This window comes from Gymnoscopelus braueri (assembly GCF_963280865.1).
Source record: "Gymnoscopelus braueri genome assembly, chromosome: 8".
Taxonomy (NCBI): Eukaryota; Metazoa; Chordata; class Actinopteri; order Myctophiformes; family Myctophidae; genus Gymnoscopelus; species Gymnoscopelus braueri.
In genome coordinates this window covers 17755261-17887407 of record NC_137609.1, presented here as the reverse complement: position 1 = coordinate 17887407, position 132147 = coordinate 17755261, and the positions used below count along the sequence as shown (strand labels likewise).

Here is a 132147-nt window from a genome sequence, read left to right as displayed (position 1 = left end):
GTGCCACTAAATGGGCACTGGATTAGTTGAGTCCATTAGTTGAGTCTAATAAGGCTTAATATGGATGCTAAGCTTTTTGCAGATTGTCTGCATATAATGCCACGTCACTATCTATGGTTGCCTTTATTTGTCCTATACAGGCTTTAATGTATATGAATGTATATATTTGTTACTGTGGGTTGTTGATGTGATGTAGAATGACTGATGTCTTAATTTCTCTATTCTATTTGATTGATGGATGTGCCACCTAGTGGTGTTGCAGTGTAACTTCCTTAATATCCACTTTTGTTACTCCCTCACTCGTTTAAGCATACCTGCCAACCTCAGACCGTCGATAACAGGAGATTTTTTCCCAGGGGGGGCTCTTGACCACGCTGGGGGTCCCCTCCCCAGGAAATGTTTAACAGAGTAGATGTAATTGCCAGTATTCTGGTGGATTTTGGGAGTTTGACACTTTTATCAGGCTTTACTTACATAGGATCCATTAAAAAGTTAAAAGTAGCAATAAAAGAGCCATATTTAATAATAACATTTTGCTGGGGACCCCCTGGACCCCCCAAGGACCCCACTTTGAGAACCAATGCTTAACGCTTTTTGAAAGTCCTGAAAAAAAAACAAGATATATTTTATATTTATATTGTACATGCAAAATTGCTGCAATACGAAAACGCATTGTTACTGCATTGTTTATTTTTATTTTCATTTGTAATTGACATCACAAGGTATTCTTCATTTTACGTATGGTCCAGTATATTATTAATTGATATCAGTCACTGTATTCCAGTGGGGCGAGGCAGCCTACTGTAAGTCTTAAACAAAATATATAAAACATAACCCTAACCCTCAACAGTGGGATAAAATTAATATGGTAACATCTTATGCAAATGAGCCATGCGGTCGAATGTAAACACATCGCTAGTGCAGTCTGGATCTGTCATGACCGTCATGGATGAACTTCAACCTGGTGTTTGCACTTTCTCCATTTTTGACCCGTTCATTCATCTACTTAAGCGTTCGGATTTCAAATATAACGTTTTTGACCCTGGCGAGGGTGGGAGTTGAAAGTGTGACTTCTGCTTATAATGTGGATGCTCTATCCATAGCTCAGCCGGAAGAGCTCTTCACTTCAGACCACAAGATCATGGGATCGAATCCCAGCACAGGAACCTTGGCATCTGAGCAATCTGGCTCCCACGGGTCTACTATCTTTTTTCGCCTTTATCATAAAGGTTGCTGGACAATATATAGAGGATGAAATGCATAATTTATTAAATAATATAAAGGTAATATCAAATACATTGTAAAAAATTAGAGACATGACGCTTTATTAGCAAGACAGTCTTTTATTATATTATTCCTCATTTTGCTGGTTTCCCCTCCCCTGAAACCCCTTTACTGTTACAGAGTAGAACTGCCTTAAAATCTCTGCAGATGATGTGGCCATAGCTGAATGGTTAGAGAGCCTGCCTGGCAAGCCATATATCCCAGGTTCGGTCCCAGGCCTCAGCAATGTGTCAAAGTGTCCCTGAACAAAACACTTAAAAGAATAGTTCACCCAAAAAATACTTATTTTCTATCAATTACACACTCCATGAAGCCACATTCCTTTGACACATTCCTGAGCACAGACTCAGACATATTGGTTGGATGCATGGCACATATAATAGGTTATCGCATTGTAGATTACTAAGCGATAATTCTAATATTCACTATACACTCCTCATGTTTAAGCCTAACTGAATTATATATTTATGGACTTGTATATAAATTGTAGCCTATATATTTTTGGACGACTTGTGCATTTAATTTGTCGGCAAGACTTTGCCACGCTTTCTCCCTGGATCCATTTAATGCAGCCGTGTTTCCTTTCTTGCTTATAATACATTTTACTTCCTCGTATGATTCCGGGGAGTCATCAAATTTCTCTTTTGGGTCTTGAGTCAAGACCCAGGCTCCCGGGGAGACATCAAATTTCTCTTTTGGCTCTTGAGTCTTGGGACTTAAGACCCAAAAGAGAAATTTGATGTCTCCCCGGGAGCCTGGGTATTGACTCAAGACTCTTTTGGGTCTTGAGTCTTGGGACTCAAGACCCAAAAGAGAAATTTGATGTCTCCCCGGCAGCCGGGACCCAAGCCTCAAGACTCTTGAGCTAAAAAGTTTGTGAACCACTGCCATTTAGAACAGTGGTTTTCAACCTTTTTCAACCTTTTTTCAAACACCTTCCAGCAAAAAGAACAATCAAATACTGCCATTATGATTTATATAAAAACTAGCAAAATAACATGAATGGCCGTGGCTGCATATCAGTGAGGGGTCACACAAAAAGGGTGGAATCCCCCAAAATAGGAGAAATGGAATAACAGGAGTCTCCTGGTGAAAACAGGAGAGTTGGCAGGTATGGTTTAAGCCAGATCTTCTCCAGCTGGTGTTAATATCTTCTATATACTGTGCAGCATAGACAAAAATAGGTAGATGCCTCATTGGCCACTGGGCCACACCGTCAATGCCGCCCCCATATTGTGTAGGGCAGCTTGCCATAACTCCACTGCAAGAAATATGCTTGAGTTGTATATAAGTGCCTGAGATTAAAACCTTTTTTCTCCCTGTTTCATAACCATTACTGTTACTATCTAAATAAGATAAGGTGTTTTGGTGTGAAAACCCAATTTATTGTATTAAACACATCGCTCCAATCAACAGCAGCGGCTAATGAGTTATCTACCTCTATTTGCTGTGCAGTATGCCTTCCTACCAAAATGCCCATTCTCCTGACTGAAATGTTTGTCTCCTCTATGGGCACTTTACATATCACTGAATAAATGACATAACGAAGGACATTTTAACTGGAATGGCATGTTTTACCTTCATGCTCCCCAGACTGGCCTCTATATTCGATTCTGATGACCCATGCATGGCCTTTCCGCTACCCTCGGGCCAAAAGCCACTTTGTAGCTTAAAACATAAAATGATGGCACTTTATTGTATTTAGCTGTTGTTTACAATACAGTAAGTGTTGATCTTTCAGTGGCAATACAATACCCCCATGGCACTAACAATAACCTTTTCCCATATGTATTTTTAGCTCTCCTCCTAGCTCTCCATGTGCTCTCCTTTATCAAGAAACTGTAGGCCCAAGTATACACGATGTCACTGTTGAAGAACAACTGTCAGCTGCTTGCTAGAACATCATGTTTTCTGTCTATTCCTATTCATATCCCATCTTGCATACTTCTGTATCAGATTTAAGACTCAAATATCTGCTGGCCACATAATGTGGCTTGTGCAAAGGTATATATTTTCTGTGCGTGTTTAATAAAACTCAGGACATGTCATTTGTGATGCTGCCTTGGGTGTAATCTTGTTCTCCAGGGGCCAAATATTGCTGACGCCAGTCTGTACTCTGTACAGGCCTGGGGTGAATATTACCCTTACACTTCTTTAGAAGTACAGATGAGCCAGAGGTGGGACCAAGTCATGGTTTTTAAAGTAAGTCTAAAGTCTTTGCACTAAAGTCCTAAACATTTAGTTTTGGGTGCTTACAAGTCATATTGCACACTTCGCCAAATGTAACACAATTTTAACCACAGAGTAATAATGTTGCTGTCCGGCAGAAACCAACTAACTCCATTTTGACGCTTTTGCATTTTTTCCCATAAATCAGAGCCATTGAACACCCTTTACGTGTGTGTGTTGGTAAAAACAATATTGAACCAATGAAAAGCATTAAAAAGCGCTTCTGACAAAACCAGCTAACTCCATTGGATCCTCAAACTTTCTGCTAAACCAGCTAACTCCGGTGGAGTTAGCTGGTTTTGCTGGCTCCACTGCTGGCTCAACAGCTGAATGGACCTCCAACCCCACTGAGAGCTTGGAGGTCCATTCAGCTGTTCTTATCAATGATGAACAAAACTTCCTAACTCCACTTTTTTTCATTTCCTGAAAAATAAACATTTTGGAGTTAGCTGGTTCCTGCCGGACAGCAGAGAGATAAAATGTATACCCATCATGGTAACACTTGCTATGCATCCCATGTCTATAATGCATTATAGACATACTTATAATGCATTACAATCTGCTTACATTGTATAATTATAGTTAAAAGCACTTATAAATACTCATAACGCTTTATAACAATAGCCATAAGAAATTATAAAGCATTTTATAATTACTTATAAGGCCAAGTATAAATGCATTGCAATCTGCTCCCCAACTGCTGCGCACTCGACTGCTAACCGATCCAGTGAGAACTGGAGTTCACGGACTGGTGCCATCAGGACCACATCATTTGCAAAAAGCAGTGAAGCAACCCTTAGCTTAGAATATCGCAAACAGAATAGGTGACTGACAATGCAGGCGGAGGCCAACCCCCACCAGAAACAAATCCGACTTCATGGTCAGTATCATGATCAGTATCATGTCAGATGATCCTGACATGATACAGTGTTTTCACTCCTCTGCGTCCAGAATAAAATATTGGCACTTTGGCTACCAGTGTGTGAGGCCTCCCGATCATTTGGATTCTTCTGCCGTGGGCCAGCACGGTGACTACAAGGACTTGTGTGCGTAGCATTCCTGTGCATAGTGACTGACATGATACTGACCATGATACTGACCATGATACTGACCATGATACTGACAATGATACTGAACATGATACTGACCATGATACTGACAATGATACTGAACATGATACTGACATGATACTGACATGATACTGACCATGATACTGACCATGATACTGACATGATACTGATGATACTGACCATGATACTGACCATGATACTGACCATGATACTGACCATGGTACTGACCATGATACTGACATGATACTGACCATGATACTGAGATGATACTGACCATGATACTGACATGATACTGACCATGATACTGAGATGATACTGACCATGATACTGACCATGATACTGCGATGATACTGACATGATACTGACATGATACTGTCATGATACTGACCATGATACTGACCATGATACTGACATGATACTGACCATGATACTGACCATGATACTGACCATGATACTGACATGATACTGACCATGATACTGACAATGATACTGACAATGATACTGACAATGATACTACTGACAATGATACTGACCATGATACTGACCATGATACCGGCAGGCCCTGTCACCCTGTCACATGGATTATGGCCCTGTCACATCAGGCCCCTGTCACAGCACTGTGTGACAGGGATGTCTGGCCCGTTCATAGGGCTTTCAGGCAGGAGGGAAATAGCATTACCCTCTTCATTAAGGAGAATTGCAGGGTTTAAACCTCTTTCGGCTTCATTTTCAAAACAGGATCCATGCCGCCTGATGGTACCATGGTAACATGGTAACATGACAGGGCCTGTGACAGGGCCATGACAGCCACGTCATTCAGTGCTGTGAGAGGGGCCTGATGTGACACCCATACTGTACAATTCTATCGCAACAGTCCTTTCTCTCTCTTTTCTGGGAAGTAGGCTATTAATTCCATCATAATCACATACTAACAGTCCAGTTAAATGTCAAAGCTGATATTTGCTAATTGAAGAGATGTTCTCTCAATCAACAATAAAGCTTACATTTTGGGTGTTTGGGGGCTATTGGATAGTATAGGGGCACTGGCCCAAAAAAAGGTCTTGATTGGTTCAAACTAATTGGATCTGGGGAATTAAGTGTCTGTCAACATGCTGGGAGGCTAGGCTGAGACTGAGAAAGAGTATTAATATTTCAAAGTATGTGTTCCTCTGGATTGCTTTCCACTGTATAGTGTATTACTTGAATTACCAGCATGCATTGTGCAACTGCCCTTCCCTTTCCAAAGCCACTCCCAGCCACGGGTGAGAAGAGAACATCCCCCTCGCTAAGGTGAAAACAGACACATGCATGTTGACTGTTGTGTGAAGTTTGACAAAACAGGCGAATACAGTCAGTTCATATTGGTTACATTGTGGTTTTATTTTGGAGAAGCCCTACTAATCATGCATTTTGAGGTCTACTTCTGGGAGGTGTGTGTTCATGGAGTTCACACATGAGAATGCAGCAACAGGCCTCCATTTACCTTAGTGACCAAGTGGTCACGGAAGAGAGAGAGAGAGAAGGGTGTGGTTGGAGGGCTTTTGTTAGTTTAGCTTTTGTTCTGGTATCTATTTAGTTCATTATGCATTTGTTTTAACCGGTATGGGCTAAATAGTGATTTGTATTGTGTCGGTAAATATTAGTGCTGTTAGATGGTGTTTATATAACCTTCTAAAGTTACTGTGGGAGTGTCATGTCTCACCACGTGCCTTTCACTGTGGAGGTGCTGACAGGCTGAACTAGATAGATAGATAGATAGATAGATAGATAGATAGATAGATAGATAGATAGATAGATAGATAGATAGATAGATAGATAGATAGATAGATAGATAGATAGATAGATAGATAGATAGACAGATAGATAGATAGATAGATAGATAGATAGATAGATAGATACCTTTATTTATCCCGTGGGGGAAATTCATTCACCCAGAGGCGGCACAGCAGTTAAGGTTACAGAGTTACTTGTAAAGAGTAAGGAAAAGAAAAAGTACTGTTTGTGTACAGCAATACAAGGCAAAAAGAAAAACAAGACGGATCAACAATGCAGAGCAACGGCATACAGAAGTAAAACCTCTACAAATGTCCTGCACTATGCAGGAAAACAACAGTGAGCAGGTGCGCTTCCTCTGTTTGCTTCCTTGGCCGTGGGTGCTCAGTTAACAAATAGTACTCAATAACAATGAAAAGCACCGAGGTGGAACCACTGTATAGCGGCACTCCAAAGAGTAAAAGATGCGAGGCCCTTGGCTCCGACACACATTCTCTTTATCCCTCCAGCTGCTACTGGAGCATGTGGAGGAATAAAGATAATGCATATATCTGAGCCAATGTCAAGTTGAGTCTAAAGACATCAAATTTGTGACTTGAGTCCAAGTCATGTGACCCGAGTCTATTCCTCTGCAGAGGACCCGGGCCATCCAACACATAACTAACTGAACACTCACCCAATCCAATAGACAAATCCAATAACCACATGAACACACTGGAATGGCTCACATACTGTAGAGGGAGCACACAGGAGCCAGTTGAGTCAATATGCCAATATGCTAGGCCACAGAGATTGCAAGAGCAGTCAATTTGGTTAAAGAGAAGATATGTATTACAGATACAACCAATTAATGACATTGCATAGACCATAATCAAATAAAAGGCAAAAGACAAAATGCTAATATAGATAGATAAAACACTGGTCAGACTATATTATAGCCAACTAGGGCAAGTTAGGTCAAGACAGGTGTAATTATTATACCTGCCAAGTGGCCCTGTGTGTGTGCATGCGTGTGTGTGTGCATGAGTGTGTATGTGTGTGTGTGTGTGTGTGTGTGTGTGTGTGTGTGTGTGTGTGTGTGTGTGTGTGTGTGTGTGTGTGTGTGTGTGTGTGTGTGTGTGTGTGTGTGTGTGTGTGTGTGTGTGTGTGTGTGTGTGTGTGTGTGTGTGCGTGCGTGCGTGCGTGCGTGCGTGCGTGCGTGCGTGCGTGCGTGCGTGCGTGCGTGCGTGTGTGCGTGCGTGCGTGTGTGTGTGTGTGTGTCCACACAGCTAATCTCGCAAACTACACATTTCTTGTGCACGCTGACAGCAGACGAAGGACCTCAATTCCCAAACATGTATCTAACTGTTCAATGACAGCGATGTCATTTTTGTGAATTCATAATCGCAGAGTAATCATCCTGCCAAGGTATGGAATACCAAAACCAGCCAATCAGGCGCCTGTCAATCTGGTTTATAGGTTCAAAAAACTGAGGTGGGGGAGAGAGAGAGAGAGAGAGGGCCGGGGAGACATGCGAGATTGATGACTCACAAGAAGCATGTGGTTAGTGCTGGCTCAGCCACCAGGAACACCCACATGGTACTTTTTAATCATCCAATATCCTTTTCACCAAGGGTGAAGATAAAAGATTTCAGACCATTTATTGAGCAGAACGGACATCAAAGTAGCCCAAAGCAACAATAAAATGCCTCTGATAAAAAGGTCACTGTAGCTAGCATACTTTACTGTATGGTCTACTCAATCTACCAAGCCAAGATTGCAAGTCTCACTGCATGACTTCATCCCAATTTACATTGACATGTCACTAGACTCATAGCACTGTCTGGTCGCTTTACAGAATTCACACACACGCACATGCACACACGCGCGCGCGCACGCGACACACTCACGCACACAGGCACGTGGCGCATGCATGCACACACACAGCTCTACCCTTCCAGCCTTGCCACTCCCCCTTGCTTTGTTTTTTTTTTACTACTAAAGCCCTGGGGTCTGCATGGGACCCCTCCACATGATGGTGGCTGATCAGAAGGATAATACTTCTACATGATATATAGGGATCTTTTATTTTTATATCCAATCGGAAACAATGTACTGTATGACTCTAGATGTTAGAGACTTTACATGACACCGGATGTGCTGTGAGAATGTGAGGAAAACCAGACTAAGTCATGTTATTTATCAGATGGAGACAAGTCTTTCTTCAATATTAGTCATAAATAATGTGAACCTTGTTAGTTTTTGTTCTCGATCAAGCAGTAAGGCTTTTGCGCAACATGACTAATGGGCCTTACATTGCATCCTTTGCCAACATATACATACATACAGTACACACTCATATGAGTGTGTTGCTGATACTGGGAGAATAAGTAAAACCTTAATTGCACTTTAACCTATAGTTTTGCTATGTCTCTTTAAAACAATGAATCTGTTGTATTCATTTTACAACAGTATCTTTCTTTAAAAAAATGCTTTCTTGTGCCTTTAAATGCCTTTTTATGCCGGTAAAGTACTCTGAATTTCCTTTGTATGTGAAATAAAATGTGCTATACAAATAAACCTGCTTACGAGTGTGACGTGTGTGATGTGTGTGTGTGTGTGTGTGTGTGTGTGTGTGTGCGTGCGTGCGTGCGTGCGTGCGTGCGTGCGTGCGTGCGTGCGTGCGTGCGTGCGTGCGTGCGTGCGTGCGTGCGTGCGTGCGTGCGTGCGTGCGTAAGAGAGAGTGAGAGAGGGGTCAATCCTAGTCCCGCAGTGATCTGTCACTGGACTTGTTTGTGCCTCTACACTGCCACAGGGAAGTTACATTCTGTTTGAAATGTGTTATGCCTTGGCTTGAATCTTTATGGAAACTATTATATAAAACAGTCCCTCCAGGATTATGTGATAATGTAGTCGCATAATGTAATTTGCACATTCAACCAATCTCTGAAATGCATTTAGCTTGCATTTTTCTTCTAACCATTGAACAAAATATTTGAACAAAATGTGCTGTACTAGCCCAGAGCCATTGTTTTGATAAGTGATGTCATTATTTTTTTGAGTTTTAGCTCTCTAGACCAATTACTTTTTAACAATTCACATACATTATTTATTCCTTCATCATTCATCAGTCTATCACCTGGTGTTTTAACGGTGATTAGGCTATACTATATGGCCCCCCTTCTGAAGACACTGTCAGCTTTTAGATCAGGCCTGATTTCTCAAATCCATTTGCAGCAAATTTGCACAGACTATACCTAAAGCCTAATATTAGATACACTATGAAAATAGTATCCTCACCTATCTGTAACCTTGGACAGCAATATCTGATTGGAACCTTTTTACACATGTGGGGGGGGAAATTATTTTAAATGATGACACCAACTAGATATTGAGTCAACCTCAGAGATTACTTTGCCAAGTAGTGCCGATGGAAAAAAGAAAAGTTAGCAATTACAGCAGGTGCCACTCTCCTCACGTTCTTTCCATTCTGACATGGCAGCTTCTGCTAGGTTTATTTTAAAAATAATAATGGAAGTATCTTCTCCTAGGTTTAACAGGATGGGACCTGTCTTAATAAAGGCACTGATGGCAGCTCTACTTGCAGCTTTTAATTTATGAATACATTCTGTATTTCCACTCTCGTGTTCTTTTATGAGTGTAGGCTATTTTGTGTCCTTTACTTACTTTGAGCATCAACCATGGGGTGGGAGGGACATCGGTGTGTGACTGTGTGTGTGACTTATGAAATATGATTCTACAGATGGAGTCATCAGTGGTGCCTCATGTGACATAGCCTGAGGCTACGAGCTCAATCCATGGTCTTGAAGGGCGGACCCAAACACAGCCGCCTGGATTTGTGCGTGGCTTCCGATTGCTTCACCAATCTATGTCCCCGCCTCCCCTCCCCTCCCCCCCTCGGCCTGTGCACGGAGCACGCTGACGTCACCAAATTTAGAGCGACGCCCCTCTGCACTCTGATTGGTTAGGAGATAACAAGGTCCAAGACCATGGTTCCTGCATCACTCCCCCAGGCTTTTTTTCTTTTGTAACAAAAAAAAAAGCCTGGGTTTCCGAGGCTACATGTGACATGGCCTTACATCCATATACAATTCTTATATGGTAACAGGCATTTTTCTCTCTCCCTAGGAAGTAGGCTAATAACTACATAATAATCACATACTCACAGTCCAGTTTAAAGTAAAATCTGATATTTGGAAATTAATTCGATGTTTTCTAAATTATATTGCTCACTCACTCACATACCATTTAGAAAGGACAAAGGACAAAGACCTCAAGACTTTTTTTTATTTACTTGTCCATGAAAATAACATATCAAGGAAAAGGCATTAATAATATATAAATTAATTGCACATTACTCTATGCTTTACATATTTATTGACACAGTATTTGTCACTGAACCACATTAATAAGAAAATGGAATTAGAAAACAAAATTGCTCTTTGCAACCTAAGGCCACTTATCCCCTTAATAAGGGACCTAAAGGAACAGACAATGCTGAGCTCAGAGGCGTTCAAGTTAAACAAACAAACAAACAAACAAACAAAACACCCAGTGCAACATTACCCTAGCGTCCCTATTCTGGGGCGATCATTCTGTGAAAATAGCCAATCTACAAGCTCTCAATGCGTCGCATTGGGACTCACAGTGAGCTTGAAGATGGGCTATTTTCGGGGAAGATTTGGTGTAGAGGGAAGAAGGAGGAGGCGGAGGATAGAGCCCTGGGAGAACCCGGTCAACAAAGTATACACGCAGGGTTTAAGTGGTTAAGCTTCAAGTTAAAAGGGAATGCCACCATTTAGAAATGTTATTCCTATGCTCTGGGGAAGTTTCGTCTCTCAGGCACAATGCACATCTCCAAACTAAAGCATTTTCATAATTATAGATGAGAAAAGACGAGATATCCATGGCAGTTTCTAACCTGATTGCAATATTAATTATATTTTTGGCTGTAACATCACAGACAGTCTTTGTATGAGTTCAGAAAGCCATGTCTCCCATTGTCAGTGGAGCAGATTCACTGCTCCTGAAGAGATTAGATGCTATGAATGCTCTTTACTCTTAATGTCTGTCTTTTGTTAATATATTTTTTATGTATTTGCAGAGGCCTAACAAGTTTTACCATCAATAGATGATTCGATCAATACATAATAACATTTCCTGAATCTGTATACTAAATAACAGATTAGGATCTTGAGTGGAGTGTTCCGAGACCATAAGAATAACATAAGAGTTCAGAAAATAAAGTGGTATTCCCCTTTAAAGAGCTGCACAAAAAAGGGAACGGGTGAAGAGGGGTGGTGCGTTAAAGAAAAAGCTTTCCTTATCTTGTTCTGAGTGAAAAGTCAGGGCAATATCGTGACACAACGTGCCTCATCGCAGGCGTAGCAGCCCAGAACTGGACTGGACAACACATCACAGTTGCTTTGCCTGCCCGTTGTCTAATACAGTGGTTCTCAAACTTTTCAGGCCGTGACCCCCAAAATAATCATATTTGAACAGATAGATAGTGAAAATAGCAGATCTACAAGCTCACAACTATTTTCCAAATGTTTCCCCCTTTCTTATTATCATTTGACAATTTGATTACTTGTCACTTACTTTTGATTACTTTTGATGCAGTAATGGTCTTTTTCTTTTATTTATTTTATATTAAAAAGGTCTTAAAAGTCCTTACATTGTCACTTTACTGTCATCTGGGGCCCCCCCCCAAATAATTTGGGGACCGCCCACAGGTTGAGAACCACTGATCTAGTACATGGACTAGATCTTTGAAGATTTCTCTATCTCTGTATGTGTCACATAATCCCTTCTAGGTCCTAGATTGTATAAGAGCACTTTCATTTGGCTGTAGACTTGCCCCGTCTCCCATCATGCAGCATCACTTCAGTCCCTGGACTGAGGCAAAGGCCTGAGGTATAGTTGCTTGCGGGCGTTGCACACCAAACAAACTATACGCTCAAGACCCATAACAGCTCTGTGCGACACCCACACACAACTACGCATATACTGTAAATCAGGCATAATTCATACTCAAAATCAGACTCTCGTTTTAACAGTGACTCAACGCGTGACTCAAAGTCACAGCACTGACTCCACGGTATGCCAAAGAGGTTCCACGTAAGTTTGACTATAGAGCACAACACAATCCCACATGGTTCCACTCTGTCCATCTATTGTATTTCTCAGCAGACTATCCAACATTTCCAAAACAAAACATAAAATTAAATGCGTAATTACTGCAGAGCTATCAAGTGATTCCCACTCCAACTGAGGCGTATTTTTTTGTAACATATCAAGCATGGCAAACATGATATTTTCCCCATGTGCTTCACAAGAGCCAGTGTGCGCGGTGAATACTGAAGAGCACGTCATGTCAGGCCTACAGCCTAAAAGACAACATTTGGCTGTTGAACTACAGCACAGTTGAATTCCCATAATTTAACCACATGAACCCTAGCATCCCTATTTTGGGGGTGAAATTTGGCGAAAATAGCACGTCTACAAGCTCACAACGTGTCGCAACGTGACGCAACGGGACACATTGTGAACTTGTAGACCGGCTATTTTCGGCGCAGTAATTTGGAGGGAAAAAAGGAGCGGACCAAGTATAGACCCCTGGGGGTTAATGAATTACATAGGGTTTAAGTGGTTAAATGCTTACTCCTCCAGACAAACATGTGCACACACATATACACAAAAAGGCATTACCAGGTTAACTACCCGCCTGTTTGGCACGTACTGTATAAATTCAGTCATCACTATCAACAAATTGCCTTCAGTGAAACTCAAGTGTACAACAAAACAGCTCACTCATGTTGAACAAATACATTCATTGGCTTGTTTTCTCCCTCGATTAAAGAAAGCACTTCAATCGGAAAAACAAAAACAGGTCCCGTCTGATTGAACCTGTGGTCAAGCTACAGAAAAACTAAATGAAACTATACTTCTTCCTTCTGTTTCTATGACTCCTCGGCCTTCATTGGATTTGGCCTTTCACTTATTGGCTTCAAAGTGTTAACACAGATTTCCTGGTTCAAAGCAATTCTCTGGGCTGGTTTTATGGTGATCACCTGGTCTAGACAATATTGTTTAGCAAATATAGGACATGAACCATTTTTGGGTCGCAGACCCGTATTTAGTATGGGTCGTAACTTAAACATCCTGTTTATTTTTTTTGTTTTCTCTTAAGGAAAAAAGAATTCCCACAATTTTTCATAAATTAAAAACCAATCAGAAGATTAAAAATAAATAAATAATTCTAAACATTTTCCAGACATTTTCAGACATTTTCTAAAATAATGTTTCATCGTAAATAGAAGATCTACAAGCACGTTGTGAGCTTGTAGATCTTCTATTTAAGATGAACTATTGTGAAAAATTGTGGAAATCTTTGAATAATTTTGAAAAACAATAACACAAATCTTCTCTTATGGGGCTCCTGGCACAAAACGTTTTCAGATGGGGCGGTTGTCAGCCAAATACATATCAATTTGGGGGTCCCTGACATGAACAGTGGACCAGTGTTTTCTCTGGGGTGGGTTCATGGTTATCACCTGGGCTAGAGGAGACCAGTGGATCAATAAGGCACCAGTCCATGGACCACCTCTCTGGTACTATACTATTGCTCTGCTCTCAGCTCACCAGCCCATGGTCCGCTTTGTGAAGAAAAAATAACTACTGCTCAGTCACACTCTGTAAACGAGTTTTGAGTAACACGCTGTTCTGTAGGAGGATGGATGAGAGAAAGAGCTGCGATTAGCTGACAAATATAAAATAGGAAGAAAGACAGATGGAGGAAGATAGAAGGGTGGATGAGTGAAGGAGTTTATTTAAACAGATATGGAGGAGTCTGGCTCCCCCCACTGGTAGTAAATAGAACCACGCCAACTGTACACATTACTGAGCATTGTTATTGAGAGTATTAAGATTCGTTTTGTTGAGTTGCAAATGATGTCGCATTTATTGAAAGGCTTTACAAACACATGTCTCTAGTAGGGAGTGAAAGGAACTGTAGCAGCAGTAGCAGGGATGGGACCTTTTATATAGTTTGGTGGTCCTAGTCCCCATGACATAATTGTTGGCAACAGGAGCATTTGAAAAGCCAGAGGCCTGCACTGGCAAAGCTCACTGTAAACAACAAGCCAAGTCCTTTTTAGTTTCACAGATTTCAACTTTTATCATTCACAGACAGTACATTTCGTCCTCGTCTCTCTGTTCCGCCGCGGTTCGGTTTTTAGTTTGAGCAACATTGTTGTGCATTGTCGTCTCTTGATTCGCGATGGGAGGGCAAGACCCCCATGGTATTTCTTTCCTCATTCCTCCACTCAGTCCAAGGCCTAGAAGATTAAAAAAGCCCTTTTTTTTATTATCTAAATCCGTCAGAGGCACAGCGTCCTTTGTTGCGCAGTCTCTTGGCCGTCTCTGGGGCTAAAGGTTGAGTCTGGGAGCCACCAGGGCAAACTCTCGCAGGATGTTGCGAGCCACCTCCACTTTGTTCTGGGCAATCATCAGTGCCCGCTTAACGTCCTCAAAGGAGTAGCCCTCACCCATCAGCTTGGCAATCTTGGCGTCTACACTCACACTGGCCGCCGACTCCATGCTGTGGGGTTTCCCCTGCCCGACGTCTGGAGGAATCTTCCTTGGCAGTGGCTTGGGCGGCCGGGCGGGTGCCTGCAAACACTCCATGGCTACAAGGGCAACAAACATCAACACGAAACATCAACCGTCGAGTGAGATTCACACAGAAGATGCATAAGCCAGGGGATATTAGTAATTGTAAAACTAAATTATATATATATACAGTATATATATATATATAAATAAAAAAAGACTTGAATAAGACTAGAATATGCTAAGATGGCATCCTACTGAGCTTCACCTTTGAGATGTAATAATAATTCACTTCAGAAACTTTAATGCAGAGACAACTGCTTTGTAAAAATCTCAGAGCAAGGTGGGTGGTAGTCTCACATTGGCAGACAGTCTGAGATCTAAAGACTTGGCTCTGCAATGCAGTTTTTTTGTTCTTTCTTTTTTTATCACTGACTTGTGAGACTACATGAGCCGAGCCAAGCAGGAGGACTAAAGCAGTGGTTCACAAAGTGGGGTCCGAGGGGGTTAAATGACTTAACCCATTAACTCACTGAGTGCCAGAATTATTTCTGGCTATTTCTGGCCAAGTAAAAGAAAAGTGCAAAGGGGTTCTACTGTTGCGCCTCAGCCTTAAACGGCCAGTCCGGTGCGTCACAAGGGTAGGGACAATAGATGCATAAGAGAAGCGTTCTTCACTTATGTAAAAAAAAAGTGCTTTGGAAGCAAGATACAGCCTTTTTCAGTTATAAGTTAAACAAGGAGTGGATGGAGCTGCAAATCTTCAGATAATGATAATGAATCTTGGGTTCTGAAAAATGTATTTATTTTTTATTTTTTTATTTTTTTACGATTTTTTTCAAAAACACGTGAAACACGTGATTGGCACGTTGCACCATAGCGGTAAAACACGTGAAACACGTGAATTGATATGTATTTGGCTGACAACCGCCCCATCTGAAAACGTTTTGTGCCAGGAGCCCCATAAGAGAAGATTTGTGTTATTGTTTTTAAAAATTATTCAAAGATTTCCACAATTTTTCACAATAGTTCATCTTAAATAGAAGATCTACAAGCTCACAACGTGCTTGTAGATCTTCTATTTACGATGAAACATTATTTTAGAAAATGTTTGAAAATGTCTGGAAAATGTTTAGAATTATTTATTTATTTTTAATCTTCTGATTGGTTTTCACAAATACCTGCAGTCCCACAGCCAAATACATACGACTATGTGGGTGAAGATGTTTTTGAGAACCACTGGACTAACAGCATTCTGTGAAGACACTGCTGTTACCTTGAGTGGTGGGTAAGTGGTCGATGTGCTCCAGGCAGTTCCTGGACAGGCCTTTGTTGTTTTCTCCCGCCTGTCTTCTGAGCGGCGGCAGAGGGGCGGCGCTGTTCAGCATGTCAAACACAGTCTCTATAGGCAGGCAAGGCACAGAACAGCATGTCAGACACAGTGGCCCTCATTTATCAATCTATTGTGACTTTGACTTTAGCGTACGGCCCGCTCAGATCTCACGTCAGGTCTGAGGGAGTGTAGACTTTGGCTACACCCGTTTGTTCCTTAGTAGACATGCAGAGCAGCATTGTCTGACCGTCTGACAGGCATCTGGACACATGTATCCACTCCAAAATGAATATCTAACACACTAATAAATAATCACTGTGAAAATATAACATTTTATAAACTCATTTAAACAAACTGCTTTAACAGTCATTCAGATAAGATTGCAGATCTGGCTGCATTGTCTATTTTCAAAATATACGAGCGCTTATGCAAGAGCATTTTTGGGAGTCGGGACCGGCGCGGCCGCTGCTGCTGTAATCTTTACATGGACAGTGAGGTCTCCAAACCTTTATACAGTAGCGTGTCCTATGGAGTTATGTTAAGCATAGGAACCCGACGCTCCAAACCTTTGCCCAGCACAGGTGATTCTTCATGCGGTGGATTTATTTGTGCCACCGGGAGATCGAATATATAAATATCCCAACACACACCAGCCTTCATCCATTAACGTTTATGCATTCATTCAATAATCACTCCATAAACGTTCAGATTATGAGTGCCTCTCCAGGCTATCTCTCATTAACGTGGCGGCACAGGACTGACTGCAGCCCCAGTTTCACAGGGAATACATGACTGCTTTATTTTAGTGTAACTCAAACGCACACTACTCGGTATGGGTTAAATTAGTTCATATACAAATGTATTCCATTCATGGCGATGTGATTGGTGTTATTCATGTAGGCTACTAGCCTACTTGACAAAGATTGTACCGTTACGGAATACATGAAAGACACAGTTGGGCTTGCAAGTAGGGGTGTGTGTGTGTGTGTGTGTGTGTGGGGGGGGGGGGGGTGTGTGTGACTTGACAGGCAGCAAGGCGGGCGGGGGAAACTCTTTCTTATTGGCTTTCCATGCTTATTGGCTTTCCATGTGGTCATATTCTGGTTCTTCATGTCGTAAAATCGGGGCGTTTCGAGAACTTTTAAGGGCGTTTTGAGAACAGAGAGAGGGCGCTTTATTTAAATGACGGTCGGTTTCAGCCATGGCATTTATCAAAGCTCCGACCAAATGTACGCTAGGATTGGCTGTATAGGATCCTTTGATAAATCTCACTTGGGCAAATATAAGGAAAAAAGCTGTTTTTGAGCAGTGTAGCCGCTCCTATAAGTGGGGTTGGGGTCGCTGTACTGTGATTGGCTGATAAGTATTCATACCCCTTGCTCAGTACTGTGATTGGCTAGCGAGACGCATGATGAAATTCATAACCTGTACTGTGATTGGCTGATAAGTATTCAGACCCTTTGCTCAGTGCTGTGATTGGCTAGCGAGACGCATGATGAAATTCATAACCTATAAATAGCAACACGCACTTCAAGTGAGCTTCCATCACTGTGATATACACCGCTCATTCCACACTTATAGGAGCGGTGTAGCCGCTCCTATAAGTGGGGTTGGGGTCGCTGTACTGTGATTGGCTGATAAGTATTCATACCCCTTGCTCAGTACTGTGATTGGCTAGCGCATGATGAAATTCATAACCTGTACTGTGATTGGCTGATAAGTATTCAGAACCTTTGCTCAGTGCTGTGATTGGCTAGCGAGACGCATGATGAAATTCATAACCTATAAATAGCACCACGCACTTCAAGTGAGCTTCCATCACTGTGATATACACCGCTCATTTCACACTGGGTGTGATTTTTGGGCGGTGAAACCGCCCCTATATGTGAGGTTTGGACATCGACATTCGCTGCACTGTGATTGGCCACCATTGTACCCCCCTAACCCTGCACCGTGATTGGCCACCGCTGACTCTATTCAGGACTGTGATTGGCCAGTGAAACACATGACACATGTGCATAGCCCTATAAATAGGACTATGCACTTAAAAAACACAGTTTTTTTTAAGTTAGGGGTGTACAATGGTTGGTCCACAATATTACTTTTCTTTAAGTGAACTTCCATCACTGTGATGACCACTGTGACCACACCGCCCACTTCACACTGGGTGTGATTTTTACACTCCATTGATAAATGAGGGGCAGTGTCTATAGGCAAGCAAGACACAGAGCAGCATATCTGCTCAACTGGGTCAGTGCCGCCCTTTGAGCTTGTATATCTGCTATTTTTTGAATAGCCAAATAAATCTAAAAATTACACAGATGCTTTCCCGGTCTTAATGGGCTAAATGTTTCTGTTTCATGTAAAAGCTTGTATATGTTATGTACGTAAGTTGCAACTTTTTGTATCGATGCTACCCTAAACAAGGGCTCCTTCGTAAAATAGATCTTGTATCTCAATGGGACTTCGCCTGCATAAGTAAATGTCAATACAAAAGAATCTCCTGTATAATGCATGATTTTATACCCTGGGTTTTTACCAGGTGCTCGAAGAGCGCCTGAGTCTACAAACAGTCAGACTAATCGTCATCATTCGACACCTATTCGACACCTATTCCTCATTGGCTGTCCTGGCTGTCCTTCACTCCTTTAAGCCAATGGGGACACTTCCCCGTTTTGCCCCTCCTTTAAACCAATGGGGAGATGGCCCGTCCTCCGCAGTAACCGCCCTCCGCTCCCCTCCTTCACACTGCAACAGTTGCAGATAGTGCAAGTTGCACTGCTGCCTCAGGCAACAGAGTTAGCCTAAATGCTAGCGTGCTTCATTGGACCTAGTTTGGCTATTAAGTTATTATTTGGCCATGTTCACACTGACTTTAATCTTCGCTATTGTTGGGAAGACCTGTGTGGTGTCTAAAAATGTTGCCACCACTTATATAAAAAACATTATTAGCGTTTACGGTCGCATATTCAATGTTGCCAGGTTTGGCGAGAAACAAGCAAACCGAAAAACAAGTAATCAGGTCTATGAAAACAATCTCACACACACACACACAACCTGGTAGAATATGACTTGTCATTTCTTTCTTGTTTCTAACTCACCGGGGGCTAACAGCACATGCTCATGTCCAGAGGAGGGCCTGTGAGGTCGGGAAATGGCGGAGGAGGAGGACGAGGAGGAGGAGGAGGAGGAGGACAGGTCTGTGAAGCTGTGTCGTACTGGCGGAGTTGGAGGGGGAGGCTGGGCCAGGAGCCGACCGTTGAATAGGTCCTCTACGGCTGCAACACATCAAAACACACGCCACATTTGGTTGTCTATACATTACTTAATACTTATATGTGTATATATAAATAGTTGCTGTCGGGCAGAAACCTAATTTCTCTATGTTCTAACTTTTTGTGTTTTTTCGTAAATTAACGCCCTACTTGAGCAGTAGCAGATCTACAAGCTCGAAACGCGGCGGAAAGCGCCACGTTTTGAGCACGTCGATCTGCTACTTTTGCTATTTTTTTTATTTGAATCCTGAAAAGTAACAGTTTTGGACATATGAGGTTCCCACCCGACAGAGACGATATATATCGTCGCTGTCGGGTGTAAACTGTTACTTTTTTCAGGAAATGGAAAAAATAAAGAACCTGTGTTCCATTGGAGCCAATGTAGTTATTATTTAGACACAGGCTCTTGTTAATACTTTTCATTGGTTCAATATTTATAAAACCCCCACAGACTTTCACTTAAAAATACTCAAACATTTGCAAAATAGCAGGTCTACAATCTCACCATGCGTCGCAGCACGTTGTGAGCTTGTAGATTGGCTATTTTTTTATGCTTTTGTGTGATGTTGTAGTATGACGAAGTAGGGCATTCATTTGTGAAAATACAGTTGAAAGTTGAAATATGGACATACTGTACTGTACGAAGTTTATGCCCGACCGCAGCGATATAGTCAATTTAATTCATATTTCATGAGGAGTTGACAGGCACTGTTATATCAATTCTGACCCCTATGCAGTCCTTAATTGGGGGCTTATGCATTACAATGTTATGCTGGGGAAAAGGAACAGGGACAGGGAGAGGACATTCTCAAGGGAGGTGACAGGAGCACAGCTGGGAGAGCGGCTTCGTTGGGTAGAAATGACTGACCAGTCAGTCGTGGTGATTTATTCTGTTAACACCTACGCACTTTTATTCTATTCAATTAAGCATTCATACAGCCATACAAATGACAAACGCACTGCCACACACACACACACACACACACACACACACACACACACACACACACACACACACACACACACACACACACACACACACACACACACACACACACACACACACACACACACACACACACACACACACACACACACACACACACACACACACACGTATTACTACACCAATATTTTAGGACGGTATGGCACCTGGCCGCAGGCCGTAGATTATGTTTTTGCCCCTGTCTGTCTGTCTGTCTGTCTGTTTGTGAGCACTGAGCAGCAAATCTCGGGCACCACTAGACCAGTCGGCGTGAAACACACACCCAGTAGGCCAAGGAATGCAGGACCCCATGGTGGCACTATAACAGGCCGCCTCACATTTTGGCCAATAACTCTTGAACCCTTGGTCGTAAAATCCAAATGTACAATGTACATCTGCATATAAGCCAGGCCACGGCCATTTCCACCAAACAAGATTTTTCTTCAAAACAAACTTTTTAATACAACTCCTACAGATTTTGTCCAAAATGTACACAAATCGGTACACATTATCACTGTAGTCATGTGATCAAGATGCCCGTTTTGCACAAAATGCCAAGTCATGACTGGATGGAATTGGTGTCTCATTTGAAAATGCATTTTCTGTTTACAAAAGAGCAGGAGAGACAGAAAGGCCCCCGTTACTGAACAAACACGCAGGCGAGTCAGTAGGAAACAACAGCAATGACAACACAGACATGTGTGTGGGGAGGAATTAATTGGACGACTAGCTTGAGGAAAAAAAAGGGGTAAAAATAATTGGCTACTCAACAAAAAAAGAAATTGTCATTTTTAACTCTTGACCCTAAAGCTGAAAATAGCCGATCCACAAGCTTGCGCTGCGATCCGTGGTGAGCTTGTAGATCAGCTTTTTTCGGTGCACAACACCAGCATGAAACCAAGTATAAATCATGCATTCTAACCCTAACTCCTAAACCTAACTTCTAAATGCCTAATCCTAAGAATAACCAACCAAATAATTGTGATATTTGTATGTATTCTATGGACCCCCTGTGTGTCTGGAATAAAGTTTGAATTGAATTGAATCGAACCCTAACTCCTAAACCTAACCTCTAAATGCCCAATCTGAGAACCCATTCGGTAAAAAAAGGGGGAAATCATTTCCCCCCCCCCCTTAGTTTTTGCCTCTGGGGGCACCACCTCCTTTTTTGTGTAGAAACAGGAACTCGGTTTGGCTCCTCCACTTTCTTAGTCCACTTCCTCCCAGGTGCTTCAGTGTATATTCCTACTAATAACAACACTACATTTTTAAGGCAGTGGTGCTGACAGATTCTGCTGTTAACAGAATCTGTCTAGAGAGATTACTTATAATCCACCAACCTGGTTCTTTTCCGAATTGTAAGCCTACACCTAAACATCTTTTTAAACCAAAAAAAAAAACATTGATTGAGAACCAGGAAAATTGTCCTTGACCCCACTCAAACAGGGGTCCAGGGGATGAAAAGGGGGCTCTAAGAAATACACATGTGCTTGTATGAGTTGTGTGGAGTTGCATGGGGGGGCTACAGTACCTTGCGGGGGCAGCAGAATGTCATAGTCGGAGGGTGTCCTGTTGGTGTAGAAGGAGGGGCAGGGGGCAGAGGGCGCTCCCCCCGAGACTAACGTCCTGACAGGCTCAAAATGGCTACCTGGGGAATACAAGAAGAGGTCAACATAACATACTACTTGTAGATTAATGGAGTGTGAGGTTCAAGGTTCAAGGGATACTTTATTGTTATATCTTGTGCACAGGTACATAAGAGTAAATCTTATTTTTGTTCAGCTTTCTTCAGACAGTGTAGCAGCATAGGTCATACTAATAATAACAATAACTAAAGAAAAAGAAAGAGAGCAAAAAAACACTTTATACTAATAGGATAATAATAATATATCAGTGTATGTACAATGTACGTATAAGCTTGGCATATTATATACACCATCAGCATTTATCAGTAGCTGCCACATACCTTACTGTAAACAACTTCACAGTACCTTCTATACCTTATATAAATATCTGTAATAGTCTACTCAACTCTAACTTAAAATAGACTGTTAGTTCCATTGATCCAAGCTAGAACACAATCGACTGATTGACCATTAAAATAAACATGCTCTGAAGATGGCCCCAGATGGGTGGGCCCCAGATGGGTGGGCCACGAATGCTCTCAACATTTTCAAGTGGGCCCCTGATCGAGAAAAGGTTGGGAACCACTGTCTACTCTTTAAGTTGGCAGCCACACAGAATTTCAGCCCATAAAAACCATGAAACCCTGAAGCTCTCATCTCCCTGCAACTCTCCCCCATGGATCACATCAACAGCATAATGAACTCGGCAGCAGGGGTGTACTTATGCACTCATCTGATCATTTGCACATTCATCAGTTTGGTTTTGGCTTGTTGCTTCTCTAATGGACCCAACACTTACCATGCTCGGGAGGCTTAGGGATTCTGTCCTCGACAGGCGGCTCAGGAGAGCCGTTCTCCACGTGCCTAGGAAGAGAAAATGGCAATCAATGTCTTTGCAAGCTGCTGATATAGCTCTTAACCACATAATACCAATATACTACCAAAAAATCCCTGCGTCATACTAGCGTCATATCCAGGGGGTGTACTTGTACATTATGGCTGGGGGATTTATTGTACATGAAGCCGCCTCACGCTGCAAAAACAGGAGATAGGCTCCTGCCCTATAGGCCACATGGGTCCGCAACGCTCGCACACTACCGGAAATAGCGGATCTACCTGAAATGTTTTTGAAATCTTTTGAAAAATGACACCTACGTGCTACGTATAATAACATGCCCGAAATAGGTACTCCAGGTTGAACGTGGCTAAATCCATGTGCGTTTCTTTTTATGAATCCATTTGAACCAAAGGTGTGTCGGTGTGAGATGGATAATGGAAGGTTAATAGTGACTTGGACTTTCATTATTTACCTGTTTGGAACTGCAACAGAGATGCAGATGGGAGCTTGACTCAGACACAAGCTGGAGGACGGGACCTGATACTCATCTTCTGGCCTCTCTGCCGATGCTCTGTGCCACTCTCCACCAGGACTGCTGAAAGGATTGAGGGAGGGTCTGTGTGTGTGTGTGTGGGGGGGGGGGGGGGACATCAAGTTTAGTTTTGCACTTTATTTCTTTTTGACTTTTTCAGTTTAGTTTGTGTTAGTTTTTAAAGCAATTTGATTGATTGATTTGATTTTTGACAACAGGGCTTGAAACTGACATAGCTAAATGACTGTATGAAATATTGAAGACTAAAACTAAGGACATTTTCTGTATACTTTGATTTAGTTTTAGGCAGTTTTGTAAACACACAATACAGTTTCAGTTAGTTTTTTTTGGAAGGCCGCGTTTTTATTTATTTATTTTCTTCCCAATTGTAGTTTTTGTTAACTATAATAACATTGGGGGACATGCACAAGAAATAATCGTATTTGTCTCATTTGCCCATCGAGCACAAAAGATGAACAAATCATTGACATGTGAGGGCACCTCACAAGTGGTGGTTTAACAACTTCAAAATAATATTGATATCTGGCTTACATTTCTGCTCACCATCAGCAAAACCTACATGGAAGACCGCAGCCACCAGGCCAAACAATTTATTTTTAGATTGGTTGGTTTGTGGTATTGTTGGGAAGTCATGTGTCAGCTTCTTTCTGCTCTGAATTGGACACACTTGCTGTCAACAGACACAAACATGGTAAGAAGAGCTGATAGTTTTGAACCATGAACCCAAACTGGCTGTGACTCGTTCTGCACTATTGCACAGGTACATTAGTGAAAACTCCAGCCTAAAGCCTAATTCATAACATGTCATACAATACGGACGATATCGACTGTTTTTGCCCGGCAGTGATGAAATGATGACTCACTGGAAGAAAAGACTTGCCAGAGAGCAAGTATTTTCCTCAATAACTCAATAAATCCCAAACTGTTACTTTGCGTTCCAGTGGATCCAGTGAAGCTATTATTTTGTCACAAGCTCTTTTCATTGGTTCAATATCTATAAACCCACAGACACACTTAACAACTTTCACTTTCAAAGCTTTTCCAATATAGCAAAAAGAGCAGCTCTACAAGCTCACAAGCTTGTAGATCGGTTATTTTTGCTACTTTTGTGGGACACAAACAGTATGGCGAAGTAGGGCATTAATAAACAAACAGAAAAGTTGAAATACGGTCGATACAAGGTTTCTGCCCGATAGTAACGACATGCGTGTGTACAAGTGTAGTATTTGCGCAGTGGGCATGTGAAGCAAAAACCCACTGCACAGGGTGACATCGTTTCCTGTAAAAACCAAGCTTCCCCTCGGCTCCAGCTTCATCAGAAGTGACAGCTCTATCCTTGCCCTCTACTTCGGCGCAGCACAGAGAAATACCTAATTTAATTGTACTGCAGCTAAAAGGCTATTACATGTTCAGCCATCATTTTTCAAAGCTGTCTCTAACAGTGACGATGCCCTATGGCTAATACAACTTCACTGATAGAAGGTCTATGTCTCTGAAGCAAATGTGTTTTAGCCAAAGATAAGTAAAGGGCAAAGGCAAAAAAAAAAGTATTAGTGCTTGTAAAGACATGTCAAGTTGTTGGATTGAATGTCGCCCTGCCATGTACCTGTAAATCCTACATATAATTAAGGAACACTCTCTGTTCCGCATTTTTCTCCTCACTGGCTTGAGGAATAGATCTGAACTTGCACACGGGCATTGACCATTAACATTATACAGACCGTGAGGAAGCCTGTTTTTCACATTTCCCAAATTAAAGCTATTTATCAACCTTTTTTGGAAGCTCTGTCTAACACTACGGTCGCAGTTTTCGCCGTTACTACACATGCACGGCCTGCAGGTTTGTTGTCACGGTTACGGTCCTCCAGTCTATGGGACGTACTCTGTTGTCACGCTTCTATGCTCCCAACCAGTGGGCAGACTTAAAGCTACGGGGCTATACCATAGAGTTATGGGCTATACGGGCTGCCAGCTCTTGCTGCCATTGGCCGCGTTTCCCAAAGAGATTCGTAGAGATGCTGCGTTGAGCATCTGCGCAGGTTCTACGACGGGTCTTATGTGTGTCCACACAGTCTGCGCAGTACCATAGCAGCCACGTAGATTTCAGGTCATGCGCAGCCTACGCCGCTTGCGTAAGAGCCTGGGACCCGGGGAAACCTACGCTCTACCCTCATTAGTAGCAGCTGGTTGTGCCCAACGTGCTATGGGTTCCCACGTCCACAGCGTTACGTGTCTGCTAAAACTACATTTGGGAGACAGAATGGCGTATCCTACTCTCCTCCTACTTCTGCGAGAGGCGTAGCCCTGCAGTGCTGTCCTACGAAGCAGTTTGTTACTAGCGCCCTGGGGCGGTAGTAACACCCATCGTAGCGAAATAGATCTATGAAAAGACCGACCGACCGACCGACCGACCACACACACACACACACACACACACACACACACACACACACACACACACACACACACACACACACACACACACACACACACACACACACACACACACACACACACACACACACACACACACACACACACACACACACACACACGCACACGCACACAGCAGATCTACAAGCTCACAACGCCTCACAAGCTTGTAGATTTGCTATTTTCAAAATATTTTAATACATATTAAATTTGGGAAATGGGACATTCTGCATTCCTTTACTTTTGGTATTTTAAGTATATTTAATTTACTTGCATAATGGGGACACTTTAGTGTTTTATTTACCTTGCAGATCCTCACCGCTGTAATTTAATTCATAAATATATTATTCAAAAGTTGTATTTGGAGTGGACTGCTTCAGGACATCTGACAGTTGGCTCTGGTATTTTTATGATCCATTTCACTTTCGCAAAGGGTGTTTAAACTGCTGTGTAGCGTAGGACAGCACTACGTAGTTTACGTAGGCTTTACGTAGACTTCGTCCAGGAGGTGTTCACGTGCATGCTGTCTCGCGAATGTAGTTTTAGCACACACGTAACGAGAACCTACGACGATGGTATCTCCTGAAGCCAGTTTAGATGGCACGTTGGGCACACACAGCTGCTACTAACGAAGATAGGGCGTGGCGGGGTTGCTACTGCGCAGGTGCGTGGAGGCTCTTACGCAGCTTCTAGGCTACGCAGGAGCTCAAATTCGTTTGGGAAACCTGGCCAATATCATTAGCGTGCAGAATGTTTACTCAGTCATTGATACAACGGACCAGAGCTGTGCGATCTCACCACGTGTCAGAAAGGACATTATTTCAAGTATTTTCAAGTCAAAGTGGTTGTGGGTTTTTATAATTATTGAACCAATGAAAAGTATTAGCTTAGTAAGAGCTTGTGACTAAATAATAACTACATTGGAACACAGGTAATTATTTTTTCCCCATTTTCTGAAAAGTAGCAATTTTGGACACAAGGGTTCCACCTGACAGCGACGACATATTGTTGAATCTAATTAAGTGCTAATGAAACATGGTCTATTTAGTGTACTGTAGAATGTTTAATGGTGTGTCTATGGACCAAGCGACACTTCTGTTTTGTATAGAACTGAAGAAAGCATCGTGCTCAAACACTTAATTTTTGAAAGTTTCCTACCTGTGCCAATTTAACCCATTAAGACCTGAGGCCGAGGCCGATTCTACAAATTTATTCTAAATCAGGAGTTCTCACAATTCCACCCCCCCCCCAAAAAATGTAAACAATATTGCAGATGTACAAGCTCGCAGCGCGGCACGAAGTGGCGCTCTGTGAGCTTGTATATCTGCTAATTTTGTATAGCCAACGCAAAAATGTTAAATGACACAGATGCTTTCCCGGTTTTAATTTAATAACAGTAACTGAAGAACATTTCCTTCAGTACTGGTATTCCGTCTGACTTCCTCTAACTACCAATAGCTATTTTATGATCGAGGACATCAATACGTTTCAATGAAAAGTTTACATATTTCAAATTGTCACAGTGTTACAGTAAGTTTACCTTTATGTGGGCTACTGTTTGTATACAACATAAGAGGACTTGGCACACACAGGGTCCCTGCATCTGTTGGAATGTTGCTTGTATATTTGTGTAAAGTGTCTGTAGCGTGTCCAAACTGTTTTCAGATGATTTCCGAGAAAAACCCTTCTTATCTTGCTTAATAAAAAGCCCACTGTGTGTGTGTGTGTGTGTGTGTGTGTGTGTGTGTGTGTGTGTGTGTGTGTGTGTGTGTGTGTGTGTGTGTGTGTGTGTGTGTGTGTGTGTGCGCGCGCGCTACTTACTTGTGACTATTGACAGCAGCAGTCTGAGGTAGAGAGTGCCGTGAAGGAAGGATATCGTACTCATCGCTGACCTGACCATTGGAGAAGGGCTGCACACACACACACACACACACACACACACACACATTTATATGAATGTAAATGTCTGTTTGAGCTGGAAAGAAATTCGATTAACTAAAATCGGTCAGTTTTTACAATCAATTCAATCGATTAGTTTGATTTGCACTCAACTTTGATATACTGCATTTACAGTATTTCTATGAACTGCTGATAATCACAAGGCTTAGCGCTTACAATCTCTGCTAAATTAGCAGCCTTCCCTCCATAAACAAGTGGATGTGCCATGTGCCATGTGCACCCTGGAGAAAGCACTGCTGACAGGGAATGTAATAGAGTGCGACAAGCAGACTTTTTTTTTATCAGCATTAGCATTAGCATTAATTAATCTGTGCCAAAAATAATCCCCATTTTCAGAGCAGGCGAAGGCAGCATACCGCCACAGCCAGACTTGCCAGGATGTGGCAGACCTTGTTGAGGTCAAATTATCAGTTGGCTCCTGCATGTTGATGTTACTCTCTAAGGTCTCTGCGCAGAAAAGGAAATCAACATTTTTGCTTTGGCATGCAGGAAATCTCAGGTGGGTGACGCTTTTTACCCCAAATATAGCACCATAATTATATATTTGCTTTGATTTGATTTGGAAACAAATATTTACTTGCTTTGGTGAATGCATGTAAATCCAGGATTGAACGTGGCAGTCCTTTGAGAAAATGTGTTCCCAAATAAGCAATCTCTTTTAGGGATTATTTTCAGCAGTAACTGCAGCCTGCCTTTGAACCGAATGAGGCGCTTTAGAAGATAACGATGCATATCGTCGCTGAAACCTCTTATCTCCATATTTTATACTCCCCCCCCCCCGTAAATTCATGTCCTACTTCGTCATACTAAAGTGTCACACAACAGTAGCAAAAATAGCCGAGCCTTACAGATCTACTATTTTTTTTATTTGAATCCTGAAAAGTAATGGTTTTGGACATACAAGGTTTCTACCTGACAGCAACGATATGCAAACACATCCCACTGTGTGTCAGGAAGCCCACCCACCTCCCCACGGAATGAGAGTGTGTGTTAACCCATTAAGACCTGAGGCCGATTCTACAAAATGTCTTCTAAATCCTAACAGTTTTCTGAAAAGCGTATGTTGCTCCGTGGTGCTCAAAACCTTTTCATGTCAAGGTCCCCCAAAATTAAATGAATTTGGCGGCGGACCCCCATCTCAAAATATTTTGTTCCAGGGACCCCCAGAAGCAAAGATTTGAGTTAAAAATATTCGCTTTAATAATATCTCGATCTTTCAAAAATAGCAGATCTGCAAGCTCATAGCGTGGCACGAAGTGACCCGCTATGAGCTATGGGCTATTTTTGAATAGCCAAAGTATAATATAACGGTTAAAGTGGTTCAAATCTAAAATGACACAGATGCTTTCCCGGTTTTAACGTGTTAATGAATGTGTATAGTACTGTATGTGTGTATAGCAAATCTTTACATAAGAGAGAATGACAAACAGAGAGTAGCATTATTCTTTGTGTGCCTTTGCATAATGATTACTCCTACTTATCACCACAGTCACACACATAAAAGGTGTTGTTTACCCAAAATGTAAAAACAATCTATCCATCCCAATTATTTTGTTGTGATCTTTTAGATTATATACTCACACCACGCAAGTAATAATAATAATACGCATAATATCTCATGAACAAATGCTTCAAAAGAAACTGAGAGAGTTAGCAAACACACACATACAGCATGTACTGTAAACAGGGCACAATAGTTTATAGTTCCAGCTCAACTTACTTTGGAGCTGTCTGTGCCGTCCATCCTTGGTGGTTGGAACCTCCCGGCGGCCCCCGAGGGACAACTGAGGGGTCTGCCGTTGAGGTGACAAGAGGCTGACGGCGGTGCCAGCTGGACGTCCGCCAAGGAGGGGCTGTCCTTGGGGCACCATGCGTCGGCTGGCACCACCTGGGGGTCCGGTGTCACAGCAGCGGCAGACGACACGCAGGAGGACGAGGAGTTGGGGAGCCAGGAGTGGCGCGTCTCTGGGGGGATGGGAGGGGGGCGCTCTGGGGGAGGCGGGGGCGGCGGGTCCCTCTGGGGAGGCGGGGGGGCGGGGAGGGGCTTGTCCTGCTTCCTGGACATGCCTGGTGACGACTACAAGAGGAAGGGGAGTGAGAAAGTGAAACTAAATCCAATTAGATGAAAATATATCGAAACCGACATTTAGAAACAATAACCGACTTCATCTTATATAATTGAGAAGCAAAGTTTTTATTTGTATTATTTATTTATTTATTATATCAACGAATCAACACAAAAAGAATAAATAATTGTTCATTAATCGCAATCGAGGCAGAAGTCATATCACCTCGTGGCTGCAATAGGGCAGCTTCACACAGGAGATGAAGTTCATTCGGAAAAATAAGCAGTTTCATAATGATGACCAGAATCCAAGAGAAACTATATGATGACACAGTGAAACCTAAAGCTGCAATACACTAGCTGCAAACACGGGTCTCCCCGAGTGAGAGTCACATTTCTACCACTCTGTCTCCACCAAGGATGGAATCTCTGCTTGGTCTGGGGGAGACATTCCGCTTGAGGCAATACTACTTGTCAATGTCAACCAACCAGTAGGTGTCTTACCTAACAACATCTCTAAACGGCTGCAGATGTGCTAGTCATATTGTATTACCATACAGTACTCTACCCCAGTGGTTCTCAAACTTCTCAGGCCGTGGCCCCCAAAAAGAATCATATTTGAACTGGGGACCCCCCCCCCCCCCCCACCCTGATAAGCACGTGGAATTGTAGGAGTTGAGGCATTACATTTAGTTTGACTCGGTTCCACAGATAAAACATTGTGAAAATACACGTAGATCATCTATTTAAAAAAAAAATGCCTCTTTCTATGGGTAAGATTTGAAAATGTGTCACATTTTTCACCATGTTTTATAGTATAGTTTATTGATTACTTTTTGACACAATGAAAGGTGTTAAAAATGTCTTAAAAGTCCTTACATTGTAAATTGTTTAGTAATGTGCAGATACCCTGCATACACTTATACTGTATGTTGTAGGGATGGGTATTGGCAACAATCTCACGATACGATACGTATCACGATACTTGGGTCGTATCACGATATTGGGATATATTGCGATATATTGCGATATATTGCGATATATTGCGATATTTTGTGATATATTGCGATATATTGCGATATATTGCGATATATTGCGATATATACATATATCACAACTACATATTGTTTATATATACACTACATATTGAGTAGCTGCAGATCTGTGATAGGTTCTTTGAATGTTTTTCATAAAGCCTGTATCTGAAAAAGCAAAAAAAAAAAGAAAAAAAAAAAAAAAAATTTTTTTTAATCACGATACAGTATACAGTATCGCGATACAGTATCGCGAAATAAAATATCGCGATATATCGTGATATCGATAATATTGCCCATCCCTGTTGGTTTGTTTACTGTTGAGTGAGAAAACAATGACTTCTCAATAGGACTGGTTGTTAAAGATCCCTTAATATTCAGCACAACAATTGAATGGGGTTGGAGATGTCCTCTTGGGTTACATTTTAGTTATAGAGGGCAATTATAATATATTAAGGAATTTGTGGCTTATTAGCCAGGGATCCTTTTAAGCACATTAAGCTAATCATCTGGGGACCCCTCCAAAATCATTTGGGGACCCCCCTGGGGGTCCCGACCCACAGATTGAGAAAAAACTGCTCTACCCTACAGATCGGTTAAAATTACCCTTCATTCATTCAAATGTCAAGTTCTCTAGACTGCAGCTTTAACATCTTTGAAAGTGCTATCATTCATCATCACATTCTGGCGCCAACGCAGCGGGGCTGATGTGGCGAGGGGGGCGTGTTGCCACTGACCTTAGGGGAGGCCGTGGGGCTGGCTGACGGGGAGCGGATGACACCCTTCTGGATGAGGTCAAGACGTGGGGGTACAGGGGGCAGGCTGAGGTGCTGAATGCAGAGGCTGGGGTCTCCCCCGTGGGCTTTCCTCCGCTGAGTCACAGGGGAGGAGCATGGAGACACGATGGGGGAGTTCTGGCGCTCGGCACATTGCTGGGACAGAGGGAAAATAAGAGAATGAACGTTCAACGCAAGCACTTTAACACCCCCTAGTGGCAGATAGATGCCGGGGAAATGATCAGTTTAGGATGAAAGCATTCAAATCAGAGTGAAAAGGGTGGCTGAATAGATTCCTCATACATTCAAAAAGCAGAGCATAATTAATCAATTCCAAGTAAAAACACATGTAGACTTGCAATTTCCAGCAAGTGCTTCTGAAAACTAAAACATAATGGCAGTGTTTCTCAGTACTTCCGAACTCAATAGGGTTGAGAGGGTGAAAGTGGCACAGTTTAACGACTTGCCATTTTCTCTGGTAAGAATTTGCTTCCAAAGAGCTCTGCATTTTGTTGGGAAACGTTCCAGTGATAGCGGCACAAAGTGAGAGCACTCAAAAAGCTCTCTGAAGGTCACTTTTTACATCACAAGACAATCATGGCAATCATGCAGAGACCGCTGTTGGAAAACATAAAAAGGTAAAAGGACAGAACAATGGATTTTAAGTGGGGGTTTCTTGGCAAAAAGAAAAGAGTGTGAGTGACAGTTGTTGTTTTCACATTAATTCATGGAAAGCTATGTTAAATCTAAAGTTTCCGTGATAGGACTTACATTCACATTATGCACTGTGAAATCCAGTGCATAATGTGGACTCGTAAGGGTCCATTTGGTTCCGTTTGCGTACTCTTCTGAGTTAAATGAACAGAGACATTTTGTCATAGCGCTTGGCGTGAACAGCCCCCTAAACACCACTGAACACACTAGGGTGGCACTGGCTACCTTCCTGATGTTGGCGAGTCCATTCATGACCAGGCAGTCTTCTTTGTCCTCGTCGTCCAGGTCCAGGTCCAGCATGGGGCAGTTGAACTGGTCCAGGAAGAAGCACTTATCGCCTTTGTGGCGCGGGTCAAAGGGATCCACGATGATGGGCTCGGTCCCTTTGATCTCGCAGCGGCAGAAAGGGCAGCCCTGGCCGTCTGACTCCTGGAACGCGACCAGAGAGAGACGGGTTTAGCTTGAAACGGATTTCCAGCACCCCCCCCACACACACACACACACACACACACACACACACATGGATAGGCGCCAGTGATATTTATAAGCTATGGACATTTATAAACATAATAATCTGGTGAACATGAGTTCTTTTTTTTTAAGGAACACAAGGAACCAATTTGGCCGTAGAGTTGAAACTACAGCAACATGGCAGCCCCAGCACATATGTTTCCATTCAAGGTGACGCTACGCGCCTTTAGAACTAACCCCCCCCCCATTCATGAAAGAGCTCAAAGCAAAGTCGATTGGACACATGCATGCATGCATGCGCGCACACTCTCCGAGGGAAGCTATTCTGTAACTTAACAACTTGTGATGGGGCCATTTCCGTATTCTGCATGGCAGCCCCCGTCAAGCGGGGGGCCGTAAATAAAATGAATAAAAGCGGTTTTGGTTTTCAGTCCATCTCTCTCTCTCTTGACTCGGGGGCCCAAAAAAATCAAAGGCAGACAATATTTACAGAGAACAAAGCTGCAATTGTGGCTGCCATATGGTTGGGGACTTGGCAAGGGCCGCACCAACAGCATGTTTGTAACCTAATCCTAATTAGAGAGGCTGGAGATGGGAACGAGTGGGAGGTTAAAAGGGAGGAGGTTGGAGCGGGGGAGGAGGCACTCGCGGACACTTCACAAGCCCCGCTGTTCATCAACATCAGTGACATATTAAACCACTTAAGCACAATTTTGTGCTTCGGTGTTCGATGGTGTCGTGTGGCGAAAATAGCCGATGCGACACGCTGTGAGCTTGTAGATCACGCTATAATCACTCTTTTGAAAAAAATGTTTGAAGGTTGACAGTGGTTAGAGCCATTATGTGACACAAAAGCTTCACAAAATGAGAGAAAACCACCACTTTGGAAACAACTACTTTGGAAACTCTTTCTAGATGGACACTTGGCACTTGGTAAGAAAGAGAGGTTAAAAATCTTACCCCAGCTTTCTGAGTACATGGAAATGTCCTCTTTTTTTTATGTTCGCAGCTGACTGTCCTCAGAAATACTTTCTATAAAAAGCCATTTCAAATCGGGGAAACGGTGATGATTTTGCACGGCAATTCATAGTGAAGACGCTTGTTACTGTAAGGCGACGACATTACTGGACAGACACACTGTGATACGCGACGCAAAGTTTCCAGAAACTGTCTGAACTTTTTTAAACCTTTGACTCTTATCTTGATTTGATTCGGGGAGAAGCACTGACACTTGGAACAAGGGAACCCTCTCATAACGCCCCCATATACCCTGCCGAGATCAAATACTGTCTTTAAAAGCTAAACAGGATGTGGAATTACATACATCACCAGCCACCGCCAGCTGTTTCCCTGTGTGAGTGAGGGCTGCCTGATGCCTGCCGAAAATAGCCGATCTACAAGCTCACAACGTGTCGCGCCCGCGACACGTTGTGAGCTTGTAGATCGGCTATTTTCGGGCGCGTGACACTGGCGTGCGATGGAGCGTAACTTGGCCATAAAAGGTCTACCCCCGGGGTGACTAACACAGGCCGAAAGCAACAGTAAAGGGAACCTCTGCTGACTCAAACGAACTGGTACTGGTGCTGTGTTAGTCACCGAGGAGGAGTTTGACTGGTTTGACTCACACATTCTTCACCGCTGAAACATGCACGTGTGTGCACATTACGTACACACGTCACAAGTCAAAGTCATTGGCACACACACACACACACACACACACCGCACTATGTTCTTCTGTAATACCCTGGCGTAATGGAGGTGGGGTCTCACTTGGCTTTTCATAACAGGAAGTGTGACAAACAAACACTGTTAATGTGGGTGCCGCTATAACGTCGCCTCGGACACTGTTTACAAAACAGGAGTGCTGGAAAGAGTACGCTCGTATGCTGAACCTATCCGTCTATGTTCAGACATTTTCCAGCCTTTTTTATATACGCATGTGAATCTGTGTAATATGTCTGCCTCTTGGCCAATGCATAATTGCAAAAGAGACTTTGCCTCAATGTATTTTTTGTTTACTAGTTAAATAAAGGTTATATCGTCTCTGTCGGGTGGAAACCTCATACAGTATGTCCAAAACTGTTACTTTTCAGGATTCAAATTCAAAAGTAGCAAGAGTAGCAGATCTACAAGCTCAAAGCGCGTCGCTTCGCTCCACGTTTCGAGCTTGTAGATCTGCTACTTTTGATGCTTTGTGTGACGCTGTAGCATGATCAAGTAGGGCGTTAATTTACGAAAAAAAAACACAAAAAAGTTAGAATATGGAGATAGGAGGTTTCTGCCCGACGGCAACGATATACAAAAGCCACAAAGAAAGAAGTCTGTTGTCCCGCCCCCGTGTTTGCGGCGTTGCGACACACAGTCTCTTGAGAATTGAGTGACACACAGAGATGTGTTTAGCGCCGGTGTGGTCTGGTCACCGCGCAAACATTCCTCAAACGCTGCAAGGCCTATAGCTCCCATGATGAGGAAACTCTCTCCACATGTGCCCTTCACCATCAATGCTGTCTTGTATTACGGTGCATTTCATCTTTTCTCTAAGCGCTACATTTTCACGCGACCCATCCGGATTTAAGTCGACAAATACTGCGGTGCTCATTTTACCTCGCTAAGCAGCATGCAGCTAATTTGCTCTTAGCCTACAAAGAAAATGACATTGATAGAGAGCTATGATTGCGAGATATGCTTTTAACCTTGCTAAAAAGCCTGCATTCTCTGTGTGTGTGTCCCTTTCAAAGATCAATTTTGTGGACTGTGAGGCTAGTGTAGTGCTCTTCTATCTCTAGAGAGCTATCTCTGAGAGATTACAACACAGACGTCCCACCCAGAGGAGAGGAGAGGGGAGAGGAGAGAGGACCTGATGCTAATGACTCATTATGAAGGGAATTACAACCATGCTGGTTCAGTTTCTCACACACACACACACACACACACACACACACACACACACACACACACACACACACACACACACACACACACACACACACACACACACACACACACACACACACACAAGCTTTTCACTCCCATTACTGACTGACTGACATGTGGAAATGTGATTAGGACACAATGCAAGGCCACGGGGAGGAAGAGGAAGATTGTTAACCAAGGGTATCACTTTGAGCTCGGAAACAATCGATAGTGGAGTGGAACAACAGTTATGTGACCCGGCCTCACCTGTGAGTTATACAGTACTTAATGTAGTTGCACGTGTGGCTGTCGCTTTTTGGACGCTTTGTGAGCGTGTAGACCGGCTATTTTCAGTACGCGACACCCACACGCAACCATGTATAAATCCGGCATAACCTTGGTATGTTACGGTCAACAACTTGTAATTTTCAGAACGCTCACCATCTCTCCACAAGCTATTAGCATGACAAGAGGAAGTGGCTTTGTGCAACAATCTTAGATGTGTGTTTCCAAAAATTAGGCCCACAACAACAACACCACTACAACAATAGCCAGTGAATTTCACATCGCTCAGTTCCTGCTCGGCCGTTCGATTTGCTGACTTTGCTGTAGGTTGCTGAGGAAGGTTTGTTTCTTTCCCACAGAAGTCGGGGACCTTCAAAGCGCTGTTACTACCATCAGTGTCGGCATAAAAACATGACTCCCACAATACACACACACACACACACACACACACAACTTAGAGGTTCCGCATGAGCTGAGCTTATTGTTAGAGTACCTGCCAGGCGGTGAGACAGGAAGTACACATGAGGTGACCACAAGGCTCAATCTTCACGTCTTTGTCGTTCTCAGCACAGATCTTGCACAGCTGGAAGGTGGAGCCCATTTCACAGTACAACTCGTACTGCTCCTGTTGAGGCAACACAACACGCATGTTAGTCATCAACTGACGCACATAGGCAAAGTGTAAACGCAGATAGGCAATTATGTAAACGCACACAAACGTACAGAGCAGTCGCACACATGTGTACACGCACACACGTACACACACATCTACAGGCGGACACTGGCTAACGCAGACGGGGCAGGATCTCACGTGCACGTATCGTACTGTCGGGCGGTATGTAAATGACGCACGCACACACACACACACACCCACCTGCGTGACCTTGATGTGATCGTGGGGGGTGGGCTCGCACAGGCCTGTGAGGTCAGGATTGTAGCTGCGTCCATCAGGAAACAAATAGCTGCGGATAAGAAAGGGCAAACTTAGCTGTGCTATAATGGCTGCACGATAGACATGGGGCCATGTTAACCACATAAGTCTTACATACCGTAGGACGAATAGTGAAAATAGACGATTGCAATGCAATGCGTTAATGATCTTGTAGTTATTTTCACAACTTAAAATGTTAATGTGTGGTTAAACCGATTTCCTCCTATTTTCTGTATAAGTAACAGTATAGAAGCACAAAGCCGATAGTAATGACTACTCCTTATCAAGAATTATCGGTTAGTGTTTTCGCTCGTACTAATTTCAACTTCCTAGCCGGAACCTGGAACAGATATTCATGACAAGGCACCACAACAGGACTTAATATGTAATCTTATCCCCTACTATCTTGCCCCCAGAGAGTCAAACAACACACTCTCTAAGCAAGCTCCACGGAAGGAGCCCTGTGGGAGTGTCATCCTCTGCCCCTTCCTTTCTGTAATTGTCTCCGCCAAGCCGAAGGCGTAGCAGAGACTTTTGCACCCTGTCCGTTCGTCCGTCCGTCCGTCCGTGACCAGCTAATCTCCGGCACCATTGGGCCGGTCGCAGCGAAACTGTGCGCACACACTCCCTGGATGCCAGAGCAGAACCTCTGCCCCGAATGTTTCCGATCGGCCTGTTATAGTGCCACCAGGAGGTTGATTTTTTGCAAAACACATTTGTTAATATTACTCCCACAGATTTTGTCCAAACATCCCGCAAATCGGTACACAGTGTCTCTACAGTAATTAAACGAAAACAGGTCTTTCAGATATAGAGATATTCCATCCTGATTGGCTAAGATTGGCTTCCAAAGTTTGCAGGAGTACTTCGTTTTAAACAAAATGCCTAAAATTTTGCACGCACATTCCCATTAGGCCGAGAAAGAAATGACACTTTGCCACAAGTTTTACCTATAACTGCACCGATCTGCGTAAAACCTTGTATGCGCACTCGCTCGAGGTCAAGGAAAAACCTTTGCCCTGCATTTTTCTTATGCGTTATCCTTTTAGTATAGATTTTGTACCTGTACTGCCGTGCTGTTCCCCAATAATAAAGTATTCAACCAATCAATCAAAAACAGTGGTTTGGTTTGGTATGCATTTGTACCATGCCCTGGGTGAATTTACTGTCAATGATGCTGCATAATGTACCGTTAATGACCGGAGCAGATAGACACATCCGCAGCACTACACAACACAGGAGATGCACTTTGTCTTCTCTGAGCTTTGAGCCGCAGTATCGTGGCTGACTAGATCACGGCATCCAGCCAACAGTTTTTAGCTTTTTGTCCTGTGAATAATAACTTTGACTCGTGACATTCGACGTGCGTTCGAGCGGCTAACGAGACGCGAGTTTTCTAGCGACTTCTCCTGGAAGCCATTTAAGGTCTGCCAGCTTGATCAAAAACAGAAGTACCTGTAAATACATCCCTTCCCCAAGGCCACAGTATAGACTTCTAAGACGATATCTGAAAAGCAGCCGTTAACTAGGCAGAGTCTTTTTGATTGATGGCTGAGGAAAGAGCGATGCCATGGCGCTGAAGGAAAGGAAGTGCGTTTGATGTGCCGAGGAGACTGTCAGACGGCAGCTGTCAGGTGTGATGGAAACAGACGTCGTCACAAAACTCTCAAAAGACATCTTCTGGTCGGGGGCCAGACACAAACATGTTGTTTCATCTATCTACGAAATGATGGGATGCGCACGCCAATAACCTCCCAGGCACAGAAGCAGTGTTTTAGGACCGGAAGAAAACAGAATAGGAACAAGAACATCTTTGTGTTTCTATTCAAATCAGATATGATTGATTCCGTCAGTTCACATTCTGCCATGGCCCATGAGCACAACGGATCAATGCATAGAGAGAGAGAGAGAGAGAGAGAGAGAGAGAGAGAGAGAGAGAGAGAGAGAGAGAGAGAGAGAGAGAGAGAGAGAGAGAGAGAGAGAGAGAGAGAGAGAGGGGTCAGTGAGTGACTGACTGACTGACTGACTGAGAGTGTGTAGGGAGGTGTGGAGGTTACGTACAAGCCCTCCCTGCATCCATCAATGAGGGCCTGGAACAGGGGTTTGTTGTGGGGGATGGTCTGCAGGATGTTGCCATCGTTGGTCACATAGCCGATGGCCCACTGACCCAGCCTGGTGCAGCTCAGTCTGAAGATGTAACTGGAGGAGGGAGACAGGGACACAAAGCTCTCACACACAATGACACAGAATCCCACTTCACAATAATGCAGAGCACCGGTTCTTAAACTATTCAGCTCGGGAGACCCAAAAGATACATTTGATGTCTCCCTGGGACTCAAAAAAATACATCCCACAACACACCACATGCATGAGCTTATAGATATGCTATTTTCACTATATAAAAAAATAAGTGTTTTTGTTTTGAACATTTCTGCAATTCTTTTGAAAAATGTTTGACTTTTAAGTTCTGAAACCTCTGATTTGTTACATTTACTCACAACTCATAAAAATGGATCTGAGACCCCAAAAATGGGTCCGGGCCCATTGTTTGGGAACCACTGATGTAAGAGGAATTCCATAAAATGATATGTCATTTCATTTTAGCGCTCTCCACTCAGGGTTCAGGATTTGCGTCACGTTATGAGCTTGTCGATCGGCTATTTTCAGTGAAAGCTTTCCCCACAATAACAGAAAACAGAAAATACACTTATATAGAGCCCTGAGTGACGACGCTCAACCATATGGGGTTTAAGTGGTTAATACGTTGGGTATTAACCCTCTGATCGTTCATATTTATGAGTGGGCATACAGTATGTTTTATCCCTGCTACTGTTCAGACTGAACTAAATACATGTATTTCTATTAGGTAAATGTAGACTGTCTAACATGTTTGATATTTCAGTTTGATACGATCACAATTTAACAATTTAATTGACAAAGTATGTTAACCATATTAACCCCGACGTCTAGTGATGTGCGGGTCGGGTTTTTTCATGACCCGCCCCGCCCCGCCACGGAACCCAACCCGCCTCAACCCGCCCCGTGAACCCATATATAAATCTATGGCTCAACCCGCCCCGCGACCCGCACCTATAATTCTGTAAAATCATGAAGGTTAGAAAACAATCTTCAAGTATACACCCCAAGTGTATTCAAACTGTTTTATTGTTATTATTCTTATTCTTATTAGGAATAAAGACAAAACAAGAGCATGTGATTTTCTTTTTTTTGAAAAAGACCCGCTCACCCTCAGCCCGCATAATTGCCTCTGAAATCCTGACTCGACCACCCACGCCGCGGGTTGACCCGCGGGTTACGGGTCGGCCCGCTCATCACTACCAACGTCCCTATTTGGGGAGGCCAATTAAAAAATATACAATCATCCAAAATAGCAAAAATAGCAATTCTACAAGCTCATAACGTGTTGTGAGCTTGCAGATCGGCTATTTTTGCTATTTGTTGTATGCCAAATATATAGGGGCTTCATAATAATAATCCATTATTTTGTATCTATAACGCACTTCACATTTTCGCAAACCTCAAAGTGCTACAGGGTTTAAAAACATTGGCACAACAACAGCAAAGGAAACCAAACAACTGGTTAAGAATGGTTAAGAAAAAGCCAAATCGACTGCATAAATAAATACTTCCAAGAGATCCTCAACACAAGAAAAGAAAAATCCTTGCTCTAATCATTATGCGACCTGACAGAGGGAAAAAATAAAAATAGTCTCAAATGTATTCAAATAACAGACCACAGCGTGTGATATATGAATTTTAATCTGCACCACTTGAACATGCGGCATCCTGTGAATCATCCCATCTGCTAGGCTGAAGACACAGGAACAACAATCCACAGACTTCATGATGGTTGCATCAACACCCACATGTGCACTTCACTCGCACACGCTGGGGACAGACTTCAGTGAGGACTTCAGTGAGTTCCTCTTTGTGTGTGTGCGTGTGTGTGTGCGTGTGTGTGTGCGTGTGTGTGTGTGAGAGTGTGTGCGAGCGCGTGCGTGTGTGTGTGGTGTACGTGTGTGTCCGTTTGTTGTGGGATATGGGGATCCTGCAATACATCAAAAGATCCCAGATGCACAAAATCCTTTTGATTAAAAAAAAAGGGATTTCTGTGGCTTCAAACAACAAACAGTGTACATGTAGACACTGATTCCTCTACGCTACAACTAGAGAGTATGATTCTCCTTACATTGAAGCTAAATGTTTAGGTGTTACCAACTTAAACCCTATGCACTTTGTTCACCGGGGTCCCCCAGGGGTCTGTCCTTGGCCCCCTCATGTTCGCCTATTATGACATGCCCAGAATAGGGGAACTACTGTAGGGTTCCACAAAGCAAATTGTATATCGTTGCTGTCGGACAGAAATATTGCATGTCCAAATTTCAACTTTTGATGTTTGTTTTTCGTAAATTAATGTAAATACTCTGTCCTACTTCAGTGTCACAAAAAGTAGCAAAAATGGCTGATCTACAAGCTGTTCTTTTTTGAAAGACAAGGAACAAAGACAAAAGAAAGGAAAAGTCTGTCTGTTGGTTTTATAGATATTAAACCAATGAAAAGTATTAACAAGAGCTTGCAATTAAATAGTATCTAGATTGGATCCATTGGAACACAGCTTCATTTTTCATCGGTTTCCACCCGACAGCAACAAATTGTTCTTCCAATTTGCCTTATGACATGAAATTATTTCTGGCAGCACCATTAATAGCCTTCTATTTCCCTTTAATATTCTTCAAATGAACACATCATTTAGTTGCACAGTCCTGATGTCATCAACGACAGTTCCATGTACCCTGGGGATACGACGGATGAGACATCTTATCTCTATTACTACCACCCGCTAAGAAACACGTAAAATACAACAGACTACACTGTCTAGACCCAGTGATTTAAGAAGTCCTTTTGTTACTTTGATATTAAGCCATTAAGACCGGGAACGGATCTGTGTAACCACTTTAACCATTATTTTATACTTTGGCTATTAAAAAATAGCAGATATACAAGATCATAGCGTGGCACCGAATGCCGCGCTATGAGCTTGTAGATCTGCTATTTTAGAAAAATCGTGAAAATGTGTGCAAATCTTTGAATATATATATATTTTGAAAGCGAACATTTTTAACTCAAATCTTTGAATATATATATATATTTTGAAAGCGAACATTTTTAACTCAAATCTTTGCTTCTGGGGGTCCCTGGAACAACATGTTTTGAGATGGAGGTCCGTGGCCAAATACATATCATTTTGGGGGGTCCTTGACATGAAAAAGTTTGAGCAACACTGACATTATACTGTAGCAACATAAGTGTTTGAGAAAACCGTTAGGATTTGTAGAATCGTATCTCAGGTCTTAATGGGTTAACAACATTTCCCTGCGACAAACACCACTTTCTTTTATACGCCTTTCATTTATCACGCATGGCTTCCCACCATCGTTTTAAATCACAGTTTGGTATAAAAGGAAATTGCTCAGCAGCACAGTGTGGAACAATTTGAATGTGGAACAAAAAAAATACACGCGACGAGAAGAGAAATCCAGCACAACACAAAACCAGCATGAGGCTCAGAGTGCTATGATGTGACCATCATAAGATCCCATCTCCAAAAGCAACAAACACACACACAGTGCTGAATTCACCAGGGCTTTATGTGAGCGGAGACATACTGTACTGCATTGGCTCTCAAAGTGGGGCCCGGGGACCCCCAGTGTAACTGTATAAGCAGAGTTGCTTCTGAACAGTTTTCCTGAGAGCAAAAAGTATGCCTTTTTCTACATAACGATGACAGACTGTACATCTGCTAATTGCACATACTGTATACTATTCTTTAAATCAGCTGTTCTCAAAGTGGGGTCCGGGAACCTCCAGGGGTCCATGGGGGGGTTCCAGGGTGTCCCTAGCTAAATTAGTTCATATATAGCAAGCAACAAAATCAGTCTACAAGCTCACAATGTGTCGTGATGCGACACATTGTGAGCTTGTAGATCTGCAATTTTGGAAACATTTTGTTAAATTGTGAAACATTTAGAATAATTTACACTTCTATTAATAACACTTATTTTAAAAGGTCCCTGGCACAAAATGTTAGGGGTCTGAGGCAAAATACATATCACTTTGGGGGTCCTTGTAATGAAAATGTTTGAGGACCACTGTCCACTGATATAAATACTGTTGGACAAACATACTGTTCCTATTTTGTTAATTCCTCAAATGCAGTGATGGATTACTAAATGCCTTTGTGTTTAACCTGCCTATAAGTCTATAATCCAGCAGTGCATTCTGGAGAAACTGGTGTGGCTGATTAGTAGTCAAGTGAGTGTGTGTGTGTGTGTGTGTGTGTGTGTGTGTGTGGTAAAATAATAAAATGTACATAGTGGCTCATTTCATATTTTAGTTCCACTCACAGCCTTGTGTGTGTTTGTGTACACAGCATGTGTGCCCATGGATGTGATTGCCGGGGACCGTTAATACGGTATTTGCGTGATTCACCAAGGGATTGGTGCTAAATATATACATCCTACGCACTCCCACTCTACACACACACATGCACAACACACACACACACACACAGATTTCATGACCACATTATCATACTTATGTCCATATACACTTACACCTCGGAGATTCTCACAGCTCCACCGTTAGAATTAGCACTGTTATTTAAAAAAAAATGTTTTAAGGAGTTTGTGTTAGCCTTGTGAGAATTTGCAAGCGAAACTAATTGGCAGCACTATATAAACAAGCTCATTAGTAGCTTGTTAGTATGTAGAAACTGATTCCCACTCATTAAAATTAATAATGCTGTGCAGTGCAAGTGTTTTGTTTTTGTCTGCTTTCTATGCAAATTCCGACGACTTATCTGTTTTTTAAAAGAAAGAAATTGATTATTACATAACTTTTTCTTAATGTATGCACTGCAGTACAGTATCTACTTATCATTGTAAACACTTAAACACTCTCTATACTTGAAAACAGACTGAGTTGGCTACTTGGTGCGGCCATTTGTCCTTCAACACCAAATATCCTTGCTGGAAATGTCTACAAGCTCACGACGTAAATCGGCTATTTTCTGCGAATGTTCCCCCCGGAATAGGGATTCTAGGGTTCAAGTGGTTATGATAAAAAAAAACAGGGGATGCAGTGGGTACAAAGTTGTAGTTTACAAATGCAAGAGCAGCACATGGCCACTGGACATGCTATATAGTCAAGGTTAAGTTAGAGTCCACACCACAACTATAAGGACGACGACAGTGGTGAACGATATACAATCTACAATTTAGGCATTTAGCAGAAGCTCTTAATCCAGAGCGATTTACAGTAAGCAAGGTAAACACAAAGTAATACATCAAATGCATAGAGATAGTAATCTAGGATATAGGTAACCCAATAACTTATCATCAGTCTAAACATCATAATATCAAAAAGATTATAATCTGTACATTGAAACTATACAAACTATAGGATGCCAGCTCAACAAATTAACCTGACATCTGTCTACATAACATCTAAATTACATTTTAACCTTTGCATAAGCCTGTAAGGTCGTCAAGGCTCGGGCAAGTGCTACGGGCTGCTAAGGTGGAGCCTGAAGAGGTGAGTCTTAGTTTAAAGTTATAGTACTTGGTGTGGATGGCCCTTTATACTTAATTGCGCATGGGTGTCACACACCAAAAATAGCCGATCTACAAGCTCATAGATCTGCTATTTTCAGTGAGCGACACCCATGCACAGCCAAGTATAAATCAGGCTGAACAGATGGATATTTATAATCTACCTTTTTTTTAGAACATGTGTGATTGTGAACTATTTTGTTTGGTTGCCTTACTGTCAATGTTGCCAATGTTTATGTTCAGCAAAGGCTTATAAATATTTATGATTCTGTCTGCAAGACGAGGAGGTTCGTTACAGCATACAGGCATCCTAGAATAAGATTGTGGCTTCACTTCTAGATAACATGAAAGAAAAAGCACACGGCCAGCGGAGGACCTTCTTATTAGCCTTGGGTAAACAAACGCTGAAATATAGCTACAGGGGTAGAGATACAGGGTCAATAGATGTGTGCAATAAAGAACCAAGTTCGTAAAATCAATGGAACCAAATACCTCTGCACATACAGACATACACATGGTGATACTAGGGTTGACAACCGTCCCTTGAAATACGGAATCGTCTCTTATTGGACTGACTTTGTTTCTAATGTTTTTGGGAACCAATCAATGACACACATCTTACAAGTTCAAACAGATCATAATATATACTGTACACATACTATAATACAGGTTGTTAACCACTTAAGCCCTCTAGACTTATAGGCTAGTAAACTGGACCTGAGTTGTCTCTGTACTTGGACCGCTTTTTTCTGTTTACCCCAAATCCCTTTGCCAAATATATTCTCGATGGATATAGATGCAAGTAGTTAATATATAACCCATTAAGACATGAGGCCGATTCTACAAATGCCTTCTAAATCAGTAGTTCTCACACTTTCAAGATTTTTCTAAAATGTTCAAAAATAGCAGATGTACAAGCTCGCAGCGCGGCACAAAGTGACGCCCTGTGAGTGGTTTTAATAGGATAATATACACAAACTGTACATAATGGCCCTCATTTATCAACGGAGCGTATAAACCGGCTTATATTTTTCCATAAATGCGGCCGCACACCAACGTCGAAGTCACATTTATCAACGAATCCTACACAGCCAATCCTAGCGTACATTGGGTCGGAGCCTTGATAAATGTCACGGCTGAAACCGAGCGTCATTTGAATAACACGCCCTTAAATATTCTCGAAACGCCCTGATTTTACGACATGGCGAACCAGAATACGACCAAACAACGCATGGAAAGCCAATAAGAAAGAGTTTCGCCTCGCCTCGCTGCCTGTCAAGTCACACACACACACACACACACACACACACACACACACACACACACACACACGCACACACACGCACACACACGCACCTACTTGAAGCCCAACTGCGTAACGGTACAATCTTTGTCAATGAAGTAGGCTAGTTAGTAGCTTACATGAATGACAGATTATGATACCACATCGCCATGAATGGATCCGAATACGTTTGTATAATGTATTTAACCCATACCGAGCAGTGCACGTTCGAGTTACTAAAATAAAGCAGTCAAGGCTATTCCCATTTCCCAGTGAGACTCGGACCGTCGGGCGGGCGAGTCCCCATGCCGTGCCACATTAATGAGAGATAGCCTGGAGAGAACATTAATGGATGAAGGCTGGTGTGTGTTGGACCGTGGGTTAAATGTCTGATCTCCCGGTGGCCATGAAAATATAACAGCAGCGCCGCTGCGCCGGTCTAAACTCCCGGAAATGCGCTCGCAGAAGCGCTCGTATATTTTGAAAATAGCAGATCTACAAGCTCACAACGCGTCGCGATGCTGTTGTGAGCTAGTAGATCTGCTATTTTCAAATAGCCAATGCAGCCAGATCTGCAAGCTTAACCGAATGACTGTTAAAGCAGTTTGTTTAAATTAGTTTATAAAATATTATATTTTTACAGGGATTATTTATTAGTGTAGATATACATTTTGGAGTGGATATATGTGTTCAGATGCCTGTCAGACAGTCAGACAATGCTGCTCCGCAGGTCTAGAATGGAATAAACGGGCGCAGCCAACGTCAACAACTGGTCTCGAGATCTCAGCATACGGTAGGCTGAAGGCAACGTCAGGATATATTGATAAATGCCGAAAGTTGCGGTGATCTCGCCGTACGCCCATTATTTGGTCTGCACCGCGTTGATAAATGAGGGCCAATGTCTCTGTCGAGGGGGAACCTCATATGTCCAAAACTGTTACTTTTCAGGAATTAAAATTCAAATGTAACAAAAGTAGCAGATCTACAAGCCCAAAACACGTTGCTTCGTGCTGCATTTCGAGTTGTGGATCTGCTACTTTTGATGCTTTTGTGTGACGCTGTAGTATGATCAAGTAGGGCGCTAATTTACGAAAAACACAAAAAGTTTAAATATGGATCGGCATAATCCAGTATGAACCAATCGCTATAGAGAGCCACTTTGGCCACGCCCCCATCTTAGAAAATGGCTGCACTGAGAGGGCTTTCGGACTGAATAATGGAGTGAAACGAAATGAAAATTCAGGTTGAATGTTAGGCTAATGATATACAGCATACAGTGAGAATTTTATCTTTTTCTGGCCAGCCAGGTGTCCCTTATTTGAATGTCAGGTGAGGTAGTTGGCAACCCTACAGTAGGTGATACCTTACCTGCCAGGCTTGTTGATATACTTGTGCAGTCTGGCTTTGACCTCATCGTAGGTCAGGAAGGCCATGTAGCCAGGATGAGTCACTGCCAGGAAGTTCCAGTTCCTCAGAATCGACCCCCAAGGCTGCAAAACGCACACAGCGAAGGGCAGACGTCAGTATAGTACACACACACACTGAGCGGTGTTGCCAGATTTTGTGAGAGAAATAAAGTAACCAGGTCTATGAAAACAAGCCCAAGAGAAGCGACTAGGCCACATGAGCACTTTAAACCTACGTATATACAATATGAAAATAGCCGATCTACAAGCTCACAACTTGTGAGCTTATAGATCTGCTATTTTCAAAAAGATCATGGGAAAGAAATCTTGGGAAAAAAAGGGGTCCCTGGCACAAAATGTTTTCAGATGGGGATATGCGGACAATTACATATTAATTTGGGGGTCCTTGACATGAAAATGTTTGAGAACCACTGATTTAAACAACAATTAGGAAGCAAGCCCAAATAAGCAACTACACTTTAGAAACAAGCCCAAAAAAAACCGCAACCACCAATATTTACAAGCGAATTTACAGAAAAACAAGCCCTAAGTCACTTATAATAAGCAGACATGGCAACACTGACACTGAGCTTTACTCGTCGTACAAATACTGACAAAAGTCATGATAATCATCAAAATATCTGAGAGGCCATGAGGGGATTGGATTATTTGTTTATTGAGGAATAATTCTTGCCAGCAAAGTCTACATCATAAAACAAAGTGAAGAAATCCACTTCTTTGTAAATTCGGCACAATCTCCAAGACAACCACATTAACCACATCGACCCTGGTGTCTTGATATTTATAAGAAACATATAAATCTTCAATTTTCAAAAGAGAAAAGAGAGGCATCTAGTAGGTCAGATATTGTTGTGAGCCGAAGTGTATGGGGCTTAAGTGATTTCAGCTATAAGACAGTGGTTCTCAACCTCAAGGTCATCTATTTTCACAACATTTATCTGTGGAACCGAGTCAAACTAAATGTAATGCCTCAACTCCTACAATTCCAAGTGCTTGTCTTGGGTGGGGGGGTCCCCAGTTCAAATAGGATTCTTTTGGGGGGTCGCGGCCTGAAAAGGTTGAGAAGCACTGCTATAAGGCAGTAGAATCTTATAGTAGAATGCATTGCATCAAATGCAGCACTGATCTGGTGGAGATATCCTCTATGGAGCCTCATTTAGCTGTAGCTGCTAAAAGACACCGTAGCTAACTGTAAAGAGATTAAAAGGTCCTCTAAATTCACTATTTTAAGCTATAACATAAGTGAATGGGGTTTAAGTTAATTAAGCTAGCATGTGATACTTGTACTTGCAAGAGTTTGGAAAGCGGTTGGCTTGTTGTGTGGGTGGCTGTGTCTCTATTTAGATCTGGTTGGTTTTTTGGTGAGCACTACTTGTGTTAGTAGTCTGGCAAACACTCATTTGATCTGGAAGCAACTGTGAGCTAACATTCACTTCCACATCAAATGGGTGGGGTCTTATTACTGGTCTACCAACCAGGAATGGATGGAACAAATGCCCACTATGGGAATAACAGTTTTACTAAGCAAAGAAGTGTTTGTTATGATAGATGTAAACGGTGACAAACTTGAGTACTTTGAGTACAAACAAATTCAAAGAGAAGCAGTGATTTTGGTCAAAAAAAATCTGCAATTCTCAACCATATGAATGTCAATTGCTCACTCAGATCTACAGTGTGGTGTGAACCCAAAGTTATCCCATAAGAATACAACATTCAGAACAACCGTTGTGTAATCCCTCTAGAAACTAGCCGATCTACAAGCTCACAAGGTGTCGCAGTGCTTGTAGTTCGTCTATTTTTGGCGTGCGACACTGGCGTTCAACAATGTAAAAATCGTTCTAAAAGTGGGGTCCGGGGACACCCAGGGGTCCATGGGGGGGGGGGGGTACCAAGGGGTCCCCAGAAAATTTAGTTAATATAGCGTCACAATCATCTTAACCACTTTAACTATATTTTATACTTTGTCTATTCAAAAAATTGCAGATATACAAGCTCATAGCATGTAGATCTGCTATTTTTGAAAAATCAGATCAGGTCCCTGGCACAAAATATTTTTGAGATGGGGGGCTACATACATATCATTTTGGGGGTCCTTGACATGAAAAAGTTTGAGAACCACTGGTATAAATATATTCATTTTGGCTGTCGGCTGGAGAAAGTTATTACAGTATGTTGAAACCAATGTCAGCTGTGGAGACATTGTTTTCAGTGACTCAACTGAAGGAAAAAAGTTGTTGTTAACAACGGGAGATGACCTGAAACTAATGGCTGGTTTGTGGCTGGTTGTGGCAAGAGAATGTCATATCTTCTGGGCTTCATGGGCTAGTGGAGCGCAAGGTTATTATACATTTTATTAAAAATGTTCCGTAGTTTTTATTTTTATTTTGTTTTGACCTTGTTTTCAATTTCTGTTTAGTTTTAATTTGTTTTTAGTGGGTTTGCTAGCTAGTTTAGTTTTTAGACTTAGATTTTTATTGTAATATGGATTAGAAAGGGGCATGATTTAACAAGGTCAGAAAAATAGCAACAATTTCCGTTCTACAAGCTCACAACGCGTCGCATCTCGACACAATTGTGAGCGCATAGATCTGCTATTTTTCAAATATTTCTGACAAAGACTATGGACATTTATGATTTAGTTAGTTAGTTTTGTGAACGTTTTGTGAACGTTTTTATTTTTATTTGAGTTAACTAAAACATGTTTTGTTAATTCTAGTTTTCAAGAATTCATTAGTGTACAGTACGTTAACTATAATAGCCTTCTGGTGGAGTGACATTCAAGAGAACGATAACACCTACTGTAACTGTGGGTTTAATGACTAGCAGGTCACCCTGAACCTGAGAGGAAACATGCATGCTGATAGGCAGAGGCTCAAAATAGTCATCAGACATCCTTTCTGACTCATTCCTGACTAGTTTCAGTTCTCTTCACAATAAAAGCCCACGGCCATTGTTCCAGGTCTCTTCATCTCGATCTCTTCAAGCCTTCTGTATATAGTAAGCGGACAGGGCTACCTGTCAACTAGTAGGTGTCCTACCCCAGTGGTTCTCAACCTGTGGGTCGGGACCCCCAGGGGGGTCCCCACATGATTTTAGGGGGGTCCCCAGATGACAGTGAAGTGACAATTTAAGGACTTTTAAGACCTTTTATTATACCTAAAAAATTTAATGAAATGAAAAAATACCATTACTGTATCAAAAGTAATCTACAAACTACTATAAAAACTGGTCAAACATTGGCCAAATTGTCAATTAATATAAGAAAGAGGCAAAGAAATTGAAAATAGCCGATCTGCTATTTTCACAATTTGTATCTGCAGTGGAAACCCCCCCCCCTCCCCACTGTCCTCCCTCTGTCCTTGAAGGTCAGATCAGACAATCTCCAATAAATGGGATTTATTCTTCCTGGTACGGCACTGGTCAAATTTCCCAACTGAGTATTCTCCAACAAACCAAAGTCACTGCGTAGTCTCCACATCTGCATGCAGAAACCAAAGTCACTGAGTAGTCTCCACATCTGCATGCAGAAACCAAAGAGTATTCTCCACATTTGCATGCAGAAACCCAAGTCACTGAGCAGTAGGGATGGGACGATATTAAAATGACTTGTCACGATTATTGTAGCAAAAGTAATTGCGATTAACGATATAGCGATAATCATTTGGGGAACGTTCGCCAAAAATTGCCGATCTACAAGCTCACAATGCGATGCGTTGCAACGCGTTGTGAGCTTGTAGATCGTCTATTTTTGGGGAATCGAGTCGTGTAGAGTGAAATAAGAGCGTACCAAATGCACTCTTTACAGGTCTGTTTTATCATGTATAGAGGGTTTAAGTGGTGCTGAATTTGCAGCTCAACAAAAGCTAATTCATCCTAGTGTATGACGGAGGACAATTTCATGATAAAATAAAATCTCAGAGATACGATTATTGTGAGCGTTTTTTTTAATAAGGGACAGGTTACAAGACTCAATGTATCTCTCTATCAATGATTCTACAATGAGAATATATATATATACAGTTGGGGGTGCAACAGTTAAAATAGCAGATCTGCAAGCTTGGCTATAATGGCTTTTTGTGCGGCTCTCTTATGAAACAGGGCTTAAGTGGTTAAGCAGACTAAACAATTTAGTCAATTAATTAAAAAAAATATGCGATTTTCTTCCCGCAACAATTCCTTGATATATTATCTCTATTTAGATCTGGTTGTTTTTTTGGTGACCGCTACTTGTGTTAGTAGTCTGGCAAACACTCATTTGATCTGGAAGCAACTGTGAGCTAACATTCACTTCCACATCAAATGGGTGGAGTCTTACTGGTCTACCAACCAGGAAAGATGGAATAAATTCCCACTATGGTAATAACAGTTTTACTAAGCAAAGAAGTGTTTGCTATGTTAGATGTAAACAGTGACAAAACAAATACAATTCAAAAAGAAGAAGGCATCTCAATTGCTCACTCAGATCTACAGTATGGATGGAGAGAACCCAAAGTCATCCCATAACAATACAACAATCAGAACAACTTACAATTACAGTATGTTTAAATAAAAAAAATCTAATAAAAAACATGAGTCTCAATTATTTGATTAAAAAAAATAATCTATAGAATAATCGCTAAGAAAATAATCCATAGTTGCAGCCCTATTTACAGTTCTTCCGCAGCGGGGTCGGGCAGACCGTGCCTTTGTTCATCCAGTAATAATCAACTGCATGTGATCCCTGTGATCTGTCCCTAGCCACCTAGCAGATCTGTCCCCAGCCACCTAGCAGAATTCCTAACCAGTGAGTCAACCCCAGGCCAGGGGCTTGATGTTGGGGGAACAGCCCTCAATGACCACACAGGCTAAACCTGGACAGATTCCTTACACTCTACAATCCTGAGAGGGTACAAGTGGAACCATAATGGCCCCTTACGGATCCAATAGGTTCCATTCGTACCCTCTCAGAGTTACAAATGGGTATATATGGCTCCATTTGGTTCCATTTGTACAGAATGAACACTTGAGGATTTTTACTGCGTATGAATCACTCGATCCACAAGAACCGTCATCAGCCACAGCAGTGTATTTTAAAAGAAAGATTGGATTTATTTACACAGGGCTGTGTACAGAGACGGAAAGCTAAGGGCAGAGAACAACATATACACTGCATCTCCTTCAAGTCTGACTAGCAAAAACATTTGCTTTATTAGGCCTTTTTTCCTCCAGATTCCAGGTTCACATTCAATCATAAATTTTTAAGAGTTTATTTTATTATTATTATTATTATTATTAGTATTATTATTATTATTATTATTATTATAACATGTAGGCTATATGTTTATATTGATATATTGTTTTAATTCTTTATTTTTATATTTTTATATTTTTATATTTTTATATTTTTATATTTTTATATTTTTATATTTTCTACTGAATCTTCACATCGAAAGTCGTTTTTGAGAAAACAACTCTCAAAAATAGAAGCATGTGGTGACACGGATCATACTACTGCAAAGTTTGTGGCAAATTAAAACATTGTTTTAAAATCTCTCGCTCTCCACCCACACACACCATCTTGGAGCCACATGGGCCAGTAATCCGTTGACAGAACAGCCAGAGGCAGAGACACACATCCTAAAGATGGAAGTGTAAAGATAGAACTACAGGCAATAAAAGGAAAGTAAGCTTTGGCTTTGGTCATACGTGTCTTTGCCAGTGGTGTAAAGTAACTAAGTACATTTACTCAAGTACTGTACTTAAGTACAATTTTGAGGTATTTTTACTTTTACTTGTGAAATGGGACAGTCTGCATGAGTACTTTCTACTTTTGGTACTTTAAGTACATTTTGACACCAATACTTTTGTATTTTACTCAAGTAAATTTTGAATTCCAGACTTCTACATTGCAGTATTGATACTTTTACTTAAGTAAAGAATGCGAGTACTTTTTCCACCACTGGTCTTTGTCTGACACACTGTGCGTGCGTGCGTGTGTGTGTAGTAGTACTTGTAATTGCTATACTTGTGAGGACCAAATGTCCCCATACATCAATATAGTAGAATTTGAGAGACAGACATTGACTGAGAGATATACACATAGAATCACTAAGTCACTTCATATCGTTGCTGTCGGACACAAACCTTGTATCTACATATTTCATTTTTTTGTTAGTTTGTTTCATAAATGAATGCCCTACTTTGTCGCAGAAGAGTGATGCACAAAAGTATCCGAGCTAGAAGCATGTAGATCTGCTCTTTTCGCTATTTTGGAAACATTTTGAAAGTTAAAGTCAAAGTGGTTAAGAGTCTGTGGGTTTTATAAATATTGAGCCAATGAAAACTATTAACAAGAGCTTGTGACTAAATAAAAACTACTACATTGGAACACAGGCTCTTTATTTCCATTTCCATTTGAGTAGAATTTGAGAGACAGACATTGACTGAGAGGACAATTTTCCTGGTCCTCACAGGAGCAATGGTTGTTTTATGGTTAAACATGGATTTTTTAGAATTAGGTTTACAATTAATAAAAGGGGTTAAAGGTTTAGGATGAGGATATGTTTAGTGGTGTTTAGGGGCGCTGTGAGCTTGTAGATCGTCTATTTTCATTTTGCTACACCTCTGAGTCAGAGGTGCAGCAGTCGCCAGCGAATATCCGCAAAATTCGACTGCGGTCCGAATAAATAAAAGTCGCATTTTCGCTTCGCGAAACTTCGTCTTTGATGTGGAAGCTTGCATTGACTTTATAATGTATTTATTTTTTAAAGGTATTAATCGCATGAAAAAAAATCGCCCCCGGTGTGTAATGACCTTAAGTTCCTTACACACCGGGGCGAATTCTTCGTGCGAATAAATACGTTTTTTTTTAAAACCTTATAAAGTCAATGCAAGCGTCCACATCAGTTTCGCGAAGCGAAAAAGCGTCTTTTAATTATTCGGAACGAGTCCGAATTTTGCGTATATTCGCATATTCGCCGGTGTGTAACCGCCTTTAGGGTTGAAAATGGCAAAAAATATCACACAAAAATTCATTCATAAAATTGACGTCCTAAAATTGTTATGTCCTCTAATACAGTGGTTCTCAAACTTTTTCATGTCAAGGACCCCCAAATTGACACTTATTAGTCTGTGGACCCCATTTGAAAAAGATATGCCAGGGACCCCCATAAGAGAAGATTTTTACAGCTCTAGCAGTGATTCTCAACCATTTTAATTTCAAGGACCCCCAGTTTGACATGCATTAGGCTACGGACCCCCATTTAATGGCATTTCTATCTCTGGGACCTCAATTTATATTGTAAAATCAATGTTAATTTAACTCTGAGAGTGTACTAGCGGGTCCATTTGGTTCCATTTGTACACTCTCAGAGTTACAGACCCGTATGGGTCCATTTCGTTCACTATCCATCATTTAGCTGCGGACCCCCTGGAACTCCCTCAAGGACCCCTGGGGGTCCCCGGACACCACTTTGAGAACCAATGCTCTAATACACAAGACTTGTGTACTTGTGCACACAAGTACACAACACAAGTCCTCTAATACACAAGTATACTAATACAAAAGTGTGTGTGTGGGTGTGCGTGCGTGTCATTGTTAAAGAAGATTTCATGTAATGTTTAAGCACAATCAATGCTGTTTCCTGTGCTTGTGCTTACATGAACGGTGGGTTCTGGAGTGCATTCATCTAAAGACAATAAAACAGTACTTCAGCCCAATAAGTCAAACAATAAAGATATACTGCAGTTCACATCCATCACAGGCTCAATATGGATTCATTGTGTTATTTCATTGTTTATTGTGCTCTGTAAAGCAGTAAACTATTTTTAGAAAAGTCCTATAGAAATACATTTAGGATTACTATTATTATCAAGGAGGGGGAGAAAAGAGAGCTCAAGACCTTTCTTTAAAGGATTAACCACACCCCAGCATCTGGGGGGAATATTAGCCGTATACAGTAAAAGCTCCTTGAGCTTGAAGATCGGCTATTTTTGGTGAAGAGATTTGGTGTAGCTAGAAAGAAAGCAGTCCAAGTACAGTACAGGGCCAACTCAGGTCCACTTTAATAAGTTTAAAAGGTTTAAAGGAGTAGTTCACCCAAAACATGACTTATTTTCTATCAGATTCTACAAATGCCTTTCTTAATTCAAAACTTTTCAAATATACTTTTCAAATATATACTGCTCAAAGAAATGTAGGGAACACTTTGATCCCTTAATTATTTTGAGTTTTCATGAACTGTGTACATACTGCTAACAAAAACTGCTCAAAAGAATTAAGGGATCAAAGTGTTCCCTTAATTATTTTGAGCAGTGTATATTTCAAAAACGTTCAACAATAGCAGATGTACAAGCTCGCAGCGTGGCACAAAGTGACACGCCGTGAGCTTGTATATCTGCTATTTTTGAATAGCCAACCGGTTTTAAGTGGTTAAAGAATGAAAAACCTTCTTTCAAAAAGGTCTCTAGCCCTTGTAGGTTTAGGCTATAAATCAGTGAGTTTCATCAGAGCTACAGCAGGTGTTAACAAAAACAATGCATCAGCGGGATCACGCAGTTGATTTTCTATGATGTTTTATAGAGATCAGGAAAGGTCACTGGGAGCCTAAATGTTTTCCCGGCACATAAATCAAATGATATGACATGGCTATTGTGTGTGTGTGTGTGTGTGTGTGTGTGTGTGTGTGTGTGTGTGTGTGTGTGTGTGTGTGTGTGTGTGTGTGTGTTCCTGTCCATTTTACATTTTATTACTATACAAACACAGTGAGAAATGTGGACCAGTAACAGCCTGAGCAGCATTGCATCATCATGACCACATTGGTATGTGAAGTTACAATGTGTAACATTACCACCTCAAGAAAACACATAGAATCACTAAGTCACTTCATATCGTTGCTGTCGGACACAACCCTTGTATCTCCATATTTCATTTTTTTTGTTAGTTTGTTTCGTAAATGAATGCCCTACTTTGTCGCAGAAGAGTGCCGTGCAAAAGTAGCAAAAGTATCCGAGCTACAAGCTTGTAGATCTGCTCTTTTCGCTATTTTGGAAACATTTTGAAAGCTAAAATCAAAGTGGTTAAGTGTCTGTAGGTTTTATAAATGTTGAACCAATGAAAACTATTAACAAGAGCTTGTGACTAATTAATAACTACTACATTGAAACACAGGCTCTTTTTTTCCATTTCCCTGAAAAGCAACAGTTTTGGACAAACAAGGTTTCCACTCGCCAGCGATACCAGATCAGTTCAGTCCGGACGCTCCACCAAGACCAACTTGGTCAGCAGCACCCCAGACTAAATGTCAGACAAAACGCTTGCGTTTCAAGCTTGTGGATCTGCTACTTTTGATGCTTTTGTGTGACGCTGTTAGTATGATCAAGAAGGGCGTTCATTTACGAAATAACACAAAAAGTTAAAAGCAACGATATTGTATCGCTATTGAGATATTTGGCTATATTTGACTATTGAGGTGTCCATACTGTGCAGCCCCAGCATGGGCAAGCTGGTGCACCTCCCTCCAGTAGCTCCTAGACGATGTTTTCCCTGCAGGAAACCCAGGATATGAAACCCTGTGTCCATCTGCCACTGTTCTACTGCTGCCTGGTGTTTGCTGAAGCTAATAAAAATGACACAGTGATATATGATGGACAGTAAGCCCCAAATACAAATAAAGCCTTAGGGTTGCCCCACTTTAGCCCTACTGTTGTACACTTTGTCGAGAAATGCCGATCTACAGACTTGCGGTGTGATATGCATTGTGAGCTCGTAGATTTGCTATTTTCACTATTTTTGAGAATGTTCTGCCCAAAATAGGGACGCCAGGTTGGAAGTTGGTTAAAACCATGTCATGAACTTCCACTATTAGATATATTGACTACGGTATTGTAACACTGAACCTGCCTAATAACCATCTGTCTCTGTCCTGCTACTTGTACCTAGGATTCTCCCGATATTGATTTGTGAAACAAATCATTCTAGGGCACACACGGGCAACACACAACGACTCAAAACAAAAACAAAAAAACCCCCAAAACAATCTAAATTAGATTATATATTAATATAATATTGGCAATTCATATTTACAATTTTAGTCCTTACCTGCATTCCACCGATACAGGTAATTGTCTTCAAATATGTATAATTATGAAACAGTTTGCCTCAACATAATGCAATGGTGTCTCATCAGTGAACTATGAAAATCAGACAACTGGCAAGATATAAATTAGAGGGCCAATTTAAAAGTTGATAATGCATTGAGGTGGTTGTTTTATAAATATAAATAATCTTTTCATTGTAACCTCAGAGTGCACCAGAATGACACATACAGATGTAAAATAATTCTTTTTAAAAAGTCAGCTTTTTGTTTCTACCAAATTCATGCAGTTTTAACCCATTGAGAGCTGAGGCTGATTCTACAAATGACTTCTAAATCTTAACAGTTTTCTGAAAAGAAAAACGTAAGTTTCTATATTAGTGGGGCTCAAAAAGTTTCATGTCAAGGACCCCCAAAATTATATGTATTTGGCTGCCTACCCCCATCTCAAAAATATTTAGTTCGAGGGACCCCCAGAAGCAAAGATTTGAGTTAAAAAGTTTCGCTTTAAAATAATATATATATATTCAAAGATTTGCACAAATAGCAGATCTACAAGCTCATAGCGCAGCACGAAGTGACGTGAAATTAGCTTGTATATCTGCTATTTTTGAATACCCAAAGTATAAAATAATGCTTTTTAGGTCACAGATGCTTTCCCGGTTTTAATGGGTTAATATAATTCAGCACTGTGTTTCAAGTTTCGGGCCCTTCACTCACTTTATTGAAGTCAGTATGGCCCTCTGGGAGAAAATGCTGCCCACCCCTGGTCTAGGGTGATGGCTAATATGCATATAAACAATGTTCATGTCAGAGTGTTGGGTTTTGGTTATATTGGGGTTACAGCTGAGATCGGCCTCCGAAACACTGATCCTGCCCCCCTCTTTACTACTGTGATTGGTTGCTTGTTCTAAAACTGACATTGATGAATGGCGCTTCTCTGCAAAAGCTGAACAGAATTTAAAGGTGGTTTAAATGTATTTTTTTTGTTTAAATACGTGTTAAATAGCTCTATATTCTTATCATTGCAATAGGGTGTTTGTTCAGTAATAGGGGTCCCCACATCTGTCCAGCCCTTTAGTAAACAGAAAATGCAATTTCCAAGTCAGGATGCCAATTTCATCCAATCAGGAGGTAGAACTGAATTACGGGATACAGAATGAACAAGTGAAATTGGAAGTGTAGAAGTGAGCGCACAAAATTGGAACTGGAAGGCTACGAAATTGAAGCTGATAAATGGTTTCTCTCTCCTGATTGGCTGAAATTGGCAACCCACCTGTAAATGTATTTTCTGTTTATTAAAGAGCTGGAGAGACGGTGAGACCCCTGTTTTAACCAAAACATATCACCCAAGCTTTAACTACGACGCCGTCTAAAAAGAAAATCCAACCGGCTGGTTAAAAAACGTGCATCAGAGGCATGTTTACCCTGGAAAGCAATTAAAAAGCTGCACGCTGACAATCTGTCACATACTCAGCCGGTCCAGCTGTGCTCTAACGACTTTTGAGAACCAGTCATTTATAACCCTTTGTAGAGCTAATACATCTCAGAGGCCGATCTCAGCAGTAACCCAAATATAGGCAAAAAACGACATACTGATATGAACATCATTTATTATGCACAATGCACATTCCCCATCCCTAGCCAGCCCTAGACTCATTTATCTGATGAGACAAACGTTATTTAAGATCGCAAAGAATTATTGGCAGGGACAATTCAATAGTCCCTACCAAAACCTATGCCAATGGTGTCCACACTTAGATTTCTACTGCAGTTTCAGAAGGTTAGAGTTAGAATGTAAGTCAATGCAAACTAAGTTCGCAAAAGTTGCAAAACCAGCGTGTGCGTGTGTTTGTTTGTGTGTGTGTGTGTAACATAGGAACCGTCAGCACTCGCGAACAAAGTAAAATAATTCTTTAATGTGCCACGGCAGCAAACACAAACAAATGTACATGAGACGCGTACGTGAGTGTGTGATTGCTGCTGCGGCACATTAAAGATGTTTTGTAACTTTGTTCGTGAGTGCTGATGGTTCCTTTGTTGTTCATGTTGTCAAGAATCTGCACTGGGTTTGACCCTAAGCTCTTTGAGTTGAGCACGCCTACTGTAGTCTTTGAAGTGTGTGTGTGTGTGTGTGTGTGTGTGCATGTTAATAAGCATGTGTGCACGGTGGGATGTGGAAACCCTCATGGAAACCCTGGCCTAGAAAGAGGAGGGCAATGAGGGCAATGAACACATACAGTAGAATTGGTAGAAAATGCATAACTCCAATCAATCAAACTGACAAATGAGATGCATTGAGAACACCGGAAGCATCTTGGGGTACATCAGTTAATCAAAATAAGATTAATTAATGATTGATCCCTATTTTGGGCATAGGTGGATTTTATTGTATTAAATAGAATAATCGCTAAGAAAATAATGGATAGTTGCAGCCCTAGCAGCATCAGATGTTCAGTGTTCACTCTTAACCACATGAACCCTAGACAACCTGCACCAACAAGACAACTTGGTCTGACAGCGATACCGACTGAGTGTTGTTGACAAACCTGGAAGAGCCTCGTGAAGATGTCAAACTCGAACACAGATATGTAGTCATTGCAGGTGAGATCAATGGTGGATTTGAGAGCCATGGCTTCCAAGCCTGAGCTGATGAGATGCACTTCATGAAGGCACTGTCGGAAGACTTTCCATGGCACTATAGTCCTGTAAGAAAAGAAAAAAAATACATGTTTGTTTGTGTCATAAGCAAATCCACACTTTTAAAGTCACTGGTTCTCTATGGGGGAGGGGGTTCCAGGGGGTCTGATGACTGATAGTAACTGAAGGAACCAAATGAACCCTTAGGGTCTGTAACTCTTGAGAGTGTACAAATGGAACACTCTCAGAGTTAAAATGAACAGTGAGGATTTTAAAGTGTAAATTGGGGTCCAGGAGATAAACAAACAAAAAACAAAACAAAGGCAAACAGACAAACAAAATCGTAACAAATGGGGGTCCGTGGCCAAATGCATATTAAGCTGTGGGCCTCTGCAATTAAAAGAGAATCACTGGTATAACATGAACATTTAATGATGTAACGAGTTCCATGCACTTCTATTCCAGTAAGAAGACTAGCTAGGCAGCAATCAATGTGACTGTGTGTGAAGACATGTTTGAGAGAGAGAGAGAGAGAGAGAGAGAGAGAGAGAGAGAGAGAGAGAGAGAGAGAGTGAGAGAGAGAGAGAGAGAAAAGAGAGAGAGAGAGAGAGAGAGAGGGACAAACTGACGTCAAGGATAGAGTGACTGTAACAACTAAAAAGCTGCAGCACACACGTTAACTCCTCGTAACTGCATAGGTGAGCATAAGGTGCATTAGAAAGATGTAATTAGAACATTACAAACTTGCTGAATGTCAAAGTCCTACAGTATATGACACTGAGCAAGGCTGTAGAAATTCCACTCCACTGCTAATGGCAACATGGCTCTGTGGTCCAACGCATGGCTGACCACAACTTTATTATGCACTTGACTTTGCAGATTAACCTCACATGGCCAGTGTTGCATCACTGTATCTTCACTTAACAGAGAGATACACACACACACACACACACACACACAGAGACACTGATGTCCTGTTTCTTTTTGCCATGGACATAAGAGCTCCTTATAAAGTAATCTGATAAGATTAAAAAAATACATCATAGTAAGAACTGGTCATACCGTACAACTTGAAACTTCTCTTTACTGCTGATTGGGCAAAGTCTGCAATCGAACACGGCTAATTGATTCTGTGACTGGGCTCAAATTTATTGAGGGCAAGCCTTCCCATGCAAGGCTGGCCCCGTTCACAATAGCATGAATCGCTTAGCATTTCACTCAGGAGTGATGACAAGCACAGTTCCTTCCCCTGACCGCAGGAAGCTGCTGAGGTTTGTAATAATCTATAATAGATTCATTTTGGGAGTGGTTGTGAGCAGCGTGGAGCATGAGCACGGTGAGAAGTGACAGTTATCTAGCTGCAGCGAGGGGCACATCTTGTATGGACGGAACATCTATTGTTGGGAGTTTAATTTGCTCGGGTCGGGTGTAAGTCATTCATGCCAGATGAACCCTGCCTGGCACTGTCAGATCTCTGTCAGCAGCAGCACAGTGCCAGACTTCTTCAGCACTTATGCTTAATTTATGCTCCATCATAAGACAATAAAAACATTAAACAGGTTTTAGCCTTCTTGAACATGCACTTGACACCAAAGACCCTATCAATATGTGTTTAAGACACTCTATAAAACTCATTTCCTTTCTGTCTTATGTCATTTTTCTATTGCAGATTTTAAGCTCATTCTTTTCTTTTGTTGCTATGATTAACCCATTAAGACCTGAGGCCGATTCTACAAATGCCTTCTAAATCAGTATTTCTCACACTTTCAAGATTTTCCAAAAAGAAACATCTAAAATAGCAGATGTACAAGCTGTATATCTGCTATTTTTTAATAGCCAACGGAAAAATATAAAATGACACAGATGCTTTCCCGGTTTTAATGAGGTAAATAAAATACAGATTTGTTTGTCTTTTTATTTTTGAAGAGGCCTGGCTTTGTTATATCTGACTCGATTCGAAAATGTGGTAAACGTTTTCCTATTGAGGGAATACAGGGCTCTGTGGACCATACTGTCAGTGTCACAAAGGGCACTTCCTTCACTAAACAATCGCTCAAGCAAGGATCTTTCTCTCTCGCTTGGTACACATTATGCAACTTTTAGTCAAAGAGCATGTCAAATTGAATTACTGCAGTTTCTGAATCTCACTGCTCTTTCTGTCCTAAAGGGAGCCGAACTAGGCAACTAGGAATCTCAGGAGGTGACTTATTCACAATTCCCTCATGGCTTTTCACAACGATCCCAACAGCTCTACCCAGCCATGAGAGTACCGTGAAGTCCCTCGTTTTGGTGACCAATCAATGTGGAGCATTGACGAGGATCACCTTGAGAGTAAACAAAGACAATCAAAAACAACAAGGGCCTTGATTTGGTGTAGAGAGCGGATCAAGTCCTGAGCCGACACCGGACAGTATTAGTTTACTAACTATAACTTGCAAGTGATTTTCTTAGACAATGTCAATTAAGAAAAAGACTAACATGTAACTGTAACATGTACTCTGTACATGCTACTGAAGAGCCACAGGACCTGCACATAGTTCTTTGCTTCCACTGTAGTTCACACATTGTTGGCAATTAATACTTCCTGATGGTGCTATGTTAAAGCACGGTTATATAAGTGCACTTAGAAAAGGCTTCTTATCACATCCAAAATGGTTCTTCCATTATATTGTAAACAAAACAATTGCAATTACACTAAACAAACTAATACTACTGTACGATCCTTTGTGTTAAGAGAGTTCTGCAAATAATTCACTAGTTGGAATCTAATTTGATATACTAAGTATATTACAGTACAGTACAGTACACAGGTAGATAATTACTGACTTTAACCCATTAAAACTGGGAAAGTATCTGTGTCATTTTAGCTTTTTGGCTATTAAAAAATAGCAGATATACAAGCTCACAGCGGGTCACTACGTGCCGCACTGTGAGCTTGTACTGTATCTGCTATTCTTTTTTTACGTTTTTGAAATATATTTAAAGTTTAAGAACTACTGATTTAGAAACCATTTGTAGAATCGGCCTCAGGTCTTAATGGGTTACTGTCCTTGTCAGTTGTGTATGTTGGTGAGACGAAGACTGAAGTGTTTTAGGTATAGCGTGGCCTGTGTGTGTGTGTGTGTGTGTGTGTGTGTGTGTGTGTGTGTGTGTGTGTGTGTGTGTGTGTGTGTGTGTGTGTGTGTGTGTGTGTGTGTGTGTGTGTGTGTGTGGGGGTGTGTGTGTGTGTGTGTGTGTGTGTGTGTGTGTGTGTGCGCGCGCGCGCGCGTGCGTGCGTGCGTGCGTGTGTGTGTGTGTGTGTGTGTACTATGCGCACGAAGTACACCACATTGTGACAATCTACCTCTTCTCATCTCATGTGAACATCTCTATCTCAGGTCATTATATTGAGCGACAGTAATCACTAATTGCGTCACTATCTACACGCAAAAAAAAGTAAACAAACTCTGACATCCTGACAACAAAAGATGCTTATCCAATAATCTGTGTGAAAACTGTTAGTAATCACTAGGACAGTTTGGTCAGACTGATGCATTGAACCATACTTTTCTCCAAAGAATCTTCTCCAGAAGTCAGCTGCGTCGGCTTTGGTGATCCTGAAGTTGTCCCCCTGGAAGTGTCCTCCAGGGAAGACAGCCTTGATTTCAGCAAGCATGTGGCTGAAGATGAGGGACAGTTTGGTTAGGTTTCTCCTGCGAAAAGGAGAAAAGAGAAGAGGGAACAGTTATAGCTTGAAGCTTTAAAGAACACAATAAGCAGCGGTGGCCTAAAGGTGTGTGTGTGTGTGCGTGCGTGCGTGTGTGTGACAGAGAGAGTGTGAAGCAGGGCATTGCTGGAAAAAGAGCATTTAAGCACAGCAACCTCCCCAGGGTAAATAAAGGTAAAAAGTAATAATACATTTGACCATTCAACTTTGAGGTATATTTGCACATATTTTTGACTTGAAGCTTCTTGCGTCTTTCTTCAGAACACAAGGCCACTTTACATGTGATTTGCAATGAAAATGTGACCAATGGTTAGTGGCACTGGCGGCCAGGCACTTCTCGTTGAGCACTTTGCCCAGGGCTTGGCTCAAATAGCACACCTTTGCCTTTACATCCATATATCATTGCATATTATTTCAACCCAATCCTTACACTTCCCCCTCTAGACTAACACACCACTGCAACCCAAGCTGCAGCTTTTATTTAAAATAACTGAGAGTTGTGGCAGACGTTTTCTGGGAGTTTGTTCCGGAAATGAGGTGCATAAAAACTCTGGGTAATCTGGGTCATCTATTTACAAATGGATCATCTATACATCTCTAGCTATAGGTCGTCTAAATTCAAATGGAACCAAATGGACCCCCAACTGGTCCATTTGGCTCCATTTGTAGTTACAGAGCTGTAAGGGTCAATTTGGGAACTCCCCCAACCCTGAGGGTCCCTGGACCCCACTTTGAGAATCACTGTTCTAGAATCAACAGGCAAACTCAAGGGTCAACCAATTGCAGCCTGGCTTGACCTATGAACCCTCTGCTCACCAACACCATGTGACCACAGCACAGTAGGATTGGCTTATCCGGTCAAACATCTAAAACTTTAAAGTGTGAGTGGGGGTATTTATTATTGCAAGGGGCTATACCACAATACTAACCACATTACGATTTTTACAGGTGTGGTTTTAGCACTTTTATTTATTTTAAATCAGAAACTGAGATTGAGAATAAAGGATAAATGGGTTAGGTTTATATGTAAACAAAGCCAGCTGACTGTTTCAGCAAAAGGCGTCATACAGCAGTTGTAGATTTAGTATTAGTGAAGGCGATGGTTACAGAAGATCATAAACAATTTTTCATAATTATTAGGTTAAACTATGGACATATATTTGAATAAAATGATCAGGATCAACTCTCTATAGGAAAAACTAATGTTAGTCTATAGCCTTACTTATATTCTATTTAAGACATACTACAAGAAATGTTATGCATTTAGTTACTTATGCCTCATCAAGATTAAAAACAACAACTTGTCCATGCATTCATCTTCGGTAGACGCACTGTACGGTGTCTTACCAAATTGATCTGCAGTTGATTCAGAACGCTGCTGCTCGAGTAGCTACTGATACCAAGAAAGTGGATAATACACCAACCACTCAGTTCTTAGAGCTTTACACTGACTCCCTGACTGTCAAAGAGTATTTCAAAAATACTACTGTTGGTTCATAATGCATTGAATGGTTAAGGGTCAAAATGCATTTCTGCACTTGACCTCTCAGGTCATCTGGGACAGGTCTGATTCTGTCCCCAGAATCAGAACTAAACATGCAGTTTTTATGCACAACATATCTGGAACAAATCTCCCAGAAAACTACAGGTCTGCTAAAACTCTGTACATTTAAATAAAAGCTAAAAAACAAACAAAAACAAACCAACAACTTTGCCTTGTTATTGAAATGTACTCATAAACGTGCCGTTCCTATAAATTAGCAGCATTTTACAACTCAAACTTGCGATGCAAAAATTGCACGTACTGCATGTTATAATCCAGCCATATTGTCATATAATTTAATAATATTCGGAGATGTTTAAAGAAGAAGGTAGGGACATCGACTGCCGGAATTGTCTATTTCCCTGCAAGATTACAGAGTGGGCTAGTACACTCTCTAGGGAACAACACACACATACAAATACAGTACACGTACACATACACTAAACGGAGTGACTTTGCCCAAGGTGTGTGTGAGTGTGGAAGAGAGCAGACTGCCTGTGGGGTGCTGATAACAAGCTCCGTGAAAGCTGTGTGTGTGTGTGTGTGTGTGTGTGTGTGTGTGTGTGTGTGTGTGTGTGTGTGTGTGTGTGTGTGTGTGTGTGTGTGTGTGTGTGTGTGTGTGTGTGAGAGTGTGTGTGGGGGTGTGTGTGTGTGCGTGTGCGTGTGCGTTATACCTAGAGTGCCCCATACCAACTTTTAATTCTTCCTTCAAGCTTGCAGGAACAAGTTTTTCATTTTCTTTCCTTTAAGATTATTTCATTGTTGTTGTATTTCTATACTTTATTTAGACAGGAGTGTAGAGAAACAGCAAACCTAGGGGAAAGACAGGGGAGACATGCGAGGTATGGAGTTGGATTTAAAAGCGGGTCCTTACAACTCACTAGGAGCATATACTGTATACAGCAAAGTTTAGATAGATAGATAGATATATTTACTTTATTGATAGCCGAAATTCAGGTGTTGTACAGTAGCAGCAACAACAGTAAGCTTGAAACACAGCTTAGAAAAAAATCAAATAGAATAAAATAAATGGCCCTAGCCATCTGCACTTGGTCTGACTGAGCCAACCTAATATATATATTCTATCAATAAATATAATACAATATATTACCAGTGAATATAATACGTATGCATGAACATGTATCTACTACAGTGTCTGCGGTCAGTGGAAAATACTATGGACAATACTATTCTATATCCTATGAAGCATTTACAACAGCTGCCCTTAATCTGTTATGGTTCTGTAGTGTAGTGTACATCCCAGTAGTCCATGTGTGAATGTGCCACTGCCTGAGTCAAGCAGGAGTCAATAATCCAAGAACAGAACACATGGGACTCAGGCTTGGTAATAACTCCAACTACAGAGCTAGCCTTCCTCTCATGCTATGGTCAGTCTACTAACTCAGTGGTTCCCAAAAATTGTAGCTCAAGACCCAAAAGTAAAATCAGATGTTTGCCCGGGACCCAAACTGGTGCTTCACGCCGCGTTGCGAGCTTGCAAATCTGCTATTTTCACTACTTCTTAAACATTCGTTTTCTAATTTAGGGAATTTCTTTGATTAATGTATTTTCTTCATTAATTATTTTAGAAATGTTTTTAATTTGTTTTCAACTCTTAAAATTTGTTAATTTTTGTGTATATCTTTAGAAAATATTTAAAAATGATAATTAATGACAATATTTAGGAAACAAAAAATAAAGGGATATTCACTTGCGACCCACAAAATGGATCCATGACCCACAAATGGGTCCAGACCCATTGTTTGGGAAACTAGTGCACTAACTGGCTGACGACTGGCGAGTCTCCCCAAAGCTAAGCTTCTACACCAGACCATGGTAATGCAATGGCATTTGCATTAAAGAGACAGCAACTTCATTCCAATAATATGTGTGCAAATTTGAGACAGATGATGGATAATTGTATAAACTCATCGGCTATGCGTGCGGTGCTGTGTCGGTTTGCTCGCGTGTGAGCGAGTTCATGTGTGGTGGTGATGCACGTGTGTGTATGATTGAGAAGGCTTTTTCTTTGTATTGTTTTTGTTTTGTCTCTGGATTATTTTACTTTACCCTTAGGGTGTCTATCATCTCATCTCATCTCATAACCACTTGAACCCTAGCGTCCCTATTGGGTCATAATAGGCAAACACATTCGCCTAAAACAGTACATTGGCTGCATTGAGCAAAGAGATTTTGGTGTACAGGGAGAAAATGTGGGGGCCAAGTATAGAACCCTGGGGGACACCAGTACAAATACAAAGCTCCAGTGTCATTGCTGTGCTCTATATTGCAATCAATATTGTGCTCCTCTTTGCAAAAACAATACATATCTTCTCTGTCGGGTGGAAACCTTATACGTCCAAAACTGTTACTTTTCAGGATTCAAATTCAGATTCAAAAACAGCAAAAGTAGCAGATCGAACGGCAAAAAGAAAATGTGTCGCTTCGCTGCCGCGCTTTGAGCTTGTAGATTTGCTACTTTTGATGCTTTTGTGTGACGCTGTAGTATGATCAAGTATGGCATTAATTAACAAAAAAACACAAAAAGTTTGAATATGGAGATGAGACGACAACGATATCCTCTTGCAGTGACCTCCAATCTTGCAGGATTGAAACATGTACGTGTAAAGGGAGATTTATATTTAGTTGCGTGCCGGTGTTGCGTGTGTTAAATGACCAATCTACAAGTTCAGAATGAGTCGCAGTACGTGGCACGTTATGAGCTTGAAGATCTACGGTTTCATTGACACGACACACAACACAAGTCTAAATCCGGCATTAGATGCATTAGCTCCAACAATAGTAGTCTAAATACATAGTTCGACATACAGTACATTACACTACTACAACATGCCTTTAGCAAAAAGCACCTTCAGCATAAAATTGCAGTTGCGGGTTAACCAGACTTGTTTTTATCGGACACGATCTGCAAACCTCAGATAACGTTTACTCTCTCTACTGATAGAGTTGCATATAGCAGTGATTCTCAAACTTTTTGAAGTCAAGGACCCCCAAATTGATATGTATATGGCCACGGACCCCCATTTGAAAATGTTTTGTGCCAGGGATCGCCAGAAGGGAAGATTTAAGTTTTTTTAATCACATTTTTACCTTAAGTAGTAAAGTAAAAGCTGGTATTCAAAATTGACTTAGTAAAAGTACAAAAGTATTGCTTGGCATCAAATTATACATAAAGAACCAAAAGTAAAAATACTCATTATGCAGAATGTCCCATTTTTTTAAAAATGTATAAAAATCTTTTGAAAATAGCAGATCTACAAGTTCACAACTGTGAGCTTGTAGATCGGCTATTTTCAAATAGCCGAAGTACATATAGGGCTGAAGTGGTTGAAGTATGTTTTGTAATAATAATCCAAATCTGCAAAGTAACTAAAAACTAACGTTTTCAAATAATTGGAGTATAAGTAAAAAGAAAATGCCCCTGAGGATGTAGTGGAGTAGAAGTATTGAAAATCGGAAATGCTCCAGTAAAAGTACCTCAGAATTGTACTTAAGTACAGTACTTGAGTAAATGTACTTGCTTTCCACCACTGCGTGACGAGCGCGCATGTGTGCCTACCGCCCTGCACCGACAGAGCCAAGCCCGTCTCGGTAATTTCATGCTCTTCCAGTCACCATTAGCCCTTTAATCAACCGAGGCCCAGCCTTAAACTCTCCACCGAGGCGCAGGGGTAGACAGAGGCAGATGGTTACATAATGGCTGTGCTTTGAACGCCAAAAAACCTCCGGGTATACACCAGCCTCATCACCATCAACTAAAATCACACAAAAAAAACCAAAACAACAAAAGCAGGATGCATTGCATTTTGTGACATGTTTTTTTGTTGTGACATTATTTCTTTGCTCAGCACACTGTTGTTGAGACACGCACTACTGTGTCTGTTGACAGGACAACAGATCAACTGGTCAGCTTAAGCCATTCAATCCGGGAACGCATCTACAAAATGTCTGAAAACCGTATGTTGCTATAATATCAGTGGTTCTCAAACCTTTAAACCTCAAGGACCCCCCACAATTATATGTATTTGGTCGCGGACCCCCACCTCAAAAGGGACCCCCAGAAGCAAAGATTTGAGGAACAAATAGTTCATTTGAAAAAAATATATATCCAAAGATTAGCAAAACTAAGAAATAGCAGATCTACAAGCTCATAGCGCGGCACTCGGTGCCGCGCTATGAGCTTGTACATCTGCTATTTTTGAACAGCCAAAGTATTAAATAACGGTTATAGCTAAAAATCTAAAAATTACACAGATGCGTTCCCCGGATTGAATGGGTTAATAGTCTTCTCTCTACTCTGTCCTTTCCATGCCCTATGCCAGTAGAATGGGGTTGTATAATACGTTGACAGCGCCCCAGGAAAGCCAGCCCATTCATTAGGGCTAATGTGTTTCAGTATCTGTAGCGTAGCATGGGCACAAGCTGTGTGTGTGGCGCTCACTCCAGGCTACTTCCTCTCTCAAGGCAGTAGGTACCCTTGGGGGTGGCTCTGCCGTGGGCACACTGTTACTTAGTAACAGTGATGTCGGCTCACATGACTTTTAAAGTGTGAACTTCAACCGCCTTTGAAGAGAGAGAACCTGACACCCCAACCTGACAAATTACGCGTAAAATTGGCTGCCGGTTTTGGCAACGGAGAGCAAGCTGTGTGGCATCGTTACACTGGTGTCTGTTATTGCGGTGATGACACACCTGCAGATGGCTCGGCGCGGCTAAACAGCCTGTTTTCTGTTTTCCTGCTTTCCTGTCACCTGAAAACCATCGCCACCGTCTTCACTTACACGATTATTGTTGCACATTTAGCAGATTCCCTCCAGAACGTGAGACTGCAGGCAATTCCACACAGGACTTGTTATTAACCCGTTCAAACCGGGAAAGCATCCGTGTAACCACTTTATCCATAATTTATACTTTGGCTATTCAAAAATAGCAGATATACAAGCTCATAGCACGGCACCAAGTGCCGCGCTATGAACTTGTAGATCTGCTATTTTTGAAAAATCTCGAACATTTGTGCAAATATTTGAATACATCTTTTTTTTTTTTACTCAAATCCTTACTTCTGGGGGGGGTCGCTATTACAAAATATTTTCAGATGGGGTCGGCGGCCAAATACAAATAAGTTTGGGTGTACCTTGACACGAAAAAGTTTGAGCACCACTGATAGCAACAATAGTTTTTCCGAAAACTGTTTTTAGAAGACATTTGTAGAATCGTCCTCAGGTCTAAATGGTTTAATCGAATGTAACGAGGGAAGCCAGAAAAGGTCAAATGGCAAATCAAACACAAAAACAATATCGTAATACTGCAAATAATAAACTATAGGCCTACCACATGACATGTGTTTTTTTTTTGTTTCTTCAACATGGCAGTCACAACTGCCATATAGGGAGAGAGAGAATAGCGGCAGTGCACCTGCCTGAGATAAGCTGTTACTGGAACCAGAGATAGTCATCATGATCCTAAAAGACTGGAGGTTAAGGGTCAAGGCTGGAGGATGGGGGACTCAGGCGTGATTTTTAAGGTCCAGGGTTGTTTGATTCCCAGATAATGGAGCTAGACACTTTGTTGTAGGATTTGGGCAGCGAGCAGAAAACGGGCAGCAAAAAAACATAGAGATCCTTTGTGCTAGAGAGGCTTGGGCTAGGCATTAGTTTTTTAGTGTGTGGGTGTGTGTGTCTGTGTCTGTGTCTGTGTCTGTGTGTGTGTGTGTGTGTGTGTGTGTGTGTGTGTGTGTGTGTGTGTGTGTGTGTGTGTGTGTGTGTGTGTGTGTGTGTGTGTGTGTTTCTCCAGCTGATAAGTGTAGATAGGGTGCGGGCAGAGTGGCCTTGGGGATTGTAATGGATTACATCAGGGACTGTCGCATAGATGAGATGTCCATCACAGCCCCTGCAAGCTGCCTCATCAGCCACGTGCAACCAAGGCCTGGGATGGTCGGTTCTTTGTAAATCGTTGCTGTCGGGCAGAAACCTCTTTGTGTTTTTATTCGTAAATGAACGCCCTACTTGATCATACTACAGCGTCACACAAAATCATCAAAAGTAGCAGATCCACAAGCTCGAAACAAGCTTGTAGATCTGCTCTTTTTTGCCATTTATGAATTTGAATCCTGAAAAGTAACAGTTTTGGACATATGAGGTTTCCAGTGACGATATTTTAGTTATTTGTCCTGTGAAATGTTTGTTTACAAAGCCTAAGAGCCAATCAGAAATGTAATTAATATTTACAGGTAAATGTGTTCCAATGTTCAAAGCAAAAAACACAATTTAATCTTTAATAGCAATTATTTGTATGAACATGAATCGTCAAGATCTTCAAAAATGTCATAATTGTGACAGCCCTATGGATGGATGGATGGATGGATGGATGGATGGATGGGTGGGTGGATGGATGGATGGATGGATAGGGAAACAAACAGCTAGAAAGTGATTACGAGAGTAGAATACGACAGAATAAGGGGATGTTGGGAGGAGAAGACAGGGAAGTGGATTCAGAAGGATTGGGGAAGAACAAAAACCAGCAGGACCCAGTCAATCAACCAGCCACGTATTTTAATTGCTTCTATCGAGCGTTATTAGCATCAATTATTCAGTCGATTGCAGATCATTTGCAGAGAAATAGACTGAGGGTAAATAGTCCATTAAGAAAGACAGAGAAAGGGAGGTAGAGAGAGATAGAGAGAGAGAGAAGGGGAAAGAGTGAAAAAAAGCTTTTAAAAGCTATTCATTTTATACATTTACAAACAAATGTGCAGTAATAATAAATGAGAAGCAACAGAGTGGCATAATGAAGATTAAAAAAAGAGTGTGGTCGGTTCGGACGATGAAGATTGGATATTAACCTGATGTCCATATTTTTGGGCATTCACAAATTGTCATGAATAGCAGATCTACAAGCTCACAACAACGTACACTGTGTTGTGAGCTTGTAGACTGGCTATTTTCTGCTATTTGTCATACGACAAAGTACATAGGGCTTAAGTGGTTAACCCATCCATCCTATCTGTGAAGCACTGAGCGGGTAATGGATGGTGAGGAGGAGGAAATCACATACAGTATATGTCCTGATGCTGGGAAATAGAGAGATTCAGAGGAGACTGGCATTCCCAGTCCATGGGCAGGAGAGCACGTTGAGCAGTGGTTCTCAAACATTTTCATGTTAACTCATTCACTGCCACAATTATTGCTGGCCGCGTTTGCCCATTGCCAGAGATTTTTCATCGAAAAAAAAAAGTACTCAGGAGCCGAGATACAGAATTTTTAAGTTTTAAGTTAACAAGGAAGTGGATGGGAGTCTAGATCTTTAAACAATCATATCTCCTTGGTCTTTGGGTCAAATTTGAAAAAAAAAAAAAAAAAAAAATTGTATTTTTTTTTTTTTTTAAATTACGTTTTTTACGTCAGTGGCAGGATTGGTAAACGGGAGAAATTACGTTTTTTACGTCAGTGGCAGTGAATGAGTTAAGGACCCCTAAATTTATTTGGCCGCGGACCGGATCCCCATCTGAAAAGGTTTTGTAGAGAGCCCATAAGAGACGGTTTTTTGTTAGATTATTCCAAATTGCTAAAATCTTTTCAAGATTTTTCAAAATGTTTCGAAAATAGCAGATCTACAAGCTCACAATGCGTAGCCTAAGTATGTTTCGTTTAATGACTATAGAGATACTGTGTACCGATTTTTGGATAAAATCTGTAGGAGTACTGTAAAAAAAAAAGTGTTTTGCTAAACTCGGCCTCCTGGTGGCGCTATAACATGCCCATGTGAAAAATTTGGGGCAGAGGTTCTGCTCTGTTATCCAGGGAGTGTGCGTGGTCAGTTTCGCTGCGCACACACCAACGGTGCCGGAGATTTGCTGCTCGCAGACGGAAGGACGGACGGACGGGGTGCCTTCGGCCTGGCGGAAACAATTATGTATGTCGTGTTTTATGCAAACTAACTAAGAGGTATCCTATTTGCTTTGACTCAAGGCAGAGTTATTGTTGTATAGCTAATTTGACTGCACTCACACCTACTGCCCATGAAGCAAGTCTATGAAAATATGTCCGAAAATACTCTCCAAGCATAACTGATTGGTCTTGTTTGCAAGCATCACGTCATATGGGGCAGACCGATGGCTGAATACCACCTACAGTAGGCTCTAATGCCTGACAAAGCAGCGAATCAACGATTCGACTCCCAGGCCAGGACGGACCGTTTGCTGCGTGTCACTCCGTTTCTCTCCCCCAGTTTCTCTCTCTCTCACTAACTGTCAATAATGGCAGAAAAAGCCCCCTTGTTTTCTTTAGAAAACATCACATCATATTCAAGGTCCGAGCTGACGCCATGACACTTTGCTTAGTCATAACAGATCATCACTGGAGTGGGCGAGTTTGGGAAAATATTTGCACCCACTGGCTGCATGGTGGTGGGAACCCTCCTCCATTCCACAGCCTGTGTGTCAGTAGGAGAGGGAGAAAACCTTAGTCAGAGTGCAGTGAGCAAACCTGGCGACAAGCGTGTGTGTGTGTGTGTGTGTGTGTGTGTGTGTGTGTGTGTGTGTGGGGGGGGTGTGTGTGTGTGTGTGTGTGTGTGTGTGTGTGTGGTGGGGGGGGGTTGTGAGTGTGTGTGTGTGTATTACTATACTTGTGACATTTTAGCATGGCCATTTATGAATGCCGTTTTTACCATTTGTTTTTTGCCATTGCCAACCCTATCCCTATTTTCGGTGCGCGACAGCAGTGCACAACTTTAAGTATATATCAGGTATAATAACTCCCATAACCCCAACCCCTTAACTTAACACTCTAAATAATGTCTGATCCTAATCCAACCTGAGTCTTTTCATAATCGTAATTCTAACTGTTTAATAATAACAATGGCTTTCATTTATAATGTAATTTACATTTGTGAAAATATCTAAGTGCTACAATACACAATTGCATAAAAATCATCACACCTGTGATGATTCTTTAAAGGAAGACCATAAAAACAACCATTTCTCTTGTGACCCAGACAGACACACACAGACATGGGGACACACACAGACATGGGAACACACACACACACACACACACACACACACACACACACACACACACACACACACACACACACACACACACACACACACACACACACACACACACACACACACACACACCTCCCCCCGTGATCTTAACCTCTCGGTTCCTGACTGAAGCTCGTTTCACTTCCTCCTATGGTGCTCTGCTTCCTCCACAGATGGCTCTACTTTCTGGAAGCTTTACTCATCTCAGCCAGGGACAACACATGCTCTGCACTGACATCAGCACCCCACCAGAATGGCTGGACATGACGTACATGGCTGGTAGCTCTGTATATACACAGTACACACACATTCCTCAAAGAATGCATCCTGTAATATACCGGTAGTTATGTACTGAATATGGTCACTGTCGAGCAGAAACCTCTTATCTTGTCGATCTGCTATTTTTATATTTCTTAATTAGAATCCTGAAAAGTAACAGTTTTGGACATAATGAGGTTTCCACCCGACAGAGATGATATTGTATCGAGGACGTATATTATACTATATATGATCATATCAGAATATTCTTTAAATAAAATGCATTAATGCAAGCCATATTTCATACGTCTTTGCACGCTGGTGTAGCGCAAATCTAGCGAGAATAGAAGATCTACAAGCTCACAACACTGCAATGCGTTGCCTTGTAGAACTGCTGTTTTGGAAAATGATTGAACATTTTGGAAAATCTTTGCCTATAATGACAATGATAGCAATTGCAAAAAGAATACAAATGTTTAACAATTTACATATCATGTTCAAACTGGCAGGGTATGAAGATGACCCTTGAGTGCCTATTCATCATTTCCTGTAGCATTACCTTAGTCATCCTCAGTCACTCCACCCACACCAGTCTCAACTCTGTCCGCCTACAGTCTGCATTGGTAAGTGGAAGAGGCCCATCAAAGGGTAAACACTTTCGATACCACTGATGTCTCTAGAATCTAGAGTCTACTCTAGGTCATATTTCGGAGACCAACTCATTGAGTAGCCTCGTTCCCAGCCTTACTCATCTGCCAAGAGAAAAGCCTGGTCACGACCTAATGCAGAGAGTGTCTATAAGGGCGGGACTTCCGTTCCGACATCTTTTTCAACCAATCACAACACTTGTTTCATTCACGGAGAATGTAAACAGATTAGTAAAGCGTCAACGCCATTCCCTTGGGCGGTACTTCCGCCAAATTCCGGTGCTTCCGTTTAGACACTCAACCGGCTAGGTCTTGCCCAGCGTGCTCATTGAAGGGGATGAGCGTTTGCATGCACGTACACTATGAATCAATCCCAGAGCAAACTGACCCCACCGGAAAAATTCACAAATATCACAACCAATTCAAGCTCAATAGATCATTTTGTGTGGGACGTGCCAGCCCTATACCTTCCATTAGATCAGTGGTTCTCAACCTGTGGGCCTGGGCCCTACTGGTGGGCCGTGTAGGTTATTGCAAGTGGGCCCCCAAATAATGTTGAAAAAAATCTCATGGTATTTTTTTTCTTTAGAACCTTGAAAAATGTGTTTTCATCGTGATAAACATGCTCTGAAAATGCATGCATGCTCTGACCACTGAACGCGGCCGAGAACACTTACTTTTCAAGAGGGCCCTGATCCAGAAAAGGTTGAGAACCACAGCATTAGATATATACCAGGAGACTATCAGAGAGAGCTGATTTGTGCATGAATAGTTTCTCCTAGAAAAAGAAAAAAAAATATCGCTGTTGCAGTTCAGCATTAACGTCAGCGCAAATATAGCACCTCGTCACAATTATCACACATGTTCCTCATACATATTTCTGAAACGCAATGTCCAAGGGATGTTTCATAATCACATTTAGCAAGTTAATGGATTGACTGATTTCTTTCCCCAGCATCTCTATGCTTCAAAAAGGCTCTGGTGCACTTTTAATCCATCTGATTTACAGACAATCACTTTAGGAAGCTGCTAAAGGCACAGTTGTCAAGGCTGGCTATAAAATGTCCTGCTGTGCAAATCACTTCAGACATGCTCTGTCGCTACATCTTGGAACGGCACGAGAAGAGAGTTCCACTTCCCACTGAGGCCGCCCGTGCTAGAAAACATATGACCTCATGGTAGTGCAAGCTGCTTTGGTTTAAAGAGCACACCAAATGCCAAACGTTGTGTTAACCCATTCAAACCGGGAACGCGATATGTGTGTATAACCACTTAAACCACTATTTTATACTTTGGCTATTTAAAAATAGCAGATGTACAAGCTCATAGCGCGGCACCGAGCGCTATGAGCTTGTAGATCTGCTATTTTTGAAAATCTTTGAATGTATATTTTTTACATTTTTAACTCAAATCTTTGCTTCTGGGGGGGTCCCTGGAACAACATATTTTGAGATGGGGGGGTCCGAGGCCAAATACATATACATTTTGGGGGTCCTTGACATGAAAAAGATTGAGAACCACTGAACATATAGAAACATAGGTTTTTCAAGAAAACTGTTAGGATTTAGAGGACATTTTTTTTAGAATAGGCTTCAGGTCTTAATGAGTTAAAGAGTCCACCAAATGCCAAATGTTGTGTTAAAGAGTCTACCAAATGCCAAATGTTGTGTTAAGACATGTTTTTTTTAATCCTTGCAATAAAACACCATCTATCTGGTCGATTTTACAATATGAACATTTCACATAAACAAATTGTAGCCTATATGGCTGGAGCCACTGTTTGAGACAGTGCAGCAGTAGTACAATTTGTTTTAGCTATCAGCATGTGCATTAACGGCAAGCGCTTGACTTCAAACCACAGGCATGAGTCATGCAATAGCAGTCAATGCTGATTTACACCCCCGACCAATAAATGTACGTATTGATTGTTCCCTGATTCAATTTAAGAAGGCATTTTCCTTGACATATAAAAAAAAAAGTCAGATGCTTGCCAAAAACAATTGCCACCACGGTTTTAACTAAACAATCGCATAATAAGCATTTTAACATTACAGCCATCGGCATCGGATTCAGTGAAGACATTCGGAGCAGCTCCTTTACAGAGGAAAAACTGTATGTTATACAGCTCGGTCTAGGCAAATGACATCTCATATACTGTAGTGAATTGATCCATTTCACCTCGGAGAGTTATGAACGCCACAGCTCCAGTGTTTGTCAATGTCATTTTGTGCTGCAGCTGCAGGTCTCCCTCCGGAGAGAAAAGATTTCATCCCATGAAGCATAACCCCGGATAAATAAAGCATTATGTGAACGAACTGCTTTGTCCCTTTAACCCATTAAGGCCGAATCTACAAATGTCTTCTAAATCAGTTTTTTGAAAAAAACCTATGTTTCTATATCAGTGGTGCTCAAACTTTTTCATTTCAAGGACCCCCAAAATTATATGTATTCGGCCATGGACCCCCCCATCTAAAAATATTTTGTTCCAGGGACCCCCCTAGAAGCAAAGATTTGAGTTACAAACGTTCGCTTTAAAAATATACATATTCAAAGATTTGCAAAAATGTTCAAGATTTTTCAAAAATAGCAGATCTACAAGCTTGTAGCGCGGCACTCGGTGCCGCGCTATGAGCTTGTATATCTGCTATTTTTGAATAGCCAAAGAAATCTAAAAATGACACAGATGCGTTCCCGGTCTTAATGGGTTAATGCCGACATGTATGATAAATTGTCCATGCTGTGTTTGATCTCGAGAGGGGGATTGAATGGAGCTTTTCTGAGGCTCAGCAAAAACAAAATATATAAATAAATACCATTTTCGAGAAAGGTGACGGGGCCTTGTGCTGATCCCCCTTTGCTAGGGCACAGAGTCTAATCATTGCCACGGTGCTCGGGTGCCAAAGGTTTATTTGGAAAATGAAAGCTCTTAATCAAAATGCCTTCCTAGGGAGAGCGTTGGAGAAACTAATCTGCCTAATTAAAATAAAATTTGGAGGAGGTTCAGAGGGTAAAGCGTTCTCATTCATCATCATCAATAGTAAGAATGATTAAATAGTGTTTGTGCCCCTGATTCTTTACCGGCAAATATCATCCCTGAGGAAAAAAGGACCCTGTACCATTTCAAACAAGAACACATTATCTTATGATCTGACCTGCACGACCCAATATTATGCTGTATGCTATTTTTTTAATTGTTAACCCATTAAGACCTGAGGCCAATTCTTGTCTTCTAAATCCTAACAGTTTTTTGAAATGTACTGTATGTCGCTATAATATCAGTGGTTCTCAAACTTTTTCATGTCAAGGACCCCCACAATGATATGTATTTGGCCGCAGACCCCCATCTCAAAATATTTTGTTCCAGGGACCCCCAGAAGCAAAGATTTGAGATCTACAAGCTCGTAGCACGGCACTCGGTGCCGCGCTATGAGCTTGTATATCTGCTATTTTTGAATAGCCAAAAAAAATAAAAAATGACACGGATGCGTTCCCGGTCTTAATGGGTTAAAACTGACTGTAAAGATTGACATTTGAAAATGTCCCACCTATAACGACATCCCCAAAATAGGGACACCAGGGTGAAAGTAGTTCTTATTCCTATCACGTCCATTTGAGGTGCAGCATGTGGACAGAAAACACAGCGTGGGGGGGGATCAGCTGGTCAGATGTTAGCTAGTCTGGGACAATAGTGGGAGGAATATAATAAAGGAGGTGGGGGGAGTGCGATGATGAGTGGCGAAGATAGAAGACATCAGCTGGCCCAGATACGGGGTGCAGCCTGGGGGGGTTAGGGTTCCGGGGGTGACCACCCGCCGTCGGTTAATCAGGCGTGTAAGACAGACGTGTGCGAGACAAAGTGCCACAAAGACACAGCAGGCCACACATGGGGACATTATAGCCATGTCCCTACTGCAGCCAACATACCAGATGTGTATAGGGCTGTCACCATTACAAATTTAAGATGATTGATCGTCACTCAAATAATTGCGAATTTGTGTTTTTTTGGGAATTGAACACAGCCTTTTAGGCTTCGTGATAAAAGAAATTGCACAGAGCAGATATGACAAATAACTTAAAATATACAAAGAAATTACTGACGTATTTAATAATTTTAAAAATAGCAGAAATAGCTGATCTACAAGCTTACAACGCGTCACGAAGTGACGCGTTGTAAGCTTGAAGATCTGCTATTTCTGCTTTTTTTTATATTTGAAAATGTATGAACATTTTTCATCATGGAAACGATTATGACGATTATGCAAAAATAATTGTGATTATCTCAAATAATTGCGATTAGACGATTATGTAATAATTGTGACAGGCCTAGATGTATAACAGATCTACAGATCTACAAGCTCACCACGCGTCACGAATGTGACACGAGGCGAGCTTGTAAATCTGCTATTTACTGCATGCAACACCAGAATGCGACCAAGTATAAATGAGGCTTTAGCTGGCTCTTCAAAGAAACAAACCCAAATATTCAGAATGTCTTTCTCTTTGTCAAAGGATATACATATCCTTTGACAAAGTGTGCACCATGTTATGTTGGCAAAATCTCTAACAAGGAGGCAGGGAGAGTCTTTCTGCTCCTCCTCGCACTTCCTCGAGGACCAGGGCTTCCCTCGAAAACAAATATTGACGAGTATTGATCTTGACTTAGAGACCAAGCTCTCTTGATCCCCCAAGTGTCTGCTTGGGTGCGATTCAAACAAAGTGACAGCCACCTTAATTCCAGAGTTTTACAGTCCTTGCCACGTGGATTTTATATTGCCATCCCTCTGCATTAGACTCCAAGATCCCCATGCCCATGGGCACAAAGTGTGAAAGGGTGGGATATCTATAATTAACTCCCATGGGTCTTTTATTTAACAACATTAGCACTATATACTGTTCATCATTGACTGGGGTCCTCCAGTGGTCTATACTTGGCCCCCTCATATCTCCCCTCTACACCAAATTATCTGTGCTGAAAATAGCCATCGCAACGTTTCATGACCTTTTCCCCCAAATGTCTGTGTATTTTTGACGAACGTTCGCCGATTACAAAATGCCCAGAACGGGGACTCTAGGGTTCAAGTGGTTAATAATGAAATGAGAGCACCAAATCCTCCGACATTACGGAGGAATAAAAGAGCTGAGGGGATTTTGTTCAGAAATGGCAATTCAGTCCTCGAGAGAGGATATTAGAAATGGAAAACGTAACTAACTCAAACGGCAATGTAACGCGTGAAGGGAACTGGGCAGTGTGTGCAGAAACTAAAAGTCTAAAAGTATGTGAGCAGAAGTGTGCATGTCTAGACGCGTCCATGTGATGCATGCTTCCATTTAAGTTGAATCCTACTTCTGACGTCAAAAATGTGTTTGTCTTGGCTTGAGTAGAGCGAGGATATATTCTGTACTTTTAGACACCAGCTTCACACTATTAATGCTGCAAGCCATTTATAGCCTGTCCTTATTTACTGTCATTAGATGTGGTTGGATTATACAATTATACATAGGGCTTGCACGCAGGCAAATTTGTCATGGCAATATATCTCCACATGATCATCCAGCAGCCACATGGACAAAGATACAGCAGGGTATTTAAATCATGGAACTATAAATATTGACTCGCAATAACAGACAACTACAGAATGTGATCACTGTTTAGCAATGTGAGAGAAAAGGACTTTTTTACTCTTAATAGCAAGAAAACTAATATATAACAGGATGCTACAGTGTGGGTTGATGTTATTCAATGTGTGTTCAATTTAATAATAACCAATTACAATATTGATGTTGTGCTAATAACATCTTTATTAATGGCCAATTATTAAGTTATGGAAAGGTGTAAAATGAATGGATGCTACAACATTCATCATCAACACCCTCTCATCCTCTTTCCCTTTTCTCCCTCTCTTCCTCCTTCCAAGATATTTCTTGGCAAAAGAAAGTGAAGATAAGACAGAAGCAGATACAGCCTGAGATGTGACTTGGAATCACAAAAAAACTGAAAGCACTGGTAATCTGATGAATCTATATACTGTAGCATACATTTGGCACAGTCTTGTGTCAACAACACTGAGCTCTGAAATGCACCGCCTGCATTCCGTTTCTTTCGCCTTTCAAGTATGGTAATTATGTGCGCTGTTTGTATGTTGTTGCATGCTGTTCGTGTTTATGCCAAAGACATCCTGCGCCAACACAAGCACAGCCTTTTGGGAGTCCATAGAGGAGGGGCAGTTGATGAGGGGAAGAGAACAAGGGAGGACAAAAGCTTAATGAAAACAAGAGAGAGAGGCAGACAGAGAGAGACAGAGACAAACAGATCAGAGAAAGACAGAGAGAGACAGACAAAGACAAAGACAAAGACAGAGAGAGGTCTACAGAGGCAGATAGAGACCCTGGTAGGTGACAAAGTCAGAGTGAAGCCAGAGAGGAAATATATGAACAGGATGTAAAGTGCATGGGGATTTTCCCCTCCCTGCCTCCGCTGTGCAGATGGCAATGGAGAAAAGTCCTGAAAAAAAAAATCACTGAAGCCTTTCTCACTCACTTGTATCTATAGCTTTGGCATATATATCACGTTACATAAAGATAAAATGTGTAACAAAAAAAGCATTATTTCATGCCAATGACCAGTAAAAGATTATTTACAAAATCGGATCATAAACAAGAGATGGTGACTGGATAGATTTTGGTCAGTATATTGTTTCTGAAAAGTAGTTTTCCATCTCTCATTTATTGCCTTATTACTTTATGGTTCCTAAGTTGTCTGTATCTCTCTACATCCATTATTCCGGTCAATACTAAGTGATCATCATAATGCATTTAGCTCATTGTTAAAGAGGAAATCATGCAAGCCCAAAGGCAATTTGTGTTGTGATAATTCAAAGTAGACTGCAACATTTCAATGCTGTATCCTGGCTAGTCTCATTAAACCGTTCATAAACGTCTAATAATTTGGTGATTTCTTCGGTAAAATGTAACTTCGTTATCTTCATTGTGAGATGACAGCTGAACATAAATGCACAGTTGAGTGATTTGACTCCCTATACGATGATGAGCACAGCAGCAGAAAGGCCGGTGGCACCTACTGTATCAGCTCGTGACATTTCCCATAACAACTGCGCCCATCGTCTCGTTGCCCCACTTAACCCATTCAGACCGGCAACGCATCCGTGTAATTTTTTTTGGATTTCTTTGGCTATTCAAAAATAGCAGATATACAAGTGCCGCGCTATGAGCTTGTAGATCTGCTCTTTTTGAAAAATCGTGAAAATGTGTGCATATCTTTGAAAATATATATTTCTAAAGCGAATATTTGTAACTCAAATCTTTGCTTCTGGGGATTCTACAAATGTCTTCTAAATCCTGATAGTTTTTTTTTAAAGAAAATTATGTTTCTATATCAGTGGTTCAATTTGAGTTAAAGATGTTTGCTTTAAAAAATATATATATTCAAAGATTTGCACACATTTTCATGATTTTTCAAAAATAGCAGATAGCAGATAAAAAAGCGTGCTGCGCTATGTATATCTGCTATTTTTGAAAAGCCAAAGAAATCTTAAAAATGACACTGATGCGTTCCCCGGATCAAATGGGTTAAAATGCCACGTTCCCTCTCACCTTCACTCTGCCCTCCATTCGCGATGGGAGCCCGTGGCTGTGCTGTGCTGTGCCCTCCAAACACGGCATAAGGATCACACAGTGTGCGATGATTTAAGTTTGCATGACAGGCCACAAACCAAAACCTCTGTCCAATGTGTCACAGCTTGCAGCGTAAGACTGTAAGGGGGGCAATGTCACCAAGTAGCTGCGTGACAGGAGGAGATGGAGGGTGTCCTTTCTGTCACCCCACAGTCATCTCTCGCTCTTCATCAACATCGCCATCATTATTATCAGTAGGTTTGTTCGATATTGACCTTTTTACCGATATACCGATATTGTCCAACTCCTAATTTCCGATATCAACCGATACCGATCTATGCGGGCTTTTTCACCAAAAGTCAACTAATTGTCAGGTAACTACATCACATATCTAATAAAATAAAATTGCTATAATATCAATATAATATCTAATATCTAATAAATCTAATATAATACAGTGAGGTTTTCAATAAAGTGAGTCCCGGGTGGTCATTTGAATGAGTCCCACTAATCTTAGATTAGATGTTGGCCTATTTGACAGTGCAGAAGCATAATTGCTTTGATGCCTACTACAGACACACACTTCTGCCCTCTGCAGTGCTCTAATTTGAAAGTGACTGGAGTCTGTCTCATTTCTCTGCAAAAGCCCTTGAATATGATGGAATATGATGAATATGATATGAAGGATGATTAAAGATACAGATATTTTCCGATATTACACTTTTATGCTAATATCGGCCGATAATATCGGGAGGCCGAAAATATCGGACATCCCAAATTATAAGATTGCCTCAGCTTGCACGGAATGTTGGAGAATAATTTTAACAGCAACGTTTAAGCTAAGACTTTGAAGCTCTTCAACAATACTCATTACACTACAGTAAGTTCCGAACTCGCATTGTGATTGGCCGAACAGCATTGTAATGAGTGACAAAGTCCTTCATATAATTGCACTACGAACACATCCACCTGATTTACCTGACTTGTAACCTAGCAACAGCTGCCATAGCTGTTAGTAAAGCCGTAGTATTCGAGGGATTTTGCTTTCTAATCACTAGTGCAGTGGTTCTAAACATGGGGTCCAGGGGAACCCTAGCTAAATAATCTATAGATAGGAACCAAATGGACCGTTTGGTCTGTAACTCTGAGTGAATGTCTCAGAGTTTGAGGATTTTACAGTAGAGATGTAGGTAAACATCTTATCAAATTGAGGGGTCCTTGAAATTAAAGATTTTGAGAAACCCTGCACTAGTGCTTACGTTATCAGAGGACGTTGTCAGAGGACTTGGTGCAGTGGCCGTTATCATCAGGGTACTTGGAGGCCAGTCTAATTAGACAGACCATCAACTTGGGGGAGTTCATGGATCTCCATATTTTTGGGCATAAACGGACACAGACAGACACAGCGATTACTGGATTTACAGATAGAGTAGAAGTAGATAGATTTTAGTAATTAAACTGTAGTATAATTGCAATAAAGGTTGTGCTGTACTGTGATAATGGCATAGGTGTGCTGATCTAATACAGCAGTACTCTCCCAATGCTAATCTGCAGTAGCATGTCAGATATTTAATGGGATGAGATTGCCATGGCTACTGATTGTAATCAGTAGCCTAGTACATATTATATAATTAGTTTTTTTAATTTTCATTATTAACAAATACAATGTTTCGGTGCAAGGACCTTCATCATATCGACACGTTTGCAGCCATAAAGTTTAGCCTACCTCTTCCAAAAAGTACAAAAAATAAGTATGAAGAAAAATGAACCCGCTTTTCACAATGAAGTTTGAGTCATCCCCATTCATGTCTCCATGGCAATGCTTTAGAGTGAGCAATGAATTGAGCCCAGGGAATAGCAAGCCCCGGTAACAACTCATATCCTGTCTATTATTTTATACTAAAAAGGCATTGAGTCCTAAAACAAGTCCACACTGCAGCATTCATCCAAAATAAACGTGTCCACAGTCACGGTGAGGGATCTGTCCATTTTACCTTCAAGGCTTTTTCCCACGAGGGTTTTCCTTTATGTTACTGTAAAATGCCCTCAAACCTATTTTGATAGTCGATTGCACATCTTGCCTTGGCTAACGCTCAACCTTGAAATGATTATTATGAGCCTTTTGAAACTGTTTTTTTTTCCGCGTGAGAAGATCATCTTGGTACACGGTATACACTCGGGTCATGGGCCCTTGCACTTTCAGTCCTACTGCTCAGGAAATGAAACTCAAATGTAATGTACCTATATCCAAAATGTCACTCTGTGTATAAATACATTTCTCTTACCTGTCCTGTGACTGCTCCTCATACATCCTCTCCTTCCCCTCTTTGAAGAGCCTGATGGCCCGTTTGGATTTCTTCATGAGGCTATCAATGTAGACTTTAAAGTATTCATTCTCACTGAGCTGAGTGAGTCTCTGGCACTCCTCGTATTTGCACAATATTAGCCGTAGGTGCTGGTAGGCGTCGGGTAAAATATCCAAGATGTACGGTGGGCTGTTTTTCAGCTGGAGTCTGGGGTTTTGGCAGAGGCGGACCTGTGACAAAACATAGCAATGATTACTGGGAGTTCATGGAAAGCTCTACTTTACTTTAGAAAAGTTGACAACATCATTGGTTCTTAAAAATGGGTTCCGCAGACCCCCAGGGGTCCTTGAGGCTCAGGGGGTCCCAGGGGTTCGGCAGCAAAATTTGTTGATATAGCATCAAAATCTGTTTAACTACTTTAACCCTATTTTATGTTTGGCAATTCAAAAATAGCCGATCTACAAGCTCACAACGTGTTGCGATGCAACACGTTGTGAGCTTGTAAATCTATTTTCGAAAAAGTTACAAAAATCTTGAACTTTAAAAAAAACAAGTGGAATAGTCTTGAAGATTTGTAACAACACAAATCTTCTCTTATGGGGGTCCCTGGCACAAAATCTTTTCAGATGGGGGTCCGTGGCCAAATACATAATAATTAGGGCTGTTGACAAGACATGAAAATGTTTGAGGCCCACTGCACTACATCACAGCAACTGGCTGAAGGGTAGTTTAGATCTGGCACACGTAAGAGTAACCAGAATTGGTGTGTAATCGTGCATGCTGAAATGTTGTTTAGTGATTTGGCCCTATGAAGATTACAGGATATATTACATTAAAAGGGCCAAGAATGTTAGCAGCATTATGCAGATACAATTTTAATAGTTCAGATAATAGTCCGCTAGTCTTACTATGCTATTCACTAGTACTACTGCAGTATTGCAGACAGCAGAGAAAGGTTAATATTCAAGTGAACCCATTCAATCTGGGAACGCATCACTGTTATTTTAGACTTCTTTGGCTATACAAAAATAGCAGATATACAAGCTCATAGCGTGGCACCGAGTCCCACGTTATGAGCTTGTAGATCTGCTATTTTTGAGAAATCGTGAACATTTGTCCAAATCTTTGAATATTTATTTTTTAAAGCGAACATTTGTAAAAAGAATTGTCCCAGGGATCCCCAGAAGGAAAGAGAAGAGTCACAAATGTTCGTTTTCAAAAATATATATTCAAAGATTTGCACAAAACATCATGATTTTTCTAAAAATAGCAGATCTACAAGCTCATGAGCTTGTTGCGAACGCGGAAGGAGGCGCGGCGAAGCCGCGCCTCCGACCAAGTGGAGCTTACTATGTCACCGTGCTTGGGTTGTGTGTGTGTCTGTCCGTGTGTGTTCACGCTCTCATTGGCTCGCGCCCCCATGTGACTCGAAACTCCGTGCTGAAATGCCAGCAGCTGCACTGCCTGTATACAGCCGCCAGAGTGCGGCAGAGTGCACTACTACAGTGTGGTCGAAATATAGCAGCCACAGTCAATCTGCGTTCGCTTCCAGCGTTCGCGCGTCTTACTTGTATATATGCTATTTTTGAATGGCCAAAGAAATCTAAAATGACAGAGACGCGTTCCCAGATTGAATGGGTTAACATGGCAAAATGTTTTGATTCAGGTTATATAAAGCTATAATAAGGGGTCACATCATGTGTAGGCCTATTGTGAACACTGTGAGCATCTAACTTCACCCAACCCCTGCAGGAAAAAAGCAAAGAGCGAAGAAGACTTCACCGTAAAATCTAGTGTAAACGAAACTCCGAAAAGAGTGTACACAAGAGTGTTCTTCACTCTTCGGAGTTACAGTACATCACCACTGAGGACTTTTACTGTGTGTTATCGTGTTAACGTCACGACTACTGTAGTTATCTCCACTTACAACTTTATCCATGAGTTTCCAGGTTTTCTCCACGGTCCGCCGGTCTGCAGCAGCTTGTTTGGGCGGCCCGACAGCATCCTGGATAGCATCGATGATGCCTAGTATCCGACCTTTCCTGTGGTTGGGTCCACCACGTCCACCCGGGTTTCGGCCGCTGAGAGCAGTTGCCATTTCCTACACACTCAGGTGAACACAAACATAACCAAGTCATACTCTGCTATCGGCGAGAAAGCATTATTTTACACTTTGGCTATTCAAAAATAGCAGATATACAAGCGCCGCGCTATGTGCTTGAAGATCTACTATTTTTTTTTTTATCTTGTCAATCTGAGCAAATCTTTGAATATATATGTTTTAAAGCAAAAAAAAATGCTTCTGGGGGTCCCTGGAACAAAATATTTTGAGATGGGGGTCTGCGGTCCTTGACAATTATGAAAAAGTGTGAGAACCACTGATATAGCAACACACGTTTACCTCGTAAAATACCACCATAAATTGAAAGTACTACAATGGAAATAAGCTCTTGGGCTGTATTGTGTTCCTTTGACGATGATTGTACAGAGATATGATAGCTCCTGGTGAGCATATATTATTTGTGTCTCATCTATTTGTCTTGTCAATAAATAATGTCAATCGGTACAAAAAATGAATAAACATTGAATCATAAAATAAAATAATAAATAATGTCAATCGGTCAACCAACCATCAGAAAACATCTTACAGCTTTCTAATGGTTTGGTGACGTTTTTACGAGCGACTCTCAACATACAGCAGCATGTGGGGAAGTGAGAGAAGCACCCTTCACATTGTTTATGGTCACTGTAGATAGCTCCAATAAATTGCAATATCATCATAACAGTTGACAATGTTATTGCCCTTCTTCCCCCATAAGCAGCTCAATAGCTTCCAGTAAGGCCGGTCTGTAGTTGATAGATGCCTAATATTCCTGTTTGTGAAAGGCATACAAATAAGTCAATAGCATGTTTCATTATTTATAGCTATAGGCTTAATATGTCAAGCATTTCTTCAGTGTAGGGTTGTTGAACCCATGTGAGATCCACAAATCATAGCCTTAAACTACCCCAAAAATACAATAATAGTGTATGCAGCAATATGCTAATGTAACTCTAATCAGAAGGTGATTCTAGACTGATTAGGCCTACAGTAACTTGACATTTAGTTTGTTTATGAAATCTGAGTAGTAGTTTAGTTACTTCCAAACACACATCAGAATGCAGAGCTGTGTACAAGTTTATAACTAGGTAAGTGCGCTAAAAGTACTGGGCTGGTACAACCAAAACAACTATTCTACCGTTACTACAAAGCAAGTTATAGGGTGGACTGGACGGGCTTGTGAGATCATAAACACCATTCGTGGAAAAAGTACCAAATGTAGAAAGTACACATTATGCAGAAGGTCCCATTTCACAAGTTTTCAAATGTTATAACATTTATAAAAATCATTTGAAAATAGCAGATCTACAAGCTTACATCGATCTATGCGCATTGTGAGCTTTGGCTATTTACAATTTTAGAAACTAAAGTTTTCAAATAATTGTAGTGAAAGTACAATATTGGCCTCTGAGAGAGTAAAAAAGTAAAAGTACTGAAAATTGGAAATACTCCAGTAAAGTAAAAAATACCCACAGCACTTGAGTAAATGTACTTAGTTACTTTACACCACTGATAAACATTTAAGTTATAAGTTATTTGTCAAAGCGAAACTGGTAGAGCTGACTGAAACAAAGCTATTCATTGTAAACATTAACCAGGTTCGTACACACACATACACACACACACACCACTGTTGCATGCTGTGTGATCGTATGATCGGCACGATTCATAAAAACTAAAAGTCCTTTTAAACTTACTGCGATCAACGCCACCAACGTAGGAATGTCGATGGGATCTGGTCTGGATCGAACTCGGTCCACAACATCCAGTGTGATCGGACAGACCCGTCAGAAAGGATTTAACAGTCAATAATCAACCCAACGACAGTATACTGTGATCCACAACTGGGATTCAGCTGATCGATCACTTATCATGTAAAAGATCCATCTTTCTTTTTTCTTGTACAGATCCTCTTGTCCGGGTAAATAGAGCTACTAATGGTGGAGTTTAAAGAGGCGAAGAGGACAGTTTTGTTGAGTCTGTCTCTCTGACACTGTAGCCCGGCCACTAGGAGGAGTAGAGGGCAGCGTTGCCGGGTTTTGCGAGAGAAACAAGCAACTGGGTCTATGAAAACAAGCCCAACAGAAGCAACATAGGGCACTTACGCCATTATGAGCACTTTAAACCTATAATAGTCGATCTACAAGCTCACAACGCGTCGCCTAGATCTGCTATTTTCTAAAAAATCTTGAAATAAAATGTGGAATGTTTGGAAGATTTGAAACATTCTAACAACACAAATATGGTACGGGGCTCCCTGGCACAAAACTTTTTCAGATGGGGGTCCGTAGGCAAATACATTAACTTGGGGTCCTTGACTTGAACATATTTTAGAACCACTGGTAACTGGACAACAGTAGGAAACCAGCCCAAATAAGCAACGACACTTTAGAAATAAGCCCCAAAAAAATCAGCTACAATATTTACAAGCAACTTCACAGAAAAATAAGCCCAAAGTCGCTTAAAATAAGCAGACATGGCAACACTGCAAGGAGGAGGGAGGGGAGGGACACAATGGACTGTGAAGCAATATTTTCCAGGAACCTATCAACGCATTGATAGAGTCCCCTGTGTTGCCATGTCCGCTTATTATAAGCGACTTTGGGGCTTCTTTTTCTGTAAAGTTTATTGGTTGATTGATTGATTGAATACTTAATTAAAACTTTGCAAAAGTACAGTTTCATAGAAATACAATGCTAAAAGGATTGAACCCAAGAAAGCACTATGGCTTGTTTCCATTGGGGATGAATTGAATACACAGGACCAGTGGTGTGATCTAGTTTTTTTCGGAGGGTATACGATAATTATTCCCTGCGCGACATGCGCGATACGCTATCGCGTTTTCAATGGATGAAATGGTTATTAGACTGTATACGCTTTCCCCCCAAAAAATCTGCACTGTATACGGCGTATACACCGTACCACGGTAGAACACATCACTGCACAGGACCCACATTTGGAGTCCTGTGTATTCAATTAATTTGCTTGTAAATATATTGGTAGTTGCGGGTTGCAGGTCTTTTTTTTGGGCTTGTTTCTAAAGTGTAGTTGCTTATTTTGGCTTGCTTCCAAAAGTTTTTAATTATTATTTCAACCAGTGGTTCACAAATATTTTCATGTCATTGATTGACCCCCAAATTAATTTGTGCCAGGGGGCCCCAAAGATTCTAGATCTTTCAAATATTCCACATTTTATTTCAAGATGGTTTGAAAATAGCAGATCTACAAACTCACTCAACGTGTCGTATCACAACGCGTTGTGAGCTTGTAGGCTAGATCTGCTATTTTCAAAAAGCCGATCATGTATATGTTACAGGGAGATTGGAAAACCAGTTAAATTGAAAAAGGAGCGCGCCTCCGTCATGTGCAATAACTATTATAGTGCAGCAGTTAAGCAAACCAATTGTGCATTTTAGGAAAGAAGCATGAAACTTTCAGCATATCATCTACATACCCCAAGGTTTGATTTCAGACGTGGAAGCACTTTCAGATTGACCTCTGGTGACCTTGAGTGGTCATTGACCTCAGAATTGCATTTTTGGCACTTTTTGCCCCATTTTTCTCCATTATAATAATATATGCTTGTTAAAATGTCAGTTTTGTTCTAATAAATGAAAAATGAAACCTAATAGTCACTCTACAGAAATGGTGATTATTACTATTATGATAGTTCTGTTATGACATTGTTATAACAGAACTAACATCTAGGAGAGAGAGAGCAGCAGTAAAATAAAGAAAAACAAGAAAGAAAGTGCTAATGCATTCAAAGTGCAATATAGGTACAGTGCTATTCAAAGGTGCTATTCATCTCATTTTGGTTTTGGGGGCAGTATATGGTGAGCGTTCAGGGTTCTAATGAGAAGATAAGCTCAAATATGGAAGGTATTGTGCTTTTTATGAAAGAAGCATGAAACTTCCTACAGTGTTTCTATATGTCATGAAGTCTGTTTTCAGACGTGGAAGCATTTCTTAATTGACCTCTGAGACTTGTCAGAGGCTGTACACATTTTGGGCTGTCAAACCCATGTTAAAACCAGAAATGTTGTTTCCTGTAAACCTTTATGATTAAAATGTCATATATAGGCTTAGCAGATGAGTTTAAGCTTGATTCCTAAAAGTTGCATATTGGGCAATTTGAGTAATAAGCATAATCAGCAAATGTATCGCTTAATGAGCAAATTACCTGGAAATAGCTAACATTTTGCGGCTAACATTTTGCGTCCAGTTAACTTAGAAAGGTGACTTAAGAGTCAAAGCCCATGTTTGTGATGTGCAGAAATTCATCTATTATCATGGTGAAGTCATGCAACCTTTCCTCATTTGCACAATTTGCATAAAGTAAAGAATTAGGCCCAAGAACAGGAAAAAGTCTTGTTTTAGCTGGTAGTCAATTTAGAAAGGTGCTCTTAGAGACTAAGTCTATTTTTGAATGTCCAGAAATTAATCTTGCCAAAAAAAAAGCAATTTATCTGGATCCATGTCCATGTATCGATTCTCCACCTTCTCACCTGGATCCTGTGCTCACAACCCACCCGATACGTATGTAGACTACTCTGTCTGTCTGTCTGTGTGTAGGTCTACTGGACCCTAGCTATGGCATGAGAACGGTGATAATGGCCCCATTCAATGGGATGAGAACATACGTATCGGGTGCACAACCCTTGTACACCTTGAGAAATCACTGAAAAGCTTTGCCATTAAGTATGAACCCCACACTGGACCTCAAGCGTCATGACATGTATAATCCATTTGAGTGACTGGAAGTGCGATATAAGTCTGTCATCATGCGGGGTGGCAGTGGCTCATGAGGTAGAGCGGCCGTCTTGGAATCCAAAGATTCCAGGTTCCATCCCTGGCTCCTCCTGTCTTTGAGCAAGACACTGAACCCCTACCTGCTCCCAATGAGCAGGTAGGGGTATAATATTTGTGTTTCCTCTACCATTGGTGTGTGAATGTATGGGTGAATGTGAAGTACATTGTAAAGTGCTTTGAAGAGTCAGGAAGACTAGTAAGGTGCTATTTAAATGCAGTCCATTTACCATCATCGATCCCCGCATGAAGCCCACTGGCACTCTGATGTCATTCCCTGGTTGCAGTGGAACATTGATGAACATTTCTGGGATAAAAGCATTGCTTGCGGTGGCATCGCCTTCATTCTCAATGGTAAATCCTAGACAAAATACACTGTGCTTATCGGATGCTTGTGGTTGTCCTCCTCCAAGAACCTGTTAGGATGTGATACTGTCTCCTACCCTGTGAGAAGGACAAGGTATGTGCTTAAAGTACTCCTAGAAAGTACCATGACTAGTCTCATTATAGTGCTTGGGGAACTTGATGCCACGCACAGTGACCTAAAAGATACCGGTGCAGAGTTCTTCTTCGCATTGTATTGACAGACAAATATGATTCTGCACACAGTATACTGCATGTTCATCTGCAGGTCATGTTGTGGAAGGCTGCAGATCGGATCGAGCCACCTGCAGAGAAAAGAGACATCACTACATCCGGGTGGGAGGTTGCTAAAGGAGGGGCTGTCATGCCCACTGTTTACTCCCAGGCAATGGCTCCAGCTGCAGCTGTAGAGCATTGAAGGCATGTAGCGAAATAAACTGCAGATACCATTCTGTAAGACTGACTATGTAAGTGTGAAGGAGGAGAGGTCCACTACAACCCATTAAGAAGAAGGGGGGCCATAGCTGTAGAGAGGCCACCTGGGAAACAGAAGGTACCAGGTTCGATTCCCAGCCCTGACAATATGTCGGGTGTACATAAGCAAGACCCTTAATCCCTAACGACCTCATGTCTGACCACTTGAGCAGCAATAACCTTACTGAAGCAGAAGTCTGAATTTTGAAGATGAAGACAACGAAGATGAGGAGGCTGAAGGGAATAAGGAGAGAGAAGATGCAGAGAGTGAAAAAGACCATTGAGTGTTAGATTATGGTTCCAAGTGTACTCACTCATGCTCATTATGGTACCATTTTTATCTACTCATTCTGTGTCTCAGAGGAGGGCTGTGGACAGTTGCCTTTCATTTTTTTCATTTATTTCTTTATTAATGCGAGAACAATGGCTTCTATTATAGCATGCAAACTTTCCAGGAATATAAAGCCTGCAGTTTATATTAGCTTGGATTCCCCATCGATGTCACTGGTAGTCGTAGACAGGTTTCTGACAGAAATGGTACCATATTATCTCCCACCATATCCTTGAACTACTGCCATCTGATAGGAGGTTTAAGAGCATCGGGCTGGTGAGGGGAGTATTGTTCAATTATCCAAGCCATAGGGCTAGAGAAAAGTGAATTATTATTGTTCATAGTAATGTGCTTTTATCATTCTTTAGGATATACCAAAATGTTCTATGTAAGTTGGGCCTAGTGTGACAGAATAGGCAGCAGTAGAGTGTCTGCACCGAGACGACACCCTGCTGCTCAAAGGAACCTACCATTCTTAGGCGGGGGTAGGGCCCTAGATAAGAGACAAAAGCTTTGTGTGAGAACAAAGCCAAATGGTTGACTGGACAGATAGCAAAGGTGCCAGTCTGCTTTGCTGTGACAGGAAGCAGCAGGCAATCGCAAGGCTTTGTGGGTAATCAGAGCTTCCTGTTTGCTAGAAACTCCCTGTAGGAGGACCTAATTCAAGAAGTTGATAAATTCCCTGCTTTGGAGCTAGCAGATTTAGATTCGAATAAGTGACTGAACCGTGGGTCGTTCTAGGATATGGGTTCTGGAGTGACTCACTGAATCATTTGGAAAGAGTGTGAGATTAATAGTGAGTATTGAACATTGTAATGATTGTATGTTTGGTGGGTTCATGATTGTGTAATGTCCTATCCTTAATACTGTAAATGTTCTGTGCTTGTTTTCTCTCTAAGGTTTAATTAGCTAACTGATCTAAAGGCTACTAACTGATCTAAAGGCTACTAACTGATCTAAAGGCTACTAACTGACCTAAAGGTCTAACTAACTAACAACCTAAGTATTAGAATAGAGTTATATGTTTGTAATTGTGATTAGTAATAAAATACCTTAAAAGACACCAGTTTGAGTAATTTGCTTAGACCCTCCACACTCTGACCTACCCTTTCATTGGGCCTAGTAACCGTAGCTTAACTCTGCACAAAGCAGAAACTACGATTAACTATAAAAATGAACAGTAATTAAACTATTCTTATGCCCCCGGAGGAGGCATTTTGAGTCAAAGTAGAATTACCTAGGTTAAACTGAGTTTAGTAATTGGAACTCTGCTTGTTACACAGTAATAAGACTGTAGTGTCCTCGTGGGGGACATCTTAGGGTTAATAAGCGAATGACACTGTGTTTGAACTCCGCTTATTACAGAGTTATTGAACTATTAATGCCTCTGTGGGAGGCTTTTCTGAGTTTAAAGCGTTTAATTACGCAGTTATTAAACTATGCTGGCTTTTAATAAGGCCTTCAGAGTTTAAGTATTAATTACATAGTAATTGAGTGTTACAGAGTAATTAAACAATTATGAACCCTTGGAGCCTATGTGAATCTAGAAAGGTATTAGGTCAGTCCTGTAAGCGGATCACATAATTGTATAATCCTGCCAATAGTCTGATGGTGAAAAGGAACCATTAAGAGGCTGGATTTATGTGTGTTATCTAGTGAGATAACATAGCATAAAAATCTCCTATAGCCTTAGGAGTAAAGACGCACTGTCTCTTTAAGATGAGAAGTGAATTGTAACAAAATAAAGTATCTATTAGACCTGGTTATGGGACAGGTTAAAATAGGTTAACAGCACTAACACTGGAGTAATGAACCAGTGCAAGTGTGAACAAATCAGCGCCGAAGAATCTGTGTGGGGCTGAGAGGGCCTCAAACACAGCCTGCAGAGGGTCGAACGGAGGCGAAGAGGACACAGAGCCGGCGGCCTACAGCGTGACGCAAGGACCGAGGCATTGAATACTGTACAGGCCTACGAGAAGCCTACCGGGGAGAGACTCAACCAGGTGCTATGAACAAAGCCCTACAGTTTGCGAAAACTGTGGAGAAAAGACTGTAGATTTGAGGATGCTGCGTGCTAACAATTCTATTGTCTGAGATACCGTTAGTGTAGCAAAGCTAGCGCGGGTTACTAAGGGGGTTATATTAGCACAGAAGAGGCTAGTTAGCTCAGGTAACAGCCACCGCTAGCTTACAGTGCTAAGCTAACTATTCCATTGTCTAGCACAGTGCTAAGCTAACAGCCACTCAGAGGGGGTGGGGGTTGCTACCAGCTAACTTTCCATTGTCTAGCATATTAGTGCTAGCTGCTAGCTAACTGCCATTATTGACAGAGAGGTGATTGTTGCCCCTGACCTGGGTGGTGGGGAAATACAATTAGCATTCTCTTTGTTTACCTGGGAGACAGAAAGTCTGTCCCCCCTTTGTTTACTGATAAGGGTTGGGGGAGGATTCTGCCAGTGTAATACACTGTTTAACCAGACTTTACGATAGACTGATACTGTGAGTAACTAGATGATTAGTGTACAAGAACAGGGGATCAATGGTAATCATTGTGGGTTAAATACTAGAAAGTACATTGGTAGAGCAAAATATATCCTATCCAGTATTAATTAACAAAATTAACTAATGTAAGTAGACCATTAAAAGGCTTCTTGCGTGGAATGCTGATAGGGTGGGTGCTATTTTACAGGTTAAACACAGTGTTAATTAATTATTGTTGTTATATAGCTAAAGGCTGAAACAACACTGTTACTTGCTAAAAATAACTGACGATTACTGTCACAGCCCATTGAATTAAGACTAACAGACCTTATACCCAAACAAGGGAGATGGAAGTGTTGGTTGAGTTAATAGGGAAGTGTGAAGCAGCTCAAGCAGTTTTTAGGAGGGAAGTAAAGTTTATTGTCCTGCTGGATTTACCAAAAGAAAGGGCGGTAAGGGAGCTAAGAGCCGAATTAGCTAGATTCCTTAAGGTTGTTACATATTCTATCGCCATACTAGAAATTGATGAAGAAAGTTCATCTGAGATCTGCAGGATGCAGTATGACTGTTGCCAAGAGTATGACGAAACATTGAGGCAGGTCTGGTTTGAAGCGGCCCAGGAAGAATATGGGTCCCGCTTCACACATCCCAAAGTGAGTGAACTCCCTGCTGTGAGGGACAACGCGGCGGAGGGATATCTCCTCATGACGACACGCTGGGAAAGCGCAGAGGACGTCGCTTCCAACCCACTCTTCACGACGGAGGTCACAGATGGCATCACTCAAGGGGACGCAGAGACCCCTTTCCACGCTGCTCCGAGGGAGGCAGGGACCCCTTTCCACGCTCCGAGGGAGGCAGAGACCCCTTTCCACGCTGCTCCGAGGGATCACGCGGAGAAGGAGGTCAATCCTGAGGAAGTAACTGCGGAGAACCAGTCACTGGAGATCGAGAGAGCAGCTGCAAAGGTGCCACTGGTGATCGATGGAGCTGGATCTGGGGACGAGACGCCTGCGGAGGAAGCCGAGGGGGATCGACCAGAGGGAGCCAACGTCGCAGATGAGCAGACCGCCAGGGAGGCAGCTTCAATGGACGTCGCCACGGCGGTGACCAACCCACTCTTCACGAGGGTGTCAGAGGACGCCACTGCTGCGACGGACGACGCCGCCAGCCCACTCAACACAGAGGGGTGCCAGCGACTGGAGGTCACTGAACCAGGAGAGACCCCATTCCACGCTGCGATCGAGAGAGCAGCTGCAAAGGTGCCACTGGTGATCGATGGAGCTGGACCTGGGGACGAGACGCCTGCGGAGGAAGCCGAGGGGGATCGACCAGAGGGAGCCAACGTCGCAGATGAGCAGACCGCCAGGGAGGCAGCTTCAATGGACGTCGCCACGGCGGTGAAAGTCTTCACCAATCCACTCGACGCAGAGGGGAGCCAGTCACTGGAGGTCGCTGAACCAGGAGAGAAGCCGGCGAGGGCGTCAGTAGACGCCGCTGCTGCGACGGACGTCGCCGCCAGCCCACTCAACACGGAGAAGAAGAAGGGATCCGAGTCGCCTGGCAAGGGTGGCGTTCGCTCCAAGCGCCCGTCTACGAAAGGTGGCAGGCAGATGGCCCAAAGCAGACCAGTCAGGCCTGTCAAGGGTGGCGTTTGCTCCAAGCGCCCGTCTAAGAAAGGTGGCAGGGAACCAGCTACCAGCGGACCGGTGGCGTTCAAGAAGGGAGCCGCCGAAGACAGACCAGTCGGGTCTGTCCGAAAACGGGGACTGGGCGCCAAACCAGCTCCCCCAGAACCCCTCAGAAAGAAGTCTGAGTGGGTAAATACTGGCATCCGTGCGCCCGCTCGGAAAGAGAGGGGCGGGGTGCTACGTCAGGTCATTTCAGTACCAACCACCAGGATCCAGGCAAAGAGAATGCGTCGTCCTGGTGGGGCTGTAACTAGAAAAAAGAAGGTGAAGATTAAAGATAAACTATCCCTTCTCCACCCCCCTGCGGGGGGGGCTGGGTGGAGCAGAGCTCCACGCTCTTTCTCGGCGGCGGCTGAGAGAAGCCCCCAGAAGGGGGTTGGTGGGGTTGCCGTCCCACTGGTGGCCAGAAGAGTGCCATCAGACGGTATTGCTGCTGCTGAAGAGACAGCTGCAGAGGAGATCCACCCAGAGGGCGCCGCGGGGGACGTGACGGTCGAAGTAGAGACGCCTACGGAGAAAGCCGAGGGGAAGACCGACACCAATTCACACACCGACATCACCCCAGTGCAGAGCGTCATGGCACCACCTAAGAAAGGTGGCCTTTGCCCCGAGCCTGTGGCCCTGTTGGGCCAAGGTGGGAGGTCAGTAGCGACGAGAGCCAGACCAGTCGAGCCTGAAGCCCTGTTGGGCCAAGGTGGGAGGTCAGTAGCGACAAGAGCCAGACCAGTCAAATGCGATTGTGCAAACTGCAAGCCTCTTGACCTCCTGAAAAAATGCAAATGTGAAACCTGCAAGCCACGTAAACCCTTCGCACCAGCCCGGTGGGTCGTGGGGAAATTGCGAGGGAAGAAGGAAAAGTTGAAGCAGAAAGGCACTGTCCCACCACAGTCATCAGCGCGGGCTGGTGGTGGGATTGCAGTTCCACTGGTGGCTGGTGGTGCCAGCAAAGTGACACTGACAAACGAACAGGCTTGACTAACAGGTCTATCCAGTTATTAAGCTGTGGACAGTGGTACGCAGTGCGGACAATAAGCGAAAAAGATGCCAACGTGGTGTCTAAAAAAAAATCGAAATGTCTTATTTGAGCGACTGTTTACTTAGGAATTTCGAGAGATATTGTGTAAATGAATGTATCATTTGTAGTGTTTGAGATATTACCAGAAGAAATAACTTGCATAATGAAATGTATTAATTTACTGCCGACAATAAGCCACTAAGTCAAAATGCAACAATAAGTTGGAATGTACTTCCATGCAACAAAATTATTCTTAACTGATGTGGACTCATGATCTGAGCAATCAGGCCCTTTTGAATTATTATTTGTTGATTGTATAAAAAGCATTTTGGGATGTGGGTTTAAATGCAGAGTGAAGTTTCTTAAAGGTAAGATTGTAGATCAGCCATTTTAAAATCTTTTAAACCCTTTACCCAAGTTACTATGTCAATTGCCATGGCAACATGCCCTAAATAGGACATTGACTTACTAGGGAAACAGTGGGAGGAGGAAAGGTTTCCAAAATCAATTTGGATTATTAAAAAAGTTTAAAAATTACAAATTGAGAAAGTTAAGTTGAACTGTAAATTATTCCAAAATATGGGTTTAGAGCCACTTAATGACAATGAGTGAAAACTGTGTTGAGAATGTAACCTGTATGAGTGTGGGATCAGAGCAGTTTACATAGATGAAATCGAACTTCCCAAAGCCATGATTTAAGAAGCCAAAAAAGCTCACCGAAAAATGGTGAGTAGAGGTTGGTTGTGAGAGAACTGAACATGGTTCAGTTATCTCAGGTGGGAGGTGTTCAATTATCCAAGCCATAGGGCTAGAGAAAAGTGAATTATTATTGTTCATAGTAATGTGCTTTTATCATTCTTTAGGATATACCAAAATGTTCTATGTAAGTTGGGCCTAGTGTGACAGAATAGGCAGCAGTAGAGTGTCTGCACCGAGACGACACCCTGCTGCTCAAAGGAACCTACCATTCTTAGGCGGGGGTAGGGCCCTAGATAAGAGACAAAAGCTTTGTGTGAGAACAAAGCCAAATGGTTGACTGGACAGATAGCAAAGGTGCCAGTCTGCTTTGCTGTGACAGGAAGCAGCAGGCAATCGCAAGGCTTTGTGGGTAATCAGAGCTTCCTGTTTGCTAGAAACTCCCTGTAGGAGGACCTAATTCAAGAAGTTGATAAATTCCCTGCTTTGGAGCTAGCAGATTTAGATTCGAATAAGTGACTGAACCGTGGGTCGTTCTAGGATATGGGTTCTGGAGTGACTCACTGAATCATTTGGAAAGAGTGTGAGATTAATAGTGAGTATTGAACATTGTAATGATTGTATGTTTGGTGGGTTCATGATTGTGTAATGTCCTATCCTTAATACTGTAAATGTTCTGTGCTTGTTTTCTCTCTAAGGTTTAATTAGCTAACTGATCTAAAGGCTACTAACTGATCTAAAGGCTACTAACTGATCTAAAGGCTACTAACTGACCTAAAGGTCTAACTAACTAACAACCTAAGTATTAGAATAGAGTTATATGTTTGTAATTGTGATTAGTAATAAAATACCTTAAAAGACACCAGTTTGAGTAATTTGCTTAGACCCTCCACACTCTGACCTACCCTTTCATTGGGCCTAGTAACCGTAGCTTAACTCTGCACAAAGCAGAAACTACGATTAACTATAAAAATGAACAAGTATAATGCCCAGGATCACTTAGAAAATTGGCACCGGGTGAAAAATAAGGGTTACAAAATCGTGGGATAAAAATTTAAGTAAAAAAAATAAATAAAAAAAGAGCATCGGGACAAGCACCAGCATGCTGTCCAACAGTTTCTTCCCCAAATCATCAGAACCTTGAACGCTCACCATATACTGCCCCCAAAACCAAAACCAATATGAGATGAATAGCACCTTTGAATAGCATTGTACCTATATAGCACTTTGAATGCATTAGCACTTTCTTTCTTGTTTTTCTTTATTTTACTGCTGCTCTCTCTCTCCTAGATGTTTTTAATGTTATAACATGTCATAACAGAACTATCATAATAGTAATAATCACCATTTCTGTAGAGTGACTATTAGGTTTCATTTTTCATTTATTAGAACAAAACTGACATTTTATCAAGCATATATTATTATAATGGAGAAAAATGGGGCAAAAAGTGCCAAAAATTTAATTCTGAGGTCAATGACCACTCAACAATCTGAAAGTGCTTCCACGTCTGAAATCAAACCTTGGGGTATGTAGATGATATGCTGAAAGTTTCATGCTTCTTTCCTAAAATGCACAATACCTTCCATATAATGAGCTTAACTGCTGCACTATTATCACCGTCTCGCGAGTTAAAAATACAGTGTTACTCTGCTCAGTTTGGCTAACCGCTTCATTATCCAACCTGTCATAGAATATTTCTCTCATATTATCCATTTTATTTTCAGCGCTCCTCAGCGTTCGCCTCGCATCAAAGCCCCGCCTCGCGCCGAAGCCCCGCCTCGCGCCTAAAAACGAGCATACCTTTCCAATTTCCCAACGAATGCCAATCTCCCTGCGACATATACACTACAGGTAGGTTTAAAGTGCTCATGTGGCCTTGTGGGCTTGTTTTCCTGGACCTGGTTGATTATTTCTCTCACAAAATCTGGCAACACTGTGTGGGCGTATGTTTTGTGTTCCCCCTCCTCCCCGTGGTGAATGTGTTGGCGTTTGAGCCATTCGATACTATATGGTTCGAGCAGCCGATCTAGCGGCTTGTGAGCTTGTAGATCAGCAGTTCTTTTGCCTGGCCTGGCTGCCCGTCGTCACAGTGTGCGTGTGTGTGTGTGTGTGTGTGTGTGTGTGTGTGTGTGTGTGTGTGTGTGTGTGTGTGTGTGTGTGTGTGCGCACGCACGCTCGCGTGCATGCGTCTGTGCGTGCGTGCGTGTGTGTGTGCGTGCGAGTGCCGCTCCCAAATAAATCGATCACTTTGTGTGATGGAAACAAACGAGAGCAATATATATTCTGCTGCCGGAAATGAGTGGTGGGTGTCAGAAATATGCTGTTATTCATTCAGTTAGAAATGACTCAGTCAATTACCGTTGTGATGTTATCCTAGAGAATGTTTGTTAATAAATGTAGGTATTGTTAGTTAATACAATAAATAAATAAAATTGAAATATATATATATATATATATATTTCAAATAAATAAAATAATTGAAACGCGAACACAATTGCTATTCCCAGTTTTTACCAAATCTAAACCATGAGGATGATGACGATGCATAATAATAATTATTTATTTTATTTTAATTGTTTTATCATTATTAATTCTAAATAGCTTGCAAGCTAGTAACATAGGCCTCCTTTACTGGCAAAACGTATCAATGAAGAATCATTCCATGCCAAATTGTATAATTTTCATCAGTGGTGGAAAAAGTACTCAAATGTTTTACTTAAGTAAAAGTATCAATACCACAATTAGAAATACTCCGTTACAAGTAAAAGTCTGGAATTCAGAATTGACCCGTCCCTTCACCCTGGCTAAAACTGGAGTGAAATTGATGTGTGGAACAAGAACAACACTAAAACAAAAATTGAACTTTACTGCAAATAGGCTCAACTTCGCCACTATTATTAGTCGGTTCTGCCCGCTAGAGGGCGACCTCTTACTGGACAAAAGAACGGGAAAAGGCAGAGCTTACACGCAGAGTGGTTACAAGTGCAGAGAAAACAGATATTGATTCACTCCAAACTAAAACTAAATCCTACTACAGAATTGGAGACAGCCTGGCACCAGCTGACATTTGCAGAACAAATATTAATTTTTTAATTAATACATTCAAGAGGACAGGTTAACCACTATCTATCTATCTATCTATCTATCTATCTATCTATCTATCTATCTATCTATCTATCTATCTGTCTGTCTGTCTGTCTGTCTGTCTGTCTGTCTGTCTGTCTGTCTGTCTGTCTGTCTGTCTGTCTCCGTCCGTCCGTCCGTCCGTCCGTCCGTCCGTCCGTCCGTCCGTCCATCCATCCATCCATCTATGTATTTATATAAAATGATCATAGCTGATGCATCATGCCAGTGGTGGCACCAACTAGTCTCCCTGTGATCCAAAATCCATTACTTACATCCTATTCATCATAACATCAACATCACAATGTTAAGTCATGTTCATCACATGCAGTGGTGGACAACGTTTAGCCCCAGACAGTACTTGAGTCAAAGTATCCTCCTGGTCAAATATTACGCAACTACAAGTGCATGTTGCTCTGTGAAATTTCAACTGGAGTTAAAGTACTGGAGAGTAATTGCTATTAAAAATACGTCTGTATTCAAAAGTAGGCCTACAAATTACAAAGTACAATTTCTTTTGAATATCAATGCATTGCTGCATTTAAATGTTGTCATTAAAAAAAATCGACTTTTCAGAAAGGTTCAAAAATATGTATAAAAATAATAGTGAAAATAGCAAATCTACAAGCTCACAACACATCACATAAGGGTCACATCATTGTGAGCTTGAAGATCTGCTGTTTCTACCATACTTGAAATAGGGCTTGAGTGGTTAATTCATAATGTGCATTTTCCCTTCCTAGAAATGTAGTAATAATAATGATACTAAAATTAACTTTATTTGTAAAGTACCTTTCATACAGGGTTGCAGTTCAAAGTGCTTCACAGGTAGGACATAATTCAAATACTTCATAATTAAGAGAGATAAGTCAGGTATAGAAATTAACATAGCAAACACTGCAGGCAAAAACACAGAATATGCTAAGAATCATACGGCGTAAGAGGACGGGCATAGGATTAGAATAATCAACACACAATAGTAAAAAATAATAATAATAGTAAAATAAAGATAAACAGTCAGGCATAGTGTTAAAATAATACGAAATCCTGGAAATAACATTCAATAACTTAAAATCATAGACAGGAAACATATTATTAATAAAGTACTGAGGAACCATATAAGGTGCTAAGAGTAGTAGTGGAGTGGAGTCAAAATAATTCAAAAATACTAATAAAACAGAGAAAGATGTCAGTGGGCAGATACTACTAATAAGTTAAGTACAGATACAAAAAAAAAAGTACTTATAGGTACAGTACTCAAGTAAATGTACTTAACTGTCCACTGATCACGTGACACATGTGCAAGTCTAATTATGTTACATTGAAGAAGTGGTAGTTCACATGTTCTCAAACAATATTCTAAACCATAGTAGACTTAGAGATTCATTGTTTTAGTGAATAACACACATTGTAGGCTAAATATAACCTAGCTACTGACATGCCAAGAGCTGACAGGAGTGTAGCATATTAGGCCTACAATAAGTATATTATTACTCTACTATTATAAATTAGCCTATGCTGCAACAAAATGTGCACGTATAATGATTACGGCATACTGCTATTAGGACTTGGAGTACCAGATGGTATCAACAGACATTTTTGGGTGCATGTGTGCATGCATGTGTCTGACAGTACAGTGTGCATAAAAAGCTGCCAATATTATTATTTTTTGAAGACCTGAATGTCTTGTCCTGCATGTGTCATGAGTATGTGTTTTTCTACGTGTCATGATAGCACACAGTAACTCAGAGAGTGTGCAAATAATGATAGTAATAATAATGATAAATTGAACCAAATGTTAGCCCTACGTCAAGAGAGCTGTGGGAGGTCCAGAGAGTTTAGGCAAACCTGGACCCCCACCCTTATCAGAGAGGGACAGGCTCATAGCAAACAAATTGATAGGGTGTTTTACCACCCATACGTAAACTGCTATCCAATCATAATGATTCTCATTTGGTGCCATACCCATCTACCACCCACACAAGGTAGGCACCAGCTGTGTGTTGAGATGAGATATCATGTTTTAATGATATTGCCAATTTACTCTCTACCCACTTCAAAGCTTTTCTTAAAGTCAGACGTAAGCAGGCCAGCAAAGCAGATAGTCAGGTACTCTGGTGAATTAGTTACTACATTGGACTCTAAAGGGTGATTATGTGCTATTATTTCCAGTTCAGAGGTAAGATTACTGACATTTCTACAGATTAGAAAAGATATTTATTAAATATGAAATATGAATGAACTGTTTTACTATTTATGCAATTTCTGATCTTTACTGTATATTAACTGTTGTTATTGTAAAGCAATTTGTAACTTGTTTTTGAAAGTTGCTATAAATGAAGTTATTATTATTATTATTATTATAAATATGACATAAAAAAGCAATAACCATAAGTACATTTTTAAAATGGTTTTGAGCATCAACAATTTCAAATAATGTATCTTTTAATGTATATGTGTGCAGGATACTGATCAACTGTTTTCATCATTCATACTCAGATCTGCAATTTCTTGTGGGGTCATTTGGAAATGTGCAATAAGGAAAGATGGCAGAATCCAGAGACCATGGTAAATATTATTCATAACACCATTTTGTCCTTCATCATTTTAGCATCAAACAGACTCATTTGAAAGTTTATTGTTAAAATGGACACTACTATTTGATCATAACATTTAGAGAATAATTATCAAATGGCAAATTACCATATTTAGTAATACATTAAGATTATCATGTCCACATTTAACCCTCTGCTGCTCTAATAATAAGCATTTAATTAATTTAATAAGAAATAGTTTAAATAACTTAGATTGACCATGATTGTCACAATTTATCTTGGAAAAACAATAAATGTAAATGCAATAGATGATTTTTTTCTTTTTTGTTTACACTTGTAACACACAGTAAAATCCTCTTGTTTTATTTAATCAATTTGTACACCCTCAGAGTTAAGTGGACACTGAGTATTTTACTGTGTACTAAGCAGTGGTGTAAACTTACTGTACTTAAATACAATTTTGAGGTATTTTTACTTTACTGGAGTAATTCCAGTTTTCAATACTTTTACTTCTACTCCACTACATCTCAGAGGCAAATGATGTACTTTTACTCCACTACAATTATTTGAAAACTTTAGTTACTAGCTACTTATAGCAGATATAGAGGATTATATAAAACATACATTAACCGCTTCAGCCCTATTTTATACATAGGCTATGCGACGCGTTGTGAGCTTGTAGATCTGCTATTTTCAAACATTTTAGTACTTTTACTTTTTGTACTTTAAGTATATTTTGATGCCAATTAATACTTTTGTACTTTTACTCAAGTAACATTTGGAACACAGGCCTTTTACTTGTAACAGAGTATTTTTTATCTTGTGGTATTGCTAATTTTACTTAAGTAAAATGTCTGAGTACTGCATACTCCACTACATCTCAGAGACAAATATTTTACTTTTTACCCCACTACAACTATGTGAAAACTTTATTTTAACTAGTAACTTTTATAGTTACTAGTTACTTTGAAGAAGCATTTTTATACATTTGGAAACTTGTGAAATGGGACATTCTGTAAAATGAGTATTTTAATTTCAGTACTTTAGTATATTTCAATGCAAATACTTTTGTACTTTTACTAAATGTACTACTGTACGTACATTTTGAATACCGGACTTTGGAGTATTTCTACATTGTAGTAATGATACTTTTACTTAAAAATCAGTACTTCTTCCACCACTGCTGTGTACTAAGTTCATTCATAATAATACATTGCAAATCCATTTTCAGTGGGATCCTTCCTGGAGGAAGTGGGGGAGCAGATCATTGCCAGGGTGAGCTCGGCTGAAGCCATTGTAGGGGCGTGGCTCTCGCTGCAGCTGATCCCGCAGGAGGAAACGACTGCTATCACTGAAGCTCAGACCACACAAGACCAGCTGAGAGCATTGTTTCAAACTGTGGAGGAAGGGCCACCACAAACCAAAGCAATGCTCTACCAGATTCTGATGCTGAACGAGCCTGTTCTCATGGCTGATTTAGGTAAAACACTCAATGAATGGCAATTGTTCATTCTCCATACTGTAGGTCAGTGGCTCTCAACCTTTTCAGTGCGTGACCCCCGGAAATAATCACATTTGAACTGGGGACCCCCCACCCTGACAAGCACTTGGAATTGTATCAATTGAAGCATTACATTGAGTTTGACTCAGTTTCCACAGATAAATATTGTGCAAATAGCTGATCTACAAGCTCACAACGCCTCGCAATGCGAGGCGTTGTGAGCTTGTAGATCAGCTATTTGCACAATTTTTGCCTCTTTCTTACAGTAGATTATTAGATTAGATTATTATTTGACAATTCGGGAAAGCATCTGTGTCATTTTAAATTTGAGCTGTGTATAGCACATTGATTCTCAAAGTGGGGTCCTTGGGTCCCCAGCAAAAGTAGTTAATATAGCAACACAATCATTTTAAACACTTTAACCATTATTTTATACTTTGGCTATTCAAAAATAGCCGATAGACAAGCTCATATTACAGCTGTTTTTGCTGCCTGATGTCTTTCAGCTGTTGAGTCTACATTAGGGTTAAAGGCCAGGTTACAGTAAAGACCCCACCAATGATACTATTCCTTTGCCTTGTGACATGAAAAACTACCAGTTGAGTCATGGATTCGGGACCTTCATCTGGGGGATAGTAGACATTCATTAGGGATACTTCAGTTGCCCATATTTTTCCCACCTAGCAAAACAAACAGTTATTAGAATATAATCTGAATTAAGGTTGAATTGCACGGAAGTAATGACTATCCATCTAAAATAACTCTCAGACAAAGATCTGAATTGACAAACTTGTTGATTTGTACCCCCAGAGCAAAAACAACAAAACAGCAAAATGACACAAACGGAGAATCAGACATTAGAAGATACTGAACAAACAGAGGACAAAGAACCAAAAGATTACATAGAAATAAAGAGAGATGGTCTTAAAAGACGAAGAAAAGAAACAATTCAAGCAATAGAGGAGATAGAAAGACTTTGGAAAGGGACAAAAAGAGAACGAGAAGAAATGGACTTCATGAAGGCAAAGATAGAACAACAACAGGAAGACATTAAGCGACTGACTGCAGAAAAGATCAAGCAGAGCCTTCTAATGGAGGGACTTCAAGAAAAGATGGAACGTGTCAATGAAAAACTTCAAAAAACTAAAGAACAACATAAGAAAGAAAAACTTCAAATTGAACAAATGTGTGCTGATCTACAAACAGAGAGAGACATTCTGAACAGGGGATGCAATGAGATCATCAGTTACCGACACAATTTAGAATTGATGAGGTACAGCTATCTGACGCCACATCATTTAAAATACAAAAAGAAAGTTTCACATGAGCAGGTCCAAATAGAGAGGATGAATACTGATATCCAAAACCAGATACAACACAATAAGAACATTATTGTTGAAACAAACCAAGCAAAAGACCTACTGGAAAATATGAAGGCAAACCTAAGCCAAGAATTGGAGAAAAGAAGAGAGGAAAATGCACAACAAAAAGAGCAAATTGAGCAGATGAAGCACAATATGAAGGCATATAGAACAAAACAAAGGTTGGCTGAAACAGAGAAAGAGGTCGGTGAGCAGAAAGCCACAATCCAACAAGTTGTCAGAGTGCAAGATGAGATCGAGGGAGCTAAAGAGATGGCTGGCCTTAGCATTCAACGAGATAAGGACCAGAAGGACAACACTGAAGCAATGGAACAAGAAGAAAAACATACCCTTGATAAGGACCCTTATGAAAGGGTAATTGATGAGCTCAACAAAGTTAGAAGAGAGATAGAAAGCCTTTGGGATGAGCTGGACAAGGGAGAGCAGGATCAGCAAATGAGACTGAAGCTGGATGTGCAGAGACAAAGAAACGACACTGAAGAGAAGATGTCAAAGGCACAATCTGAGAAAGACGAGATAGACCGAATGAAAACTGAAATCCTCAAACAGAGAGAGGAACTAGAAAGAGACAAGACACTTGCAAAAACAGAGATGGAAGAACTGAATCGCACCAGGGAACTTATCCGAAGGGAAAAACAGGAGCTCGATGACAAGTTCCATAAGGCAAAAAGGGAGATAAGAGAGCTGGAAGTGTTGAACTCTGAGATTGAACTAAAGAAAAAAGACCTGGAAAAGAGAATGAAGATTGTCAGGAGAAAAAAGGAAGATATAGAGAAGATGAAGGCCGAGGTAGAACAAGCCAAACAGGAGATGGGAGAAAGAGATGCACCACAACAGATTGAGAAGACAGAGGTTGATAAACAGATGTCGGAGGCCAACATTGAGGACTACGTTGGGGACAGTGACGAGAGGAAAAGTACAACAACTGACATTCAGACACTATTTCAAGAGGTTGACAGAACCAGGGAAATGTTATGGCAAACAGACGCAGGCATGGAAAACCAGAAAGAAACAGAGGACATGGAGCGGGATGAGAGTAACCAGGTGAATGCTGAAATTCAGAAACTGGTTACGGAGGTGGAAGAAATTAGAAATGTATTGAGGGCAGTGAAAGACGATGTAGAGCAGAGTAGGAAGGATTTGGAAGAAGAAAAGTGCCAAATCAAATGGATGAATTATAGAGCACAGAAGCAGAGACGGGAGGTGGAACTCAAGACTGAGAAGAGTGTGCGGGAGAGGGATGAGTTAGAAATTATGAGGATGAAGATACAACGTCAAAAGGAAGAGCTCGGACAGATGATGAAGGAGACATTGAGTAAGATTCAGAATGTGAGTGACATTAAAGCAAGCATACAAAAAGCAACTACAGAGGTACACAATGCTATTGAGGAGGTCCACAGGATGCAAAGGCTGATCGAGGAGGACAAAAAGAAAATAAGAAGGGATAAGGTAAGTGCTTCTTCTACACTTTCCAGTTTTTCAGCATTTTCCATATTGGTCACTAATTCCTAGAATAGCAAAGTAGTAATTCAAAAAGAAGTAATTCATAAAAATGATAAAGATCGTTAGATTACTTGCCTTTGCAAAACTTATTTTTTTTAAATTTTGCCTTTGCCTTTGCCTTATTGACAAAAAGGGACATACACAGGGAGCAGGTGCCTCAACCGGCCACCCACTTATATTTCTGTCTCCTCTTAAAGCTCAAGGACACTTTGTTAGAGGTTTTGGGTGTCTGTCTGAATGTCTGTATGTAACTAGAAACTTGAGATATCTTGCTCCGTTGACACACCGACAGACAGACAGACAGACAGACAGACAGACATGCTGTACTGGGTTTTGGGATGTCAATGAGGCGCCTATTTTTGCATTATCAATTTCTAATCTATCGTGCCATGGAGCAAGATAGTTCTCCAATTGGACTTAATACATCATGACAACGTAACAACGAAACCCAAACATCTACCAGTGTCCTAGTGCTTTAAGAATATATATATATATATATATATATATATATATATATATATATATATATATATATATTAAATGGTTGCAATGTTAAAGTTAAGTGGACATGAAATAACAATTTAATTATTTTCATTCATAAAGGATACGCTGAATTACATGAAAGATCATCTCAGAAGATGGAAAACAGAGGAAACTTGTCAAAAGATAGAGCTACAAGATATCACTTTTGAAACACTGGCCAGCAAAGAGGAAACAAATGATGAACATATAAAAGATACAAGTTCTTTAAGTCAAGCAACAAAAACATCAATTCAATTCCAAGTTCAGCAACAAGGTGAGGAAACTGAGAATGAACAAGAGAAACACACAGAGAATCAGATCTCCAAACTCAAGGAGGAAGAGGAGAGAATAAAAGACCAAATAGGGAGAGAAATGGACATCTTGCATCAAGAAAATTATGAAATTGAAAGACTAATAAAAGAAATTAATGACCTTCAAAGCCAGAAACAAGAGGTAGAAACTGGGTTAAAAATGACAAATTTGGAACAAAGAGAAATGGAGCTGCATACTCAAAAAGAAACGGCGAAAGATGAAAAGGATAGTCCCCATCAAGATGAAGTTAAGAAAGCAGATGCAAAAATAACTGAGATGCACCTCATGAAGGACTATATTGAGAGACAAAAACAAGAGCTTGATGACAAGATGCAGACAATAAAGAAAGAAATAAAAGAGATGGAATTGTTGAAGTCTGAGTTGGAGATAAGGAGGAGAGAAAATGATCAATCTGTTCGGAAGAGCGTGAAAAAGAGGGAGGAGATGGAAGTGATGCAGGCTGAAATAAAAAGAGAAAGAGAGTTACTCAACACAGAAACAAGGAAGAGAAGAAGGGAGCTGGACCAAAGGCTGGAGAAGACCTTGAGAGAGAGGGACGAGTTGGACATCATGAAGATAAAAATGCAAAGGCAAAAGGAGGAACTGAATGACTGCATGACAGAAATCAACAGAGAGAAGAAAAACATTGAGGATCAGGCTGCTCTTATTCAGCAACAAAGGGAGGAATTTGAAATGATTGTGAGAAAAGAACAAAAAAAGAGTCAAAAGGATGGTACTGACAAAGATGCACAAAACAAAGGAAGAGCTGAGCTGGAACACAGGACTGAGATAAAACAGATGAGACAGGACACGATACCTGTCATAGAGGATGCAACAAGCAAGAGAGAAGATTTGCTACAACTGAAAAAAGAGATAGAGAAAAACGAAGACTTAAAGGATGATACAGTGGCTGAGGGTCTGGGAGAGCTGAAACCTAGACAGAGAGATGAAATGGAACAGGAAAAAGAATGGAAAAAACACGTGACTGAAGGCTTCAGTGTTGACATCACTTCCCTTCAAAAGATGAGGCAAGAGATCCAGGTTTGCTTGGAAATTACTAAAGGGGAAATAAGAAATCTGGGTATCCTAAAGGCTGATCTGCAGAAGCAAAGAGAGGAGATTGAAAAGCTGAGAGACAATAAAACTATGTGGAAAGATAACATGGTGAGAGTGAAATCTGAAATGGAAGCAAAAAGAGAGGAGTTCAAAAATATAGTAAATCAAACTAAAATGGAACGAAATGAGACAAATCGTACGAGAGATGATATTCAAAGACAAAAACAAGAACTGGATGACAAGATGCAAACAATCAAGAGAGAAATAAAGGAGATGGAATTGTTGAAGTCTGAGTTGGACATAGGGAGGAGAGAAAATGATCAATCCGTTCGGAAGAGCGTGAGAAAGAAGGAGGAGATGGAAATGATGCAGGTTGAAATAAAAAGAGAAAGAGAGTTACTCAACACAGAAACAAGAAAGAGAAGAAGGGAGCTGGACCAAAGGCTGGAGAAGACCTTGAGAGAAAGAGACGAGTTGGACATCATGAAGATAAAAATGCAACGGCAAAAGGAGGAATTGAATGAGTCCATGAAAGAAATTAAGAGAGAGAAGAAAAACATGGAGGACCAGGTACCTGGTATCGAGGGTGTAGGAAGTAAGGGAGAAAATATGCAACAACTGAAAACAGAGATGGAGAAAAACAAAGACTTAATGGATGATACAGTGATTGTGGGTCTGGATGAGCTGAAACTTAGACAGAGAGGTGAAATGGAACAGGAAAAACAACAGAAAAAACATGTGACTGAAGGCTTCAGTGTTGACATCACTTCCCTTCAAAAGATGAGGCAAGAGATCCAGGTTTGCTTGGAAACTACTAAAGGGGAAATAGGAAATCTGGGTATCCTAAAGGCTGATTTGCAGAAGCAAAGAGAGGAGATTGAAAAGCTGAGAGCTGAGAAGACTATATGGAAAGATAACATGGCAAGAGTGAAATCTGAACTGGAAGTTAAAAAGGAGGACTTCAAAAATATAGTGAATCAAACTAAAATGGAACGAGATGAGACTAATCGTACGAGAGATGATATTCAAAGAAAAAAACAAGAGCTTGATGACAAGATGCAATCAATGAAGAGAGAAAGAAAGAAGAGCGTGAGAAAGAGGGAGGAGATGGACATGATGCAGGCTGAAATAAAAAGAGAAAGAGATTTACTCAACACAGAAACAAGAAAGAGAAGAAGGGAGCTGGACCAAAGGCTGGAGAAGACCTTGAGAGAGAGGGACGAGTTGGACATCATGAAAATAAAGTTGCAAAGGCTAAAGGAGGAACTGAATGAGTCCATGAAGGAAATCAACAGAGAGAAGAAAAACATTGAGGATCAGGCTGCTCTTATTCAGCAACAAAGGGAGGAATTTGAAATGACTGTGAGAAAAGAACAACAGAAGAGTCAAACGGAAATCATGAAGGATAGTACAGACAAAGATGCACAAAACAAAGGAAGAGCTGAGTTGGAACGGAGGACTGAGATAGAACAACTGAGACAGGACATGGTACCTGGTATGGAGGCTGTAGTGGGCAAGAGAGAAGATTTGCAACAACTGAAAACAGAGATGGACAAGAACAAAGCCATAAAGGATGATACAGTGATTGTGGGTCTGGGTGAGCTGAAACTTAGACAGAGAGATGACATGGAACAGGAAAAAGAACAGAAAACACATGTGACTGAAGGCTTCAGTGTTGACATCACTTCCCTTCAAAAGATGAAGCAAGACATCCAGGTTTGCTTGGAAATGACTAAAGGGGAAATAGAAAATCTGGGTATCCTAAAGGTTGATTTGCGGATGCAAAGAGAGGAGATTGAAAAGCTGAGAGCCAAGAAGACTATCTGGAAAGATAACATGGCGAGAATGAAATCTGAAATGGAAGTCAAAAGAGAGGAGTTCAGAAATATAGTGAATCAAACTAAATCAGAACGAGTTGAGACCAATCGTACGAGAGATGACATTCAAAGACAAAAACAAGAACTTTATGACAAGATGCAAACAATGAGGAGAGAAATAAGAGAGATGGAATTGTTGAAGTCTGAGTTGGAGATAAGGAAGAAAGAAAATGAGCAAGCCGTTCAGAAGAGCGTGAGAAAGAGGGAGGAGATGGACATGATGCGGGCTGAAATAAAAATAGAAAGAGAGTTACTCAACACAGAAACAAGGAAGAGAAGAAGGGAGCTGGACCAAAGGCTGGAGAAGACCTTGAGAGAGAGGGATGAGTTGGACATCATGAAGATAAAGTTGCAAAGGCAGAAGGAGGAACTGAATGACTGCATTCAGCAACAAAGGGAGGAATCTGAAATGATTGTGAGAAAAGAACAAAAAAGGATCCAAATAGAAATCATGAAAGATAGTACTGACAAAGATGCACAAAACGAAGGAAGAGTTGAGCTGGAACAAAGGACTGAGATAGAACATCTGAGACAGGACATGGTACCTGGTATGGAGGGTGTAGGAAGCAAGAGAGAAGATTTGCAACAACTGGAAACAGAGATAGAGAAAAACAAAGTGGATGATACAGTGATTGGGGTTCTGGGTGAGCTGAAACTTAGACAGAGAGATGAAATGGAACAGGAAAAAGAACAGAAAAAACATGTGACTGAAGGCTTCAGTGTTGACATAATTTCCCTTCAAAAGATGAGGCAAGAGATCCAGGTTTGCTTGGAAATGACTAAAGGGGAAATAGGAAATCTGGGTATCCTAAAGGCTGATTTGCAGAAGCAAAGAGAGGAGATTGAAAAGCTGAGAGCAAATAAGACTATATGGAAAGGTAACATGGCGAGGGTGAAATCTGAAATGGAAGCCAAAAGTGAGGAGTTAAAAAATATAGTAAATCAAACTAAAATGGAACAAGATGAGACCAATCGTACGAGAGATGAAATTCAAAGACAAAAACAAGAGCTTGATGACAAGATGCAAACAATGAAGAGAGAAATAAAAGAGATGGCATTGTTGAAGTCTGAGTTGGACATAAGGAGGAGAGAAAATGAGCAATCCGTTCGGAAGAGCTTGAGAAAGAGGGAGGAGATGGAAATGAAACGAGCTGAAATAGCACGAGAAAGAGATTTACTCAACACAGAAACAAGGAAGAGAAGAAGGGAGCTGGACCAAAGGCTGGAGAAGACCTTGAGAGAGAGGGATGAGTTGGACATCATGAAGATAAAAATGCAAAGGCAAAAGGAGGAACTGAACGAGTCCATGAAGGAAATCAACAGAGAGAAGAAAAACATTGAGGATCAGGCTGCTCTTATTCAGCAACAAAGGGAGGAATTTGAACTGACTTTGAGAAAAGAACAACAGAAGAGTCAAATGGAAATACTGAAGGATAGTACTGACAAAGATGCACAAAACAAAGGAAGATCTGAGCTGGAACAGAGGACTGAGATAGAACATCTGAGACAGGACATGGTAGCTGACATGGAGGGTGTAGGAAGCAAGAGAGAAGATTTGCAGCAACTGAAAACAGAGATGGACAAAAACAAAGCCATTAAGGATGTTACAGTGGATGAGAGTCTGGATGAGCTGAAACTTGAACTGAAACAGAGAGGTGCAATGGAACAGGAAAAAGAGCGGGAAAAACATGTGATTGAAAGCTACAGTATTTACATCACTTACCTTCAAAAGATGATCCAGGTTTGCTTGGAAATGACTAAAGGGGAAATAGGAAATCTGGTTATCCTAAAGGCTGATTTGCAGAAGCAAAGAGAGGAGATAGAAAAGTTTAGAGCTGAAAAGACGATTTGGAAAGATAACATGGTGAGAGTGAAATCTGAAATGGAAGTCAAAAGAGAGGAATTAAAAAATATAGTGAATCAAATTAAAATAGAACGAGATGAGACCAACCTTACGAGAGATGATATTCAAAGACAAAAACATGAGCTTGATGACAATTTGGGGAAGATGGGAAGAGAAAGTAGAGAACTGGAATTGTTGAAGTCTGAAATGGAAATAAAGAGGAAAGAAAATGAGCAGGCTTTGATGAAGGGAATTAGAAAAGAGCAAGAGGTTAAAAGTCTACTGGATGAAGTAAATAGAGAAAGAGCTGCCCTCAAGAGAGAGACAAGAAAAAGAAATAGAGACCTGGACCAGAGGCTGGAGAAGACTACAAGGGAGAGAGATGAATTAGAGGTTATGAAGCTAAAGATACAAAGAGACAAAGACAAATTTGAAGAAAAACTGAAGGAGGCTAAGCCCATAACAGACTCGATGAATATAATTCACAACCAACAGGAAGAAATCAAAACTATTATGGAGGAAAATAAATTTCACACACAACAACTAGGCAAGTTTAAGGAGCAAGTTGAGAATGAGAGACAAAACATGTTGAAATTGCAAAGTACCATAGTCCAGGAAAGAGCTAAACTGGAAGACATGAAAATTGATATTGAAAGGCAGAGAGCAGATATGACTTCTGCTTTGGAGGACATAAAGAAAGATAGAGCATATCTGGAACAACAGAAGAGGAATATAACCAACGACCAAAATGCAATGGACAAGGAAAAGGAGATAATTGATAAACAGTCATCTGAGTTGATACTTAAAGAAGCAGAGCTCGACAGAGAGAGGAACATTCTCCAGAACCAGGCTTCTAAATTCAAAGAGGAACAAGAACGAATGAGTAAGGAAATGAGAACCAAGGCACATGTAGAAAAGAAACACAAAAGGCGAAAAAGACTCAGGGAAAAGCCTGACAGTGAGAAGTATTTCATGATCAAAAAGTTGAAGGAGCACCAATGGCACAGAAAGCAAGATGAACAGCAAGAAGAGATAAGTAGCCCTGAAGTGTTGGTACAGATCAAACCAATGCATCAGATTACTTTTAGGAGTGAACCACCAACAAAGGACAAAGACATGGGGATAGAAAGGAGGGAAGCTTTTGAACCACACGAGGAGCACATGCATGAGGAGGAAACAACGATCGAGTCTGATATCCTGAAACAAAAATATGACATACTGAAAAGGAACATACTAAGTTTGAAAGAGGGTAAAGTTAGGCTGGAAATTACAAAGAATGAGCTACAACACAAAACAGAGAATAATGAAAGAATCCTAGAGGAGATAAAGAGACAGAAGAGTAAAATAGATAATACAGCTGCTCAAGTTCAACAGGTAAAGAATTCCCTTGCGGATATCATGGACAACATGGCCTTCAAAAAGAAGCAAGAAGATCTCAAAGACGATGACATCAAAAGACAAACAGAAGACCTGCAAAAGAGGTGTGATATGATACTAGCCAAGAGGGAAGAACTAGAACAATTCAAGAGTAATGTGATCCCGAAGAAAGGAGAGACTAAAGCTCCTTTAGAGAGTGTCCATGAAGAAAAAGAACATTTCCATCTACAAATGAAGAGCAACATCGACATGGAACAGGAAAGAATGAGGAGATGTCTGGCAGAGACAGAAAGAATTGTGAAGACCATTGAAGATCAAATTGCAAAACACAAAGAACTTCATAGTGTGACAAGTGAAAAGATAAGCAAGATAATGGCCACCGTGTGTAAGAAAAATGAAGATATACAAAGACTGACAGTGACATTTAAATTCCAGCATGATGAACTAAATAAGCAGAAAGAAAAGTTGGATGCTCACCTTGACCTCATTAAGAAAGAGATGAAGAGTCTGATTGGCATCATGTCAGACATGGTGACAGATGAAAAACAAGTTATTAAACTGGACAGACCGAAGAAAGATGCTGATGAAGCGAAGAAGATCCCATTGGAGCTGATGAAAACAGACATTCAGTCACAAAAGAAACAAGTAGGGCAAGATATGAGAGAGGAAAGAGAGAGATTGGAGATTACATTTGCAGAAATACAAAACAAGTCAGAAAACATTGTTAGTGTACTTCAAGAGGTAAACAGAGAGGAGATGATAAAGGATCAGTTTGCTGAAGTTGAAAAGGAAAAGGAAGAACTTCAAAGAGAACAAAAACGAAAAGGTGATGATATCAAAAGACAAATAACAGAATTGCAAATTGCAGAACTGGAAAAATTTAAAAATGAATTAATCCTGAAGAAAGAACAAATTGAAACCTTCATGAAGACTATCATCCAAGAAAAAGAACATCTCAAACAAATAGAGAATGACATAAACCAGCAAAAGACCAGAATGGAAAATTATTTGTCTGAAATGAGAACGAGAAAGGACAATGTTGTAGAAACCTTAAATGCCATTGGAAATCTGAGAGAAAAACTCAAACAGAATAATGAGAAAATAAATGAACGAATCAGAGAAAAAATAGACACGATTAATGACAAACATGAAGATATCAAAAGATTGAGCTCAACATTAAACGATCGCTTCGATAAACTTAACAAAATGAAGGGAAACTTTGATACACATCTTAAACTCATAACAAGGGAAATGGAGGCTCTGGTGAGACTGAAGTCAGATCTGAAAATACTCAGAGAGGAAATGGAAACTGAGAGTGAAGTTGAACAGGAACGTTTGGTGGAAAAGCAAGATCTTGAACAAATTAAAGAGCCAAAGAAAGAAAGAAAAAAAATAAAGGACAGGGACCAAATGGAAAAACAGATAGTTGACAAGGATGAAACCAGGAAACAAATTGATTTGTTGGAACAGGACATACAAGATGTGAAAACGGAGAGAGGTGACTTGGGGATTGAGAAGGTTGATCTAGAAAACCAGTTAGAAAAGCAGGAGACAAAGAAAGAAGAGTTGATGAAGGATCTAATTGCCCAACTTGAAAAAGAAAAGAAAGATCTTGAGATAGTGAAAAGTTTTATCTCTTTGAAACAAACAGAACAAGAAATGAAAGAGGATGACATCAAAAGACAAATACAAGACCTGCGAAACAGCAATTTCTTGGTCCAAGTAGAGAAAGAAGAATTGGAAAAACTAAAGAACGATGTCATGCAGAAGAAAGCAGACAATGAAATCTCCATGGAGACCATCACTCAAGAAAAAGAACATCTCAAACAAATGAAGACTGATGTGGATCAGCAGAAGATAAATCTGGAAAAGGATTTGTCAGAATTGAAAATGAAAGAGGATGATATGTTGATAACATTGAATACCATTGAAAACCAAAGAACCAAACTCAAAGAGCTTAGCGAGAAAACCAATGAAGAAATCAAAAGGAAAATGGACAGCATTGGCCACAAAAATGATGATGTACTAAGATTAAAGATGACTCTGGAGCATCAATTCAATGAGCTCAATGAACAGAAGAAAAACTTGGATGCACACCTTACTAAGATAACAAAAGAGATGGATGCTCTGATGAGAATGAAGACAGACATGACAATTGTCAAAGAGGACATGAGAAATGAATGGAAGCAGGACCTTTTGGTGAAAAGACAAGAACTTGACCAGGTCATGGAAGAGTTGATGAGAGAGAGGGAAGAATTTGAGAGGATGAAGAACCAGATGGACAAAGAGAAAGTTGAAATTGAGATGATGAAGGCTGACCTCCAAAAGCAATCAGATGAGTTGGATCATACTAAGGCGGACGCGCAAGTGGAAAAGGAACATTTGGAAGCCATGAAAGTCGACCTAATAAACAAATCCGAAAAGTGTGACAGCTTATCTGAGGAGGTAAACAGAGATAAGGAGATGATAAAGGATCAGATGGCCCAAGTTGAAAAAGAAAAGAAAGATCTTGAGAAAGTGAAGGGTGATATTTCTATCAAACAAACGGAACAGGAAATGAAAGACAATGACATCAAAAGGCAAATAACAGACCTGCAAAACAGTAAGGCCTTGATCCAAGTGGAGAGAGCAGAACTGGAAAAACAAAAGACAGATGTCATGCAGAAGAAAGCAGACAATGAAATCTTCACAGAAACGGTCGCTCAAGAAAAAGAACATCTCAAACAAATGAAGACTGATGTGGATCAGCAGAAGATAAATCTGGAAAAGGATTTGACAGAATTGAAAATGAAAGAGGATGGTGTGATGATAACATTGAATACCATTGAAAACCAAAGAACCAAACTCAAAGAGCTTAGCAAGAAAACCAATGAAGAAATCAAAAGGAAAATGGACAGCATTGGCCACAAAAATGATGATGTACAAAGATTAAAGATGACTCTGGAGCATCAACTCAATGAGCTCAATGAACAGAAGAAAAACTTGGATGCACACCTTACTAAGATAACAAAAGAGATGGATGCTCTGATGAGAATGAAGACAGACATGACAATTGTCAAAGAGGACATGAGAAATGAATGGAAACAGGACCTTTTGGTGAAAAGACAAGAACTTGACCAGGTCATGGAAGAGTTGATGAGAGAGAGGGAAGAATTTGATAGGCTGAAGAACCAGATGGACAAAGACAAAAATGACATTGAGATGATGAAGGCTGACCTCCAAAAGCAATCAGATGAGTTGGATCATACTAAGGCGAACGCGCAAGAGGAAAAGGAACATTTGGAAGCCATGAAAGTCGACCTAATAAACAAATCCGAAAAGTGTGACAGCTTATCTGAGGAGGTAAACAGAGATAAGGAGATGATAAAGGATCAGATGGCCCAAGTTGAAAAAGAAAAGAAAGATCTTGAGAAAGTGAAGGGTGATATTTCTATCAAACAAACGGAACAGGAAATGAAAGACAATGACATCAAAAGGCAAATAACAGACCTGCAAAACAGTAAGGCCTTGATCCAAGTGGAGAGATCAGAACTGGAAAAACAAAAGACAGATGTCATGCAGAAGAAAGCAGACAATGAAATCTTCAAAGAAACGGTCGCTCAAGAAAAAGAACATCTCAAACAAATGAAGACTGATGTGGATCAGCAGAAGATAAATCTGGAAAAGGATTTGTCAGAATTCAAAATGAAAGAGGATGGTGTGATGATAACATTGAATACGATTGAAAACCAAAGAACCAAACTCAAAGAGCTTAGCGAGAAAACCAATGAAGAAATTAAAAGGAAAATGGACAGCATTGGCCACAAAAATTATGATGTACTAAGATTAAAGATGACTCTGGAGCATCAATTCAATGAGCTCAATGAACAGAAGAAAAACTTGGATGCACACCTTACTAAGATAACAAAAGAGATGGATGCTCTGATGAGAATGAAGAAAGACATGACAATTGTCAAAGAGGACATGAGAAATGAATGGAAGCAGGACCTTTTGGTGAAAAGACAAGAACTTGACCAGGTCATGGAAGAGTTGATGAGAGAGAGGGAAGAATTTGATTGGATGAAGAACCAGATGGACAAAGAGAAAGTTGAAATTGAGATGATGAAGGCTGACCTCCAAAAGCAATCAGATGAGTTGGATCATACTAAGGCGGACGCGCAAGTGGAAAGGGAAAATTTGGAAGCCATGAAAGTCGACCTAATAAACAAATCCGAAAAGTGTGACAGCTTATCTGAGGAGGTAAACAGAGATAAGGAGATGATAAAGGATCAGATGGCCCAAGTTGAAAAAGAAAAGAAAGATCTTGAGAAAGTGAAGGGTGATATTTCTATCAAACAAACGGAACAGGAAATGAAAGACAATGACATCAAAAGGCAAATAACAGACCTGCAAAACAGTAAGGCCTTGATCCAAGTGGAGAGATCAGAACTGGAAAAACAAAAGACAGATGTCATGCAGAAGAAAGCAGACAATGAAATCTTCACAGAAACGGTCGCTCAAGAAAAAGAACATCTCAAACAAATGAAGACTGATGTGGATCAGCAGAAGATAAATCTGGAAAAGGATTTGTCAGAATTGAAAATGAAAGAGGATGGTGTGATGATAACATTGAATACCATTGAAAACCAAAGAACCAAACTCAAAGAGCTTAGCGAGAAAACCAATGAAGAAATCAAAAGGAAAATGGACAGCATTGGCCACAAAAATGATGATGTACTAAGATTAAAGATGACTCTGGAGCATCAACTCAATGAGCTCAATGAACAGAAGAAAAACTTGGATGCACACCTTACTAAGATAACAAAAGAGATGGATGCTCTGATGAGAATGAAGACAGACATGACAATTGTCAAAGAGGACATGAGAAATGAATGGAAGCAGGACCTTTTGGTGAAAAGACAAGAACTTGACCAGGTCATGGAAGAGTTGATGAGAGAGAGGGAAGAATTTGATAGGATGAAGAACCAGATGGACAAAGAGAAAGTTGAAATTGAGATGATGAAGGCTGACCTCCAAAAGCAATCAGATGAGTTGGATCATACTAAGGCGGACGCGCAAGTGGAAAAGGAACATTTGGAAGCCATGAAAGTCGACCTAATAAACAAATCCGAAAAGTGTGACAGCTTATCTGAGGAGGTAAACAGAGATAAGGAGATGATAAAGGATCAGATGGCCCAAGTTGAAAAAGAAAAGAAAGATCTTGAGAAAGTGAAGGGTGATATTTCTATCAAACAAACGGAACAGGAAATGAAAGACAATGACATCAAAAGGCAAATAACAGACCTGCAAAACAGTAAGGCCTTGATCCAAGTGGAGAGATCAGAACTGGAAAAACAAAAGACAGATGTCATGCAGAAGAAAGCAGACAATGAAATCTTCACAGAAACGGTCGCTCAAGAAAAAGAACATCTCAAACAAATGAAGACTGATGTGGATCAGCAGAAGATAAATCTGGAAAAGGATTTGTCAGAATTGAAAATGAAAGAGGATGGTGTGATGATAACATTGAATACGATTGAAAACCAAAGAACCAAACTCAAAGAGCTTAGCGAGAAAACCAATGAAGAAATTAAAAGGAAAATGGACAGCATTGGCCACAAAAATGATGATGTACTAAGATTAAAGATGACTCTGGAGCATCAATTCAATGAGCTCAATGAACAGAAGAAAAACTTGGATGCACACCTTACTAAGATAACAAAAGAGATGGATGCTCTGATGAGAATGAAGAAAGACATGACAATTGTCAAAGAGGACATGAGAAATGAATGGAAGCAGGACCTTTTGGTGAAAAGACAAGAACTTGACCAGGTCATGGAAGAGTTGATGAGAGAGAGGGAAGAATTTGATTGGATGAAGAACCAGATGGACAAAGAGAAAGTTGAAATTGAGATGATGAAGGCTGACCTCCAAAAGCAATCAGATGAGTTGGATCATACTAAGGCGGACGCGCAAGTGGAAAGGGAAAATTTGGAAGCCATGAAAGTCGACCTAATAAACAAATCCGAAAAGTGTGACAGCTTATCTGAGGAGGTAAACAGAGATAAGGAGATGATAAAGGATCAGATGGCCCAAGTTGAAAAAGAAAAGAAAGATCTTGAGAAAGTGAAGGGTGATATTTCTATCAAACAAACGGAACAGGAAATGAAAGACAATGACATCAAAAGGCAAATAACAGACCTGCAAAACAGTAAGGCCTTGATCCAAGTGGAGAGATCAGAACTGGAAAAACAAAAGACAGATGTCATGCAGAAGAAAGCAGACAATGAAATCTTCACAGAAACGGTCGCTCAAGAAAAAGAACATCTCAAACAAATGAAGACTGATGTGGATCAGCAGAAGATAAATCTGGAAAAGGATTTGTCAGAATTGAAAATGAAAGAGGATGGTGTGATGATAACATTGAATACCATTGAAAACCAAAGAACCAAACTCAAAGAGCTTAGCGAGAAAACCAATGAAGAAATCAAAAGGAAAATGGACAGCATTGGCCACAAAAATGATGATGTACTAAGATTAAAGATGACTCTGGAGCATCAACTCAATGAGCTCAATGAACAGAAGAAAAACTTGGATGCACACCTTACTAAGATAACAAAAGAGATGGATGCTCTGATGAGAATGAAGACAGACATGACAATTGTCAAAGAGGACATGAGAAATGAATGGAAGCAGGACCTTTTGGTGAAAAGACAAGAACTTGACCAGGTCATGGAAGAGTTGATGAGAGAGAGGGAAGAATTTGATAGGATGAAGAACCAGATGGACAAAGAGAAAGTTGAAATTGAGATGATGAAGGCTGACCTCCAAAAGCAATCAGATGAGTTGGATCATACTAAGGCGGACGCGCAAGTGGAAAAGGAACATTTGGAAGCCATGAAAGTCGACCTAATAAACAAATCCGAAAAGTGTGACAGCTTATCTGAGGAGGTAAACAGAGATAAGGAGATGATAAAGGATCAGATGGCCCAAGTTGAAAAAGAAAAGAAAGATCTTGAGAAAGTGAAGGGTGATATTTCTATCAAACAAACGGAACAGGAAATGAAAGACAATGACATCAAAAGGCAAATAACAGACCTGCAAAACAGTAAGGCCTTGATCCAAGTGGAGAGATCAGAACTGGAAAAACAAAAGACAGATGTCATGCAGAAGAAAGCAGACAATGAAATCTTCACAGAAACGGTCGCTCAAGAAAAAGAACATCTCAAACAAATGAAGACTGATGTGGATCAGCAGAAGATAAATCTGGAAAAGGATTTGTCAGAATTGAAAATGAAAGAGGATGGTGTGATGATAACATTGAATACCATTGAAAACCAAAGAACCAAACTCAAAGAGCTTAGCGAGAAAACCAATGAAGAAATCAAAAGGAAAATGGACAGCATTGGCCACAAAAATGATGATGTACAAAGATTAAAGATGACTCTGGAGCATCAACTCAATGAGCTCAATGAACAGAAGAAAAACTTGGATGCACACCTTACTAAGATAACAAAAGAGATGGATGCTCTGATGAGAATGAAGACAGACATGACAATTGTCAAAGAGGACATGAGAAATGAATGGAAACAGGACCTTTTGGTGAAAAGACAAGAACTTGACCAGGTCATGGAAGAGTTGATGAGAGAGAGGGAAGAATTTGATAGGATGAAGAACCAGATGGACAAAGAGAAAGTTGAAATTGAGATGATGAAGGCTGACCTCCAAAAGCAATCAGATGAGTTGGATCATACTAAGGCGGACGCGCAAGTGGAAAAGGAACATTTGGAAGCCATGAAAGTCGACCTAATAAACAAATCCGAAAAGTGTGACAGCTTATCTGAGGAGGTAAACAGAGATAAGGAGATGATAAAGGATCAGATGGCCCAAGTTGAAAAAGAAAAGAAAGATCTTGAGAAAGTGAAGGGTGATATTTCTATCAAACAAACGGAACAGGAAATGAAAGACAATGACATCAAAAGGCAAATAACAGACCTGCAAAACAGTAAGGCCTTGATCCAAGTGGAGAGAGCAGAACTGGAAAAACAAAAGACCGATGTCATGCAGAAGAAAGCAGACAATGAAATCTTCACAGAAACGGTCGCTCAAGAAAAAGAACATCTCAAACAAATGAAGACTGATGTGGATCAGCAGAAGATAAATCTGGAAAAGGATTTGTCAGAATTGAAAATGAAAGAGGATGGTGTGATGATAACATTGAATACCATTGAAAACCAAAGAACCAAACTCAAAGAGCTTAGCGAGAAAACCAATGAAGAAATCAAAAGGAAAATGGACAGCATTGGCCATAAAAATTATGATGTACAAAGATTAAAGATGACTCTGGAGCATCAACTCAATGAGCTCAATGAACAGAAGAAAAACTTGGATGCACACCTTACTAAGATAACAAAAGAGATGGATGCTCTGATGAGAATGAAGACAGACATGACAATTGTCAAAGAGGACATGAGAAATGAATGGAAACAGGACCTTTTGGTGAAAAGACAAGAACTTGACCAGGTCATGGAAGAGTTGATGAGAGAGAGGGAAGAATTTGATAGGATGAAGAACCAGATGGACAAAGACAAAAATGACGTTGAGATGATGAAGGCTGACCTCCAAAAGCAATCAGATGAGTTGGATCATACTAAGGCGGACGCGCAAGTGGAAAAGGAACATTTGGAAGCCATGAAAGTCGACCTAATAAACAAATCCGAAAAGTGTGACAGCTTATCTGAGGAGGTAAACAGAGATAAGGAGATGATAAAGGCTCAGATGGCCCAAGTTGAAAAAGAAAAGAAAGATCTTGAGAAAGTGAAGGGTGATATTTCTATCAAACAAACGGAACAGGAAATGAAAGACAATGACATCAAAAGGCAAATAACAGACCTGCAAAACAGTAAGGCCTTGATCCAAGTGGAGAGAGCAGAACTGGAAAAACAAAAGACCGATGTCATGCAGAAGAAAGCAGACAATGAAATCTTCACGGAAACGGTCGCTCAAGAAAAAGAACATCTCAAACAAATGAAGACTGATGTGGATCAGCAGAAGATAAATCTGGAAAAAGATTTGTCAGAATTGAAAATGAAAGAGGTTGGTGTTATGATAACATTGAATACCATTGAAAACCAAAGAACCAAACTCAAAGAGCTTAGCGAGAAAACCAAGAAAGAAATCAAAAGGAAAATGGACAGCATTGGCCACAAAAATGATGATGTACTAAGATTAAAGATGACTCTGGAGCATCAACTCAATGAGCTCAATGAACAGAAGAAAAACGTGGATGCACACCTTACTAAGATAACAAAAGAGATGGATGCTCTGATGAGAATGAAGACAGACATGAAAATTGTCAAAGAGGACATGAGAAATGAATGGAAGCAGGACCTTTTGGTGAAAAGACAAGAACTTGACCAGGTTATGGAAGAGTTGATGAGAGAGAGGGAAGAATTTGATAGGATGAAGAACCAGATGGACAAAGAGAAAGTTGAAATTGAGATGATGAAGGCTGACCTCCAAAAGCAATCAGATGAGTTGGATCATACTAAGGCGGACGCGCAAGTGGAAAAGGAACATTTGGAAGCCATGAAAGTCGACCTAATAAACAAATCCGAAAAGTGTGACAGCTTATCTGAGGAGGTAAACAGAGATAAGGAGATGATAAAGGATCAGATGGCCCAAGTTGAAAAAGAAAAGAAAGATCTTGAGAAAGTGAAGGGTGATATTTCTATCAAACAAACGGAACAGGAAATGAAAGACAATGACATCAAAAGGCAAATAACAGACCTGCAAAACAGTAAGGCCTTGATCCAAGTGGAGAGAGCAGAACTGGAAAAACAAAAGACCGATGTCATGCAGAAGAAAGCAGACAATGAAATCTTCACAGAAACGGTCGCTCAAGAAAAAGAACATCTCAAACAAATGAAGACTGATGTGGATCAGCAGAAGATAAATCTGGAAAAGGATTTGTCAGAATTGAAAATGAAAGAGGATGGTGTGATGATAACATTGAATACCATTGAAAACCAAAGAACCAAACTCAAAGAGCTTAGCGAGAAAACCAATGAAGAAATCAAAAGGAAAATGGACAGCATTGGCCATAAAAATTATGATGTACAAAGATTAAAGATGACTCTGGAGCATCAACTCAATGAGCTCAATGAACAGAAGAAAAACTTGGATGCACACCTTACTAAGATAACAAAAGAGATGGATGCTCTGATGAGAATGAAGACAGACATGACAATTGTCAAAGAGGACATGAGAAATGAATGGAAACAGGACCTTTTGGTGAAAAGACAAGAACTTGACCAGGTCATAGAAGAGTTGATGAGAGAGAGGGAAGAATTTGATAGGATGAAGAACCAGATGGACAAAGACAAAAATGACGTTGAGATGATGAAGGCTGACCTCCAAAAGCAATCAGATGAGTTGGATCAGACTAAGGCGGACGCGCAAGTGGAAAAGGAACATTTGGAAGCCATGAAAGTCGACCTAATAAACAAATCCGAAAAGTGTGACAGCTTATCTGAGGAGGTAAACAGAGATAAGGAGATGATAAAGGATCAGATGGCCCAAGTTGAAAAAGAAAAGAAAGATCTTGAGAAAGTGAAGGGTGATATTTCTATCAAACAAACGGAACAGGAAATGAAAGACAATGACATCAAAAGGCAAATAACAGACCTGCAAAACAGTAAGGCCTTGATCCAAGTGGAGAGATCAGAACTGGAAAAACAAAAGACCGATGTCATGCAGAAGAAAGCAGACAATGAAATCTTCAAAGAAACGGTCGCTCAAGAAAAAGAACATCTCAAACAAATGAAGACTGATGTGGATCAGCAGAAGATAAATCTGGAAAAGGATTTGTCAGAATTGAAAATGAAAGAGGATGGTGTGATGATAACATTGAATACCATTGAAAACCAAAGAACCAAACTCAAAGAGCTTAGCGAGAAAACCAATGAAGAAATCAAAAGGAAAATCGACAGCATTGGCCACAAAAATGATGATGTACTAAGATTAAAGATGACTCTGGAGCATCAATTCAATGAGCTCAATGAACAGAAGAAAAACTTGGATGCACACCTTACTAAGATAACAAAAGAGATGGATGCTCTGATGAGAATGAAGACAGACATGACAATTGTCAAAGAGGACATGAGAAATGAATGGAAGCAGGACCTTTTGGTGAAAAGACAAGAACTTGACCAGGTCATGGAAGAGTTGATGAGAGAGAGGGAAGAATTTGAGAGGATGAAGAACCAGATGGACAAAGAGAAAGTTGAAATTGAGATGATGAAGGCTGACCTCCAAAAGCAATCAGATGAGTTGGATCATACTAAGGCGGACGCGCAAGTGGAAAAGGAACATTTGGAAGCCATGAAAGTCGACCTAATAAACAAATCCGAAAAGTGTGACAGCTTATCTGAGGAGGTAAACAGAGATAAGGAGATGATAAAGGCTCAGATGGCCCAAGTTGAAAAAGAAAAGAAAGATCTTGAGAAAGTGAAGGGTGATATTTCTATCAAACAAACGGAACAGGAAATGAAAGACAATGACATCAAAAGGCAAATAACAGACCTGCAAAACAGTAAGGCCTTGATCCAAGTGGAGAGAGCAGAACTGGAAAAACAAAAGACCGATGTCATGCAGAAGAAAGCAGACAATGAAATCTTCACGGAAACGGTCGCTCAAGAAAAAGAACATCTCAAACAAATGAAGACTGATGTGGATCAGCAGAAGATAAATCTGGAAAAAGATTTGTCAGAATTGAAAATGAAAGAGGTTGGTGTTATGATAACATTGAATACCATTGAAAACCAAAGAACCAAACTCAAAGAGCTTAGCGAGAAAACCAAGAAAGAAATCAAAAGGAAAATGGACAGCATTGGCCACAAAAATGATGATGTACTAAGATTAAAGATGACTCTGGAGCATCAATTCAATGAGCTCAATGAACAGAAGAAAAACTTGGATGCACACCTTACTAAGATAACAAAAGAGATGGATGCTCTGATGAGAATGAAGACAGACATGACAATTGTCAAAGAGGACATGAGAAATGAATGGAAGCAGGACCTTTTGGTGAAAAGACAAGAACTTGACCAGGTCATGGAAGAGTTGATGAGAGAGAGGGAAGAATTTGAGAGGATGAAGAACCAGATGGACAAAGAGAAAGTTGAAATTGAGATGATGAAGGCTGACCTCCAAAAGCAATCAGATGAGTTGGATCATACTAAGGCGGACGCGCAAGTGGAAAAGGAACATTTGGAAGCCATGAAAGTCAACCTAATAAACAAATCCGAAAAGTGTGACAGCTTATCTGAGGAGGTAAACAGAGATAAGGAGATGATAAAGGCTCAGATGGCCCAAGTTGAAAAAGAAAAGAAAGATCTTGAGAAAGTGAAGGGTGATATTTCTATCAAACAAACGGAACAGGAAATGAAAGACAATGACATCAAAAGGCAAATAACAGACCTGCAAAACAGTAAGGCCTTGATCCAAGTGGAGAGAGCAGAACTGGAAAAACAAAAGACCGATGTCATGCAGAAGAAAGCAGACAATGAAATCTTCACGGAAACGGTCGCTCAAGAAAAAGAACATCTCAAACAAATGAAGACTGATGTGGATCAGCAGAAGATAAATCTGGAAAAAGATTTGTCAGAATTGAAAATGAAAGAGGTTGGTGTTATGATAACATTGAATACCATTGAAAACCAAAGAACCAAACTCAAAGAGCTTAGCGAGAAAACCAAGAAAGAAATCAAAAGGAAAATGGACAGCATTGGCCACAAAAATGATGATGTACTAAGATTAAAGATGACTCTGGAGCATCAACTCAATGAGCTCAATGAACAGAAGAAAAACGTGGATGCACACCTTACTAAGATAACAAAAGAGATGGATGCTCTGATGAGAATGAAGACAGACATGAAAATTGTCAAAGAGGACATGAGAAATGAATGGAAGCAGGACCTTTTGGTGAAAAGACAAGAACTTGACCAGGTCATGGAAGAGTTGATGAGAGAGAGGGAAGAATTTGATAGGAGGAAGAACCAGATGGACAAAGAGAAAGTTGACATTGAGATGATGAAGGCTGACCTCCAAAAGCAATCAGATGAGTTGGATCATACTAAGGTGGACGCGCAAGAGGAAAAGGAACATTTGGAAGCCATGAAAGTCGACCTAATAAACAAATCCGAAAAGTGTGACAGCTTATCTGAGGAGGTAAACAGAGATAAGGAGATGATAAAGGATCAGATGGCCCAAGTTGAAAAAGAAAAGAAAGATCTTGAGAAAGTGAAGGGTGATATTTCTATCAAACAAACGGAACATGAAATGAAAGACAATGACATCAAAAGGCAAATAACAGACCTGCAAAACAGTAAGGCCTTGATCCAAGTGGAGAGAGCAGAACTGGAAAAACAAAAGACCGATGTCATGCAGAAGAAAGCAGACAATGAAATCTTCACGGAAACGGTCGCTCAAGAAAAAGAACATCTCAAACAAATGAAGACTGATGTGGATCAGCAGAAGATAAATCTGGAAAAGGATTTGTCAGAATTGAAAATGAAAGAGGTTGGTGTTATGATAACATTGAATACCATTGAAAACCAAAGAACCAAACTCAAAGAGCTTAGCGAGAAAACCAAGAAAGAAATCAAAAGGAAAATGGACAGCATTGGCCACAAAAATGATGATGTACTAAGATTAAAGATGACTCTGGAGCATCAACTCAATGAGCTCAATGAACAGAAGAAAAACGTGGATGCACACCTTACTAAGATAACAAAAGAGATGGATGCTCTGATGAGAATGAAGACAGACATGACAATTGTCAAAGAGGACATGAGAAATGAATGGAAGCAGGACCTTTTGGTGAAAAGACAAGAACTTGACCAGGTCATGGAAGAGTTTATGAGAGAGAGGGAAGAATTTGATAGGATGAAGAACCAGATGGACAAAGAGAAAGTTGACATTGAGATGATGAAGGCTGACCTCCAAAAGCAATCAGATGAGTTGTATCATACTAAGGCGGACGCGCAAGAGGAAAAGGAACATTTGGAAGCCATGAAAATCGACCTAATAAACAAATCCGAAAAGTTTGACAGCTTATCTGAGGAGGTAAACAGAGATAAGGAGATGATAAAGGATCAGATGGCCCAAGTTGAAAAAGAAAAGAAAGATCTTGAGAAAGTGAAGGGTGATATTTCTATCAAACAAACGGAACAGGAAATGAAAGATAATGACATCAAAAGACAAATAACAGACCTGCAAAACAGTAAGGCCTTGATCCAAGTGGAGAGATCAAAACTGGAAAAACAAAAGACCGATGTCATGCAGAAGAAAGCAGACAATGAAATCTTCACAGAAACGGTCGCTCAAGAAAAAGAACATCTCAAACAAATGAAGACTGATGTGGATCAGCAGAAGATAAATCTGGAAAAGGATTTGTCAGAATTGAAAATGAAAGAGGTTTGTGTGATGATAACATTGAATACCATTGAAAACCAAAGAACCAAACTCAAAGAGCTTAGCGAGAAAACCAATGAAGAAATCAAAAGGAAAATGGACAGCATTGGCCACAAAAATGATGATATATTAAGATTAAAGATAACTCTGGAGCATCAATTCAACGAGCTCAATGAACAGAAGAAAAACTTGGATGCACACCTTACTAAGATAACAAAAGAGATGGATGCTCTGATGAGAATGAAGACAGACATGACAATTGTCAAAGAGGACATGAGAAATGAATGGAAGCAGGACCTTTTGGTGAAAAGACAAGAACTTGACCAGGTCATGGAAGAGTTGATGAGAGAGAGGGAAGAATTTGATAGGAGGAAGAACCAGATGGACAAAGAGAAAGTTGACATTGAGATGATGAAGGCTGACCTCCAAAAGCAATCAGATGAGTTGGATCATACTAAGGTGGACGCGCAAGAGGAAAAGGAACATTTGGAAGCCATGAAAGTCGACCTAATAAACAAATCCGAAAAGTGTGACAGCTTATCTGAGGAGGTAAACAGAGATAAGGAGATGATAAAGGATCAGATGGCCCAAGTTGAAAAAGAAAAGAAAGATCTTGAGAAAGTGAAGGGTGATATTTCTATCAAACAAACGGAACATGAAATGAAAGACAATGACATCAAAAGGCAAATAACAGACCTGCAAAACAGTAAGGCCTTGATCCAAGTGGAGAGAGCAGAACTGGAAAAACAAAAGACAGATGTCATGCAGAAGAAAGCAGACAATGAAATCTTCACGGAAACAGTCGCTCAAGAAAAAGAACATCTCAAACAAATGAAGACTGATGTGGATCAGCAGAAGATAAATCTGGAAAATGATTTGTCAGAATTGAAAATGAAAGAGGATGGTGTGATGATAACATTAAATACCATTGAAAACCAAAGAACCAAACTCAAAGAGCTTAGCGAGAAAACCAATGAAGAAATCAAAAGGAAAATGGACAGCATTGGCCACAAAAATGATGATATATTAAGATTAAAGATGACTCTGGAGCATCAATTCAACGAGCTCAATGAACAGAAGAAAAACTTGGATGCACACCTTACTAAGATAACAAAAGAGATGGATGCTCTGATGAGAATGAAGACAGACATGACAATTGTCAAAGAGGACATGAGAAATGAATGGAAGCAGGACCTTTTGGTGAAAAGACAAGAACTTGACCAGGTCATGGAAGAGTTGATGAGAGAGAGGGAAGAATTTGATAGGAGGAAGAACCAAATGGACAAAGAGAAAGTTGACATTGAGATGATGA

General features: G+C 40.9%; 2 protein-coding genes across 3 annotated transcripts; one reads left to right on the top strand and one right to left on the bottom strand.

The window, feature by feature from the left end:
- Window positions 1-13673: 13673 nt before the first annotated feature.
- Window positions 13674-89450, bottom strand: cblb (Cbl proto-oncogene B, E3 ubiquitin protein ligase). Of its 2 annotated transcripts, none has more exons than XM_080436512.1 (19): window positions 89170-89450; window positions 87299-87479; window positions 85351-85601; window positions 63758-63904; window positions 60122-60278; window positions 47441-47562; window positions 39221-39358; window positions 37103-37190; window positions 36722-36853; window positions 32785-32988; window positions 31807-32001; window positions 29691-30047; window positions 27833-27921; window positions 23498-23641; window positions 22987-23051; window positions 22094-22210; window positions 19404-19580; window positions 16246-16371; window positions 13674-15046 (listed from the first exon to the last, which is right to left on the bottom strand). In XM_080436512.1, exons 2-19 carry the CDS (start codon window positions 87467-87469, stop codon window positions 14787-14789), a joined length of 2940 nt encoding a protein of 979 aa, XP_080292638.1. In that variant the 5' UTR covers window positions 87470-87479; window positions 89170-89450; the 3' UTR covers window positions 13674-14786. The 2 variants fall into 2 exon arrangements, with proteins under 2 accessions (XP_080292638.1, XP_080292637.1); XM_080436511.1 differs by having other exon boundaries at window positions 13675-15046; window positions 87299-87472.
- A 15058-nt stretch (window positions 89451-104508) lies between these two features.
- Window positions 104509-119239, top strand: LOC308090708 (uncharacterized protein; the record flags this gene model as incomplete). Its single annotated transcript, XM_080435973.1, has 6 exons — window positions 104509-104632; window positions 104953-105021; window positions 106240-106488; window positions 107320-109340; window positions 109998-118580; window positions 119219-119239. The coding sequence occupies exons 2-6, from the start codon at window positions 105000-105002 to the stop codon at window positions 119237-119239; spliced, it is 10896 nt and encodes a 3631-aa protein (XP_080292099.1). The 5' UTR covers window positions 104509-104632; window positions 104953-104999.
- Window positions 119240-132147: the final 12908 nt, after the last annotated feature.

What these genes read in the sequence shown, in the direction of transcription:
- cblb (XM_080436512.1), bottom strand. Translation starts at nt 87,469, where the DNA reads ATGGCAACTGCTCTCAGCGGCCGAAACCCGGGTGGACGTGGTGGACCC. An exon ending in TATATCAACAAGCCTGGCAG is followed by an intron (nt 39,359 to 47,440) that starts GTAAGGTATCAC and finishes TCCCTCCTCCAG; the next exon opens with TTACATCTTCAGACTGAGCT. An exon ending in GATGGATGCAGGGAGGGCTT is followed by an intron (nt 37,191 to 39,220) that starts GTACGTAACCTC and finishes TCTTATCCGCAG; the next exon opens with CTATTTGTTTCCTGATGGAC.